Source organism: Corvus cornix, chromosome 6, assembly GCF_000738735.6.
Source record: "Corvus cornix cornix isolate S_Up_H32 chromosome 6, ASM73873v5, whole genome shotgun sequence".
Lineage (NCBI taxonomy): Eukaryota > Metazoa > Chordata > Aves > Passeriformes > Corvidae > Corvus > Corvus cornix.
Genome location: NC_046336.1, coordinates 10,108,757 through 10,218,897, shown reverse-complemented (window position 1 = coordinate 10,218,897; position 110,141 = coordinate 10,108,757). Strand labels below are relative to the sequence as shown.

Genomic DNA, 110,141 nt, shown 5'->3' with positions numbered 1-110,141 from the left:
CATAAGCTTTAGACGAATGGATTTTGATGTAAAAAGTGAATAAATGAGACAACTGACAGAACAATGAGTGGCGAACCAAGTAAAGATTCTTAGCATAGCCGATGCAAAGCACTGCCTGCTGGCCTGTTTTCATTGAAGCTGCTGGTAAAATTCCCACTGCCCTTCAGGCTGGAGAAATAGCCCTGCAATAGCATGTGGCACAGAGGTAACCCAACCAGCAGGCACCAAGGCTGCTCCCACAACTAATTAGCTGCATGGCATTTGAGCAGAGGCACTGCAATGGTAACACCCTGAGATCCAAGGCACCGATCCTCCCCCAGCCCAAACCACGCTCCACTGCTCCTGGAGCGTGTTTGAAGATCTTTGTGCTGCCCTTTACTGTACATACCTTGAGTGCTTGCAAGAGTACCAGTGTGAAGGCTTGTCTGTCGCTGAATAAAAAGCACGTCTCAAAAGGGCCATCTGACTTATGCTATCTTCTCATAATCCCTGCTCCAGAGGTCTCAAATGCCATAATTGAAAACCTGCTGTTCATCTTCTGAAAGTCAGGTTTGACTTCTTGTAAGCAGCTCCCAGAAGGACAGTATTTTTCATAATCAGTTACAGGGGATATGTGTAGCATTTTTCTGTTTTTCTTCTTGTGACACTTTCCTCACAGGAGAGCAAGCAAATAAAATGTAGGCAGAGCTGTGAAATGTCCTCTTCCCCAATTCCTTTTTTTTAACCCCAATTATCAAGTCTACTTGTTTTCTTATGGCTATAGCATTGTATGGACTGCTCTTAATTTCCTTTTTGAAAATTTATTTTTCTTACATAAGACATCTTGAGAATAGATGTCTTGAAGGGATTCACCAAAATCAGGTGGGTTTGTTACTTTAGATCTGTGTCTGCAAAGAAGTCACATGCTCAGGGTGTTTCTCTGGAGTAGCTAATTCAGCTGGGACCCAGCCACATGATCCCCCTTTCGAGTCTTGCCTTATGGCCTCTGAGGAATGTTGCATTGGCTGCGAGGGAATTACTAGGTCTTGGCAAGACATGTTAATATCTTCGCAAAGACTTGTTAGGGACCAAGACTTCAGCCTCCAACTATTTCCTCTGATAAAGCAGAGTATTCACAGCAGTTCATTAGTCTTGAACCACCAGTTTGAGAGAAATGAAAGTTCCCCAGAAAGCAGAGGGACTCTGTAAGTCAAGCTAGCTGGCGTTCCCTGCCTGTGTCTGCTAGCAGGCTTTGAAACAGAAGCACAGCATTGGATCCAGTTAGAGAAATCAGTGGCTCAGGACACTTTAGTGAAGGGTTGGGAAAATGAATACCCAGGCAGAAGAAAAGTTATGAATTATGGCCATACCTGCTGCAATGGGATTGGAAAGACCATCCATGAGGACATTGGAAAACTTGGACTGTCATACATGGGCATGCAAATTTGATGTTTTCTCCTGAAGATCTGCCCATGTTTGTACACCAAGTTTGTAGCAGCAACAGAATTACAGTCTTATTTTATTACAGCAGTTGTTTTGGGTTTTTTTTAACACTCAGTGCTATCTTTCCATTAGCATCCAACATTACACTGATAATCCTTGAAAGCATCAGAGCGTGAGTATCTTATCTGCAGCTGGATCTCTCTGCTAGGAAGCTCGTTACACAGCATGGAAAGAATTTTTGTTATCTCATTTTGAATCATTGATAACAATATCACAAGTGAAGGGACTGTATTGTTCATCCATGAGATGGGGAGGAACCACTCCCCCAGTCCCAGCACATTGCTGTCCCAAGCCCCCGCTTGCAAGGCAGAGAAGCAACATCTGAGTTACACATTTTTGCAAACCAAGAGCAGTTTTCCCAAAGTGCGGGGGGAACAACACTGGTGCAAGGGACAGAAGGTGTATCACAAAACAGGTCCCTCCACACCAGCTTCCCAAAGCATTTGTATCATTGAGCTGAGCTTCAGAGCACAGCACAGAGAACACTAAAGGAACCTGAGAGCTGGCCCCTAGCAGCAGCAGCCAGCCCCAGCAGCTGGAGTGCTCGATCCAAGCAAGGGTATCTATCAGTCAGATGCTCAGAAAATCCCAGCTGACTCACGGCCCCATTTCTTGGCTGCGTGCTGGCCTCTTTACACCTCTGGTGTTGGAAAAGGAAGTGAAACAGCCAGTTCTCGTGTATACGTTCAACAGCTTTGAAGCCCCCAGTTGTAGAAAAACGCAGCAGAGCTGCGAGGTCTGGAGCTGGTTTCCTATCTGAAAGCCAGGCAGGATGCTGGATCTGTAGCTGCAGTTTGGCTTGACAGAGGGCCAACTCCAACACCGCTGTTCTCATCTGCTTTAGTGTCAGCTGAACATTTGTGTGCCATTTTCCCATCCAGCATCATACAAGCCTAAACCTAAGACTAAAGTTCCCCTAGCTTTCTATAGAGTGGTGCCATGAATTGCAGCCTTATTCAGTGCCATTTGCCATCACCCAACTGACACTGGGATCCAAATCAGGGCCCCAGTTCAGCAGCTACTCAATGACTTGTCCCATTCCAGCCTCCCTTGGCTTGTGCATGTCCCTAGTTAGACACATGTTTAAATAACTCACTACAGCCATGCTTAGGCCCTGAGAAAAAAGCAGCAGAAGGGCAGAGAACCAGCTCGATCAACCACTCACAATGAGATGTGTTCAAGCCAACTAATGGGTAATCCTCTGTCTATGTACCACAAATACACAAGATAACTCACTGTCCTGCTTGGCAGAAGAGTGTTATTGCCTCTTGGGAAACAAGCATTCCTGGTCAAAGATTATCCTTGTAGAATAAATAATCAAACCAAACTAATGCATGTGTATGTGTATATAAATATATATATATAGTTCACATGGATTCATATGACATGTTGTATATGCTTATGTCAGTCCATCTGATGGGGTAGAAACCGATGGGGAAGTTGTAACTACATGGAAAGAATGGGAATTTTCTGGTGAGCCTCAGCATGGCAGAGATTGTTCTCAGAGGTCGTAAAAGACTTCTGCAGCCTGCTAATTATACACTAGCCAAATCTTATTACAAACAAGTAATAAGTATAGGCACGTTTGTTGGTTTTGCTAATGACATTAATGTCCTTTTTGATGATTTGCAGAGCTCCAGGAGGCCAGAGGCTCAATTTGTACTGATGTGTCTCTCACTCTGGTGAAGTCTAGGAAAGTCTGGATGTTTGATACCTTTTCACCATCTATCTTTACATAATCCAAGGTCTGTTTTCTTCACAGTAGTTTGAGCTGCTTCTTCTGCTGTATAACACACGCATTTGGAACTCTACTTAGATAGTGGATCTGTGTATTATTTTCTGGTATGTAAGTGATGGTACGTAGAATTACACATTATTCTTCTTAAAGGGAATTTGTGCTTTTACTCCTCCACAATTTCCTTATCTCCCTCAGCAAAATGGCTGTGACACTGAAGTCGGCTGTGTAGATTCATTTATCTTTCCCCTGTGGAGTCCCAGAGAGTTCAGATATCCCAGTTAAAACCACAGACTTTGCAATTTGGGTAAGTCATGACAGGGTAAGAGACAGACTTGGAGCTGGTTAGTACACATTCTGAAGAATTACCAGGATTTGCTGGGCAAAGAGAAGCAAAGGTTTTCCTCTTCTCTTGTCTCTGTCCACATACCTCTGTGACTGATTTGTTTTGAGTTTCCAGTGTCTGTTTGCACAGACCTGATCATGGGTCCCACTGCCCTTCTCCACTTCCTGTCTGAGAACAAATGGAGACAGTCAGCAGCAGCAATCTCACATCCTTTCGTATGAAAACCACGGAACACAATTTGTCCCGCCAGGGAGATCAGTGCTTTAAGTATGTGAGTAATCCACTGACTTCATAGGAGTATCTCTGGATGGTTTTTTCAGCCTGTTCTCGATGGCTGCAGTGACAGAAGGATGCTGTCCTGAGCACACTCTTGCATGCTGCAGGCGGGTGCCAGGAGCTCTCTGTAGGCACTGCTGGCCCGTGCTGCAATTTGGGGGGCCCTGCTGTGCTGGGGCAGCGAGCTCCTGCCCCGGCTTTCAATCCAGCCGTTCCTAGCATTACGCATCCCTGGGAATACACTCAGAAACTATAGATGAGGTCATTCCCAAGAGTCTGCTTAGGTATTTGGGGCCCTTGACACTGAGAGGAGCTAAAATCTTATACTCTATGAATGGTTTTTAAAGGGAAAGTGGAACTCTTTTTATAGTACATTAGCTGTTTGCTAATCTCAAATTGGTAAATTATTAACTCCTCTACAATTTGTTTATCCTTATTGTTAGGTACTGCATTAATACACATTCTTCTATTTTACTTGCCTCCTAAGAAGCTTTGGGAGTGACAGTTACTTACCAAAATCCAAAAGAAGACATTATTCATGAATTAATATTTTTTATGCATATTAACAAATCTGAGGTTGATTTCATGGTTGTGCTGTCCTTTCAAACGATCCATAAAATGTGAAAAGCAACAGTTGACCCAAACGGCTCTGAATTTGATTTGATGCTCTGAATTCCAAAGCATTTGTCTAGGAAATTACTTCACATGCTCCTCTGTGGGCTGTGAGATAGAACAGCAAGCACAGCATGCAAAGATACTCCACCACTGAGGACAGGGGGTGGCTCTAGCTTCGTCCTATGTTAAATTCATCTTGGGGTAATGGAGAAGAAAGTGGAACTCCAGGATAGTTACAGAAATCCTTTTTCAGACTTACTGAATCAACATTCACATCCACCAGCCCATGACCTTAGACTCCCATACTTCCACGCTCCTCTCCCCAAGGCAGCTGCACAGGGCTTCCCAGCTGGTGTGTGTCTGGTGACAGCACACCCATGTCAGAGATGGCACTTTAGGTTCAAGTCACCGTTAATGTGCTGACAAAGAATCCCTACCTTGTTGTTCAACCAACATAAACCTTTTGCCTGAGTGTAGATGGTGCTGAGCCAATAAACGTGGGTTTCTTGATGCAAAAGGACGTGCTGTGCTCCAAATGCATCATCAGAATCACAGCTTAGTGATTCTTTTTAAAAATGTGCGCTGAACATGAGCTTTTCCTTCCAAAAATAACTTTTATTTTGTTCATATTAGAAGAGCAGGATGTTCTTTCCTGTCCTGAAGGGATAAGGAGGAAATGAGAACTATGGGGTTCTTATATGGTATGAGCTACTATTCTTCTGGACTAGTGCTGTGAATCTTGATTTTTTTCCCCAGGCTTAGCATTTTATTCCCCATGGACCTCATTTTGCATTCATTCATGCTGATGTTACTCCAGTGAAGCTCTCTTTGATATCAAAGGAATTCCTCCATGTTTATAACCTCTCTCATCCTAAGGCAATAGGCATTAGAAGGGAGGCAACCTACTGAAGACAGTGCATGTTAAATGTCTCAACTCCCTTTTCAAATGAGATAAAGTCAGTTGAGAGACATGAGTGGGGGCAGAAAGCATACTTTCCTGTACTCTGTGTTCAAGGAAAGAGACAGCAGTTTGGAGGAAATGTGAACGTAATGGACTGTACATTTGTATCCCATTGTACTGAGGTCTGACAGGAAACACTTGGGGTTTGATTCAGGAAAAAGTAAATCGTATCCCGTTATAATACTCTCATAACCCCGGTTATCCTGCAGTATTTGACTGTCTTTAATGTATATATTCTCACAGCTCTCTCCAGAAGACCAGAAGGAAATCTGGCCACTGGGGAGCGGGGGAGGCATGGGAAGAGATTTTACAGCATTTTCCATCCAATGGCCCTCCTGAGTGACAGCAAAAAGCCAGCAGCTCTTCACTTTCAAACCAAAGGGACTCCTGAGCAGCTGCCATTATCGACTGCCACCATAAGCAGTTCCTTACATGAGGAAAGCTGCAAATACCAAACTTTGGATAATTTCTGAGCAGCCTCTGCCAAGGCTGTGAAAGTTTTTCATTGCCATTGACCTTAGCTGTAATGTGTAGATGGTTGCAGTGAGTTCCCACCACATGTGCAGGGCCAGGGACTCCTCAGCAGGCACTGGAGAATCCCTTGGTTAGAGGTTCACCCTGCAGCAACATGGAAGAGCTTCCAGCTCTGAGCATTTAGCAACTTCCCTCCTCATGCACCCGCTGAAGCTGATGAGTTGTGTGGGACCTGCGCTGGTCCCCGGAAATGCCTTTAATCACTCCCAAGGGAGCCTGCCTCCCAGAGTGACCAGGGTCAGGGAGTTGTTACAGTCCTTTGTCTGTGGGGAACATGCAGCACCACCAGCGTTTGGCATTTTGCTGTACAGCTCACGAAGCTGCAAAGATTACAAAAGAAACCAACCCCCCCCCCCCCCATGTGACCCAGAAGAGACAGATTGAGGACATAATGCCCTTGATTGAAAAGGGAGGCACCCAGGAAACCTTGTGGTACGTATATTTTTTTTAACTAGAGCTAAAGTAATTTGGCATGTGTGTCCCCTGAGCTGCTTCCTGAACCACAGCTGAATGAAGAATTATCTAGCTCTTAGCTGAAGTGACTTCTCAAAAAAACCCCAAACATGTAGGTCATTAAAGTGCTAATAAAAAAAACTTGATGAATCTCTGAGCAGTGTTCCGATTATCTCTCTGTGGGGAATGAAGAACTCATTAACATGAGCTCCATGCCACTCCCTCCTCCTTTCTCTGAGTTTGGCATAAAGCAAGGAAACAAATGTTTGTGGTTTGGCCAAGTTTCTAATGAGCAGCTCAACTAGGTCCACTGATTAGACACGTGGCTTCTATCGAGGGTGAAAAGGCTGCAGTACCATGTAAAGTGGCAAAGAATTTCTGCCACATTGGGTCCCTGAAAAGGAAACACTTTACCTCTTGTGTGTATTTTTTTCCCATGTATTTAGCCAGAAATGTACACACAGAGGGTTTCCTTGACATGGCAGACAGAGAGAAACACTGTGAGGTCCCGAGAGAGTAACAAAGCCGGGTGTATGTCTGAGGACCCACTCTCCAAAAACTGTTGTTGCAGCTTACTATGGGTTTGGTTTCACTTGTTAAGTGGGGGTTCTTAATGCTAAGCTACAGTCCAACCCCAAAAGAACAGTCCTGCCTATCATCTCTCCTCCCTGCTCTAGGTGTTACCTGTCCCACTCCACAAAAGGATGTCTGCACAGCAGCCCCCAGGCACCACAGGAGCCCACAGGAAGCACAAGCAGAGGTCTCCATTTGCTGCATCACCTGCAGGAGCTGCAGCACAGCGATCTGCCTAACTAGAACTGGCCCAGGCCACTGACTCTCCAGGAGCACCTGGCAGTTGTTTCGAAGGAGGGAACAAAAGCTCCAGAACTAATGGGAGAAGTCCCTTCCATGCAGGAAAGTTTCTTCTTGATCCTGCTTGTAACCCATTTATAGCCTGAATCATGAGTACTTGTCAGCTTCATAATCCTTTCAAGCCTAAACTAAAACTCATCTACATGCCCAGGAGAAGAAAACTCACCCTACAATAAACAGGAAAAGCATCTGCTGGGATAAGCAACTGTTGCCTCTGAAATTCAAATATAAGGGTGTGTGATCAATGTCACACAGCACCTTAGCACTCAAATCAACCTCCTGAGACATCAAGTCTGTCCCCTGCTGCTGCAGACAATGCATTGTATAATGACTTTAATAAACTACAACTAAAAAGCAGTGAAATTTTTCCGTTCCAAATACCCTCCTTGGAAAAGGCAGTATTTGATTGCTCTAATGGTTAACAACTCTCTTCTGGTTTCCAGCTGAAATCTGTGTGTGGCCAGTTCCTATTCAATCACTCATGTGCCAGCACCCTCTCTAGCTAAGCAGTTGTCTGGGCCAGAGCTCAGAGTTCAAGGCAAGTCCCAATCCACCAACCTCATTCCAGTATCACCCTGACTTTCAAAACCACACCTAGTTTGAGATTTCTTGGTCTTTTCCGGTTCAAAGTTTATTAAAACATGATACAGCTGCCATTTTTTTCCAAAAGGAAATAAAAAAGAGGGGATGAACATGGATGGAACAGCCCTACTAATTGCATGAGTGTTAAACTGAATAAATATGCAAATTGGAGAAAGCCAATTGCTTCAACCTTCATAGCACACTCCACATGTAGTTACATATTCTTGCTGTGCCCAGGGTAAGTTTAATTTCCAACAACCACCAGATAGTTAAAAGTCCTATGTTAAATAACAGATGCTGTACCACCTCATCCCCTTATTAGTGGCCATTACCTGCAGGTTCCCATGGCGCTGGTCTGGTCTGGTAGAGCCATCTCAGTGCTGTGTATACATTTGCAAAGTTAAAGCATGTTCTGCATCCTCTCCCTATTCAAATCAAATATGCCGTGGCTGGCCAGTTTGGTGCCTCAGGCACTTTTTTCTCCAAGGACCTCTCCAGCTCCCAAGAGCCCTTGTTCACCTTTCTGTGATGGACTTGTAGCTCCTACACTGATGTGGTGGCAGCAGCCAGCCGGGCTGGCGCCTCTCTGGTGGCTCCATCAGAAAGGGGTCCTGGCACGCAGTGTTTCATCCTACCCTTGCTCCAGCCCTGCTGCTTTCCCCCTGCCCACAGTCCTCGAGGGGCTCTTTAAAAGCAAGCAGTACCCAGAATTAAAAGGTTTTGTCCCTGAACCTACACGGAGTTAGCTAATGTGTGTAAGCACCTGTAAGCAGCAGTGCTGATTTCAAAGGGACTTTCTAAGCCTTTCAAACATATTTTAAGAAGTTTCTACTTGATCCTGCTTGTAATTCACTCCTAGCCTAGATCATGAGGACTTGTTGGACTTGAGGACTTCTGCGTCTTAGAAATAATTAAAAATATAATTAAAATAGAATTAAAATACAGAGGGGGTTTTTCCACAAAAAGGAGAACTATCACCCAGTGCTTCTGTGACTTCAAACGTCTGGTGAGAGCCGCTCAGATGTAACCAAACCAGCTCTGAAACTGACAAACCAAGTAACTTTGGGTGGGGAACCAAGACAGGGATGATTTCAGCAGCAAAGCGGAACAACTACAGAAAGCCAAGAAAACAAAAAACAGGGAGGGAAAAAAAAAGGAGAGAAAGAAAGGACAGTGTTTGCCAAGACGACTTTAGCATTTTGTGCAGCTTTTTATAGCCAGGGCTGCTCTCGGCAAAAGAGCTTTCTCCTGAGCAGCACGAGCCATCCGGAGAAGCCGTCTACCGCCTTTCAGCCCCAACCACTGCTTAAATTTCTCAAAAATTCACTTCCAGCCCAGGGTTTTGTTGTTGTTGTTTGTTTGGGGGGCGTGGGTTCTTTATTCGTTTTCCCCGCATACAGCTCCCTGTATCCCCCCGCCGCCTCAGCTGTGCGCTGGCCATCGAGGAGTCCCTCTCCAGCGCCATGGCCCCTCGGGGATCGATGCTCCAGCCCCGCACTGCAGGTACAGCCGAGGCGTGGGGCGTGGGGCGGGGGACAACAATGGAGGGCAACCGGGGCGGAGGACACTGGCGGTGCCGCCGCCCCTCGGCCAAGTTGGAAGCCGCGGAAGGGCGAGGGAAGGCGGCCGTAATTCCAACTTGGCCGAGGGGCGGCTGGGGAGGGGCGGCTGGGGAAGGGCGGCGGGCGAGCCCCCTGGCGCTGCCAGATAGTGATCCTTTCGGGCGGGCGGCGCGGGAGGAGGAGCCCAGGTGTCCCTTCCTGCCACATAGTGCGCCGCCCCTTTCCCCGCCCGCTCCCGCGGTGGTGCTGGCGCTCCCGCCGCCGGGCGCGGGGATGGACTGCAGCACAAAGGCGCGGGCCCGCTGAGGTAACGCTGCCCGGGCTGCGGGCACCGCGAGGGGGACGCCGAGGGAGCGGGGGCTCTCCCTTCCCGCCGAACGCGGGGCCGTGGCCGCCCCGGAGCCGCGGTCGAGAAGGGGGGGCGGCGGCGGCCGGAGGCCCCGAGCGCTCCCCCGCGTTGCCGCGGCCGCCCCGGGGCTGCGGGGGGAGAGCGGGGCCGCGGCCGGCGGCGGGATGGGGCGGTGCGGGGGGACCGCGGCCGCCGCGGGGCCACGGGGGAACTTGCCCGCGGGTCTACGCCAGCTCTCCGCCGGGGGAGATGCTGCAGTGCTGTCGTTCTGCCTCGGCGCTGGGCTGAGGAGGACGGGGCTTTAAATAATGCGCCTCCGCTCCGAAACTCCGCTAATCAAATAAAACCTTGGGAGTAATTGTTGTAACTACGGTCTGTTCTTGCTCCACCGCAAGGTTCCGGACTCCTTATGCGTCTCGGAAAACTTCTTAAAATTTACGTTATTTGGGGGTTTCGTAGTCGAGCGCAGCTCCACCTTCGCCGTGAATCGCGGTGCGGAGAGCCCGGGAATGCGCTTCCCGGTGCGGGCTCAGGCATTCTGGTCACGGCAGCGCGGACCCACCGGCGTGACCAGCATCAGCCCAGCTGCTGCGGGCTCGCCGTGGCCACACAGCCCCCTGCTCTGTTCGCAGTCTGGAATTATCTCCATTCTGTGCTTGTCTTAGCGAGGAGGAAATTCAAGAGTGCTGCCTTGAACTTTAGGCTCCAGGAATGAGGATTTACGAGGGGCCTTTTGGGAGTTTGTTCCTCGGTGTTGGTCAGTTTTCATCTCGCATTAAAAAGCTTATTTAGGAATTCTGAGCGGAGTTATCAGTCAGTGTTCGCTGCAGACTTCAGGGCAGGCAGGGTCTGCATGGCTGAGTGATGTGATTTTGTCAGGGAAGCTTTGGACTGGCTCTATAAGGAGGGTAGAGCATGCCTCAAAAGCAACAACCCGGTTGTGGAGGTGGGTTGCCTCTGTCTTCTCAACATCATTATGTTACAGGCAGGTTGAGCCTGAATCTGCTGGTTTTCATTCACATGTCCTGGACTCGTGTCTGGAGGGATGTGATATGAAGTGGAGGAAAAATGTGTAGGTTTGTGTCTCATCTACATGGTGCCACTATGTGGAGGAGTTAAGTTTAAAAATACAAATAGATAGAATCAATGGCAGTGAATATCTGGGCAAAAAACAAATGGCCAAGGGTTATAAAAGCATGAATGTATGGAATTGCTGAATTGTGTGGGAGAAGTTTCTGCTTAAATGAGCTTTGGTACCAGAGGAATGAAGCTGACAAATGTAACCTCAGCCTTTCAAAGAGTTTTGGTGTGCCTGGGGCAGCTTCAGGCTGTCTCACTTACCTTCTGGTCCAGTTGCTGATGACTGGAGTAAAGCACAGGTGTGGCAGATGTATGGCTGTGTGTGATCTGCTAGGAAGGGATGGTGGTGGCTTTTGGGGGGAGCAGTGCAAGATGGGGCAGGTTCTGCACGTGTCTGCTCTGGCAGCAGTTCTGCTGTGAAAGACTCCCTTTTGCCTCCCTGCCAGGGTTTGCCTTGGACCAGGGAGTTCTCAGGACTGCCTACCCGGTCACTTAAGTGGCCTTGCTGGCTGGAAATTTTGTGTGAACAAATTGTACAAACCTCCTTGGTGGCATCCAGTACTTGCAGGGAAAGAAAGTGTCAACCCAGGGAACGGCATGAGCTCTTTGGCTGTTATCAGACAAGCTCCTCAATGCTGCTTTGAGTAAGAAGTGCATGTATTTCTCAATGAAACAAAATGATAATTGTGTGACTAATAGAGTATACCAGTTTTAACTTTAGATGTTGTCGTGTTAACGCTTCTAGTGTTACTCGCATTGTTTTCCAGAAGATATTATTACTTGAGTTTAATTTTTGCTGGAAGAATGTGAAGTCTCAGGCAGGAAGGGGTGGGCTGCTTAGGGGCTGAGTGTTTAATGATAGAGGTTAGTGCACGGTGATGATGATGATTAAGCACATCCTTAATTCCTGACCAATAGATGGAGTGCTGCTATGCTTTAGGATATCTGGGGATTTAATGGTCTCTTGGTTAAATCAGTCATTATCCTTGACTCTTGCCTGAGGATTGAGGCAGCTGACATCATTTAAGGGAAAGGTGGTTTTAGGGTGGTGCTTTCAGGCTGTCATGTACACCACGATCATGTAACCCAAAGAGGAGGTCCAGGTGAAGCCTCTCATGCCCCAGGCTTTGCATTGCTGGTAGGGTGGTTGGACTGGAGCGATTTGGGGGAATGGGGCAGTTCCACTGCCTCGGCCAGCAAGGTGCACTGCAGCCCTTGTGTCGACCCTTTGCTGGTTATGAAATGAGCTGTTGGACAGGGCTGGCTGAACCGAGCTGGGCTCAGTGTAACTGTGCTGGAACAGTCCCTGTTGCATGTGATGTTAGAGGTGACATTGCACGCCTGCTTTTGTTCAGCTCCACTTGTTACAGGCCAAATGACCTGGCATAAGGCTCTTACTTGCTGTGAAAATCGTGAGAAATTAACATGTAAGAGATGAGAAGTGAAAACTTTTAAGAAAGGCCAGCATTAGTTTGTTTCCTTTTGTAAGGGGAATGTTTTATGGATCAAGAACTGAACTGAAAGAAGGCAAAAGGCCGCTAGTTTTTCCCTTGTTAAAATTGTTGCCAGTTAAAAGTGCAGCGCTGTCCTTGCTGTGCTTTGGTTGGTGCTGGAAAGATAATGCTTTAAAAAAACAAATGTAATTTAGGAGAATAACTTGTTTCACTTTGAGATGGTGCATTAAATTGCCTTTGCTAGCTTTTTTAAAACTGGATATGAATTCTTTAAAAAATGTCCTGTAACTTTAGCAGCCATAGTAACCTCTGGCTGTTATTTCCCTTGTAAATCAATTTTGCATTTTCATAGTGCTGCTGTTTCAAAAACTGAGTCGGTCATTGTTTTGGTATTGACTTAGAAGAATGCAATCTATATTATTCCCATTACATCACAGGCTTTTCTTCAAGCTATGTTTTGAAATGCCTGTTGCCATATGAGAGGTGGTGGTAGATGGTGGTGTGGCTTCTGGTAGGATTCTTGGTGGGTAGTTGTCTTTTGTGTAGTGTTTTTTGGCAGATGAAGATGAATAAAAGCTACTTGACCCTTAGGGAACAAGCAGTAACTTACTCATTGTGTGTTAATATTAGCTCTGTTTGCCCACAGAGTCTACTCTGCTTCTATACTAACTCTGAATCACTTGACATGGGGGAAAACACTTTTGTTTCTTTTCTGTATTCAAGATAACATGTGTCATTGTACATCATCACAAATGGGGTTTTGAGGAATTTCATTTAAAGATATCCTAGCAAGTACATGGCTTTTTTGCAGCTAATTTGTGATCCAGTTTATTAGTTAAGAGAAACAAATTTTAATTAATTGGTTAGATAAGAAAGTATGTTCAGTTATGGCATGCTCTTAATCTAGGCTGGTGGCAGAGGGATGGCAGTTCAAAACTATAGACTAAATTGGAAAATGTTGTCTACTAAAAAGTTGTTATTTTCTACAGATTCTTTGGAAAGTTGGATAGTGGAAGAAGGCTTGAGAGCATCAGACCTCAGTGGGAGGGTGGCAGCTCCCAGTGTTTTATTCCCTTCTGGATCTTTACAGTCTGGTGAATGTAATGTAGGTATCTATTTATTTAGGACTTGGGAGCATCTTAAACACAGTTTGTGTCTTATGGTAGTAATGTCAATTCTGCTTGACAAGGATGCAATCAGGTGTTCCAAAGTGCTAATTAGGGAAATATTCTAATAGCCTCATTCATTGTTCTCATCTCTTAAACTGTTGTGGTCTTTGCTAGGAAGAAACTCTTTTCTTGAATTGTATTGTCTAACGTGTTAAAATCCAAGTGACATCAAAGCAGGAGGCAGTTTTCATGTGAGTCAGCAGGCTGAGGTGAAGATCCCTAAATCACAGGCTGTTGTGGGAGCTCGGGCTTGCTTTGTAGCATTTCACGTTGTGTTTTCTTGACCCACAGGAGCTAACAGCTGGTAAATCCCTTTTCCCTTGTGCAGTTGGAATCTCCTGAAGGTACTTCTCCAGCTGAAGTACGTGGCAGTCCTGCATAGCACAGAGTTGACAGTAGTTTGCTGCTGTTCCCGTTGTTGCTGCGGTGCTCTGAACGAGTACCTGGCGTTACTGGCAGCGCTTCAGCCGAGAGCTGAACTGTGCTGTGCTGGCCACACTAAGAGGATTCACTGAATTGCTTTGAAAATCTCTGCTTGTTGTCTTCATCTCTACCTGTAATAACTGATCTCAAGCTTTTTCTTTAAATAATGCATATTTATAAGTGTTATATGGGGGTTTCATTGTTTTTATTTTGTTTGACTTTTTTTTTCTTGTAGAAAACAAGTGTCACTCTGCATATCATCCATTGCTCATATACTAAAAACAACATGGTTTAAAGGCCAGGTGGACCTGCATATTCTGTTTGTAAATGCACAGTAAATGTCAGTCCTGGAAGGAGGGTGCTTACCACCCAACCTGTACGTGTCCTTCTGATGGTAAATAGAGTGCAAAATAGGAAAGCTTACTTGATGGGTAAAGCTTGCTTAACTGTTCAATGCAGTCAAAACAAGGAAGGAAAAACATAATTTGAAATACATGTTATATCCCCCCCTACAAATGTAGACTGGCTTCTTTTTCTTTTTTTTTTTTTTTTTTTTTTTTTTTTGACAGCTCTAGAAGTCTTGGCAGAATGCTGTGGGAGCAGTTTGGTACTGAAGTTGTCTGCGTGATTCAAATAAATAGTTTCTAGAGCAATGTAAATTATAAATTGGCTGGGTTCAGAGAGATTGCTGGTATTAATGTAAGTCATTTCATATAATCCAGTATCCCAGTATTTCCTTAACAACCCATGTGACGTTTTAGTCTTTATGGATGTATATACAAAAAACCTCTCTATTTATAAAGAGCATCACTAAGGCCACAAAGTCAAGTATTTGAAAGCTGGGTAGTGCTTTCCAAAGAAAATATCCTCAATTTAAAAATTAAATTACAGCATTGGAAAGTACACTTAGGAGCCCTGATGTCAGAAAGAGAGAAGTGTTTTGGCTCAGATGCTTCAGATCTAGCAGACACTTAGCAGAGGCTAGAGCCTAGTGTATGAAAAATTAGGTGAAATTGAAAATGGGATTTTGGGACGGAAACAGTGGACAATACTAGGCAGTGCATCCAGCTCTGTCTAGAATTGAATACAATGACTTGAAGGTATTGACCTCGCAAGTACCTTGGTGTTTTCCTGACTCAGATACACAACCATTTTTAGGAGTGTTAATGAATTGTATAACAATTTCTCCAGGCTCCTGGTCAATGCTAAAACAGGAGTAAAATACAATTTAAGCAAGTTGCATTTCAATATTATTTAAATTATTGCTACACCCCAGGCAACATACCACATTTGCTGTGTATCCTAAACCACCAAAACCTAACCTAAAATTTTGTTCTTGGAACATACAAACTGCATTTGGAGATGTACCCTGTGGAGGGTCAGATCAAGTGTTCTTATATGATTGTTTTCAGCTGTATTTACCACAATTTCTGTAAAAGTGCTGAGATTTAGGGTGTAAGAACTTGTGTATAAAAATAATACCTGGCATTCCTATGCTACATCAGCCTATGCAACATTAGCCCTCCTGATAGAGCATTACTGCAATAATAAATGCATATCTAGTTCAATAGATATTTCTGTTATCATGTTTAAATTGTGATAGTGCCCACAACAAGCCCATCATCCTGTTTCAGATCTTGATTGCAGGTGAAGCTTTGCACTAAATACCTGGTTAAGGGATAATTGTCTTCATAGTGTTCACAGTTAATCGGGACAGTTTCTGGCTTTCAGTTGCAGCTGGCTTTAAATGCCTAAATATGTCTAAAAATATAGGCAAAGGCAAAGCTCTTTTGGTAACTCAAATGTTTTTGGACCCAGCCATCAGGGCAGAAAGCAAAGCTGTTCATGGTCTTTAATTCACTTACTAAATAGAAGCCGTTCCCCCTTAGGGCAAACTGTATTTTCAGGCCAAAGTCTGTGTAATTTTCTTATTCCTAAAGTTACTGAGGTTGTAAAAGAATTTGTGGGTATGTGTTAATTTTTTTCCTTTTTATTTTTTTTTCCCCATTCCCATTGATGGGCATAATACTGAATACAGATGAGATTTCTTACTGATGTGCTGACTGGAATGGGTTGGCTATGCCAAGCTATTTGTCTTTGACACGTAGCTGACTTGGCATTCAAAGGACACGTGCATGTTATGTGTTAAATGGCTTAAGGACTGGAGTGACACAGTTGGAGAGATTCGCAGATACCTCTGTGTGTGCATGATTTGGAACAAAAAACTCCATCTTCAAAGACAAACTGTCCAAAGTAGATCTCTCAGTCAAATTTTTATAAATATTGTTACTGCAAAGATTTCATCCTGGGCATTTGAAGAAGACAAAAAAGGACTTTTGATGCATGTTTTAGTAATGGCTGGTACAATGTTTTGTAAAGCCAAGTGTGTCTGTAACCAGCAAAGGCCTCTTTAGGTGTGTGTTTTGTTCCTTATCAACCTGATCAAAATCATGGGTCTGGTGTGGAGCAGAAAACAAAAATGCAGAAGAGCTTGCAAATACATTGAAATTTATGGTGTTTCAAAATAAATAAATAAACCCAATACAAAAGTGGAAACCAAACCAAGTGGTCTGGCAGTCAGGATCCCCCACTCCTTTTTTTACTCTGTTTCAAACTTTGTTTAAATACTTTTGCAGCATGCAGAGAGATTGAATACATCTGTGTAGTGCTAGCATGAGAGAGTCTGTGCTCAAAAACAGGTTAGTTCAAAAAAAAAAAATCTTGAAATGAATCCAGGTATCTTCCTAGTTAAAACATATCAAATAACATAAAGCATGTGAACTCAAGACAACTCAGTTTAACTGTATAAGACATTTAAGCTGTAAAGCATCAGGAGGTTTTTTTAATAGGTGCCTGGATAATTTGCCCTTAGGTGGCAGAGGGGCAGATTGGGTAGGTTCCCTTTTTACATTAGATGTTTTCCTGTGAGCCAACAACTTGGGGAAAAACTGAAATACTGCTTCCTCTTTAAAAGGTTGTTGCATATACATTATGCTCTTTGTGTGTGTTTGCTTAAACTTAGATGTTTTGAAAGAGCAGTGCCCCTCGTTTTAACATGTCCTAAGACAGCTCCTGGTTAAGGGCTGGATTTCAAAGGCTGCTTAGTTCTTCTCAGGCACCACACCATTCAAAATGGAAGTTTTTGCTGTCTGGTCAGGAGACAGTGTTCTTTTTTCTTGCCATTCCTAACATGAGTGTTTTATTGCATGTCAGTGCTTCTAATCAAATTAAGTGGCACTTAATGTATTGCGTAGTGGGATCCTGTGTCCTTCGAAGTATCTTAAGTCTGAAAGTCTCCAATTACCTTAATCAAGGCACTGTCTCTCCAACAATGGACCCAAAGTGGTTGATGGAGACTTTAAGTGTGGTGGGATTTCTTCTGTACCAGAGAGGTGTTGTCCAGCAAGGGTGATCAACATTTCAGTCCAGTGCTTTGGGAAATCTGTGCTTAGATGTGGAGATCTCCATCTGGGGAGAGATTTGGCAAACATGTGGAACAGCCCTCGGAGTGAAAGGGAGGGAGAGCTTTGAATGGAGACAGGGGTAGGAGCGTTCTGCTCCGCAGGCAGGGCCACCAGGAGCCCAGGCTCGTCCAGTGGTTCCAATGCCAGCATCTTTGTCTGTCTTGTCTTTTCCTAGAGCTGGAAGAATAGACAGCCTAGCCCATACATATCAGTAGAGCAATGTGTGTATGGGCAACTCTTTCCAAGAACCTCCAGTGCTATATGGCACTTGTTGCCAAGTTTGGGTCTGTGAACTGTTTCACAGGAACCCATGAGACAGACCAAAGTACAGTAGTCTTATTGTCCCAATACTTGTCTTAGGAGATTCTGCCTCCCCCCTGGAAAAATTATTAGATTCATTATTGAAAAGGGCTGAAATTCTCCCCTTTAGGGGAAAAATATAAAAAAAATTTAAAAACCCGAACCCAGATGTATCGCTTCCTTTCCTATTAATATTGGCTAATATATTGCATAGAACTAATGTACATGCAATGTTGACTAAAAAGAATTGGCTAATGGTGAGAGTAAGAATAAAAATGTATTTATAGCCTGGGTTAGCCTTTAACAAGAAAAAATAGCTTGAGGTATACCATGTACCACTAGTGTCTGGCTACTATCAAACATGCTTCAAATATATAGTAACAGGTATTGTGTGCAGTAAATTTATCTTTGTAGTAGAAACCTGATGTTGTTGCTATTCCCAGGGGCTAAGTTGAATTACATTATTACTGAGGCTGAGCTAACAGAGCTTTGCTTATAGTATACATACAGACAAGGCGGCTCTTCACAGAGAGGTGACCTCTGCTGTATTTTGGTTTCACATTTCACAGGGACCCATTTCAAAGTTTTTAGCTTCAGTCCACACCCTGCTGGTAGCTAGCTATAAAACCCTCTTTGAAGTAAGTAAAAAAAAAAAAAAAAAAAAAAGTCTGTTCTTTATTACTTTAATAAAGTTAGATAAAGGTCATTTGTTTACTCCTATTGTGGTGTGCACTGCTGCCACTGTTCCTTGCCAGTATAAGTGATAGTTGAAAGATGGAATTAAAGCTACAAAATTACTGGTTGCAGTGTGCAAATGCAGAGTGTAAGTAATTATCTTTTTTATGGCTTTTCTGTTTATTAGTTAACTTGGAGAATGTGCACTAGCATATATTTGTTCTGGGGAAGCTATTATGGTTGACATGACATAATGTAGTGTACTCCCTCCAAGCTTATTCCACCCTCTCTCTATACTTTTCCTTGTGTTCCTCTCTCTCTCTCTCTCTCTCCAAAACCAATTTAAAGAACCAAATTAAAGCCCTGTAATCCTATTCAAGAGCCCTGTCCAATAAGAAGTCTGCATGTCACTGTTCCAATAAATATAATCACCTCTTTAATACAGTGACTCTTCTCTAGGACTGATTTCCATCCGATTGAAATATTCGGGTTGTACATTACAACCAAGCCAAAGGGGATATCCTGCTCTTCCCTCCTGGTGCTATGGTCCTGCCTCCTTGTCTCTTGTGTAAACCCTGCTGATGGCTGAACTTGTGCAATTCACTGTGAATTGCGGCAGAAAAGCTCCTCTCTCCCCCTTGACTGCATGAACTCTCTTTAATAGGTTGAATTAACTCAAGAGAGGGTTGGGTGAGCACTAGGGTGTGTAGGAGGTGTTGAAGGCAGTGGTGAGAAAAACAGAAAAGGGGGGAATAAGGAGATGGGGCAGTGTCAGTACTGGGCTCCGGGTAAACTCCTGCCCCTTAATCCTTGGGTGGTGCTGGCTCTGCAGCCGGGCACTGCTGCAGTACTGGGAGGGAGTGAAAACTGGACATGGAAGGTGTTGGTAAGCTGAGTCTTCTGCAAGAGGACTGATTGGTAGGAGAGTAAGAATGAACAAACCATTTCTCTAGGCTTTAAAATACAATGTAGCACCCCCCAGATTGAGATGTTCCCATTTACCCTCCCAGTGCTCTCAAAATCTGAGGGGCAGCAGTCATGTTTAAAGGGAGATTCTGGGATAAATGCAATGTTTTGGAAAACCTACATAGATTTCAAAAATACTTTAATTAAAATAATCTCACCGTGCTAGGCTGAGTGGCTCCTATATCCCAGCTCTGTGTGGCTCCCAATGGGTGACAATATCCTGTGTGGTGTGCTGATCTTGGGTATGTGGGGTTGCTTTCCCCAGCAGCCTTCCCTTGCCTCCACAGTCTGCAGTATCCATGCATAGCACAAGATGCACAGCTAAATTTTCTATTGTAAAATTCAAAGGATTTTGCTGCTGAGCAGTGTATACCATTGCTGCTCTTACTTTTTCTTTATTTCATAAATTATGTGTAAGAAATGGAGCCTAAATACTGACACAGGAGAACTTTATTACATCAGGTGGGCCACAGTGTCTATAAATAAAGAAAAAATTCTTTCTTTGGTGAGAGGGAAGGGTGGGCCTGCTCTTGGTTCTAGTAATGAACTTATGCATATGTTTACAAGACAACTTTATATATCAAAGATTCAGAATTGCATTGAAGAAAATGCATGCAAATAAGTTGCTTAGCATATCTCAGTGAGTTGCCCAAAATGTGTAATTCTAACTTGCAGTCTCTTAGGTGCCTTTGACAATGGCATTGCCTCTCTTCTTCTTCCATCCAGGTTCGCATCAGTTAAACGATGTGTAAGAAAACCTAGTGTTGCTAGAAACAAACTTGGCAGAAGAATTGTTTTAGAAGTGTAATGCTGAGTTTCTAACAGCAGAAAGCTGTTTGCTGTTGGAGTTGACTGAAATTGTTCCAGTGCATCTCTGTGCAGGTGGTGAGTGATACAAGCTCACAGTGTGAATAGCTGTCCTGCAGATAGCACTTTATTGTCTTCAGTGCCAGGTCCTCCCCGCTTTTTCCTGCACCTCTGTTGTCCTTTTTTTCTCTTCTCCTAGCTGCAGTGAAGGATTGTCTTCAAGAGTTTGCATTTTCTGTTTCATATGATATGCAGGCTTCAGTATAGAGACTTAAGGAGTCTTATCAAAGTAACACTGGCTCAGTCAGAGTAAAGATGCTTTAGTTAAATAGACTATGGCTGTGTTTAAAAATAACAGCTCTGGCTGTGTCAGCATATTGGATGACCTGATGCTGACTTCAACAGAAAGGGCTTCTGAAAATTACTTTGCCAGTTGCAGTATTGCCCCAGTGTGAACTTGGTTTCTGTTGGTAGCATTTCAGTGTTAGATAAACCAAACCAGAACCCCTGAATTTTAAAAGTGAGTAGCCAGATGGCTTCAGCGAGAGCTTGTTGCAGTGGGCACCCTTTAAATGCACAAACAGGAGCAGCAGCACTTTTGCTCTTGTTCACATTGTCAAAACAGTGGTGCCTGGGTTTGGGTGCAAACACCACTCTCATTTGAGCTCAGTTAGTTTTGGATTCTCAGCTGTTTGATGATTGTGGGAAAAAGTGGTGTGGTTTCTTTCAGCCCGAGATCTGTGTGTGACTGCCATGCTTGCACACATGTAGCCTGTTGCTTTCTTGTAGCAGTAAAATGTGTGAAGGGGCTTTCTAGTAATTCCTGTGCAATCGTCTCATCTTACCCCAGCCCTGATGCCTCTGACTTCTGCTGCCTTTCTGAAGACTCATTTAAAGCATTGATATTCTTAAAAAGTCTGGTTAATGAGGTATCGACAGTATACAGAAGAAAGATGCAACTTTTTGAAAATACTTTGTGTATCTGATGTTTATTCTGTTTTTTACAGTTCTTCTCATGTGTGGGTCTTCTGTCCTTTTTTTGTTTCTTGGCAAGGAAGACAGTATTACATTCTTGTACCAAGAGGAAAATATTAAGCCTACTCATAAAAAGAAGATTTATTATCAAATGTAGTTTTTCATTTTGTCCTTTGGAAATTTTTTTTTTTTCCCCAACTCTAACCATACCCAGATTACTGGCTTCATTCATACCGTCATTGTATCAAGTTTGGATGCTGTCTTTGTTAAATTACGGCTCCTGAGGGTTTTCTGTTACAGAGGTTTCTTCAGTCAGGGGAAATGAGGGTATAATAAAGAGGATCCAAGGACTGGACATGATGATCCTATATAACTGAAACAAACAATGCCAGATTTGGCTGATGTTGGATTTTCCATCAAACTTTTTTATTGGCATTCATTCATTTTACATTAAGCAGAGTTTAAAACTGAGGCACTTTGAGTGCCTGAAGGAACTGAGAGACCAATAGCAGATGATTTGGGCAATACTTTTAATCACTATATCCTATCTTCATGCGTTTATTTTGGATTCTGGCTTACTCAGGAAGTTGCCTTGATTCAAATGCCATTAGAGCAGTAAATCCGACAGGAGACATCCAGATTCATGAAAGGACTATCACTAAAGCCAGTGTAACAGGCCTGGCTGTGCCTGGAGTTTCTGAAACACTGATTCCAAGCATTGAGCTGTTTCCTGGCAGAGTGAGTACCTGACCTTCATTTCTGTTGCTTCTCACTTGCTGCAATTCTCTTAGCTGTTACTGGTATATTTTGTGTTTTACTACAGTTATAAAATGTTATTAACTGTAAGGTGCTGAAATAGGGATAAAATAATCAGAATGCACTTCAGGATGCAAGCAAATTTGCTGTGAGATTCTGTAAATAAATGACTGTGCCTCTCAGCCAGAAATACAGTGTGAATCAAGAACGCAGAGTATGCCGGTAGCTTTCTCTCTTTCTCATGTTGAGCACTGCCAGAAGGGGAATGATGTTGAATCTGTTTCTCACTGCTTCTGCTATGCCAGAACACTGGTCTTTCAGGGTAGAGAGTGTGCACTACTGCAGTTTTCTGCAGATACTTCTCAAGGAGAGAGGAGGAAGAAAAAACATAGTATTAGTTTTGACATTTATAAAGTAATAGATGCTATAGTAAAACTAAAGTCAAAACTGTAGCTGTTGTTTAAATGTCCTTTTAATTATTTTGGAATGGTTTGGGATATTTTTCCCACTCTTATTCTCAATAACTTCAGTGTCTTTGCGCATTGGTGAAATTGGGTGCAATGATTGAATCATACCCAGCACACAAAACTCTTTCCTCTTCCCATCTCTTTCTGCATGTGCTTTTCAATATACCTTATCCAATTCTTTATTCATAGCAATCTAGAAGCTTTCCTAATGCTCTTTCTCTTACTAAGGTTCAATGGCATAACTTCTGTTTCTGCGTCTTTTCTACCTTTAGTGGCTTAGAAGGCATTCTGGTAAAAATGAAAGCCCTTACAGTGGCCTATCATGTAGCACTTTGGAAGATGGAAACTGGATTCCTTTTGGAGCAAAAAGCTGTATGTGATTGGAGATTAGCACTTGCAATGCATCAGCCCTGTGCATTATGGTCAAATTTATTGGACACAGAGTTTTTAGTCTTTTTATGCCCTATGTGGTACAGGAGGATTCTGCTTGATGGAAGAAAGTAAGCAAGCTGACAGAAGGAGTAAAACTCCATATTGCCCCAAGGATAAAATTTTGGAAATATTTCTCTGGATTCCAGCGATGGGCATTACATAAGAAAGAAAAAAATTTGCCCTGAAGTGCCTAAGTTATTGAAGGATTTGTAAAAGTAGGATTTTTCTGTCCAGAAATTTATTGCAATGTCCACTTCTGACCAGAGACGACATGCGTATGGATGCTTTGTAAAAAATCCTACTCAACTTCAGGAGCCTGTGGATTTTGAGGGTTGCAAGGTTGTGTAACTTGATGTGAAAACATAAAAGCTTGCAGCTGATATCTTCAAATTATTTATTTACATTGCAGTTGTGTGAAATTAAGTTTCCTGAGAGGTCTGAGTGACAGTATTTACTGTAAGAGGATCTGATCTTACAGTTGTTTGTTCTTTGTGGTAAACTGAATTAGCACAAATGACCAAAAGTGTGCAATTGTGCAGCTTTCTAATTAGAGTGCTCTCTTTGATGTATTTGATAGATCAGCATTGAGGGGTGGTGGTTATAAAAGCAGAAAGTAGAACTGTCCTAGTTGTGAGATACAGTGATTTCCCTGTAGCATCTTATGGGCAGGAGTTTGCACTGGACTTGGACCCACAGCTACTGAGACTTTCTCTTGAGCCACAGCTCTTTCTTTGGCTCAGCCCTTAACAGAGCAGAAAGGCAGGAGGTATTCACAGCACTATTTGTGGCCAGCTGAGGCTTTCCCCTTAATCACATTCCTGCTTTGAATTGCTTTTTGGAGAACTCTCTAAGGATGCCGGAAGCCTTAAAACAAGGCAAACTCAAGTCGGGCTTGGCTGGCTAATTAAGGTGCCCCAGCAGAGCAGTGAATAGCACACTTAGGTTGTTGTGCCTGAATACAGAATCTTGGTACGAGGGACCTGGATCTGTTGGTCCTCTCAGCTCTGTGCAGATAACACTCAGATAACAACTCTGTTAATTCTCAGCTCATTATTCAGATTGCTGTTATATTTAAATATTCTGTCTGCATTTTGGCTTAATCTCTGAGAAGACTTGGGCTGTGAGGGGTTTTTTTCAAACTTTTTAACACAAGCTGTGTAAATGCTGCAGTATGTTATTTTTCTCGTTTTAAGATACTTTATCCCATACTGATGTGACAGCTGCTCATGTTCACCCATCTTGGCAACAGTTAAACCCTTCATGTGAAATAGCTGGCAACTAGTAAATGGATGAAGTTTTGCCATTGATTTATTAATGTGCCCAGAAACCACCTGTAAGGTTTTGGGTTCTCAAGCAATTCCATTTATTTGTCTTTCCTCTGAAGAAAATAAACAAACACACACATCCTCATTTGTTTCTCCTACGCTCATTCATAGGTAGGTTTCTCAAATTGGGGTTTCTTTTATGATTAAAGAAAATGCTTTGCTAGCAAGGCTTCTGTTATAAATAGTAGGTAAGTGCACCTACACATCAGGGCTCTCTTTTTAAGAGAGGCTGTAGCAGCTGAAGTTTGGAAGTAATTTTTAGATACCCTGTAGATAGACTGCACGTGGGCAGAGCCACTCACCTGCATCACACCCACAAACCAAAGTAGCTGGAAACACTTGGGTGAGAGCACAGCTGAACTTCAGAGTTTGGACACTTCAGCAGCCTCTCTCACTGAAAGAACCTCTTCCTTGTGGAGCAGAAACAAGTGCTTTGCTCACCTCTGGGCTCGGAGTGCTTGTTTATCCATCCTCGCCAGAGCTTCCTCTCTGAACAAGCCGTTAGGTTTAACCGCACTTTAAATCAATCTGATTCCCTCACTAAAGACAGTGTTTATACAACCATGCATATATATTTAATCCTGTTGAAAATGATTCTCAAAACAGATGTTTAGAGCTCTTGTTAAAGGTCACTTGGGACATTTTAAATAGTTGTGTAAAATTCCAGTTGTCCCATCTTCCTGCCTCCAGAAGCAAGTAGCTATGTACCTGTTGATTAGAAATTGGCTGGTCATGAGAGGATTATAAAATTGCAGCTCCATTCATGTTATCTGACTCAGAATTTCTTAGGTCAAAGTAGGACTTTTCCCTGTTTTGATTTTTATTTTTTGACTTTTTCATCCTTTCATATGACCTTTTTAATACCTTGCTTGGAAAAGATAATCTAGATTAATCAAGTATCTGAGCTTTACCAATAAATGTAGATGCTCCTAAGTGGCAGTGTCCTCTGAAAGAGTTATTTAGTTTTATTTTTTAAAGGTCTAATCAAAACATAATTTGGGGAAAGGGGTTGTTTCCTTTTCAACCGTTGCTTCTCAGTGATGTCACTGGTAGTTAACTAACCTAGCTTTTCAAGTATTTTCATTCCTTCAATGAATACATTGCTAGGCCAATAGTCTCAGTGACCGTTGAACATTTGGGGGGTTTACTAGTTTAACTTTATGTGATCATGAATGTGGAGTGATAGTAAGGATTATATAGAGAGACAATTTTTCTTATGCATTGGATTCTCAATTCATACGAATATGAACTTGTCTGATCTAGTTCAGGAGTGTGTTTGTTAAGAGGACTGTTCTTAGTTCAATACTTGGATGTCAAATATGGTGAAAATCTCTTGGGTTCAGATGTGGAATTATGCAGTCAGTCTTTCTGTACTGTTTCCTGTTTTGAAAAGAGTTTGAGCTTTATTCTAATTTTCTTGAGGATCTAGATACGATTTTATAAATCAACAAGCATGAAAGAATGGAGTTCTTATTCAGACTTTACTGATTTTGAATTTAAAATGTATCTGTTGTTTCTATTCTTTTTGTTGGTTGCTCAGGGTTTTATCAGAATTAAACAACCTTTTATATCCTGAGCAATCCTATAGTACACCAATTAAATCTTTATATTTTAATTGCCTTACTGACAGCTCTCTGAGTTTGTAAGAGATTTCAAGGATGATATTATTCATCAAAAACTTTGGTATGTTTCAGTTGACTTCTAATTTTTTTTACTTAAAACACTACAAATAATTGCTTAGAGTGTCTAAAGTTTCCACAGTTCTGCAAGCAGAGTTGTAGTAACTATTTTTGTACTTTGAAAAATCAAATTACAAGTCAGGTGTAGTCCTAGCTAAGTGTTGCTTGTAGCAAAGAAGCTCAGTCTAGACTTAGTTGTAACCTGCATCGTTGCCTTCTCACAGCTGGTGTAGCAGTGAGCTGCTACGAAGCAGGGTTTCCTCAGTAGCATGCTCAGCTTTTTTTTGATAAGGGTGGGCTTGAATTATTTTTGTGATGTATTTGTGAAAGGGGAGGGCATGCAACTTTTTCAGTTATAGGAAACATTTTTTTTGTTGTGAGTTAGGAGACTTAGAGAAAACATAGAAAATGGGTGAAATTCACATAGAGAGAATTTTTCCTTAAACACTGGGTTCAGGATGTAGGCCACATCTGTAATCCTGTTTGTAGAAATGAGTCCATATTAAATGGATTCTCTGCCAACAACATCTGGTTGCACTTTATGTACGTGTTTTCTTTCATAGAGAAAGCAAACCATATGACATAACCCCAGTCAGATAAAATGGTTGTTTATAATACTTTGTTTATTTATATAGCACCACGAGATGAAATACATCTTCATCTGAGAAACCTTGCAGCAGATTACCAAGGTGAGCAGATGACATCTGCATTTCCAGATGGCTGGTCTGGGGCTCTGTGTTGTGTGGTTTATAAATCCTGCTTAAAGTCATATAAAATTAGTAGCTGAATTTGCTAATTGAATAGGGGCTAATAATTCCAGGTGCCTTCATGGGGAGTGTCCCACACCCTGTAGTGGCACGGCAATGCTGGAAGTGCTCCTGATGCATTGCATGGGGTCAGAAAGAACAATACTATGCAGTGACAAACCTTCACAGGCACAAGGCCTTTTAGGACTGGTAGTAAACCCCTGGTACTGGTCTCTGCTAGGAGTAAAATTTGAGAGCAGTGGTTTGCTTTTATTGAAATAGACTTCCCTGCAGTTGCTGTGGCTGAACATGAATTGTTCAGACTAATTTCAGCAGCTTGATCTTAACTGTGCTCTTAAAAGTGGCTTCTTTGCTAACAAAACAAGCTGTCTGTGGGGCTTGTAGTGGTCCAGCCTGGACTCACCTGTTGGGTTCCACTTGGGAACAAGCCAAAAGATACGAACTGGAAATAGCTTGCAAACATCAGAGGTGTGATATCCTGTATTAAAAAGAGTGTTGGGTTGTGATGCCCTGGGAGCAGGGGGAGCTATGCAGTGGGGTTTCAGCTGTTGTAGTCCAAATAAGAGATCTCAGCACATGCCTGCCAAGGTATTGAAGGGTGTCAGCCGTGTCTTTGTCACATGGAAGTTGAGCCACCTGCAGCTGTAGGAAAAGCTGTAGATGAAGCTGTGTTTAACTGATCATGTATGGTACTGTACTCCTGAATTAGAGATATTTGAAAGGAGCAATTTCCATGTAGGCCAGCAGTTATTTCAGAAACAGCTTCATGTATCAAAAGCTTGATGGGAGCTTTTCTACCGTGCCAGACCTTGTGTGTTAGTGAGGAGCATACTGGGGAGGGAGGCAAGTGTCATGTGCTGCAGGGTTTATTTCTTCCATGAACAAGCTCCTATCAAATGTGCACAAGGAAAGAGCATTTTGACAATTTGTACCCAGATAAAGTATCCTTGTGTGGTTAATGATCTCGACTGAGATGCCGAGTGTCTTTCATTTTGGATTTTTTAACCAATTATTCATACACTAAAGTTGCTTAGAATATGCAGTAGTCAACAAGTAATAATTTATTTGACACTGCATTGCAACTGATTAACTTTCCTGTTAACAGCATAACTTCTTTCTTTGAGTCAGCCAAAAAAAATGACAGTGGTTTAGAATAGATTTTTCTTGCACAACCCAAACAAACCAGAAATTTAAATACTGTGGCTATTAGACCTTTTAAAATTAGGCACCCTAATTAACAGAGCTAAACATGACTTAATTACTTAATGTAATTAACAGAGTATCTATTACCTTTTTAGTTGCTAAGCTAAAAGGTTTTTACTCAAGTACAAGCTTTTGCTGTGCATGATGACCCTTTAAAGGCTTTTGGGACTTTATCCAGCTGGCAGCTTGGCATTGCTGAGCAGATGTGGCTGGTCTCTGGAGAGCTGATCTCTGCTGCTTAGCTTTATTAATTCCTGACATTCACATTGATCTGTGGGTCCAAACAAAAGTAAAGAGTCTCAGGTGGAAGTGGCATAATGTGTCACTTCCTGTTGGCCTTTTCCTGCTATTTTCAGGACATATTTTGGTATTATTAGTCTTAGCAGCTCTTATTTATTGTAAGTGCATGTGCATGTTTTACTGTTTCTTGGCTTCATATTCCGTTCTTGGTGATTCATAAGAGCATCAAAATGCACAGAAATCATGTTCTCAGCACTTTGGAAGACCTCTCCAAATAATTCTGCACACTGGTTGTTCACAGGAAGCAAGTAGGCGTGCTGGAAGAGCATTCAAGTTTCCCGAAAGTGCTCATGATCACTGAGGAACTGCTGTGCAGCTCCCTTCTGAGAAGCATTCTTCATTTCTTCCAATTATTTAATAATTAAAATATTGAGGTTGGGAGGAAGTACATTTTCCTGTAATAAGGACAGGTGGTGTTGAAAAAGCAATTGAAGATGTGTGCTGATGGACTGAAATTTGATTTTTCCTGAGATGTAATTTATATCCGTAAAAAGAAAACCCCGTAGTAAGTTTGGCAATAATCTCAAATCACAAGTGACAGATTTTTCTTTGTGTGGGGAGAATTGTAGTCAGATGTTCTGTGCATGGGAAGTCTTTGTGGGCTACCCATCAATGTACTATTATCACAGTATTAAAATGAAGGTGGGTTTTTGTTTTTTTTTTTTTTAATGTTTGTCAAATTCAAGGGCAAACATGAGGAGTTTATGAATAAGAAGAGTGTGACCAGATGCTGGCATGTTGGAGACACTGATCACAGGCAGTTGCAGATGGGGATCTGAAGGTTACAGTGGAGCATGCCAGTGGGCTGTGGGTTTCCCCCTTCAACCACACTCTGTCACAAATAAACACGGTAATTACTGCAGCAAAGGCTCTGCACTAACGCACGTTGCTGACCTCATCCCAAGAAACACACAGCACTAGCCAATTTCTGATATAGTTTGGGAAAAACACTTATTTAAATACTTACTGAAAACAGATGTTTGGGAGTTTTGTTGGAGTATAATTATTAAAGTCTTCTAAAAAACAACTTTAAATCCTTAACTGTAATTATAGTCGCTGATAGTTTATACCTTTCCAATCCTTGGTCTCCAAAGCTGTGCTTTGATAATTTCTCCAAAGGAAGCACTTGCTGGTCAGAAAGTTGATTCAGATTGAGACCACCCAATAGTCACTGAGTAGAAGTCATGGCAATATGTGTGTTTTCATTTAGTATAAACATTTTTAACTTAATGACTTCCTGTTTCTAAGGATGAGAATAATCTTGCTTAAAGAAGGAGGAGGAAGAATATTAAAACAGGAAGCTTGTGTGCATGACTGCCCTTTGCTAGTAAGCCTATAGGAGAAAGCTCATGAGATGTTTTGATACTTGCAACATGCAGTTCCTAAGGTATTTGTCAAGTGGTTATGGTTGTTTTCCTACAAACACATAAACTTCTGCATTTTGCCAACAGAAAGTAACAAGACTTTGATGAATGGAACAGTAAATGAGGAATGAGTTGATGTCCAGGAAGACAGAGAGGGGACAATATGGACAGTGTTTTAAGTAGTGTCTTAATAAATGTTACACTGGATAGGATTTTTGTTTAAGTAGGTAACAAGTCCCTGTTTACATTTTGAAACCTGGTCTGGATAGGAAGATATTACTATCAGAGAGTAAAAAGAAAAGCTTAGGTAAAACCTCAAGATCAGACTTGAATTTGTTGACTGTTTTAATGATTCAAGTTGAAGATGTTTGTCTTAGTTTTGTTCTCTTTCCTAACTGGATTTGATGTACAAGTTCTCAATGTGACCGCCTTGTAGAAGTAGCACATGAAAGTGGCTGTTTTGTTTCTTGAGTTTAGCAGCTTCAGCAGTGGATAAAAGTGAGTTGCAGAGATAGGTAAGGGCTTGTGTAAATTGGCTGATGTGCATATGCTCAGGAAACCTTACACTTCTGTAGTATTGTTTTGTTTTAGACCTGGATGTGGATTAGTTCTGCTGGCCTTCAACATGTATCTCATGCAGTCTTGCATCACCATTTAATGTTTGATCAGCACATGTTCCCTTCCCTTCCCTTCCCTTCCCTTCCCTTCCCTTCCCTTCCCTTCCCTTCCCTTCCCTTCCCTTCCCTTCCCTTCCCTTCCCTTAAGTAATTTTTGTTGAAGGGATCAGAGTGCATGCAATAAATGCCTTTAGCCTAAGTGGAGGATCTTGTTAGAAATGTGGCTACTTAGAGGTGACTTTAAAAAGTTGTGCATTTATTTTCCTGTATTATTACTTTCATAGATTTTCTTCATACCTTAAAACTAATACAACCTCAACATGAAATTAGTATCTTGTGTTTTATCTGTAAGTGGCAAAAGGTGTTAGAAAGCAAAGCCTGGGTGGGAAGTGAAGACTGCTGCACCATACAGCAGATAGACTTCCTTGTTGCACTTATACCTCTCAGCCACTGTTAGCCATAGTTGCCACTGAAATTCTTTATTTTTGATTTCCGGCCTCAATTTCTTAAGTTGTGGAACTGCCTCATTAAAGGCCTAATCTCCCCTTAATAACATTGTCGTGAAATAAGGTTTTACACTTGCTGAAATTTGCCTTAATAGCACGGGCAGTGGTACGAGGAATTTTTTAGTACCAGGCAAAGGCAACAGCAGTCGTTTCCACTGCCTCCCTGGCATGTCTAACCTCGGCATTCTCATCTGTTCAGTTTTAGCCCTTCCTTTGGTAGGTCACTTGATTTCTGCATGGTTTGCTTGCTGTGTTAGGAAGAAGTAGGCTGAAATGAAGAAAATTCTACCTCCTAAACATGCCTGGAGTGCATGCCGGGGCTCATTTCCACAGCAGGCATTAGGAGGTTACTTGCTTGCTCTGGGTATGCCTTTCTTCCTCTCTCTTTAGCTGGTAAGTGCTCCTCAGCACAGGAGCTTTTGACTACAGCCTCACTTTATAGACATTTTATATACATTTAATATATTATATATACATATAAATCCCATTGAATACAGAAGGTAATCTTAAAGAAGTGTGTTCTTGCCTAAGAAGAGATCAAAGTTATTTGATGTTTCCATGTTGTGTTTACAGCTAAAACCTTTGTTCTGATTTGCATTCAGAGTGATGCATATGACAGGCCATTATCTGGAGTATTCAATGTGTATAATTAGGCATTTCCTTTCTTTTCCTTTCAGTGTATCTGTGCAGGATTTTAAAAATTTGAAGTAAAAATGATCTGTGCACTTTGATACAGCATTTGCATAATTAATTTGAGAGGTTGGTCAGAAGGATTTATTTTGAAGCTTTTGTGCCTAAAATAGTTCCATTGATTTATAGATAGAGATGGGTATTGATGTGCGTTCTGCAGTGGAATAACACAGTGGAAATAATACCGCAGCCTCTGGTAACATAATTGGGATTTCAGGGCTGGGCTGTCACCTCTGGCCTGCTGGCCTTCATGCAAACAGTTTCAGAAGCAGACTCTTAACACTGAGGTTTTGAGGTGTGTTGATGTTTTTGTTTGAAAGGAAGTTGTCACTGCCCAAACTAACACAGCAACTCAAGGAGAGTTCCCTCTCAACTTGAAATTAGCCTCACTCAAACACCTGTATTGAAACTGCTTTAGAAACGTTTTATTTTCAATTCACAATTTAGTTTTCATTTACTGTAGAGGAGACCTGTATTTATATTGAAATGTGAATTTAAGATAATTTAAAAAACAAACAACAAACCCTGTGTATACTCAAACAGAAATTGTGTTGCTGTGTTGTGAGAATGATGGATAACAAGAATAATTTTCCCTCTTGCAGACAGGTACACGTGTGCAACCTCTGTTGCTAAGCAGTGGGTTATGTGGCTGGTCGATAGGAGGAATGTTTCATTTCAAAGTTTAGGAAGTGCACCATGTACCTCTGAAGTTTTAAATTCTCCAAAGAATTCTGATTATTTTGGCCTGGAGGATCTCATCATCTGGAGTTCCCTGGTGTAGCTGCTCTTTGGGCCTGTCTGCATCCTGAGTGCAATCCCTGCATGTAGGGTGCAGCACCAGCTGGGGAGAGCATCCAGAACAGCCCCATGCCATCGGGCTTGGAGGGATGCTCTCCAAAGTCCAGTGCTCATCGCTGCAAGGAAACCTGCCTAGCATTCATGGTGTGGAAACCTCTCTTGAAAATCAGCACCTTTTACCTGACCCACTTTGAGTTCTTGGACAGAAAAGTTTTCTGCTTCACTAGTTAAAGATTTGTTTTCCTTCTGAAAGAGGAACCACGAGATGTGGGCAGTCAGATTTTCTAAAGTCATAGCAGAGCCTCTGCACGCACGAAGGAGCAGACTATATTAGGTGCCAGCTGTATTATTTTTAGTGTCCCTTCCTGCACTGCGGTTGAGAGGAGTAGGCTGGCAGTGGCTGTGAGCTGGTGAGCATCCTGCTTACACCTCTGTGCTGCCCCTGCTCAAACAGATGCATGTGCCTCACCGGTCAGGCTGCCAGTTAAATTGCTGGTTCAGGACGCTTAAGATCCAATCCCTTAATCGGTTTGGAGGAATTTTGCTTCATGTGCCTTCTGCAGCTGATGCTGTGTTTGCTACAGAAGCAGCACAAACGCAGAAATTTTGTCCCTTGGATTCTGCCCTGTTTCCTTAGAAACTAATTTCATACCATAGCTGCAGACTGAGCATCAAGTCACTTCTTGTTCTCTCTGTTAGAAACATGTAAAATCAAACTGAGGCAGACTAAGTGCAAATATATTAGTCCTCACTTCTTTGCAGATTCTTCTCTTCTTTGCAGCGAATATTCTCCTACTGATAATTTTTCAACTTGGATGCTCTAGAGAGCAGGGCCCATTAGGCTTTGATTGCTATTCCTTTGATTAAGCTGTGAGGAGTTGTCACTGCTGGAAGTAAAACTTATTTTTAGTAGCTTGCATGAGACGTTCAGCTTGCGTCTCAAGAAGAGGAAGTTCAAGATTGCCTTATTGTTTATTTTCCATGTCTTTACTTCAAAAAGAAAAAATACTGCAAATTTTGGGGAAAATTTGAACAGTGTGAAATCACATGGAGGGGGGAAGTCCTTTTTAGTGGAGGTATTGCTCAATTGATAACAGATATCCTGGGGTTTTGTTTCTGATAAGTAATTTGGCTGTGCTTCCCTAAAGCAGAGATATGTTGCATCTTCACAACACTTAACTGCTTTTAATGACAAACCATGTTTATTCGTACTGCTGGTCTTTCGTGAATTTTGGAGATGAGGAGGAAAAAACTGGGAAGGGACAATGTTGAATCATTCTAGAAACTGGCAACTGTAAAAGAAAGCAAGCAGAATGTGGTAGTGTTTGGGTGAGTTATTTCAGTAGTTATTTTTTCATGTGGGCATATTCATTACATTTTTAATTCATTGTTACCTCTCTGCTGTGTACTTCCTCCTCTAATAAATTTATTGTGGTTGTGGTATGCAGCCTCCCATACATCTGTAATTGAACTTTTACTCCTTGGTATTCCAGAAGAGCTGCTGAAGAGACAAGAAGATACTTAACATGATCATTAAAAGTCATTATGCCTCTGAAGGGTCACTTTGTTGAATTAAATTCAGAAGCTCAGCTTGAAAATAAACAACCGTAGGTAGTTCTCTTTAAGCAAACACCCCTCTAGAAAGGTATTTTTCTTCCTAGTAAGTGTTTTCTAATTTGTTACACTGTAGTTCTACTATAAAAAAAATAAAAATTAAATAGAAATATTCAAAATAGGCATTTTCCCCTTATACAGGTATTAAATTAGCTCATTAAACTGAATTAATATTTTAACTTAGATGTTTGGGTCAAGCATTGCAAAGCATTGAGGCTCTTCAATTCCTAGTTAAAGTTAGCTGAATGTCAAGCATTGCTCATTGCTTTCATTAATTTTCTCTGTAACGAAGGCACCAATCTGGCTTTCATTTAAACTTGATGCAGATTTCTGGTGCATGTCAAGTGGAGCAGAGTAAATCTGCAGAATAGCTTTTAATGATAAGCTATAGTTGATTACCTTTGATTGAAAGAGATAGTGTGCCCTGAAAATAGGGTTATAAAATACTAAAAGGCACACATATACTGCAGCTCAGATAAAATAAAAAGTAGGTGGGGCTTAAGGACATGTGGTTGAAAGTAAAACCAGTTTGAGGTAGTTTCTTGTCTTCTGCAGCTTGTGCTTTTTCTTCAAGTTTCCTCAGCACATTGGATCAGCAGTGTTGGGAGAGGGGTTGCAGCACAGATATTTTGATGAAAATGCAATTAAAACATGTTGCATGCTCCTCTGTTCTGGAGGAGCCAAGATGGAGCAGTTGCTGCCTGGGGGAGGGTTACCATTAAAATGGATACAAGTTCAAAAGTAAATGTTTGTCTGTGTTCCTTTTAAAATTTGTCTCTGATCTTAGTTTGGCAATACTTCATTTTATTTGCAAATCTGTCACTTTTACTGTCTAAAAACACTTTGGTACTGATTCGGTACTGGTTTGGTACTTCTAATCCATCATACATGAACTTTCATGCTGTTCATAAGGGCTTTTGTGAAGAGAGGGTGAAAACTGAGGGGAAAAATAGTAATTTCTATTTTTTAATTTTTTTTTTAAGGGCAGCACTAGGAAATGATAAGCGAAGAAGTTGTATGACATCAGTAGAGCTCATGAGGGCGATTGAGTGAGGTCCCCAGCGAGAACAGCAGTTTTTTGGAAAAAATAAGAACTTAGAAAATAACTATGGAGACAAGACAGAAAGATAGCAAGGAGATTTTCTTTGTTCATGAGCAAGTTTGACTTTCTTCCTAGTAATGTAAATACAGTCCAGATGGCTGGAAAGTACAAGATGCTCCCAGGGGTTAGGGTGGAGGTTGGCTGAATTAAGCTTTGCAGAAGTCAAAAGTGAACAAGTGAGATACAGAGGGTTTTTTTTAAAAAAAGCATAGTTGGCTTCTATTCTTTGTCAGGTTTGGGGGCCGGATTGACCATTTCATGAGCATGATTAAATAAAAGAATATAAAGAGGCAATGCTTCTGTTTGTAATGTCATAATAAAGTAGGACAAATGCCAATGAAAATGTATTTTTCTTTCACCAGTGGAGTTGGTCAGTTTGTAAACAAATAATAATCTCAACTTCCAAATACAGCTTGTTCTAATAAATAAGGGTATTTTGGAGATGAAGAAAAGTATTTCAAGATCCCTATGTACGCTGAACATTATTGGCTTTGCAGCAATAGTTTGGTGTCATGAATGCAGCTATGGCTCTATCCATAAGTTAATGCTGGAAAAAAATAATATACATTTGACGTTTATGTTGCGAAACATCTTCTGATCATCTGTTGTCAGGCAAAGATTCCTCGTGGGTGGTTTTGTCCTGTCTTGATGCAACTGGGCTAATTGCCCCACTAATCACCATTGGGAGCATGGGGAAAATCCTCTCCAGCCGCTTCAAACTTCAGCTGCAGGTCTTCACTTTTATTTCCACTATTCTCTTCCTGTTTGCAGGCACAGTATGAGGCAAGTTTTGACGATCTCAGAAAGAGCTGCAGAGTGCCAGTAACCTTGCTGCAAGTGCTCAGATGTAATGTTGCTGCACTAGAATGAGAGTAACACTTCAAAGAGCTGAAAGACAAAGCTGTGTGTGAGTGCAGTGAAGAGGTACTGTGGATTTGATGGCTTGCAAATAAAACCAAGGTAGCATTACAGGAAAAGGTGAGATTAGAAAGGAATCAGTGGCGAATCTCGGGTGGTTGAAGCATCAATTTAGCAAAAATCACTTCTTAATAAAAACATCCTGAATGGACACTTTTTAGGGCTGAAGTGACAAAGGCAGCTTGCAAAAAAAAAAAAAAAAAAAAGCTGAGAAATTAAACATAGTTTGAGAATGCGCTAGGTCTCACTTTTACTTTATAGGAAAAAGTGTATGGCAGGAGTCCCTATGAATCTTGCCTTGCTTTGTATCCTTAGGCAGACTCCTACTGTTATACCAGTATTATAACAGTGAATGTTTAAGTGTATGTTTTACATGTTAATCTGATGAGAATGGAGTCTCAAATGCACATACCTGAGTGAGTTGGGAAGTTGTTCTTTTTTCCTTGTGTGGGAGATGGAGACCAAGGGAGCAAAAGTCTTCCTCTCTGAAGTGCCCATTCCTTTCTTGAAGCTTTGATGCTGTGTTGGGTCTTACGGGCAGAATTGGAGGTGGATGGTCTGTGTACAGCACCAAGAAGTTGCTTCCAATTGTGCATTTGAGTTGGTTGGCCAATACAATGTGTCTGGGCAGTTCTCATGCCAGGAGTTCACATGGCAGTGGAAGAGGAAGGGTGGGCTGGTGGTGCTGGAAACAGAATGCAGAAGCAGCATGGAAGGGGAGGGACTTGCAATGGGTGGAGGGTAGGATTTCTTATAACCATTAGTAGTCGTGGATTTTTGGAAGGAGTATGTATTGCTAGGAGTGGGATCCTGCAAACTCCAAGGTAGGAGTGATTGGAGTGGATGGTTTCTGGGGAGAAACCGAGAGCATCTTTGAAAATGACCATGATACATTAGTAGGTGAGGTGAGAGGACAGTAATGAGACTGCAGTAAAAGCTAATAGGTTGAAGTTAACACTGAAAGATTGGTAGAAAATGAGAGATTTTGTTGTCTCAGGGACAAGAAGAAAGCAGGAAACCTGTGTTAACCAAAGGTGAGAAAGGAGTCATGCCAGGCCTTCACATTTCATTTTCTTTTTAAAAAGGAATGTAAGATATTTTTTCTTTCAGGAGAGATTTAAAATCTGAGAAGCCTCAATACAACAATATATGTGAAGTGAGACCAAAAAAATACAAAACGGGGGGAAAAGGTTCAGGGGCATTAAATAGCAAGTGAAAAATGCTAGGTGTCTTTTTCTTCACAATTGCCCAAACCTTGGACATAGCTTGAAAATTATTTTGCTTAAACAGATTTGGTGTAGCTTTAGCATATGCTTTTTTCATTTTTTGTCATGAAGGCTAAAGGAGCACTGTCTGCCTCCTCTTGACAGGCTTTTTGAAGCTGCAGTTAGCCCTGGTTTGAGGTACCTGTTACTGAAAGAGATGCAGTATATTAACACACACCTTCTCACACCAGTCTCAGTAGGGACCTCACCTCATTTGAAGGAAGCAAGGGGAGCAGAAGTACATAATGCAGAAACCATTTCCCTGAGGCCAGTTAGAAGGTCTGTTGCAAAAAGCAGTCAGATAAGGCCATTCAGATGATTTCTGACAGTGCCATTTCCCATTGCTTAGACTGTATTTATGTGAAAATTTAATAATGAAGTTTGTAAAATACCCCACCTGAAACTAATTTTATTCTTGCTGAGAAACAGTCATTAAGATAGATACCAGACAGCAACTCTATTCTTTACAACACTGAATTGCTGAGCATTGGGCCTTTGTTAGGGGGGGTTTATCAGGTGACAAAGCTAAAATGAGATAGCCAGTATTATTATAAACGATAACCCATAAGGTGAGTGTGAATTAGTACCTTCATTTTCCTATGTATTTATTTCAGCCAGAAGTTGTAATTAAAGTTTTTCAGTTACTCTTCAATAGCTTTGATTTGTAATATTTTTCTGAAATCAGTCTCTGCTTCCTTACCAGCACCAAAGCTTTTACTGATTGTGGTGCTAATTCAACTTGAGTATGAATGTTACATACATTTTGCCCGACAGTTTCTTACCATTCTGAACATGCATCTTGGTGCAGTGACTGTAGGAAAAATTAAAAGTGAACCAAGCATTTTAATGAAAACCAGCAAATAATTTCTTGCATCACTTGGTGTTACTATGTTCTAATTATGGTAATCGTGGTGTGCTTAACTACTGCCTTGCTTTACAGTCTGCAGAGTTTGGATACTTCTCTGGCATCACCAGGGAGATTAAATTGAAAAGGTTTTGGTGCATATTTTTTTCTTAGGATGTTGACAGCAGTAAAAATAAAAGATAGTTTTTGAGTAGTGTTCTAAATCTCAGCACACTTGGGCGTATCAGCTGAAGTGGGGTTTTTGTATCTAGTTAAGATAATAACTGGAAAAATAAGTTTTGCTCTACTATTATAATTAAACCAAGCTGTTTCTTTGTATAGTTTGTGTTTAGAGCTTCAGAATCATCTGAAAAGGAGGGGAGGTTTCATGTGTTTGCAACTTCAGAAAAGTCAAATTCTCCAAGACCAACAGTGTGCCGTGATGAAAGGTCAGCTTTTGAGAGTTCAGTGGGCATCTCTTTGAAAGAAAAGATCGAGAGATGCAGTAATTTAAATAAAGCCTAGCTTGAAAATTTTAGCTTCTGGTTTAGTAACTCCTGGTAACTGGTTTTGTTTGTGAAAATATTATGGGATGTAGTGGCTATTTTATCACTGATCGCAAAGACTAAAGTACAGTGTAGACATTCCATTTATGATGGTGACCTCTTCCTCTGCGGAGTCGTTGGAACCAGTTTGTTGTCAAAGCCTTGTGGCCCTGTTTGTCCACATATGGGACACTGGAGCCATGTTCCATTCTCCTTTTAGAAGAGCATGGAGGATTTTTCCATGTTCCCTCTTGAATGGGGAATTCCAAAATTTGAAATCTTGTAAGAGTGGTTTCCTTGACTACAAGAGTAGTGATCTCTGTGCCATGGATTGTAAGCACTTCCACAGAAGCAAAGTCTTTTTATGTCTCTATCTGAAGTTAAGACATTTGTCTGTCTTTTCCACCATCCAAAATTCTTGACTTGTTTGGCAAACTAACTCAGTAAAGCTTTGTCTTTCATTGGCTTTGTTTGTTTTGGTTTTTCCTTTTGAAAATGATTTGGTCTCTTTGTAGCACATTCCAGTTTTGTTCTGCTTTTATGGCTTATTCCTCTTGCTTTCCTTCAGCTAGAATGGAGAGAATTAAGTGCAGTTGTAGCTCTGATTAAAATCTTGCCTTAATTGAGTTGCAAATTTGCAATGACAGATATTGGTCAGGGTGCTGATGTAGCACCTTTTACCATTCCTGGTGCCTTCCTGTATTCTGACAATACTCTGTTTTTACAGTTGCTTATGTTGATTTATCCTCTATTTCTCTCTTCACAGCATGAAGTTCAGCACAGAGTGTAAATTACTTTCTCCATGATAGTGACTTCTTAATTATCTGTCAGGAAAATTAAGTCCCTTTTTAAGTCCTGTCTTGCCTTTCCCTTGAGGTGTCTCTGATACTTGGTCTCCTCGTGTAGGGTCTGGTAGACTGTGAGTTCTGAGTGCCATTGCTGTACAGATACACGAACATTTCCAGCTTCCTTTGGAGGGGTTAATGGTGTCAGTTGGCAATGCTCAAATAATCTAAATGGAGAAGGTGGTGAGGAAATCTATCCATTAGATCTACACGGGATATTTTGTAAGGTACAAAGAGTAGCGTTGCTTTTCCTTTCACTCACTCAGTTGGGTGCCAGCCCATGTTTTTGTGCCTCGCTAGCCTCACCTGCCTTACTTGCAGGGAATGCTGTGGGAGTGAGTCTTGTTACTGATACACTGAGTTATGGTTGGGGATAGGGGTCTGTTTCTGGTTAACGTGGATGCTAACAGTATTTAGGGGAAATTCAACAAATAAGTAGAAAATCGTAGTTTTGTTTAGTCGAAGATGCTAAATAATTAGACAGAAGTTCTCTCTCTAACCCCTAGGAAATTATGTTTTTGTTAAGTTTCTCAGGTGCTGATTTATAGGAAAGATGTCTTGTGGCCCTGGTATGACAGTTCTGTATTCTATTATATCATCTATTTTGTATGCTGAGTGCTGAGAATGGAAAAGATGGAAACATGGTTAGATTGTCAGTTGTTTCCAATGAAGAAATCTGTTTGGTGGAACTGTTTGCATTCCTGTGGTAAGCAGTATAAGGAAATACCATGTTATGAAAAATTCCCAATTGTTTCCTTAAGGGCTCTTAGAGTTGCACAATCTTTTGATGGTTTTGTTTGTTAAAAAAAAAAAGAACTTAGTTGCCAGCTCTTCAGTTTGGAACTCAAAATTCTCTTAAATATTTACTAGAGCTTTGCTTTTGTACTCAAGGTTTGGATTCAAACCAGAAGTGTATTTTCCTAATGCACACTGATCAGCCATTATGAGTAGCTGAGGAAGATTATAAACTCATTCCAGGGCATCTTTCTTTGGGATATCCCATCAGTTCCTGGACTATCCATAATTGGATTACTCATGGTTTCTGGATGCAGCTCTAAAATGTTACTTCTCTAAGAGAGGGAGAGGTAGCTCTCAAGTAACCAAGTGGCTTTTGCACTTCAATTCTCAAGAAGATAAATGGTATTTCTGGCACACAAATTCTTTTGTCCTATAGGCTGAAGCCCTCATTTAGCATTTAATTTGTACTTACATTTTCAATATCTTGTTAGGATTTGTGTAGTATGTCTGATTTCTGACATACACAGTTATTCAGATGTATTTGCAAATTTTTTCGAAGCTGTTCAATATCTGTCTTACTGCTGTCATCTCTTGAGTTAAAATCCATCTCTCTTTCTAATTTATTAATCCAAGAATGTATACGGTTGTTATTTTCCCTGATCTGAGAGCTGACTCTCAGTTTGTTTTTTGATGTGTGACTCTTACTCCTTTTCAGATTTTCTTTTTCCCATTCTTGATATGATCTGCATCCTTTATTACTGATTGTATAATTTTATTTTGGGCATAGAGGCATTTAACTGATGAACAAGACCTGAGAATGTGGCCTAAACAATGCGAAGTGCAGTGAAGACATTTCCTGACTAGTGCCTGTGTCAAAGTTTCTTGCTCATACTCCAGGGGTGGGTAGAATGGAATGAAAGACCCTGGTGGATTAAGCAGAGGGAATTAAGTCATGGCACTACATGGCAGAGTAGTTTCATAATGGTCAAGTCTTTTTTATTGTTGTTTTAATACTGAAAATTTTGAATTGGGGAGGGATGAAGAGCTTGTGGAAGTGCGTTGAGTGGTAATATGGAGAAGGGATGTGAAGAAGAAAGGGATTGTAACAAAGAACTTGTGACAAAGAACAGGAAAAAAATTTGCTCAAAAGCATATGATGTCTGGAGTGTCACAGTTTCTGGCTTTCTCCCAGACTGCCTCCTTCTACTGAGAGCTGTAGGATCTCCAGCCTCTGCAGTGCCCAGAGATGGGGACACAGCTGAGCAAGGTGCCCATTGCTGTCCTGTGGCTACACTGGCCCTCCTGGGAGGTAGCAGTGCTGTGCAGCTCCAGGGAGGCTGAAGTGGTATCAAACACCATCAGATATGGGCACCTCTGTGTTCTGCAAACCAGTGCTATTAGACCTGAAGCTAGAAAATTGGAGAGACTATTAAATTTTCATGTCTGAGAGTAGTCTACCAATGCCCTCTGGAAACAGTAGCTGCTAGCCTGGAAGAGAGTCTCTTCTTGCCTGTGACGGCTATGCTTAAAATAACATATCAGAAGCTTGCGTAAAAATAACTTTCCCTTATCTCTAACAGTGTGAAGTAGATGAAAAATAAACTGTACTCATGCCAAGAATAAACAGTCACGTTAGAGTGTTTAAATTCCTGATGCTGTGGCGTACTCCTGCTCTGGCATGGCATTTTAATGCCAATGCATTTCTTCCTCTTTCCCCAGTCACTGCCATCGCTTTGGATGCTCTGCCAGGGAGCAGTTGGCAGAACAGCAAAATGAGCAAATATGCCCAAACCCCATGTAGACCACCTAGGGAGAGAATTCTGTCCCCTAAATCTCCCCTAAATCTGTATTCCTGTCAGGTCTAAAAGCAGATGAAGTAGTCTTGTGGCTGTTTAACTGTATTACACCTGTAATACTCTGTATAAGTACATTGTTCATTCCTAAAAGCAAAGTTGCTGAGCAAGGAATTGACTTTATATAAGTAAATAATTCGGGGAAAATAGACAATTTGAGCAATAACAAGATGCAATAACATCTTATTTTTACTTCTCTTAGAAGTTTGTTTTTTACTCCATAGTACCTGGTGATGATGGTGTCTTCCAGTAATTTTGTGTAATCCTACTTGCATTATTTTTGTGCACACTGTTTTTCTTGGAAGTCAGTTCTTTACTCCTGAAATTCATAGAGCACGTTGAATAATCCAGCTTTTAGTGATGATGGGAAATGGGATAACCAGCCTTCTGAAGTTGAAACTGGTGAAGTATTTGTAGTGTGATATGCTGAGAAGACCTAAGCGATAATGCTTGGGGATACTACAGTGAAGTCATGAAAGAGTAAAAAGGAAAAGCTGAGAATGGTTGAAAGAGTCTGTTACCACCTGATGAATTAAAATGGATTAACAAGTTGGTGAGAAGTACCAGCCTTGCCTGATGGTAGGCTGAGCTCAGTGTTTTCACAATGCATAAAATGTCTAATTTGCAATGTATAGATCTTAAAAAAGAAAATGTAGCGTATGTTTTGTACATATGTATGAAATGAAGGAGTCTGGCCCCTGTCCCCCAGGAAATAACTGGTTTTTCTTGGTGGAGGAGCTGAGGTAAAAAGGAAGGTGATGGAAATAATTTGCCAGGTTTGACTGAAGATAACTTGTGCTCAAAGCTTGTGAAGACAAAAGATGACAGAAGTAAACAGTTGCTATTTTATTTACTCAGTTTACTTTCATGCTAGAAGATGAATGCAAGAGGAAAGCCCATTACTGCTCCGTGGTGGGAAAGGGTCAGAGCAGGGCGGTTGTTTCTGTACGAGCTTTGAGCACCAGCAGCTGTCAGTTTTCGAAGGGAGGTGTTGTGTTCCTGTCCTGGCTCTGCAGCTCAGTGGCTGCTCTGGAGTTCGGCTTCCTCAGGGCTAGAAGTGGAATCGTGGATTGTGGCTGTTATGCTCTACTTTAAAAATGTAGCAGGTAGTCAGGATTTTCTGTTTTGTAACCTGGTCAATGTTGAGATTCACAACTAGGCACTCTTAGATGAGACTTTCTTTTGAGATTTTTGTATATGAAAAATGCTTTCTATGATAATGAAATAAAATGTAATTCAATGAAAAATTCTGAAAAAGAGTTCAAGAAGCTAAATGAGTTGATGCTTTAAGTGTATAGTATATTCCAGTAATGTTGAGAAACCTACCTGAAGTCAGTCATGTCTTTTTTTCTGTTTTACAGGTCAGCTATATTACTAGAGAGAAGGAGAGCTGTGGAAAAACTCAAGGTACCTAAAACATTTTACTGCCTGAATTCTTGCTGGGTTCTTGCTGGGTTCTTGCTGTGGTGTTCTAGTGTAATGATATGAAGGGGGAAGAGGGAACTGAATCAGTAAACGGCCACTTTTAAAGTGGGTTTGTTAAAAACCACAGACAAAATACCCATCACAATAATCTTATTAATGTTGTGCAGAGTACTTTGTGGGATGAAGTTGGACCTCAGCTTTGGTGTGTGTGCAAGAGTCTGAACAAAGCTGCATAATATTTGCTCTAAATATTTTATAGAACTGCACAGACATAAGCATAGTGAGGTGTCCTGCAAGTTACAGCCCCAGTGAGGTGGATAATTCCCTCTTTGTACAGTGGGGTACAGGCACCAGCTGATGATAAATATCATCAAAGAGGAGTGAATGTGGTGCTTGCAGCTTTGACATTCTTCACAGCAGGCAGCTGACTTTGCTAACAGCAGTTAACTGCTCTGTCTACAGTTCCCAAAGATGCAAAAGGAGTGGTATGAAGATGGCAGAACCTGAGCAGCAGTCTGTATTTTACAAGTTGGAATTGGGGATTCTTTTATACATTTTTCAGACATTCTGTTAATGTCCTACAAGTGTATCTGTGGTATAGATAACATATATCATGTTGTGGTCTTTATTTTTATAATAATAGGCAGCAAACATTCTTACAGTGGAGTCTTTTAGGGATTGAGTGCCTAATCTCTTCTCTGAAGTATTTTTTGTCTATCACTCTTTTCTGTAGCTTGCCAGGTCTTTATTAAAATAAGACAGTGTTATAACTTGCGTTTTCATGTCTGTTATGTAACTAAAAAGACTATATTAAAATTATCCTAGTATTTGGATAGGGCTCTTTTGGGGGATTTTTCTTAGCTGGAGAAAGTTTTTCTCCTTTCTTTGCTGTGAACTACTGCCTGTGAAATGCTATGCATACCTTGCAAATGGAACACTATGAGGCCGAAGCAGGGAAGGAGTCAAAATATTATCACTTCATCAAAACGGAAGGACAATGGCTTTTACTAATAAAAGCTGATTTTATAATTCTGTGCACTTCAAATGAAGAGGTGCTGAGCTGCCTTCTTCCACCAAGAGTGCATCAACTTGTTACTTGTGAGTAATGATATAGTGAGCTCTGGCACTTTCTGTCCAGTTGATGCTGAGTTTGCATTGTTCATAGCTGTTTAGGTTACTTGTGCCACACATGCAAAAGCAGTTTGCTACAGGTGAGAGTACAATCTATATGGAATTAATTTCTCAAATTTCTACTATTAATAGCTTTTAGAGACGTCAAGCATTTGCCTTTGTGATTGAGGGAAAAAATAATGGGTGTTCTCTTTTTTTTTGAAGAGTGTGAGAATTTAAAAGAAAGAGCAACTTACAGTCCTGGTAAAAATAAAATGTGTTCAGTTCTTGACCTGCTGGTGGGTAGTTATGCTTACATTGCAGGTGATACAAAACTACTCATGTCTGTTATTTGGACAGAATTGAAAATACAGGAGAGAAATCCTGTCCAAGAGCAAACCCAACATTGTTGTCGCTGGTGTGTTCATCTATAATGCCTTCCATTTCAAGAAACCGGGTCATTTTTTGGTCCTTTCACTTTGCTTTAAGATCATTCAGATCATTGCTTCCACATTTAAATTGAGGTTTTCTGTGATGCTTGGGGTATTGAAAATACAAGATCTTTTCCTGGGGTCTTGGGAGACTGCTAGACGTGGAGCCCCAGTGTGGCTGCATTCCCTGCAGTGCTGGACTGGCTTCTCCTGTAGGCTCCTGGTAAGATGAGAAGCTGGCAAAAAGCATAAAAAGGAATTAATGTGTGGCTGGAAAAAAGATACAAGGGACTCTCAGACATTTTATCTGGCGTCTCCAGTGCTGAAGGAGAGGTTTCAATCTCTTTGCTCATTTTAGACAAGAGATTTTGCTCCTGACGTTTTTTTGCCCCTCACTGTGCAGAACCTGTCAAATCCTTTCCCTGACACTTTCTCCCCCGTCAGTCTCTCAGAAAGACTTCAAAAGAGATTTTTCCCAATTGCAAAAGGAACCAGGCATGGCCTTTCTTACTCACCCTGCATTTGAAGCATTGATAAGTAACATGTGGCTGACTCCAAACTGCTGACTTTCCCAGCCATTTAAGAAAACAGTTAGGAGTTTGGTTTTAAAAGAAACTACAGGATTGTTCTCCCTTCTTTGCAATTGCTCTTTTGTGTAATGTGCCCCAAGAGGTTTGATTCTTTTCTGTCTGAAGCAGTGAGAATTCACTACTGTCTTTCTGATTAACACATATTGAAAAGAAATGTCAAATTTTTAAAACTTTTCCATATGGGAAGGGTTTCTTTATTCATAATCTGTGTCACGCTCTTTGAGTTATAACTTTCTTTTTTTCTTTAATGCCTTTGGATATCACTGTTTGGAAGTGCCGTAGCAGAAAGAAAAATATTATTTTTAGAACTTGAGACTGAGTAAGAGGAGCCTGGAATCAAAATCTACTGTCTTGCATAATTGTTTAAACCTGCTACGCAGTTTGGCAAAGGTTCAGACTGAGAGGTCTTTTCCACAAAATGTGGTTGGGGCATCATCTTTAAAGACAGGGTATGCCTGAGGACAGCCCTGGTCCTTTTAATAAGAGTTAAGCTCACTTGAAAGGCCAGGCTGAAGATGAAGAAGAATGTAACCTGGGGAGTTTTGAGCTTATTCAGTAACTCCAGTCTAATGCATCTCATTATAATGATGGAGAACATGGTATAACAATGGCCTTTTTATTTCCTGCTCTGTCTAAGGAGCAATCTAAAAGTAAATTATACAAAAATACAGTAAGATGCAAGACTAACCTAAATCTGTTTTTCAATCTATCACCTGAATTGATTTTTCTTTTAAAAATAATCACAAAACCCCAAGCCATCCCTGAAATACAGATAGCGTGGCTGTATTACCCATAACCGTTTAACCTGGTCAAATAAAATTCAGTGTTGTCTCTTAGCTGATGGGAAAGCTGCACTCCCTTCAGGAATGTGTGAGGAGGTCTCAGATCTTGAACTATTAAAACATTCAAAGGACTTGTTGGGGCTGTTTTCTGAAAACATCTCACAACTCTAAGATTCAGCAAGTTTGTAAAGTTGATTTTTTTTAATGCCTCTCTCTGATATGAAGCACATTTCTAAGCCACAGGTAGCATTACTCATTTAGGCTTTTAAAATCCCCTAACACATAGTACTGAGGAAGAGGTCAAAGTAGGGCAGAGCAGGACAGTTGCCAAAGTATTTTTGCATGTTACCAGTGTAGTTGACTAAAACTTTAGTCTGTGCCCTACTGGAAGTGTCAGCCTGTAGTGTCCCATTCCCGCCACCTGCACACACCCTGTTTTCCAGGATGGCTGCAGCAGCTCTGCTGAAGGTCACGTTCCTAACTAGGCTGCTGTAGTGTTGGTGGTTTTGAGCCCCTGGGCTTTCTAATCCTTGAGAGAGGCTAGGTGTTTGTGGCACTATTTTAAGCATGCTCTTGAGTACTTTCCTCCCACCCTGCCCAGTGCATCTTTCAACACTCCCTCTCCGTTCTCCAAACAACCCTCACCCCTTCCAGTCCATCAAGGAGGAACTGGGATGAACATTGGCACAAAATCCCTTTAGGCATGATGCTTCCTGGGTTCAAGCAAGGGAAAGTGTTTAATAAATGTTTGCTCCTGGATGTACAGTATTTCATGCAAACATGGAAAAATTGTTCTCCATCTTCTGTCAGCTACCAGCCCTGATTGAACCATATTTAATCATCCTAGAAGCCTGGGGTCATCTGGCTAGATGTGAACTTATTGTCCCCTCTGAGCCCCATTGTCAGAGTGAACTTCTTGATTTTGGTCAGTTTTTTAATTGGTGCTGTTTTAAGTCACCCAGATGTGGCTTTTCAAATATCAGTGACTGTAGATAATCCTGTCTGCATGAATGATGAAATCAAGTCTGTGATAGAAGGGTATTTCTGCCTTAAATGTCTGTTTCCAGTAAATATTCGTAAAAAGAAGTTGTCTTGCAGTCTGATAACAAAGACAAATTTAAACACGGATTTGGGCTCATGCACATTTCATACAATTATATAATCTGATGCCTCGTTCTCTAGTGAATCAATTTAAAGCTTTTTTTATTCCTAGCATGAGAAGTTTCAATGCATAGAAGCCTGAGTCTTTGATTTAATCTCACTAAATATTTATAGATGCAGACAGTAATATTTGTTCCTGCTGTATCTGCACTCTGTGTTTTTCTTGTTCAGATTGAAAGGTAACCACATTAATTTACGATTTGCATTTAAAGTCCCACATTTGTTGGACTTTTTCTTTCCTGTTGAGGTGAAGAAACTCTCTGGAACTCAGTTCCTGTTTACTTGGCTGTCTCAACCTTGTCCTGTATGGACGTGACAATGGTGTTGTATCTCCTCCACTTCTCCAGCTTTCCCTGCTTGGGATTGTGCTCATGCTGAACTGAGCTGTTCACTGTGACCAGGTCATCAAAACACTGGAGCTCTGCCCAGATACTCATAAACAAATGAAATAAAATGTAGGATATATGTTGTGCAAGTTAAAGTAATCTAAGAGAATTAAAAAAAAAAAAAAAAGATAAAAGGAGGTCCTGTTCAACAGGACAAAGTTGTTGCCTTTCTCCTGAAAAAACACTTGCTTTGTGTGTAGCTCCTGTTGCTTTTAGTACATATGTGAAAGAGCTGTTGGGCTGTTGGTTGTGTTTTTAATAATTATTTTAAAAACATAATAATTTTCAGCATAGATTGTTGTTACAAATAAGAACCTGGTTCTCTGTAAACTCGACACCAAGTGATAATTGTCTTGTTTCAAAAGAGCCAAACCTAAAGTTTCTCTGGCATAAACAGACTAAATTTGAGCACTTGTACTGCTTCTCTCACTGTGATGGAAAGCTGGAGTAGCTTAGAAGTTGAGGATGAGGAAGTTTAACAAATGAAACAGGAAAACATCACCTTAGGATACTTCGAGAATTGCTTCTACTTCGATGATCCATAGCAGTAAGGAAGGCTTATCCAAATTCCTGCAACCTTTTAAAACACGAGTAGGGTGCTTGAAGCGAGGATCCCTCTTCCTCGGGCACGCTGCTAATCCCTGCGTTCACACAGAATTTCTGTAGCTGTTACTTCTGCTGTGGATTTAGGAAAAAGACATTCAGGCTTTCCAAGACAGTATAGCTTTAGAAGGCTTTATTTTAGTTATGTTAAAATACTGAATTGTTGGTGCTGCTGGGTTGGGTTTTTTTTTTTTCCTTTTGTCCTTTGCTTTTTTTTTCCCCACAAGTGCCTGGAATGTGTTAGAGTGTTGGATTGCTCTTTGCCATTTTCCCCTTTCCTTTTTCAAGGTCCTTTTCATAGAAACAGTTTTCTGGCAGCTGATAAGTTTCTGTATCTCATTCCCTGTCAAATTCCTCAGTCCATGTGATAAAGAGTTTCATGGGAGGCAGGAGGAGGAAGAGGACAGCATTCATGTGAAGTCTCCGATTGCAGCAGGGAGCAGAGGAGCTTGGTGGGCACCTCCAGAAGGAATTGTAGGGAGTGTGTGTTGCCAAGCATGGGGAAAAGCACTGGAGCTCTGGCATTCACCACGCAAAAACCTGTCCTTTTTCAGTTGACACAAGAAGGCTGTTAAAAGTTAGTAGTACAGATTGTTTTATCGCATCCTGTTAATTATAAATTAATGAAGAACAGCTCTGCAAAGAGGAGCTGATGGAATTCTTCAGTTGCTTGTGACATGGCGATCAAATTTTCAGCTCTTTCTGTGTGATGCTGGAATTAAAGCTGGAAATGCTCTTCAGAATTGCAGACTGATATTTTAGATGATCAGGCTTATAACTGCAAGAGAACAAATCTACCTTAAAATTAAATCTTTTTTCCAAAAGGTAAACTCATTCTACTTTAGTAGTATTATAGCCATTAATGAAATGGCTTTAAATGTGTCTCTCTACATCTACCACATTGTACTTAATTTTTTTTAATTGCTCCTTGGCTTACGAATAAGTCTGTCCTGATGACTTAAAATTGCTGAATCTTTGTAAAGCATAAAAAACCCAAATGTGGCTAGATGTATATTGTGTCTTTACTGTAGAGATTGTTGGATTTTATCTGGTTTGGCTTTTTTCATCAATGAGCAGAGTGAATGAGGAATATGTGTTTTAAAATTGGATTTTTCTTTTTTTCTAAAGTAGTTATAAACCTTGAAACTCTCCCACTCAATACCAATTTAACTTTAGCAACAGTCAGTGGGTTTGTGATTTTTCCCCCCCCTTTCACTTATTGAACTGTATTCAGAAATTACAACGTCCCTAGCAAATGTTGATATTTATAGTCAGTTTTTTTGTTTCCTCTCTGCTGAAGCTGGATTTGTGTAAATTCTTAACAGCTCAGTTGTAGTAACATGAAGATTTTCTCTGTCTGCTAGTGACCAGTGACTCTTCATAGAAGAGTCTGTTAAATGTGGAAGTAAGCTTCAGATTTGGCTTCACTGTGTGTCAGGTTAAAACAAACTCAGTCGAGTTCTTTGCAGCTGATGCTCCTTTAATTCTGCTCCTCCTGCAGAGCTTTTGCTGCTAAGACTTGCCAACGCTCAAGTCTCTGCTGGTTAGCAGCATGGAGTGCTAGGAACTGTGATTTGTATTGTGTCATCTTAGGCTGAGGAGAGTCTTGGTTGAAGGGGAATTTGTTCACTAACAAAGCATGAAAGTCTGATTTCTTTATGCTCTGCATTCAGAAACAGTTTTCCAGTGGTTGACAGTTGCTGCTATTGCTGTGTCTACACCTTAATGTAGAGATATGGAGGATTTCATGTCAAGTAGTTTGGTTTGAAGCTTATCTATACCAGTAACCAGAGTAACCTATAATTCTCTTAATTTTAAATTCAATTTATTTAATCACGTTTTTTGGATTAACAGTAGTGCAGGTACACAAATCAGTGAGTGCATTGCTGAATCAAATGTGTTTATTCTTGGTGGAAATGGACCAGTTATACTTGACATAGGCTGTTACTTTAGATTGAGTTAATTCTTCTAATAAGCTAAAGCAGTCAATCCCTCAAATATTACAATTAAACAACAACAGAACAAACCCATCTGCATTCTATTTGCAGTCTTTTGTGTTCCTTAAAAAATTTTGAAACATTGTAACACGCGTGAATCCCAGTAGTGGTTCTACTACATTGACCGTATCACCTTGATGTTTGGAGCAGCAACCTGCTACCATGAAGGTATGGAAGGAGGCAATTTTGGTGCTTCCAAAGCCTGTTGGTACAAGTCCCAAGCTTGTTGAAGGCAGTGACTCCAGAAAGCATCAGTGTTGCTTTCAGTATGTTTGCGTCTGGCATATCAAAGCTGTTCTTACCTGGCTCCCAGTTATGTGTCTGTATGAAACAAGTTCAGAGCAATTGCAAAGAAGGCAGAACAATCCTGTAGTTTCTTTTAAAACCAAACTCCTAACAGTGTTTTCTTAAATGGCTGGGGAACTAAGTGCTGCTGTTTCCCTGCCAGCCTTCTGCCTTTGCTAGTCATAAAAATGAGAATGCTTGTTATAAGGAAGTTAAAGCCTGCAGGTAGTAAAGTAGCTTTTTAAAGAATTAATTAGAAGTTGGATAAAATATATACCCATCTACCAAAGACTTCAAACTTTTTGTTGTTGCTGCTTTTTATTTTTAAGAGGCAAGGAGGGGTTTATAGCCGGGTTTCAGAATCTCTTAGCAACGCAGAATCATCTTTCAAAAGTTGAAGTTTTTGGTGAAGAAAATAGAAAGGAAAAAAAAAACTCTCACAAATTAAATTTTAAAGTATAATAAGTCTGGCCAAAAGATATTCTGAGAAACAATTTGCTAAAGATATCAGAGCCGACAATAAATCATTTAAATTGAATCATTTCAAGTACATCAGGAATGAACATCCTGCCAGACAGACTGGAGAGCTGATAGATGACTGAAGTATAGGAGAAATACATGGTGAAGATAAGGCACAGAATAAAAGTTAAATGATTTTTATCCAAGTTGACTTTGCTGAGAGATTTTAGGGCAGAACTTCACTTTGTAGGTCATATTTTGAGAATTGGTCTTAAATTGGAATGTTGGTAAAAAAGATTTTTAGAACATAGAAAACAAAAATAGCAAATTGCCAGGAGTAGATACCATTTGTCCAGGAGAGCTTATGGTAACCACCAGTGACAACATTGATCTGGCAACTGTGATCTGTTACTTAAAATGGCTGCAAGATCAGAGGCAGGAAGATAGGCAAACACAATCTCAATATATTAAAAGCATTCCAGGAATAGTCAGGGTACCACAGACCTGCAGGTCTGTACAGGCAAGTTGATATATTTCATTAGGAACAAAGACCACAAAATTGGTAAACGCGTGGGCAAATACGTGGGCAGAAATTTATCTCAGGATTTGAGGAAAGTGCACATGTGCATTTCAGATAGATGGCCTTTAACCTTAGGGTGGGACATGTAGTTATTTAGGTCTCTTTTTCCTCCTCTTCAGCTTGCAGAGTTGAACTTGCTGTTGGTGTCAAATGCAAGAAAAACCCCAGTCATTTGCTCTGTAATCATATAACTTTTTGAAAAACTTTTTAAAAAGGCAGAAACAGAACACTATACCACAATAGTAACTTTGTGATAAATTAGATGGATGTCAACAAATAACTGGATTATAGGGAATAGTGGACTGAAACTAACTGTATTGCCTCGAGAACACTAAATTATATGTATGTAGTAAAAAACTGTGACTGCTGATGTACATAAATTTAGATGTGGATGTTTGTTTAATTTTGGTCAATTTCTGACCACAAGGTGTAGGTGAAGCTTAGTTTGTGATAAGTGTGGCATGGTCAGTAAGGAGACTCCTATGAAATCTGCCAAGTCTGAATTTTCTCCTGTCTTCATATGTGATTGGCACACGTCAGACTGAATGTTTGTGACTCTTTTTTACATTGCTGATAGCACACGATTCTTGGTAAGAAGATACACAATAAATAAGGTAAAGTGTCATCTTGGCATCAAATACTAGGCTTTAGGAAAAAAATGTTGTTTGGACTGAAAGTGGCTTCAAGCTTTTTCATGGCTACAGTCTCTTTAAGGTACTTAATGATGGTGAAATAGCTTTAAAGTGAAACAGATTTACTAGACCAGCTGAAAGGCCCTCTCCAGCATCTGTCAGCTGTGTACCAGTTTTGTACCAAAGAATTACAAAATGAGCAAAGGTTACCAGAAAGGTCAGGTTACTTCCATGGAAATATTTTCTCTGACCAAATCTGTCCTTTAAGCTTTGGGATATACACTGTAGATAAATTTGTGTTACTCTCTTTCAAACATAAAACATGAAGCTTGCACTGTTGCTGGTTTGCACATGTTGTGTCATATGGAAGAAAGTGTATATTTGTAGGTGGGTACTGATAAGCTTGTATGATTTAGAAAAGTATTCAAAAATACTTTCCTCTTCACCATAACTTAGTGTTGTGTGCTTGTCATGAATCATGCTGATTCAACCCTGGCTCATCTAACTGTCATATAAGGAGGGGAGCTTAAAGCAGCTTTTACAAAATACATTTTGGTGCAGTACATTCAATACATTTCACTGCAATAAACTCTTCATTGCCATGAATACAGCAAGGTGCTTGTAGTGGGCTGGTGGGTGCGAGGGGTTTGTTGCTGCTTTTACTCCACTTTCAGCATGAGCCATTAAAGGATTTCTAGTATAATGGAGTGCTTTGTTTATTTACGTCATGCTAACATTGAGATGTAGAGACTGTAGTACCACGTTGATGTCCAGAGGTGTGAGTCGTGCAACACATTTGCTAGCTTTTTGGCTCAGTTTTCTTTCTTGACAGCAACAATAAAATACAGAAGACAGTCTTTGAGATGCACGTTAGCTTCAAGCACTTACTGAGAATGGGAGAGAAAACATTGTCATTACTTTAAAAATCATTTATGGAACTTGTTAAACACTATTTCCTATTAAACTTGTTTGCTTTATAGTAGTCCACGTGGATGAACATTTTTGTAACGAAGTAAATTTGTGTTTTGATTGCGAACGCAATAAAATGTCTGCTACCTTTCTTCCATTCCTCCTTCCTTCACTTTTCCTCCTGCTCTGCTCCCTACCAGTTGAGATTTTATTTCTGTATATTTTTTAAGGAATTGGTCATATATTTTTACTTAATGATTGTTATGTTGGCAGCTCTTGCACTTGGTATTCTGAAACCTTGTTTGTGCCTGGTGACAGTTTCTCACAGCATATTTTAGTCTACACTCACACGGTTGCTGGGTCTTGGGATGTGCTTGGCACTGCAAGGTTCTTGTTTTATACTGTGTTATATCTCACTGCTGAGAATTAGTCAGTAATATGTGTTGTTGACTTAGGCAACATAAAAAAGACCTCTAGTTGTGAGATGCGTAGAAAAGTGTACTACCTGTTGTGCATGTGAATTGCAAGATTTTAATGAATAGGCTCTTGTTTTTAAATCTACCACTTAGATTTTTTTTTTTTTTCCCCCTGGGCTGACAAAATAGTTAAGTGATCTCTTCTAATATGTTCACGCTGTCTTGCCTGTAGCTTGTCAGTGTTTTAAAGCAGCACGTGCCTTGCATAACTCAAGATTTCTGCAATATCAATGCCTGCTTTTGGATTGCATGCCTCTGTTGGAACCAGTGTAAGTCTATGGTGCAGCCAATGAAGTCTAGATAATTACTCACTTCTTGCCAGAGAGAGCTTAATTAGACAGCGATTTCAAATGCTATGTAATTATCTAAAGTTAGGCAAAAAGAATCGCACTCTACGACTTAATGGTTTCACAAACACAAATGTTGAACACGAAGATGTTAAGTTTCAGTACTTCGTACATAATATAGATGATAAATGAAAACTGTTGCTTTAGGACTTAAGAATTTTTTCTTTCAAACTGGGGACTTTTAGACATTGAGCAACTTTGTTCCCGATACACATCTCGGAGAAAAACTTAAGTCATCCCAAGTGACTCACAAATTATTTAACCGTGAATTGTGAACTTCTCTTGCAAGTTCAGATGGTGCTATTTATCTTTAACCATTCTGTGATGTAAGCATTTCTAGGCACAATCAAAGAACTTCCCTATTTCAGTAATTATTCCAGAAAATGTGATATGTGTTCATTTTCAGCATGAGTAAAACAATTTGCTTGTGTTACAGCTGGATGTGAAAATTAGGGACTTTCTAAGCCCTTTCTGCATTCTTTTAGTGTGAAATTTTTTGCTGTGTATCAAATCTGAGAGGTGTGCACCACTAAACCTCACTATTACTCATCTGTAAGTCTGGTTTGGGACATAAGTGCTATGTGGGCTTGGAACCCTCTCTGCATCTGAATTTTAGCCTTAGTGACTAAAATTTATTTCCAGCTTGAAGCATCATGTCTAAATTAAAATGGTAAATCCTTAAGAGCAGAAGAATTGTGGTTTATTTCTGGGATAGATCTTTCATGCTTTTAAGCAATACTTAGATCTTGGATAGGTTTGCTGCACAAGAGAGAATTTTGCTCTGGAGAAGATGTAGCAAACAGAGAAGAGACTAGTCAGTGAAGAGCTGTGTTTAGTTAGCCAGTTGGCATATGTGCACTTGCAAGATTCACTTGAATGATTTCTATTTGTAGTGCTCAGCTGAGTTCTACTGATACAGTGAAACTTACTGTTATCGCTTTTAACATCTATCAGTATTTTCACAGCCTTCTATCAAAATATTGTTGAAAACTGAGCCTGAGAAACAAATTTGAAATCTATAACTAACACCCATTCTAGTTAAGTATGGCTGGGGGGAAAGTAATTTTTAAGCTATGTAATTTTTTTAAGGCATCTACAGCTCTTATCACCATTCCCTACTTTACTGAAATATCTTCTGTTTTGAGGTAGGTCTAAAAAAGCCTTTTATCCTTCTGGGATTTTTAGATTAAAGACTTCTCCAGGTTCTGCTGTTTAAGAATACCTTTGTCTTGTATAGTCCAGTATTGAGGATAAGTAGGATATTAAGAAATATAATTATTTGCATTGCAGCACTTCATGTGAAAAGAACTAATGGTCTTGGAAAGGTGGCCTACATACTTTGGAGGCCTTGGCATTGCTGAGTGTGATGTGACTGACTGATCACCTCTAGAAACTTTCTGTGCATGTTTCTAATATGTGGGAAAGACAGGTTTTGCTGTGGCAGACAATAAGCAATGTAGGAAATCATCCCCGAGTGGATTTGCCCAATGTTGAGTAGCTTAAAAAAAAATTGTGGGAAGAATGATGAGTGCTGCTCTTGCTTTCCAGTAGCAGTGGAACTGTTCATGCAGCAATATAGTGAGATTACTTGCAGTCTAAATTGTGCTACACTTCTGATGTAAAAATGTGCTGCCTCTGTTTACCCTTTATTGAGTCATTGGTTCCAAGAGAGAAAAAAGAGATGGTATTTTAAGCCATTTGTACAAATTCCTATCTTCCAGTCAAACATAGGATTTGGATTTACTTTCCTTGGGAAGCTGAAATTACTGAAGATCCTCTGCTTTTGTATTTTCCAAATGATAACCCTGCATGTTTGTATAATGGTTTTGGAGATTATACCAATCTTTCAGAAGCATTGCTCTAAACTTTAGAGATCCTTTTTTAAAAAGGTAATGTTTAAATATTTCATCAATCTTGTTTGCTAGACGGGTATTTTTCTCCCATTTTTTTTATTACTGTATGGACATGATATTACAGTCTTATTTCTGCAGAATGTTTTTCTTTCCACACATTGGGGCACAAGCCTGTAGTTTTAGCAGACTCAGTTTATTCAGCAACATGCACAAGCTGGTACTTCATTGATTTCTTATAAAGGGAATAACCCTGTGATAGTTACTTCTTACCATAGGTACTGGTCTTGAAAATGGTCAAGTGAAAATACTTCCCTATTGGTGTCATTCTTTTGAATACCTGTGCAGATGATTGAGTGCTTCAGCCAGTGAAAAGGTGACCTGCTGCTACTAAAGATCAAAGGAGCTCTTTTTTACTGGTGGTATTGGAGCTGAAGAAAAAAATGCCAGTAATATATATTAGAAGTGTTTTGCTGTGTATGGCTTTACCCAGCAAGAAGGAATCAATTTGGAATTTTTAAATGGGGACTGGCTTGAATTGAGGGAGGAAAAAAAATACATGTTGTTTTTGTTTTTAAAATATATTAGAGGAAAAAATGAGTTTCTCATGTAAACTGGTGACTTCGAGTGGGATGAAATTTCCAGGGGTCAGCAGGGTGAGGTTTGTTGATGGTATCAATAGCATCCCCCTTTTATATACTCAAGGCCTTTCCTGAAATCCCAACGATGACATAAGGGAATTTCATTCATAGGAAAGACTCTAAAGGACTGAATTCTGCCTTAAGTTCTGGAGCTTCAAGGCTGCAAGCATTGGTGAGATTACTTACCAATAAGTAGTAATTTCTTACTAATAAGTCTTACTCTCAAACAGATGGAGCTGAGTCTCTATAACAACTTTGCTGGGAAAGTGCGATCCCAAGTGAAAGTGACAGCTTTTGTAAAGTTCCCCCAAATCCCAAATCTGACATCAGCCAACGTAAAAGCACCTTGGCAGAGCTGATGTAGACGTGCAGGTTTCTGAGGTCATCCCACCTTGTCTCTGCCAGTGATGGTTGTGTCCTGCATGCTGAGCTTGGCTTTGCTGGCGGCTCCGCTTCCCCCCTCGACCGCCCTCTCCCCCAGATAACTTTATCCTCGTAACACAGATACTCAGCACTCCAGTCTGGATTTCATTTCTTCTCCTTCAGCTCCGAGTGATCTCGCGCGCATTCCTGACGCGTTACCAGCAGCCCACATCTCCAAAAGTGCCATATCAGCTTTCAGTGGCCAAAGCTCGGAGGGGAAACAGGCCAGTTCCTCCATGCGCAAACAGCTGGGCAGTTGTGGATGGAATTAATTGCTGATATGCACTGGCTGTGTTTTTCTTCTCTTGTCATTTCCTTTGCAGCTGTGAAAGGCAAGGTTTTAAGGCTTTGAAAACAGCTCAGACCTCAGTGGGAGTAATGTAGGAGTACTGAAATGTATGTGTAGATTAGGATTTGCGTACAAAATAAAACCTCTCCTAAGCTGTAACGACCAGCACTGTTGACGTTGATATTTAAATTCCAGGTGCATCTTCCAAAAGTAATTTCTGACTTTGGTTTTCCAGCTTGGGAAAAAAGGCTGTTTGAAGAGATTTGGATTTCTGGAAGCCATAATCATTGTTTTCTGAAAATCGGAGTCTGAAGTTGAGCACTGAAAGCAATATGTTAGGAAAATGGTTGTCTTCCATGTATAGTCTTGGAGCTATTATACAAAATGGACTGATGCTGCTTTAGCCAAATGTGAAACAGTCAAGTTGCTGAAAGTCATGTTCCAGGCCAGCAGTTACGGGAAATTTATCACGGGGTTGGAAAACACATATGTTATCAACAGGACTGCATGTCTGCCTCGAGGCTTCACCCAGCCCATAACAATCCAAAAACAAACCACCCATCACAAATCAAAAAATGCTGTCGAAAGTAGATTCTAAGCCCTAATGGTGTCAGAAGCTGCAGCATGCTGGGCTTAGTTGTTAAATCAGTGCAAAAATGTATGATACCTATTGTTGAAGATAATATTTTGTGAGCTTCCAGTATGCAAGTGCAACAGATATTTCCCCCTTTGTTTTTTAAACTGTTTTAAATGAGCTTTTGTTTTATGGAATTGTTATATCTCCCCTACTAGTAGGCTTATGCTGCCATGCAGTTTACTCAGGGGAAGATCTCTAAGCTCTTTTGCCAAAATAATTACAACTCTCCTAGGTATTTTACTAGCACACAGTATTTGCATATCGTATATTTATAAATAGTCTCGTACCTAGAATGGATTGTTTAAACAAATGCTCAAAAAAGATTTTGTTGTTTTAAGACCTGGTCTTAATAACTAAATAAATGAAGTTGTACAAATATGCTGAAAATGTCCCACCAGCTTGGGTTGTGCAACTCCTTGTGCCACAAGATGTGTATTTCAGAGGTCCCTCTGAAACCAAGGCCATTATTTGTGGTAAATACTGTGCAGAGTGAGGAAGGATTGACAAACCAAGATCTTAATAAATAAATAAATAAATATTGCACAACTCTTGAAAGGAGACAAACTTTCAGTCTCAGCACCCACATCGGCCAAACTCTTGCAGAGGCTGCTGCAGAGATTGTCCTTGCAGCAGATACAAAGGAGTGCATCCTTACATCCTAGTTTTTCAGCCTTCCATGCAAGGGATTTCCACTGCGACCTTGTCTGTCATAGCTAACAGCACGCAAGGGGACACCAGCCCAAGTCTGGCTCACGTGGTATGCAGGAAGTTCAGCTGTAGTAATTTGATTGTGAATCTGAGCCAGAGAGTCAGTAACTCAAATCATGGCTGTTACTTCATAGAATGAAGGTTGGCTCTTTTAAAAGGCTTCTAGTTTTTATAGCTGAACAAAAGTTAATTATTACATAAGTTGTATGCTATACATATGCATATATATTTTCATATCTTATTATAAATGTACATGTATCATAGACACCCTTTTCCATATCTGTCATACTAAGTACTTTTTTGGCAGGTAGCAGAAGTTATGGAAACAATTAAAATTCCTGTGCAACACTGGATTACTTATTTGTTTGGAACAGTGGGTGGTGTTACAGGGAGGGAAAAAAAGGCAGATCTGTACTTCAAAACCAAAGTGTAAAAGCATTCTGGAGTGGTTTTGCCAAAAGGTCTTTTTGTCAATTTGTGTTTGAACAGAAAGGTCTGAGTATCAGGAATAGAGTTTTGGGGTTTGCACTCTGGTGTATCTTGTTAGTAAATATTTGAGGAATTATAGAGCTGCAGTTGTTTTTATGACCAGTAACCAACAGGTGATCCTTTCAAGGCAATACAGTGTATGAGAACAGAGTTCTTAATTGCCCTGGAGTGTAAGAAGTTGTTAAAGTTTAGAAACTGGTTGTTCTCTGCTCTGCCTTCACTTTAATCTAGTGCCTGTCTGACTGAGAGATTAGGAGTAGCAAAAAACCCAACCAGTTTTAAGGAGCTCATATAGTAGCTGGGCAATTTAATTTCATCCAGCAGTGAGTATCTTGATCCAGAGAGTCTGCACTGTGTTTTCCTGTGGGTTACATGACAGGTTGGTGGCATGATTTGCTTTGCAAACCTGTAAATGAGTTCATGTTTGTGAATCTTTTAGCTGTGGTTTCTTTCTCCACCCTTTTCTTATGAATAAGCTTGAAAAATATTTAGGACAAGATTTCTCTGGACTTGCCATGTCTGATGATATCTTTTTTAACTGTGGTCTTTGTATATATGTACTTCTAAAACAATTGGGAGGTGTGGTGCAGTGAGCTTCCTTGGAGGGAGGAACACTGTTAGTAAAGATTACTGATTCTGTGAGAAGAGTCAACTACAGAAAATGCTGCAACTAACACTGTGGCTGGGAGGAGTCTGTGGCTTTCGTTTTTAACTCCCTTTGGGTTTTGCCAGTGACTCGGAGCAGGGAAGTGTTTGGTCAGTTGTGGTGTAACAGTGAAAATATTCTTGTCTTCCTGACAGCTACATTTATCAATATAGTAATAAGTTCAGTGTCTTCAACAACCACCTGACCTGCTACATGAGGAAATTGTATGCAGTTAATAAATACTTTAGATTGTTCTGTATGTGACTGACAAGCCATAGTTGACTAATGAAATACAGGATTTGGCAGTACTAAAGCTCGAGACATCGTTGAGTGAACTTTGTGTAAGAGTGGGTTCATTCAATAAAAAATAAAAGGAGCATTTAAAGAGCCTTTTATTCCTTTCATAAAGATGCTTTGTGCTGTTGCAGTTGTGTGTTTGATAGAATGGTTGGGGATGGATGCTGCAGAAAGTTGTCTTGTAATTTGAGTGTCTTCTATTTGAGACCTGCATGATTTTTATCTTCGGTGTTGTGACATGACTGGTGAGTTACAGTTTCTGTGCTTGAATGGAGTTTCCCACTATAGTTAGTATTGACGTATCCATAAATGAGTCTGTTAGCATTGGCCATTCTGCATATTATGGGATGGATTGGGGGTTTGTTGGTTTAGGATTTTTTTTTTTTCTTTTTTAGGAAATGAGATCTGATTTTGCTTCTGCTTAAGCCAAGGAGAATGCCAGACTCAGTAGGACTGGGCTCAGAGTTTTGAGTATATGTTGGCAGCTAAAGTGAACACAGCCACATGGGGCACAGGGCTGATTCTGCTGTACCATGGTTCCCTGTACCTTTGAGGTTTTAATTTTAAGTCTGTGAAATAAAATAAATTGAATGTTTTGGTTTGTGGTTGAGTTTGGTTTTGGGTTGTTGTTTTACTTGTTGGTTTTGGGTTTTTTTATAGGTAGGTAGTCTTGATGTGTTTTAGCACATGGCTCTAAAACAGTTCGTTGCTGGTCTCACAGTCGCGGCAATTGTTGCGCTGTAGTTCCTCAGCTCCCTTTACTGTATCAAAGTAGTTCAGCCTCTGTGAGTATGTGTGCTAATGGGTTTTTATAGTGTGTGAGTAGTAGTAGACTAGAAACTCTCCCATATTAGTCATTGCAGTGTGATAGATAATAGAGAAGTCTGTTCTCATTTAAAGCTATAGCCGAGTGCATGAGGCAGCCTTCATTAATATATACTGCAACTGCATCAAATTTCTTCAATTACATCAGAGAGATTCTTACGATAAAGGCATGACCAGCTAGTTTTAAATTGTCTGTTAAATTCAATTTCCTAGTATCCAAAAAAAAAAGTACCCAAGTATTTTAAAATACATAAACCGGGGAGAAGAGATGAAAAAAAAGCTTCTAACTTCCAGTAGATTAATCATGCTTTCAACATCTGGAACGAAGGTTTTTCTTAAACACAGTTTTGAGACATGCAGTATTAATCCCAAAGCTTTGTGAGGGCATGCAGAGCTTAGCCTAGGAGGCAGATACTGAGTTCTGGCATTAGTTTTTTTTGCATTGTTTCCACATTCTGGCACTCCAGTCCATTTCCTCGCCTCACTGAGCACTGAAAGGGACATAAATTGACATAACTAGATTTTTGTGACTGGGGCAAGGGAAGCAGCCTGAAAGATAAACTTTAACCTGTCATCCTGTCAACAAATTTGCATTGTTACAAAAGTAAGAATTTATACATCATGGAGTCAAGAATAGTATGTAGGGACAATGCATTAAGATAAAGAAAGTGCATATCTGAAGTTATATTTTTTTCAGCCTAAAAATAGAGTCTAAACATCCCACTGTCTGATTTGCTTTTCCATAAAAAAATTTACTTTTTCATTTTTCTATCATAAAAAAAGCTTTGAGTACTCTCACTGGCCTAAAGCAGGGAAGTTTGAACTACGACAAAAGTTAATGGGAAAGTAATGGGAGAATTTGGCCTGTCCCTGTAGTTTTGGGACTTCAAGCTTCTCTAAGCAGTCTATACTGTGTCTTGAGCATGCTGCAGTTCAGTTATGCAACCTTGGGAAATTTCTCTCCCTCTGAATGCACTCTGCCTTTATTAAGGCTAATGGGAGTCATGTGTTCATGTCAGTGGGAAAGCAGACCCTTAAAAATCTTTCTGGTAGATTTGGTGGAAACAGAGCTCACGTTCGTTATTTCTGTTCTGGGCAGTTGGATGTCTCATTAGCGGAATGTTAATGATGTTCAGTGAACTTCATTATTGGACGAGAGGATGTGGTGAAAATATAAAACAAGTGACTTTTCAATCTTACAATTTCCTGTATTGTTGGATTAATTTCTGCCTGTTGTGTCCTTTCTCCCATCCCAGTACTTACACATTATTACCTGGAGTCTGGTGGATGTGGTACTGGGGGTGCTTCAGCCCTGCTGTCGGGGCTCTCTGCCCTGAGCCCGTGCTATGTTCCCCTCTCCTGGGAAACTTACAGAGCAACCATCAGATTTTCAATCCTTCTGCAGCTTCAGGCAGGGAGCAGGTTATAAACATCCAGCAGGTTTTAGCCGTGGGACTGTCAATGCGGTATCTTTACAGGGACCGCCATGTGTGGAGGGAGCAAACACGGCTTTGCACAGCCCTGCGGGGAAGATGGCAGTGAGACCCACACCATCCCTTCACTGAGCAGATGTTCCTGCAAGCCCCCACTAACAAAAACAAACCCACCATCTCCCCGCCAAGCCGCAGGATGGGCTGGCCCCGACGTGAGGCCGAGCCCTTGGCCGGCGGTGGGAATTCGCTTACCCTCGGAAAACGCGGCCTTTCGTTTTATCTAGCCGAGGCAACCGCAGGGGAACAATGGGTTATTAGAGCATTGGAACAAGGCAGGCTTTGAGTGACCCCTGCGTTACTGTGTTGTGCAGGCGAGGCTAAAAGGAGAGATTGGCGGCCCTCAGAGTTAATTTGGCAGCTGGTGCGTGGGGGCCTGGGCTGGTGGTGGGTGTGAGGCGAGGGTGGCCATGGAGGGAGCAGGGAGGGCTTCCCCTCAGAGCTGTCTCTGGGAAAGGGGAAGAAGTAAACACAGAAACAGAGAGCTGGCAGAGTTAAAAGTGTTCAGTTCGCTTTTTCTTTCTAGTACAAAATCTGTTTTCCTTCATTCTTCAGCTTTTAAGACAAAACTGTTACCTTGCTGATTTTTGTCGCTGTGACAGTAAGAGTGGCTGGCAATGGCTGAATGGCAGGTGAAGTGTCCGGTCACAAGCAGAAAGGTGCTGGCCTCCCCAGTTTTTCATGGAATGGCACAGACAGGCTTTCATGTCCCGTGCAAGGTCTGAACGTTGTGATCTTAAATGTAGCGTTTGGAGGTGTCGTCCTCCCTGAGGCTCGTCCTCCCTGAGGCTGTGCACATCTGTAAGCAGTTAGGTAGATTATCCCATTGACATCTCAGAAATTACAGTCCCAGAATCACAGAATAAACTGAGTTGGAAGGGACCCACAAAAACCAAGTCCAGCTCTTAGCCCTGTAAAGAAACATCCCCCAGAATCACACCACATGCCTGAGAGCATTGTCCAAGCACTTCTTGACCTCTGTCAGACTTGGTGCTGTGATCAGTGCCCTGGGGAGCCCGTTCCAGTGCCCAACCACCCTCTAGGGGAAGAACCTTTTTCTCATGTCTAACTTTCTGTACTAAGAATTTGTTTTTCCAGAGGAATAAGGATGTAGGGCAATGTTTTAATCTACCAGCAAGGTATGTTCCATCTATGTGTGTTGCTGGTCTTAAAGGTGCACTGTAAGTATAAGCGCTCAAATTTCAGTGCTGGTAAAATATGTAGAGCTGCAGAGTGGACATGAATTTTGAGAAAATCCAGAAGGAACACAACATTCAGATGTTTGCCAGTAGCAATACTCATCTTTTGTAAAGCAGAAACCAGTTTTTTAGTTCCTCAGCTTTCACTTGCACACATACCCCTAAAAACAAAAAAAAAGAAACCAGCCTTCCTGATAACACTTGAGACTGTCTTGGGTAGAATTTTCCTGCCTCCAGGGCTGGAGGAGGAGCCCATCCAGTGAGTTATTTGTAGGTCAGTTGTCTTTCCATGATGAAGAATAACAAGGTGATGAAACGAGCTTTATCTTCTGCACTGGTGTATCTATTTCATGTTGAGATTTTATGTGTATGTTTTAATGTGTGTTTTCTCAAAGCATGTAATAATGAAGAATTGTGGCATCCCCTTCCTGGGTAGTTATCTACTCAATATGCAAATGTATTCCCAATGCCCTGAGTAGAAGCCTGCTGGAAGCCTCCCAGTCAGTCCTCACTGAGCAGTTCCTGCATTGCACCTGAGTGTCCAGAACCAAAGACTTTGCTGTCACTTTGATGGAAGCAAAACAGGCTCTCCATGAAGGAGGAAATATTTAATAGTTATGATGTGCACATATTTCTTTTTTCTTTTTTTTTTTTTTTTTTTAATCAGTTGGGGAAAAACAAGCGAGGGCAGCAGCTGTGCCATGTGAGCGAGTGTGTCATGAGCCTGCTGGGCAAGGCATAGTGAAGGGCATTATTCTGCTGGGAGGTTGGCACTGGCCATGGCCCTCCAGAGTTGCCACAAAGGATTTTCTGTTCGACATCTAACGCAACAAGCACATTCATATGTTTGCAGAGGGTTGCCATGGAAACCATGTAAACTGTGATGCTGGCAGACAGAGGCAAAGGTTATACTATTGTAGAGGCCCTTTTGTATTCTCTTTAAATGTTTCAGAGCAGCTATATTTCTTAACTGATACTCTCAGCCTATGCAGCAATTTGTTCAGATTTTTGGTTTGGTCTTCTGTTTTTCCTCCTTTTTTTCCCCCTTGTTTTTTTCATGGCTGTACTGAGGAGGTCAGATGAGAAGTAAGAATAGCAATGAAAATGTGGTACTCATTTTTATTTTTTTTACATAGGATCACTTGAGTTTCATTATTTGAATTGATTTATCTTTCTGTTAGTGATAATGATGCAATTGGAAATGGAAGAAGAAGGCACAAAAAAAGAGAATTCAACCTATTCTGCTCCTACTAGTACATTTCTCTTTTTTTTTTTTGAGTGCTTTCATTGCTCAGGTAGAACTGACTTGGGTCATTGCTCACCAGCACTTGGGGAATTTTCAATGCTGGTCTCCTTTCAGAACTATGAACTTATGCTATTTATAGATAGCAGTTTTAACACTGGCTAGTCTTTAGTATGCTTTGAGGGTTCATGCGTTTTTAAACTTACCATACTAATTTGAATTTCCAGACATACCTATTGCTTTGTTCATGTTTCAGGAAGTACTCCCACCATGGCCACAAAAGCCACTTATTAAGATGAAAGAAAATTTTTGGCTCTTCTATAGGATTATCCAAGTCCGTTTTGGTTGTCCATGTTTGCAAAATTATGCTTGTTCACAGGCTCAGCTTAATTATTATGGGAGGTTATTTTAAATGACTGAACCTGTGTCTGGGCTCATGATGCAGGTCAGAGAGAGGTCCAGGTACTGCTTGTTCACCTGCTGCTCTATGAAGATGAGATGTTACCTGATCACGCTGTGCATGTATTCATTCCTGCCACTTAACTTTTGAACCTATTGGTTACTTTAAGCCAAACTTGGTACAAAAGTAAAAACATAATTTGCTTACGCTTTACAGGAGTTGAGATCTGGTTAAAGATGTAGAATTTTGATGCTGAGCAGCATCCTCAGTACTTAAACAGCAACCTCAGTACTTGAAGTACAAGTTGTTCAGTCCATCTCATTATAGGGTACTGACTAAAAAAATGTCCAAGTGTAGATAATTAATGGAACTCCATCACAAGTTTGCAGAATCAAGAGACAAACTCTTCAGTTTTCAAGACTAAAACATACTTTGCTACAAAAAGGGCAAAAACCTTCTAGGTGTATAAAATATTACCATCTTTAATAGACAAGTAACCTCAAGGCATTGTGTTTCTGAGCTTGTGAAAGTGCCGTCACAATTACACAAGGCAGCGCTTAGTAATTACTTTTTGTGGATACAAGGATAAAACAGCCAACTTGGAGAGCTTACTGTTGAGGGTGATAGTTTCTAACAGAGAATGAAAAGGTGGAATGTGCTCTTAGCTCAGGATGGCTGCTGATTTACTTTTGGACAGCCAGGCATGCACCATGCCAGGAGCGGCCAGGAAGGGATGAATTTGTTTGTTTACTTATTTCTCGTGTTTTGCTATTTATATATCAGATGTATCACATCAGATGCTTCACATCCAGTGCCTCGTGAATGTGATGGTTAAAAATAACTTCAAAAAACTAAACTGTCCATTTTAGTCTTCTAGAAACCACTGGTCTTCCAGTCCAATATCACACAGTTACAAACAACACGTTGAATATGACATGAAAATGAACACAGGATAGATGTAATGAAAACCTTTCTTCAAGTTTCATCCAGCATAACTGTATAATTGCACTCTCTGAGGGACGGGGGTTGTCTGCCAGGTAGGAGCATTTCTCATTATGAATTCCAGTTTTCTGAGTTTGAAGCCAGAAGTCTCAAGAAAAAGTCTGTTCATGTAGCACAAAACTTTGCATGCTTTCATTGCATCATACTGACTGCTTTGCAGTACAAACTTTGATTAGTTTTGATAATTTATCACAGAGAGAGAACATGTACTGGTGAGGCAGGCCGAAATCAAAATTCCATAGCAATTTGCCAGGGAATTAAAAAGAACAAAATTATAAACCCACAGCAACCCACAAATGGCATCTTACATGCTTGTTTCAATGCACACTGGAAGCATCACTCAATTTTAAGATAAAAATAGAAATCCAGCTATCTCCCTGCCCAAAATAATGCAATAAATTAGCAAGTTGGAGCAACACATCTTACAAGGAAAAAAAAATCTAAATACTTGCCAACTCTAAAAGGAGCACCTACTCCTACTCTTCCAGACTCCTGAGACCAGATTAATCCTGCAGATTCCTTTTTTCCTCTTTGGATTAAGAAATGAGTTCCAAAGAATGATGTGGTTCCTCCTCATCCCCACTGTGGTTAAGGCAGAGCTCTGGCTGCACTGGGTCAGTGTCGTCCTCCACAGCATTCCAGCATGTCTGTGAGAGCTGTCATGAAGGAGCCCTTGGCAAGCATCTAATCACCTATTATTCAGCACTTTATTAATCAAGTTCTGTGGTATTTTTTTAGCATGTTCTTCCACTTATACGGAGATCTGTAAGTCTTCGAACAGTGTTAGGTCTTTACAGATGTTTATAAAAACCCCACAAAGCACCCAACACAAAAGTGAAAAAAAAACCTGAAAGACCTAGAAAATACATTACTTTATTTATCAAGCAGATGTAAGCTCTATATCCTCAGACATTTTTCTGTATCATCGGTAATTTTCTTATGGTATAAGCTGGAATGCTGTTTCCCTAGGATGAGTTCCATGAGTTATTCAAATATTCAAAAAAAAAGCATCGCCAAAACTCAGAACACAATGTCATTTTTCTAAAAATTGCTAATTGATTTTTAAATTTGTTCCTTTTAATTCTTAATGTTATGGTTGAGAGAAGAATTTGCCTCTACATCTCAGGCTCTGAACTTCAGCCCATGGGTAACATGTCAGATACTTCCACTCAATATAAACATACATGGGTTTAATTGCAAACAAGCAAGTAGCATTTTCAGGCCAGGTTTACAAATGAGCTTTGGAAATTAAAATAAAACAATTCTTATGTATTTAGTTTTATCTAGGAGACAGATCCATCTAATATATTTGTTGGCTTCAGAATGTTCTTGAAATTACAAACAAAAAAAGCCAGTAGAAGTCAAAATTGAAAGAATTGTTTGAGGAAGGATTTGAGGGAGAGTCTTTAGTGTTGCATGTGACTGATCAAAGGCTGCACATGCCTTCAAAATTATAACTGAGAGTCTCTGCAACTGTAATTCTGAGTTACTGGTGCTGCAGTTCATTCAAGTCCCTGGTTAGAGGAGAAACCAGGAAGCTCTTCTTCCCTTGCATGACAATGCTGTAGTATAAAGTAAGTGTCTTCTGAAGCAGTCTGGGGTGGATGATTGCTTGTACCACTTTGGCTGCTGGGAAGTTCTGTTCCCAGTATGTTGGACCATCTCCTCTTTAGATATGAAATATTCATGCTTCATGCAACTGAGATCAAAAGAGAGGATGGTTTAACTCTCTAGGACAAGTGTCCGATGTCAGCTGGTTTTCCATTCTAGGAACAATCAGAGATGTGTGCAAGTCCCCATGATTTTGTGTAGCATGCCAGGGTGCATCCATGCTCTGTAATATCAGAGTAGTTTGTTGTGGAGTGTCTTTTATTTTATCCAAGTTTCCAGAGCTTACAAGTAACGATGGAGGAGGAGAATTACAGGATAACAGTAGATAATTGCTTGCTTGCCCTGGAAAATAATAGTAACCTAATTATGAAATATTTATATATTCTGCTTTTGACTTTAAAAATACTGCTCTTACTACTGGGCTTGATGCTGACTCACCCTACTCCTCACTGTGTGTCTTACCAAAGCTTTTGTTAGTAAATCTTCAGCACTTGTTCAGGGATGTGCTGGCTGCTTCTCTGAGCACATCTGCTTCTCTGTTCAGTGCTGTGGTTAAGTCCAAAGTGCCTCAGCCATCAGTTAGGCTTGCTTGAAATTCAGTGGAATAGTTTCCATTCCTGAAGGTGTGGAAGACCCTTGGCTCTCTAAATTCAATTTGCTTTTCTCATACCATGAGTAAAAGGTGGCAGAGACAAGAAGGAGGTCAAATTCAGGCCAAGTCAATTGAGATTGATGTACATATTTATATAGCTTAAACTTTAAATGCAAATGAAACTTTTTTGCATTTGCTAGTTGGGTAGTTTATTGGGGGGAGGGGGTTAATTATTTTCAAGCAAGCTGAAGACAATATTAACCATGTGACTACATACAGAAAAAGTGTTTCTCACCACTGTAAATCCTAGGGATTTCCCTGGGAAGGATAATTAAAGCAACATGCTGTGAACGCAGCTAATAAAGTAGTTGCCTTTTGAACTCTTGAGTAGGGCAGCCAGGCCCTTGTGGCCCTGCTCTGCTCCACACTTTCCCCTGCTCTCCACCCCCAGATTATTTTTAACCCAGATGCCTTTGTGTAACCACTGCAGACTCAAGCTTCATGGAGAGGTGTGCTTAGCACAAGTAGGGAATGGCATTTTCAGAGGTGGGGGACTGAAGCACGTGCACTGGGAGGGGCAGGATTGCCTCGAGGCAGCCAGGAAAACATGAAAAATTGTAGCATAAGGTATGTTTAACTTAAGTCCTCTAAAGATGATGATTTTGTAAGTATTAGGGATGCAACTATAACCTCCATCAAATTCTGCATGTTTGCTAACTTTTCTCATGTTATGTTTTGACAGTCACAAACATTTATTTGTAAATGCACCAAGGAAGGGAAAAAATTGTTCCTTATGCTAAGGCAAAACTAATTTTGGTAATGGAGAAAAAAGAAAGTCTTCGAGTCTTGAATGGGGTGAGAAAAGACACTCTCAGTATAATCTGTGAATAGTTATTTACAGTTTTTTGTCCCTTATGCCATCTCATGGCTGATTTAGTCCTACTAACAGAGCCTTCCCTCTACACCTCAGTTTGAGCTTGCCTTTTTTAAGCATTTGCTAGAATAAGGGGATAGCTCTTTTCTCACAACACCTAAGGTTTTTTTCCTTGCTCATGGCCAATCAGTGGCAATGTGATTGCTGCACAATCAGGCCTAGGCTTGGCTGGCATTATTTGTCTCGCACTTCCATCAATCCCTAAAATTACTATTTGTAAATGATAGTTAAAAACCCTAATAGAGCCATAACATTCCAACTAAGCCTCCTCTTATGCAAAATCAATATATGTTGTTGTGCTGTTTTATTTAAAATATTTTGAGTTTTTAACTATACCTATCATAAATTAGCTTTTTTGAAATGCTCTTGTTTTCTGTTAAATGTGAAAATGATGTATAAGTCAGTAAAATGTTAAAATTCCTTTTTTGTGAGGCTAGCCAATTTATTTTGACATAGTCAAGCTGATATTGGTGTATTAATGTGACTTATGTTATTGCTCTTCATATAAAATTTATGGCAGAGTGATTCAGAGATCCCAAGATGAACTGGGGAGACTTGTTCAGGGTGTGGTGCATAATATTAATGAAGATATGATTTGTCCTGAAGACTGTATGATCGAAGACCTGGCACAATTTCATCTTTTCCTCAAGTTTCCAGTTACAAATGTCCTACTGAGATTAGCTGTTGGCCAGGTTTCCCAGCTCTCACTTGTGAGTTATGGAGGGCGTTGAGCTGCAATTCTGTATGGTCAAGTGCATGGTGGTGGTCTTAAATGGTGTCTACACAGAGCTGTCAGGATTTGATGTGAAGAGAGAGGAGCTCCAGGGGATTTGGGCTATAAAAAGGTTTGGCTGCGTGCTGCCATACACAAGATCGATCGTTCATGTAAATATTTGTAAAATCCAGCAGTTGCCTTGTGTCGATCATCTGGATTGCCCACCGTCACAGCCTCTGACCCGCCAGCAAAACCCAGGAGGCAGCTGCTTTGGCCATGGCATTTCTCAGGGTAATGAAACTGCCATAAATCACAAAGGCTTTTCGTGTGCCCCAGGATCAATAAGAGGTGTCCTGCTCTCCAATGTCACACGTCGTACCAGTGACCCAGCAGGGCTCTTCCAGGCTGCTGGGAGTAGTCCTTGTTACTCCAAATGGCTCTATCCAGGTTGATGTGAATCAATGGATTTTAAAAAAAATTTTTACATGACAGACTTGTTTCTTCTGCTCCATAACCTTATGTAGATCTGCATATAAAGTGGAATTATTTTCCTCTGCATCTGTGCAGGTCAGGGACAGCCCGAGAAAAAAGTCACCAGAGGAAGCTGGAGACTTTACAAGAGAGGGAGAGTGTTGCAAAATATGGAAGGCTGTGGCTGCAATCAGCTTTTCCAGTTAAGTTTTTTTACAGAGAACTTCTTAGTTTATACTGTGGAAGAACCCGGGTTTCATGTTTTTCAAATGACACAGGGACATTGTTCAGCCATTGTCGATGTGTGTGGGTTATGTGTGTGCCTACTTTCACAGCTTAATGCGGATAAGTGGTACCAGAATGTAATCTTTTAATTTAGCTCTCTGTTGTCTACTGACTCGTGAAATATTTTTAGGTAACTTAAGCACAAATGATTATGTAGATAAGCAAAGGCAAGTCTTTAAAAATAAAAAAGAAGTGCTTTTTATTGTCACTTGCGTGAATTGTTTCACCAATAAGCTCTGGATTACTCCTCTGCTACTTATCTGTAATCAGTTTGCTTGTGTGACTGAGTTTATTCTGACTTGTATGATTTGTGTACAGAACATTGTATTCTCAAAATGTTCGTATTGTCTGCGCAATCTTAACAATTTTTGTGAAAACAAGAGAACATTTTATGGAGTGAAATGAGGAAACCTGTACACTGCTGACTGCTCAGGTGTCTCACAATGCAGTGATGGCAACAGCCCAGTTATGTACTGCCTTTCCTTGGCACAAGAGGTTCCGTAGTGGGCAGGGTGGAGCCTAGATCTGAACTCTCAGGGTTGTGCTTTTCAGACCAGTTTTGTCTTTTATCATACCGACTCTCAGAAAAGGGTGACTGGATAACTTGCTTATCAAGGGTTCCCTCCCTTTTTTCTCCGTGAAAAACTCACGCAACATTGAAGGAATAGCAAAATGTGAATGATTAAAGTAGTTTGGGTCTACAGGGTTAAGCATGCAAGTTCGTTTATGAGACTCAACACATGCAAATAGCATTTATGGCCATGTGGTAGAGCATATTGGATGCATCAAACCAGCATTCTAAGCTCCAGAAGTTTTTTCCCCACTGCTTGTGCTAAAAAATGTTGGCAGGCCAGCCTGCAAATGTGGAGGTGCAGACTGCACCTGCTACAGGCAGAGTGCATTACAAGAAGCCTTCCTTAACAGAGAAAAAACATCACCCCTGCAGTTGAAGGTAAAGCTACAGGCCTCAAATTCTCATATTCTGTGTGCTTGTCAGCAACCCACTTAGTTCTCACTTCTTGACAATAAGTGTGTCTGGCTCAGTTCCAGTTTACACTGAATAAAGTGTGAGTTGCACAACTTGACTATTTGTGTTGACTTCAACATTGCACCATATAATTGGGAAAAAATAATGCTTTAGATTTAACACAGCAATACAGAAACAAGGTTCAAATGTACTCTAGTGCTTATTTCTTAGGAAAAAATGTGTCTTGTTGCCATATAGTCTCTTTAATGTGGTGTCTGAAAGAGATGATAATTTTATTAGCTTGCTGTGTTTAAAAGCAGAGGGACTTAAATATGCAGTGCTGGATTAGACTATTTGATTAGTAAACAGTTCGGGCTGTAGTATGACAAATTGTTTATGGCTGCATTGCTACTGCAAGAAATGGTATTAGACACTCCTGTATCATCCTTATCTTTATTTCAGAACAAGCATTCATGTAGATATGCAGTTAACTGGCAGGGGAACTGATACAGTTGAAAATTAATCCATTAAAAAAAAAAAAAAAACAAAAAAACCTTAAGAAACCCTTACAAGCATTTGCTGGTATGAATCTGAACATGTGTTAAAGGGAGAGAGTTTGAATGGCTGGGCAGGTTAGGGGGAGGTATGACTACTTTAATTTTTAAATGCAAATTAATTTGTGTCAGTTTAAGGGTGTCGTTTGGCTTAAGTGTTGGTGTATAGAATTACTGTGTATTAGTAAAATGAGTTTATAAAATGTTGAACAAATCCTACCTAAGTATTTTCACCTCCACAAAATGAGTTTAGAAAATGCTAATGTCTGAACACACATCTTACTCACCTGAACAATGTGTAAAGTAAGAAAATCCCAAATCCATTGTAACATTTTAAAAGGAAAAGAAAATTTGTCAACTCAGATATTTATGGTATTTGATGTCCTCATCAGGTGAATTTCAGAATGAGTTTAATTTTGAGGTGCTTATCCAATTTTTTTTTGCCTTAGAGGAGTTGCAATTATTCATTTCTATGTCATCACTAAAATGTATGGGAGGGAGGATGAACAATTGACTTTCTAGTCCAGAAAATAGCGTTGGTGACCCTCTTCTCAGTCTGTATTCTCCTACCTATTTCCCCATCCCTCTCAAGCATTCTCCCATATTCCTGAAGTGTGTGTGTTGCTGCCAGCTGACGTACGTAGCTGACAGTGTTTGCTAAAGCCAAGTCTTTGATTCAGACTGGAACCTGTTTCATAGGGAGGCTGGAACTGAGATCAAGAGACGCCCAGTTTGCTTCCAACAAGTCTCCTGGCAGACAAGATATTGGAGGGGGGTGGGGGAGAGAAAGAGCAGACTGTTCCTTAAAAACAAGCAGGCGAGAAATTGCAGGAGCAGAACAGCTCAACGTGCTCCTGAGAAAGGAACCGCTCAGATGCGGCGCAGTCCAGCTCGAGTGCTCAGACCCCAAATCAGTCGCACCAGTTAATGATGCTGTGCACACACTGCTGGTTTGCAGTGCTGGGAACTCTCAGTAAGATGGATTGCACTGCATAGAGAAAATGGAGATGTCTGAAACCAGCCAGAAAAGATCAGCGTAAAAGGTAGGTTAATGTTCTGTTGCTAGGTGATCTAATAATTTGGTCCCTTTTCTGTTACTCTGTCTGGTGGTATTTATTTTTATATACATTCAGTACATTATGAAAGATATAAATATATCAAGTCAGTGCTTTCTGGGGGGCTCTTTCTCAATATAAATTTTTCTCACATTTGGACTCTTGCACTTTTGTTTTACTTTAGTACTTCTTGTTTCTCTGACCTCATTATTATTTTGAGCTGGTTTTGTCATTTGACATTGAAAATAGTTATTGCAACAAAAGCAGCACAGCAGGTTACTTAGACTTTACAAAGTGTCAGATGGGGATGTTCAGGATGTAATGTTGCAACCTAAAATCAACAGTCCCAAGTTCCTGGAATAAATTAAAGCTTTAGTTAAATAAAACTTACTCCTAAGTAGAGAGATACACAGCTTCCTGACAGAGGGGTATGTTCTACTTTCTCTCTGTAGCCCAGTTACGGGTATGAAATACAGAACAGGATATGGAAGCCAAGCCCATGAGCTATATAAGGCATCAAAGCATGGGAGGGCACGACCTGTTTTCTTTTGTATCAGAATTCAGTTCAGCATGAACCGGGAGGGCAGAACTAGGAGGGGGAAGTGGTGTTAAATTAACAAGTTACGTTGTAGCAAGAGCTCGTAAAGCCTTTTTGTTTCCCAGGTCCTTAAAAGTATTTTTAGGGGAGGTGAGGATTCCGTGTAACAAAAATGTATCCATTCTGACTTTCTCTTCTTGTATTGGCCCCACATTGGAGCAGTTGAACCATCTATGGGAAAACTGCTCTTCTCTATGCTTTGAATCTCTCTTTAGCGTGTCAGCATCTGCATGTTAGGCCAAAATGTGGGCTAGAATGTGTGTCTGAGTGGAGCAAGAGTGATGGCTCTCACCAAGATAGAATCAGATCTGCTTATGTTTGACTTCTCTGTGTATGTTTGTCCTTTCTGACCAGTCAAGATATAGTGTCTTGTTGTTATAGGGTCTCTCAATTCTACCTGTGCCTCAGTCTCTGTAACCACTCTGGAGCATGTGTAAGAAATGCTAATTAGTACTGTACAGGAAGGTGGTACCTCACTTTCTTTAATTCATAAACATCATTGGAGGGGGTGGAAGCCAAAAGTAGCCTTGCAGCAAAGTTGGTTTCTTCTCTAGGCACAAGTAGCACACACACACACAAAAAAAGAAAAGGTGGGGGAGAGGATCCTCTGTCACAATTCATAGATGTTGAGGTCTGGTTTTCTGTAAATATTTTTGTGTTATTGCTGGTTCTATGCTGAGAAGAAGATACTTATTTTTTAGTTCCCAAAAGCTGACAGCATTTTAAACAAATATCCCCTTTCTTAAAAAAAAAAAAAAAAATTAAAAAAAGTCTGTAGAAGATGCAAATAAATAATAAAAGAATGGTTGATTTGTTTGAAAATATTCCAGGAAACAGTAGGGGTTATATGAGAGTCAGCCTGGGCTCAACAGGGCAGGCATTGAACCAGATCTAATAAGAACAACTGGACCCAACTCCCATATTATGTTCAGTAATGGAGGGCTTTTGTACTACAAGGACTTCAATGTTGTAATTTTAATGGCTAGAGGTAACAAACCGGGCTGAAAGGAAAGAGGAAAAAAGTAAAGTCCAAGGCAATTAGAAAAATCTCTTTTCTGGATTTTGGGTATTGCCAGTCACATTTGTGCCATTTTTACAGATGAATGGGCTTTTCTGTCGCTGTAAGAATGAATTGTAAAGTAATGGACTTGAACTAATTATGTCCTATAAACCTATAATAATAACAATAAATGTGTTTTGAAGTTCAGACATGCGTGTAGTTGATCCAGTCAACTGAGTCGATCAGCAGCTGAGCAAGTCTCCTGCTTGGGGTTAAAAGGATTCAGGAGCATTTTAGGGGAAAAAATGGTCAGATAAGACAACTCCTGGGAAGGAGGGAAAGGGCAGGAGTTACAGCTGGTCACCAGTTCAAGCAAGGTTCTTGCTATCTACATTTCTAGACTGCTTTCAGTTACCTGCAGGTGCTGGGAAGCGTTTGTTCTGACACTGAAAAGGTGTCTGTTCTGGCTCAGATGGAGGTTCTTACCCCAACACAGATGGAGAACAGTGGAGGCTGACAGATCTGGTCTCAAGCTCTTCATACCATGTGGCATTTAGCCAGTGATCTCATGGTCTTATGTTTTCTCCTGATGCTTTTTATCTTTTTCTTCTTAAACCTCACGATTTTCGGCGGGGGAGAAAGAGAAAGTACGAAAGGGAAAGTACACACAGGGCAGAGGAGGGGAGACATAAGACATGGTTGCATTTATAAGCGTATTTTTTCTAAGCTGAGCAGTGGTCAGATCCCCAGACACCATCCCAAGAGTTAATTATTTAGAAAAACTTAAGCTCCTTTTATACTTCCATCAGATTTTTCCCAAACTCTCACTTCCTTGAAGCAAGGTCCTTGTTTTCTCCCCAGCATCCCCAAACTGATCACACATACCAGGCTTCCCAGCAGTCAGTCAGCAAATGCTGAATGAACTACTGCACCCAAGCAGCAAATGCAAAACTCACCAATATGTTACCACAGCCTCTGGAATGAAGCCATGAGAGTTCATGGAGCTTGTCTCCAGGATGTGAATTATGCATCGCAGAACATGGTAGGTTCATCCAGCATGCCGGGTACCTCGTACCTCCTGGGAGCTCTGTGTGTGCAGCTGGATGATGTTGCATCCCAGATGATGTTTTCTTTCTCTCTCTCTGGAAAAAAAAAATGGCAGAAAGAACAAAACCAATTAAACCTGTAGTAACTGTTTTATTTCCTCTCAATCCCAAATTTTATCATGATTTGTAGTATACAAGAAAGGCGTAGACATGGTTTTCTTGGCTCCTACCTGGTAATGCTTTCCCAGCTCTGTAGGTGGCGTCTATCTGGAGTTTCATACTTGGTCACAGGACTGCAGTGCCCCAGGATTTCATCCTTGTGCTCTCCCTTGCAGGTGTCAGCAAAGCCGTTTGGGAATCAGTGTGGGAAACTGGCTGAAAACCAATTTGCATCCTCCTGCCAGCCTGGGTCGTGGCGTGTCTGCACAGCAGAGGGTGCAGCACAAGGACTGAAAGGACTTGCTGCTGGCAGAAGGAGGGCTTGGGTTGTGCTGAAGCTGGTTTTAACAGGGCTGCCCAGTGTTTCCCGTGGGAAATACATGAGATTATAGTGGAAGCAGTTCAGATGCTCCACGTTGGCTCACTGTTCACAAAATACCCCTAATGGTAAATAGCAGTGACACAAACGAGGGATGGGTGAACTGTGCCACAGAGCAAGGACACTTTGATCCACTGATACCAGAATGTCAAAACATGCTGTTGAACGCTGCTTGACTTGAGGTTTTTTCCTCTGAACATGTGAATTTACATACCAAATATTTTTGCATGCAAATATTTTTATATTAAAGATATTATTGACTGTAGATATTTGCATGTTAAAACGTATTTTCATTATACACTATCTCATCCTTCAAATCCTGTTTCTCTTTGTTCCTTAAATCTGAGAAAGTGTCCCTCTTCAGTAGCTTTTGAGGAATGCTGTTCCTGAGTGTGCTTTTGAGCCTGATTCTTTGTATGAAAATTCAGATGTCTGCTTCTTTTTGATCCAGTTCTGTTTGTGTTTACACAATGCTTATCAGGTTTTTTAATGAGATTTTTACGGTGAATACATGAAAGTATTTTTGATTGGTTTTTTTTTTTTTTTTTAACGTAATGAGCTTCAGTGAGAATCTTTGCATACAACTGCACACAAAAGGAGAAAAGCTAAAGCTCAGCTGTTTGCTGTGGATGTGGCTTCAATGCCATGTAACCCAACATGCAACCTTCTCTGCAGTTCCCTCAACATCTCTTAAGTGTCTCATGAAAGAGCAGGCACCAGCTGGAGCCCTGTGGAAATTCCCTGGTGGTCTTTGAATGTCCTGAAGCCTTTTATTTAAGCTGGGGTTATGAGATGCTTTGAAAATGCTGTAATTGAGGAATTTCTTCATTCAAGTTGGGAGATGAGCTCTGAGCAGATATTAAGCAGGCCTTGTCTTCTGGGTGTTTGCTTGAACAGCTCAGGAAGGAGAGCTGTGTAAAAACCTCAGGAGGTGATAAGGGCAGTTTAAAATGATACAGGAAAGTTTGTCATAAAATGCACAATGGTAATTTCAAATGTTATTCTTAATTGTATGCTGTTGGGGTTTTATTTTACCTTGAATAGAGATGGTTGTGCACTATCAAAGAACTTACTAATGGTTTTTAAACAATTTTCTAGAATTTTTCCTAAATTTTCTAATTGTGGTAGTTATTCACTGGTTCTCCTTTCATTTTAGATGATCTGCAGAGATGAGGAGGGACATTTAGTTGTGTCCAGACTTGGAAGTTGTATGCACTGCCCTCTTTGAATTAACATTGTTCCCTGTTTTCTGTTTGTTTCAGGGGAAGCCTTCCATCCACAGTGTTGAAGCATGAGTGCTGATGCTAGCCAGGTGGTGATCACTACTCCTCCCCCGGCCACGATGCCTCACAAAGAGCGGTACTTTGATCGCATCAATGAGAATGACCCAGAGTATCTCCGGGAGAGAAACATGTCCCCTGACCTGAGACAGGACTTCAATATGATGGAGCAGAGGAAGAGGGTCACCCAGATACTGCAGAGCCCTGTGAGTGCCATTAATGGGGAGTAAAAAGGAAAGGGTGTTATAAAAAAAGAAATCTGTGTCACAGCTAGGTAGAATATCTCTGGACCATCTTTTAAGAAAAGTCACTGAACAGATTATCTGGCATTTTGTTGGCATAGTGGACAAGCAGCCTTTATTGTGTTGTTTTTTGTCCTGATACTTTTATATTCTTATGGTTCATTGCAGTATTACAGAAAAATGTGGCTGGCTGCAGGGTTCCTAATTAAAACTTAGGGGCAGGGAAGAGAGTGAAGGAGTCACCGGTCAAATGGGAACAAATTAGGGCATTACGTGGTGTTCTGCTTTCTGGGTTTGAATATTAACCTATCATTTGCATCAGGAATGCTTTAATTAACATTTATAATTGGGTTAAGTTTGTTTAAAAGCTAGACTATGTTCTTTTTATGTCCTTGAGGGTGATTGTACCCCTACTTGGCCATATTAGCGCTCATCTACTGGTTGTGTAAGTTGAGTACTTGTGTAGACTACATATAAAACTATTAAATCTATTGAACCACGCTCATAGTAATTTTAATTTATATTTTAATACTTGTATTCTTTGAGTTTAACCTGATGAATACATTGGAAAGTAATACTGTTGCCTTTAGTATTTTGAAGCCGTAGGGAATGAGTAAGGCCTGTGGGGTGATCTTTGGGGGTATCCGGGTGTAATGTGAGTATTGAGGATAATGGGACTGGGAAGGGGCTAAGCAGCTTTACAGATCCTTCTGTCTTCAGTTCCTCTGTAAATTGGGGTGCTTCTGTAATTTTTTTTGAAGCTTTTCCATATGTAATGAGATTGCAAACAGCTGTTAGTAATCACCCTATTATAGTCATCCATGAATAACAGGATTGTTTGCTAAAGTGTTGTCGTGGAGTGTCTCTTGGATCTGTGTGTTGCTTTGAGTATAATGTGAACCTGTTGACTAAGGAATTTATTATTTTTCAAGTCAATTTGTGCAAGCTTGGGTTTGCAGCCAGGCTCTTTTATAAAGAAAATAAGGAGGTACTGCATAATATTTTAATCATTATAATTTTATGTTAAATACTCAGCTGTAAAATGTGATCAGAGTCTACTCATTCCTGTTCAAATACTCGCATTATGAGCAGCCAGGACTCAAAGCAAAGACTGAATCTTCAGCCTAACAGATAAAAATAAGTGGGAGAGATCATTTGGGTTTGTTTATGGGGATCGTTTTTTTGGTCCTTTTGATGACAGTATTGAATCTGATGAGCACAACTATTTCATTAACATTTTGGGGCACCTTTTGCCGAGTCTGCCAGATGTAATTAATGTCCTTTTGCTGCAGCCTCTGTGTTGTTTTTATTACTAGATGCAGTGTAAGGATGCAGATTTTAGGAAGGGGCATGAAGAAGGGTATAAACCCCTGAGTTTAGGTTGCTGTTTTAACAGAAGATTGCAGGACAGAGAGCTGCTGGGCTGCTGCAAGAGAAGCTGAGCCAGCACTTTTTGGAAAGTGACTGTTCAGAGCTGCCAATAAGTTGCAAGGTTTTGTTGTGTAAGGGAACAGTTGTCCAAATAAGCCAGGGGCCTGCTGCCTGCTTGGCTTACAGAGAAATGGGAACATGGGAGCTGAGTGTGTGATCAGGCACGAAGAGGAGTTGTCTGAGCTCCCATTTCCCCTCAAGTATCGCCTTTTATCCTCTCTTTTCCTGATACAGAAAATTTAGAGGAACTCTGCTGTGATTTCTCACATGAGGAAATGAAAATATTTTTATACAGTATCTGTCTCCAAATGTCCACCAAGAGAATTTCGTAATTAATTTGGGGGTGAAAGGTGCGGCATTTTTTCCAGGCTCCAGTTGCTGTGTGCCAGTTCCTGGGACTGAAAACATTTACCTTGTTCTCCTGAATTTAAAATTCATCACAAAATGGACAGAAAGTATTGTTCCTGTTGCCAGTCTGTGTAACACAGGTTGAATTGATGAGTGTTGTCCATAGTGTTTTTGTTCTCTAGCTGCAGAATTACATTGTGTTAGACATTTTTATAGAACTTAGTTGCTTTTCTGGACTATTCCACTTGACAGAGAGAATATAGTTTGAAGGTGTTTACAAGAAGAGGAAGAGAAGTTATGAGACACAGTTTAAGGAAGAGCTTGCTTTGCTTGTAAATCTTTGCCGAGTCTTAGATATAGAAATGCATATCTTCACCAAGCCTTGATAAATGCATTCAGATCAAAGAAATAGTCATTGACTCCTCTTCTGGCAAGTATTAGGAAATATTAAGTGTATCTAGCAAGGATAGTAACTGTCTTAAAAGTACACAAACATGTATGGAGTTGAGGTGAGCTTTGAACATGCGCTTTCTGTGAGCAAAGGTCCAAAATTAAAGGGTTAATCAGTGTCACATAGTAGGAAGCTTAGGTACTAATTTAATCTGGCTTTATTAATGAGCTTTTTTCTTTCTTTCTTTCAAGTAGGAAAATCTAAATCCTTCAGCAAGAAAATAAATTAGAGAATATATTTCAGGAACCACAGTATATTTTATTCAGTAAGGGCTGTTAGGCCTGTAAGGGCTACAGGTCTGACCACACATCTTCAGACATCAAGCTGCTGCATCTCTCTGATGTGCTGTTTGGTGCCCATACTAGTGTGCAATCTGACTACTCCTCTCTGATGTGCAATTTCCCTTTCCTAAATTAAATAATTTAAAAGCTACTGAAAAGCTATTTCCATGTTTGCTAATGTCTTCGAGTCTGTTCATAATAAACCTTAAACAAATCAGAGTTGTTCTCTGACCATTGCCCATGGAGAATGTCCTGACATTATCAGTTGAGTTCTCAGATGTGTTTGCCTAATATGCATGTAGCTCCTGAGCATCTGATAGCCTGGAGAATCTGATAAACTGAACACATTTGCTGTTCTGTGTATGTTAGAAAGGTGGAAAGAAATTAAGATCAGCTGGGCCTGAGCAGCCTGATAGCATCCAGAAGTACTGCTGGCCAATCTTTAGCATAAAGCCATTTAGGGTTATTTTTGTAATGACTTCAGTTTCAGAGGATTCAGGTAGCAAGTTGTTATTTTTAAAGGAAAGGTACTATATTTATGCAGTGGACTAATTTTATTGCTTATTAGGTCCAAGATACTTGCACTATTGATGCCTTGAGAGGCCACCTAAAACAGAATCTAGACAGGAGTAAGGGAGTAAGGTCAGTATTTATTTGAAAGGCCTTCAAAGGTACACCCAGAGCCAGAGGCTATTCTCAAACTGGACCTAAGATGGACAACAAGTCACGAGTTCTTCACACTTTTATAGGTTTGGTTCATTTGCATATCAGGGTTAATTCTCCAGTTAATGCTTCCATTTAATGATGTAATTTCCCCTCAGCTTGCCCCCCTCTCAGAGGCTTTTGGTTTATTCTTTTTGGGCCTAGGATGATCTGGTTGTCCTTGAAGAGCAGGCCCAGAGAGGCTTTGTTATGTCTACCTGGCACGAGAGAGCAGAAATTAACAGGCTTCAAGAAACTTCAGAGTTACACACTAAGCAGCACAGGATTTGAAAAATATAAAAGTTAAAACCTAGGGCATTACTATAATATATCCAAAATCTGAAAAGATATGTTGGTTGTTTTGGGGTTTTTTATATTTTCCAACTTAAGTCTGCAATTAAAAACAGTTTTGCCTGTATGCTAAACAGTCATATGTTGCTTGTTACACAGAGTAACTATGTCTTTCACAGAGCAAAAATATATTTGCTGTACCATCAAATCCCTTATTTTAGTTATGGCCTTTATTCCTTCCAGCATTTCTCTGATGCCATCACCGTAGCAACCAGAAACTCTTAAAACACTCTTTTTAAAAAAAAGGGCAGTGGTTGTGCAGTTATGGTGTTTGTGAAAACTGAACAGCCAGTTCAGCACTGCGGAGCTGAATGAATATATAGATTGGAAGAAAATCCCCACAGCCACTGTGAAGCAGGGAAGGTGTTGGATGTTTCTGCAGGCAGGCAGCAATGCCACACTGCTTCCAGTGCAGAGAGACCATGTGAAGCAATTATCCACCCAGCAGAAAAGCTAACTACAGGCTTCAGCTAACGGGACAGTGTGTGTAACCTAACAGGAAATTAGGATCAGGGCTTAGATTGCACTGAGGAGTACCTTACATACCTTTATATTGGTGTATTGGAAGGAAAGCTACAGGTGAGGGTGGAAATTGAAGAGGATGCATTCTTATACAAAAATATGCTTTTATATAAGATATACTTCATTCTTTTTACTGATGTAAGAAGTTGTGTCTGAAGCAATGAGTGGAACAGCTGTTTCATGTAAACATAAAAATGCCTGGTTATTGGAATTTAAATGTCTAATATATGTTTTTAATTTAACAGTGAAGTTTTGTGTGGCTTCTTGAGACCCATTGGATATGTGTTTGCTATTTTTACGTATAAAACACAGCTATTTGGAGCTTGTTTATTTTTTTCTTAAGTTGAGCTCTGTGTTGGCAGGATCCCATCAGGCTTTATTTCAATTTCATGCTGGATCCAGAGAGTGTCTACCAACCCATCACGACTCTTCAGGTTGTTCAGGGCCATTCTGGCTTGACACTGCCATTGCAGGAAGGTTCCGGTCAAGCTATACAGATTGCAAAATTTTGGGGGGTTATGCTGAGGTTAAAAATGTACTTCTCTACTGTGCCTCCCTTCCTGCCTTGTATATGCACACACCCCCCTGCCTCCCACACTAGCTGGTCTTGCCCAAAAAAAGTGGGGAGATAACTATACAGCTTAGCAACTCTTCTATTCAGGGGTCTGCCTTAGTATGCAGCATGCAGGCAGATTTTTCTCCTCAAAAACAAGCAATCCCACCTACACTTGAGGTTTTTTTTCTGGCTATGTTATTTTCAAACCATCAGGACAGAGATGAAGGATGATGTAATTTATTTTTTCCGTAGCTTTTGCAGTTGTTTAGCTTACTGTATTTTGTATCGAGTGAGCATCCAGTATTTTTGCAATACCACTCCCTTTTTGGGGAGTTTATTTTCTTAAAAGTATCAAAGTCCTTTCAGTTCCTCATATGTTTTGGCTTTTACTGCTCTTTTCTCAGAAGTTCAAAAGCCTTTCACATCCTTCAGGAGCCTCACCTCTTGGCCACAAAGGACTCACAACCTTTTATTTCACCTGAGGACCTCCTCACTGGGCAGTCCTCTCGCCTTGCAGCTCCCTGCTCTGGCTTTTGTCTTCTGTGACATCTTCCCGACATCCTGCTGGGAAGTCATGACTCTCCTCTCTCTGCAAGAGCTTATTTAATTGCATGCTTTCATCATACAACCTGTGCAGCATTTTGTTCACCCAGAGGCAAGAGCTCAACTTGACACATCATTGAAGACACACTCCAAAATGTCCCTTAAAGATCCCCTCTGTACTGTGACAATGTTTTAAGTGAGAGGGAATTGGTGTTCAGGGTAATGTCTCAAATCAAGGCCATCCACTAGACCTCTGTGAGGACCCAAGAAATCCCAATCCCTAGTTATCATTTCTATAGCTGCCATGGTGCACTGTAAATTCATACCAATGTCCTGCACCTCAAGTGTACGTCACATTTCCCTGCTTTCTTACCTTAAAAATAGGTTACCTCTCAATCCCCTCTATTTCCATACTGCTCCTTTCCACTTAGTTTGAACTGTGGTGTTTTTTTCATTAGATATAAATGCCAACAGATACATGTTGAACCTGGAAAACCTTGGAAAGCCATAACTGGTGACTTTCCTCCTTGGCTGCTAGGAGCATGTGCATCCAGAACACTCTGCAAGAGCTCTGCCATCCCTCCTAGTGCATCGCCACCATGTGTGCTCCCACCCTTCCAAGTCCTGCACTTACTGAAAAACCCAGTTAATTATGCTCAGAAATGTGTGAGACCCCTGATGAGCTGAAATTTGATTTCTTCTAGCATTTTACATTTCATTGTACATTCCATTTACATTCATTAAATTTCATTTACATTCCATTTAGCCAGATGTATAGTATGGCTTTACTCCACGAGAGAACACGAGGGAGGGACCCAGACCCCCATGCAGAGCAGCAGTTGTGTGAGTGGTTGGCGCTGGGGGCTCTGGGAGCTGGGTGTGCTGGAGATGGACTTGGCAAAGGAGTTCAGTGCTTCAGGTTTGGCTGTAATCATAAGGTACCTCTAGGCTGCTTATCACAGGAGTAAACACTGCTGCAGCTCAGAGGGGAAAGCCAGTGTGCACCAGGTTAGAGGAGCCGGAAAAACTGGCACAGGCTGAGCTGTGTGTGGGGACCGCCTTGCTGTCAGCTGAGTCACTAAATCCAGCCCAGCTACCCTCACCTTCAGTGCAAGAGAGGAGGTCATTATAACTTTGGCTAATTCCCCATACTTCTTACTGAGCCTATTTCTTTTTGTCTTAACATGAAGCCCCCTCCCCCTTGTTCTCTTTCACAGCATTGACAAACACTTTTTGTGACTCTTATCTTCTCCCCGCCAGCCTTCACTCACTGGCGGTTTTTTTGTGGCCAGCTCCACCCTTTTCCACTTAGGGCCACCCGTTGTTTGTATCTGAACTCCAGTCTTGAAAGAGCCTGTTAGGAGCTGTGTCGGCTGTTTCGGTGAAGGTCTTCCTCTCACGGGCAGCTGTGTTTACAGCACAGGAATCAAAATTAACATCTCTTCGCTCTCGAGGACAAAATACCAGTTAAGTTTTGAAACTTTCCTTCAGTGGTGGAGATTTGACTTAGAGACTCTGTGTGGGCACGTTTAGATAAGTTGAGTTATACCCTTTTCTAAAATGGATTTAAGATATTAGAAACTGATCAAAATGGGCAAAAGTGAAAATGGGTGAATGGGTTTCTTGTATTATTCAACAGCTTTTAATCTAACAGCAGTGCTGCTATGAAAGGTAGGGGCCTCACATATCTTTTTTAGCTACTTTCCTGTAGAATGACATGAAACTGTTTGGTCATTACTGTAATTAGTCCTAATGTGCTTTTAATGAGCACATGCTTTCTCCTCTTAAAGGTTTGCAATGATGTGGAGTATTTGTAGATGACTTGCATACTTATTTGCTTATGATTTTATTTCTACTTCTTTTGAGTTGGATACATGTAGAAATCAGTGGTCAACAAATAAGAAACAGCACAGATAGTCAAAATACTGTGTACTTATAAGCCTGTGTACTTCTTAACATCCTCAGAGAGCTGCCTACCAAGATGAAGCAATTAATACCAAGCTTTTTAGCAACATCATTGTTCTGCACTATATATGTGTGTATCCATGTACCATAGGTTATTCTAGCAAGTTGATTATTCTAGTTCTTCCTGTATACGTTGACTGAAAAGTACTAGTTGTCAACTGGTACATGGAAATGTTGCTTTGATTCTTAAAAGCCCAAATTTACCCTGTCAACTCAGATTGTACTTCTGAAAGAAAATGGAAGTAAATGAGTCAGAACTGAGCTTGTTAACTTTACTCTTGAGTTTCAGAGAACTGTTGCTGGTCTAAGTTGAAAGATTTTTCCATCTAAACTAAGTCTATGATGTGTATTTGGAAGATGATTGCAAATAGTTCTGGAGAAGTAATTTTATGATATTAGAAAGACCTTGACCTAATCATTCTACTAAAGAGTCCATCAAGAAAAGCTGTGTCTGTTCTGCAGGCTGTGCAGTACCATGTAAGGCTGCTAAAAAGCTGACTACAGTTTTGGGAAGAGTGGTGTTCTGGAAACAGTTTTAGGAACAGGCTGAGCTGCCCTGTTCATTTTTACTGGTGAGTTGTGGGGAAATTTATGTCTCAGAGCAAGGTGGTGGAGTGGCACTCAGAAGGTGGGTGAGGTGGAAGCAGAGCTGCAGCCTGCATTCTGCCAAAGTCAGGCTACTCACATAGCTGTCTGCTGCTGCCAGGTGAATAAAAGCCCTGCTCAGCATCCTCCCAGTTGTGCATCTTGTCTGAAATGTTACTGTACCTCCTTTCCAGTAGCTGTCATGGGCCCAGTGTTCATACCATGGAATGTTTCCTATGCAAACTGTCAGTCTGATGCTTGAAGTGCTGTTCCAGCACAAACAAGGGGGGATACAGGTGCTTGGCTGGGCAGGTGAGGTCCCTGAAGGCAGAAGGATGCTTGTGCAAACAGGAAATGAGTCCCAGCTGTGGAGGGATGCGTTATCCAGGCTACATCTTGGCTGTGTGCAGGCACGGCAGGTGTCTGAGTCCAGCTGTGTTGGCAGGATCATGGGCAGCCATGAAGTGCTGTGCTGCTCACTTTGGGACTTGTACCCACCCCAGTGTAAGAAGTCACTGCTCTTAGTATCTCATGTCTAAAGTCGGAGTGGTTTCAAACAAACAAAACAATGCACATGTACCCAAGGAGCCTGCTAAATCCCAGGGCTGAAACTTTCCCTTGATTGAGCAATGCTGAGCATACAGCTGAATAACATGATTTTTCATTCATCTGATGGTAGAGTTTTTCCTTTGTCAGCATTTTCTTGTCAAATACTACATCTGAAATTACCAGTGACCTTTCCACTTGAAAAATACCTGCTTTGTGCCAGAGCAGCACACTTGTGATCTCTTTGAAAACATCTCTCTCCAGTGTGACATGCTTGTATGACTTGCTTGATCACTTGTGGGCAGTGTAATGCCACACATATATAAGCTTATTACAAACTCACAAATCAAAGCAAAACCAAACCACTTGGCCTCCAGGCTCTATTCAGGTTTTCAGATGCAGGCTCCTCCTGCTGAATGGGTCAGACCCCAGAATCAGAGCCCTGCAAGGCAGTGGTTTTACAGAAATCAGTCTTGCACAGTGAAATAAATATCCAATAAATATCATTCATTTAATGGCTCTTATTAAAGGTAAATTGTTGACCACAAGAAGGTGGTGCCCTTCATAGGAGCCCACTGGGATTACCAGAAATGGAAGAAGGTTGTATTAACACATGTGGGATGTTTATCTAAGGATATACAGTTCCAAGTTTTAAAGGTGTGTAGCAGTGAATGAAATGTATTGAAATATTCACAGATATCCGTGAGACAGGCTGAAGGCTGCTAAAAAACATCATTATACTCTGGCATGTGGATAAATTGCATACTTGATTTTATGCACTTCATCTATATTCTCACCTGCTTTACAGTTCATCCCAAACCTCCACATTTGCCACTTTACTGGCTCTTACCTATCTTCTCTTATTTCTAAAACTATTTTTAAGGGAATCTGCTTGTTTGGTTTAACAAAATTGTTGATACAACACTAAATCCTCATTTGTAGCAGTCTCAGCAAATGTGTAACATACTACTGTTAGCATCAAGGTGCAAAACTAAGCTCAGAAGAATGAAAATAACATGACCAAAAAGCAGAAGAATTAAAAATACAGTAGGCAATAAACTAAAAAATCTTTCTGTCAAAAATTTCCCAAAATATATTATATCACCTTTTTATCTGCTATGGAAGTAACATTACTTGTACAGGTTAAAAAAAAAATGCCAGAAGTCTGAATATGACTAATAAGAGTTTAATGTTAATGTTTTTGCAGATCTTTTTTATAGTCCTTGTTGAATTGAAGGAGGAATAATTTAATATAATACAGATAACTGGGCAGCCTGTTCCAGTGCTCTGCTACCCTTGATCTAAAGTTCTTCCTCATGTTGAGGTGGAGCTTCAGGTATTTCAGTTTATGGCCATTTCTCCTTGTCCTCCACTTCTTTTCTCCCAGTTAGGTTCCTTTCCTCACTTGATTCCATGTTTTTCCTTTCCTTTTCCTCATCTGCTCCTTTCTCCTGCTGCGTAGACCTTACAAACAGCAGCCACTAAAGAGAAAAATCTGACTTTGCCTGTGCATCTTCAGGCTGGTGAGAAGTTGTTCAGCTGTTTGGGGGATGCCATGTGAATATTCTGGTCTAAACTAAGAGATCTGTGCAACAGATCCATGCAGAGTCAGTCAGTGGGAATTTTTAGAGGCTTTACTTATGGAAATCTGGCAAGTCTTAGGTACAGACATGATCCTGAAAAAATTATTCTAAGGAGAGCACAGATATCTGAAAAGTTGGTAATTAGTAGTTATGGAGGCTCAACTGTCCAGCTGAGGAGGCTGTACCAAGTAGAGTCTTGAGGATGTTTTGGCAGGGGGGAGGGTGGTCACTAGCAGTCTGTCTTACTAATCAAAACTTGTTGGTGAACAGACTCAAGAGATTGGTGGATTTTGCCCAGTAGAGTGGGTGTTTTGAAGGACTGAATTAAAATTCAGTGAAGAAATTACATTTGTCATACAGAACTGTTTTCTTTCTTTAATTGAGAGCAAGTGCTCTGCTAAGGAAGGCAGACTGAAAGGAGCGATTACTTACAGGGAATAGTCTGGACTTCTGTTAGGAGCCAGCTGTGTGGTAAAGACACCAAATGTCTTTTTGGAATGAACCAGGAGGAGTGTTCACAATCCACCTCAGCTTGTGTTGTGTGCAGCTTTGGGTACTGCTAGTTTTGGGAAAAGCTGCAAGATGCCACCAAGAAGAAATGAGAGGGGTAGAAAATGTAACCTATAATGGAAATTTGAAGGAACAGAATTTACTTTGTCTAGAAATGTCAGGACTGCAGTGATTCTAGGACAGGGGTTTGTTGTAGATAGGGAATAATCTGTTTATCATCTCAAAGGAACAGGCTTTGTCCACAGTCCATAGTGTATGAAATTTGATACTATGAAAACTTTTTTGTGATATATTCTGCAAGGGTTTATCTCTTGGGCTTGTAGTCACTTTATTCAGAAAAAGAAGGAAGGGTTTTTTCCCTCTGGGTAAGGAAAGAAATAGAGAGGAGATAGCATTCCTTCTACTTTTTGCATGTCTGGGATATTACTTGAGCATGGATGAGCTCCAGTTTTCCAGTTGTTTGTAACTTGATAAAGTTCAAATGGGTTTTCAGAGGGATTATATTGTAAAAAAAATATCCAGCACAGAAAGCAACACATCCTGATTGAATTTCAAGTACCTCTTCCAAAATACGGACAACACTTCAATTATTGATAAAAATGGGTTTTATCATTTAAAAAAAAATACATTTTATCTTGGAATGTACTGGGAAATAGTAAATCCTCTGTGACCAAACTCCTGCTTTCTGCCCCCCAAATTGCCAATATCTAGTGTACAAAGTTTAGGCTGGATGATGAAGTCTGGCAAAGTTGAAACAGCTAAAAACAATGTAATGTAACGTTAATAAGAGGCAAAACTGCCAGCCCCACCTATAATAGAAATAAGATTATCAAGGCCAGGTTTCCTTGATGATTCTCAAATGTTTCTACAGGCTTTTAGAGAAGATCTGGAATGCCTTATTCAAGAACAGATGAAGAAGGGCAATAACCCTACTGGACTGCTTGCATTACAGCAGATTGCTGAATACATCACAGCGAGCACTTTTACAGGTTTTTCCACATCTTCACTCAGTAAGTGAACTATACATTTAACTGCTCTTTTTTTCTTCTTTTTTTTAATTGTTACCAGGGCTTAGCCATGCTGGGATCTCCTCTTTCCTTGAATAAAAATTCTGTCAGAGCTTGCTTCAGCTGTGAAGTAGTGCAGATGGTAGCCTTAACTTGCCTTTTTAGGCTTCTTTCTCTCAAATTCTTTGATTTGTATAATATCCAAAATGGTTGGAATCCTCAAACTCAGTTATTCTATAATTTGTTAATAGAAGTTTAACTGACATAGGGAACAAAATGTTGTGCCCTGTTACTATTAGGAGTTTAACATGAATATAAACGGAGATGTGAAATACATTACCATTTAGTTTCTTTATTTTTCTACTCTTGCATATAAATTGTTACTAAAAAAAAAAAAAAAAGTACCCTGAGCTGGGGAGAATACCCTGGCAAACTGAATCATCAGATAAACAGCTCCCACATTTAAGAACAGCTTCTAGTCTGCACTCTACTTGTAAAGATGTCTCCGGGATCTCGCAGTTAACACCCAAGTTCTTCTTTCCAAGTCATGAAGCACTGAGATGTTCAAGTCAATTTAAGTTCTGTGGGTGGACATTATATGGGAGCTTACAAGCCTGAAGTACAGTGGCAGCTGTCAGCATTCATCATCTTTGGAGATTTGGTCCCAAAATGGTACTTCAGGGTTTATTTAACAAAACGAGTGGAAGAGAACAGAGAGCCCAAATAACCCCGTGTTCATGTCTCTGGTTGGTCACTGAGACTGCATCCTGCTGTTGTCTCTGCTGCTTTTGCCAGAGACAGGGCACTGATCTCAAACTGCACACTCCTATTGTTGAAAACCAAAATTGCTTTTACCTGTTTTGGTCTTAACTTTCCCTCTAAACAAAGGTTGTGAGCTGTCAAAAGGCTATCATGCATTCATGAAGGGGACAAGGGTATGTTTGTGTAGTCACAAGTCAAAGACAGAAATTGATCTTTGTGATTTCTCTGTTAAGAGGGGATTCCTTCTGTCTAAGGGTTTGAGAACTCTTGCACTAATCCTAATTTCTTCATTAGGACTGAATTGAAGTTCTGAGACTGAGATGTCTCTTCAAGTTAGTTTTGCTGGTGTCAGAAGTCCACAAGGAATGTCTTATCCTGCAAGAAAAAAACCTCAAAGTGACAAGTAAAAACACTTCATTAATGACAAATGTCTTAAAGCACAGTTCCAGTTCTATACAGGATATTGATTCAGGAGAAAGTTCAGGGAAATACTTTATCCAGTTTAATAAATGCTGGTACTGCTTTGCTAACAATTTAAGTACACTCCACCTGGAACATCATGGCATAGCTGGAAATATATTTAATTGTCCAACTGTCTATTGTCTATTTTTGTCTGTTTTTCAGGCCATGGAATGATTACACCCATCAATGATCTACCTGGGGTAGATACCTCCTCGTTTGTTAAGGGAGAAAAACTTACTCGTTGCAAGTTAGCCAGTTTATATAGGTTGGCTGACTTGTTTGGGTGGGCACATTTGCCAAATGCCTATATCACAGTAAGTATTTTAGACAAAAAAAAAAATATATTTAGAATTTCACCCATTCATTCAAATTATTTTTCCTCCTGAATAATGTAAATTAGATCAGTAATCCATTTCCTGTCTCCTTTGCAGGTAAGAGTAAGCAAAGAACATGACCACATTCTAATCATTCCAAGAGGGCTGTCCTTTTCTGAAGCTTCAGCTTCTAATTTGGTACGTGATTCACCTGCTGTAGTAACCACCAAGACTCAACCTGTTTTCTAAAATACTTTTGTGGCTGCTAAAATGGACGTCTATAATTATGCTGTTGTTTGAGTTTTTTTAATATTTACCCACCAGATGAAAAGCTGATTAACTGCTCAGATAATAGCACCCTTTGTTGTCAGTGTTTCTTCCTGGGTTTAGCATTACTTTCTGTTTCTTTGTCCTCAGCTTCAGTGTGGAGCAGCAAAGTTTTGTTTTCCTGTCTGATGAAGCTCATCAGTAGCCTCAGTGTAGCAGCAGCCTTTTATAACCTGGCAGTGTGGTAATACATGTGAAATTACTCTGTAGGAGTAGTGTTATCAGAATCAGCTCTTACCTTTAAAAGTGAGGAGATAAAGTCGAATAATCCTCCTCAGGCCCAACAAATGAGCTGGGTGAAGTAACAAGCTGGTATTTAGGCAGTGGTAAATCACTTAGGTAAATGTGCTAAATCACACATCTTTTGGTGCAGAACCTGCCATATGCTCTTCATGTCAGTGCATATCTGTAAAGAAACTGCCTCGAGGTGAAAGGGGTACCAAAATGAGATTGATAGTTTTACATAGCAAACACAAAACCAAAATGAGATATGACCCTGCTGTAGTTTGTTGTTGATCCAGAAATTACTATTTTAATGTTCTCGCGAATCTGAAAATTCCTTGTGCATTGAATGCTCTTACTGGAAATTTCTGAATTATCTTTTTATTAAAAATGTAGGAAATGTTAATGAAATGCGTTTTTAAAAGTCAGAAACAGGGAAAGGTCAGCTAGACTGAAGCAGAATATATGTTGTATCAGAGTCTTATTCTTACTTCTTCCATGGCTGAACTTCCAACAGCTGTCAAGGGCTTGTACAGCAGGGTGGTTTATTGACACACAGATTCATGGCTGCTCTCCTACTTTTTTTCATGCTCTGAGCCCTCAATATGTGTGGGGAAATTTGGTGCTAAATAAGAAAGGAAGGGTATTTTCTAGATAACCGAAGTTGTCTCAAAACTTTTGAATATCATGTGTTTCTTTGCCTTTTTCAGGTTAAAGTGAACATCCTAGGAGATGTAGTGGACCAGGGAAGCACAGCTCTCAGTATTGACAGTGTAGGCTTCAGTCCACACGTGGCCATCTACTCCACGCGCCCCGATGTCAGATGTGTCATACACATACACACCCCTGCCACAGCTGCTGTAAGTCTTCCTTCTGGCACTGACTGAAAGAAAACAGCTTTACCTTATGAACATAGGGCATATTTCTGCTCACAGCAGTTTCATTTTTGTTTTAACGTAGACTCTGCACTGGTAAATAAAAGTGTGAGGTTATCAAAAAGAAAGAGAGAGGGCTGAGCCACCGCAGTGGAATGGGACCAGAATAAACTGATGCTCAGAGATTGTTATACTCAGGTTGAGGTGGTTGTAAAGCAAATAGTTTACAGAGGCTTCATTTATAGCATCCTAGATAATATAATGTGCTGTATAAATCATCATCAATTGCATTATGCAGCTCCATTTTTAAGTGGTTTAATTAGTAGTTACACTTAGTTTGAATTTACCTCACTATTTAAATGTTACAGTTAACATAAACTTTAAATGGTCTGTATAGTAAATGTAAGGCGGCCTGAAAGAATTGGTTTGAAATAACTAAATTCTTATTATTTTATCTAGAAATGCATATACACATATGCATTCCTTGCCTACAGACAAAATAAAAAGGAATGATTAATTTCTTTTTTACTAGCTTTTTGAAGTCATAAGTGTGGGAAAGAAGAACAAACCATTAAGTAAGATGAGAATTAAACATGGATAAAATCCGCAAAAATTAACTTAGTTGGAAAAAATTGTCTTTTGCTCTAGTTAATCTGTCCCTAGGTTGAGTAGCAGCACCTCTGTCACCCTATTGCAAATTAGACTGGTATGGGGGAGATTGTTTCTAAGCTTTCATTACAGAGTTTGCCTCTCTTCCAGCAAAGATAAAAAGTGCACCCTGCTAAGGCTTGGGTGGTTGGGATGTGAGTTTTAAGAGTTTCAAATTTCCTAGTTATCAGCATTTCATTTTCATGAAACAGGTTTCTTCTATGAAGTGTGGCATCCTTCCCATATCACAAGAGGCTCTGATTCTGGGAGATGTTGCTTATTACGACTACCAGGGATCTCTTGATGAACAGGAAGAGAGAATTCAGCTTCAAAAAGTTCTTGGACCCAGTTGCAAGGTATTCAGCCTCATTCGTGCTCTTCATAAACAATTTTCATGCCCTGCTCCAGTTTCTACCATTTAACATTAGTGTCTTCATTTACTAGGTATTAGTCTTGAGAAACCATGGTGTGGTAGCACTAGGAGAGACACTGGAAGAAGCATTCCACTATATTTTCAATGTGCAACTGGCCTGTGAAACTCAGGTGAGAGAGAATTTATCTGTTTAATTTCAAACACTTGTGCTGCAGAGTTACAGATTACATCCCAGATGGGAAGATCTCTAACATTACACAATTTTGGGGTTGTGGAATCTAGTAATCCTGTTTACCAGGACAAAGTCAGAAAGACTGGAATAATCAGGGAATCAGTGAAGGAATGGCACAAATACTCATTCTAGGAACTCTGACACAGTCTCCGTGGTGTTATGCTCTGAAGGGTACAGAAGGTTTTGTTCCATGCTGTGCAGAGTGAGCCTCATGCAGGGAATCTGTCAGATGATACATTTGCTGGTACTCACTGCATGGGGAAGTGTGATTTAAGATCTCTTGAGAGCCAGCTCCTTTATTGAAGCTGAATGTTGTGACAAGAAAAGAAGCGTCTCTCTGTGATCACAGATTTGTGAAACCAAATTAAAAGGAGGTCTTTAGAGCAATGGTAGAGGGTAGCACATTTAAAAATAACTTGAATCACTAATTCAGTTGTTTCCATTTTGTCTAACTTTAGCTACCTAGTTAGGTATCCAGATGTTACCTATAGCCTGTGAAAAGAGACCACTGAAAGTGTTCTCACCTTTCATAACTTTTAAGCCCATCTCCAGAAACTTTGTCACTTTGTGCTTGTTCCCCAGTGATCCTGTCCTCCCAAAGAGGCATTTGGATGTGCAAATGGCAGGCTCCCACTCCTTTCCTTCCTTGCCCTTCCCTGCCATTTATTTTGAGTTCAGTCACTATTTCATTTTGAAACAGCTAGAAAAATGAAAAATTTTTAATCTTGTGATGCAGAAAGGTTTTTTTAAGGTACTCTGAAATCAAGTGTTTGAATCTACTCCTTTTAAAGTGCAGTTATTAGTAGATGGTATAATGCTTTCTGTAACAGTCACTTGCTGTGTATTTTAATACATTTTTTGGACAGTAGAAAACTAGCCTGAGAAATAACTGCAGCATGTATTTAAGCAAGCTTCTGCTGCAAATTCAGAAAAGCAGAGAATACAAAAGCCTTTTCACAAATCAAATATCCTCCATGATGTCTGCAGGTTCATGCACTAGCTGGAGCAGGTGGGATAGACAATCTCCTACTACTGGATCTGCAGAAGTTCAAGCCTTCCACCCACGCCGTGGCAGCAATGGGAGGAGGTGGAGTTAATATGGCTTCACAACAAAAATGGAAAGTTGGGGAGCAAGAATTTGAAGCTCTCATGAGGATGCTGGACAACCTGGTGAGAGCATGTTGATGGTGGTATCCATATATTCCTGTAAACTTTTGAGTGTAGGAGTAACTTCTGTCAAAGCAAACAGTTTTTTCTGGTTTCTCTGTGAGTTCTAAAATGAAGACAGAGTAAATGTAAGAGGTAGAAAATCTCTTCATTATGTGAAGTTTAATTTGTCATACTGTTTCTGACAGCAATATTCTGTTTTAGTAAGAATTTATCATGCTTTGAGCTTCAATTTTGTCCCACCATCTTACAAATGTATAGTAGTTTAATAGTAAAAAGTTTTATTTTATATGTTTAAACATTCTTTTCTTATTTTCCTCCTCCACAGGGATACAGAACTGGCTATGCCTATAGGCAACCATTAGTCAGAGAAAAACCTAGACATAAGAGTGACGTCGAGATCCCAGCCACTGTGACTGCCTTTTCCTTTGAAGATGATACAGTCCCACTTTCCCCCCTGAAATTCCTTGCACAGAGGCAACAGAGAGAGAAGACAAGATGGCTGAACTCTCCAAACACATACTTGAAAGTTAATGTGCCTGAGGAGTCCTGGAATGGGGAAGCAAGTCCCAGGACTAAGATCACGGTAGGTTGATACGTTGGGCAGTCACTTAGATTTTGCCCTACTTGAAAGTAAGTTATGCACAGTTTATATGAGGAACTCTTAAACAGGATTAGCAAATAAATTTATTAAGCTAATTAAAACAGGCTTTTCGGGGATTTAATGACATTGGTACTGAGGGTCTCCTTTGTTTGGGGAGAGAGGGGTTGACTGCAAGAGTAACAGTTTATGATAAAATTTAACCATGATTTTGCAGTTCTAACCATCTCTTCTTATTCCTGAAGTTGAAAACGGTTTTTCTACCAGATCTTCTTGTGCTATTAGTTATCCACCAAATATAGTAAGGTTTTAAGTCACCCGTGGGTTGTTCTTTTTTTACATGAGGGAGACACGAGCTCTAATTCATCTCTAGCTGCCCCTTTTCTATTTGTGAGCTTACTGAAAACAGCTTTCGAAAGGTCTGTTCATGCTACAGGCTTTTAATGATGATAAAGATTTTCCCCCTCCTGCAGCTCAGCAGGATGCTTACACTTAGTTTCCAGCCTGCAGAGAGGTGGCCCTCGTGGGACTACAAGAGCGTGTTATTGCTCTTCAGCTACTCCCAGTCACACAGTACAGCTGTAAAAGCATCAGCTCCTCCTGCTGGCAGGCTGGCAGGTTTCTAAACTTGAGTTTTGGAAAAACACCCTCAGAACCCTGCTTGAGAAGGGAAAAATCTAGTCAATGTGTGGTCAGCAGAGGTGGAAGTCGATTGCATGAACAAGGGCTCTGGATCTACGTGCCAGTTACTCGAAAGTGTGATCTTTTCTAAATACAGCATCATTAGCACACAGCTAACACTGCATTTTTCAGGAATGTATGTTAACGTTTACAAAAAGTAATCTTGTTCAAGGCAACTTAAATCCTCTTGGGAAAACACACAAACATGTAAGGGGTTGGGATTATTTTTTAGATGTCATGTGGAATTGAGAATAAAGTCAGAAAGTCCTTTCTTGATACCTCTTCTTTAACAGTAAGACACCACAGAGAATTGTTCATTTCCAATAATGCTGGGTTTTTTAATGTCTTCCCCCCCCTTTAAGTGGATGAAAGCTGATGACTCCTCCAAGACTAGTGGAGGGACGCCAATCAAAATTGAAGATCCAAACCAATTTGTTCCCCTAAACACAAACCCAAGTGAAGTGTTGGAAAAGAGAAATAAGGTAAAAGAAGTGTAATAAACTGAAAATTCTAACATTGCCAAATAAAAATATGTGTTCAAGTAATGATTCAGCAGAGCAGTAAAATAACATTTTCAAACGTTTTGATTTCATTAAGAAGGTTCTTACGCTATATGTGATTTCTGGCATCAAAAACATGTATTTAAATGTGTGATATACATAAAGTCTGTAGATATGTATGCAGTATTTATATATTTAAACTTTGAGTGCAATAGTCTGATGAAGGATGAGTATTAACTCTGAAAATAATAGATTGGAAATGGTAGTCCCTGTTATTTAGCATTTTATTTAGTAGGTAGTTAGGTGTCAACATGAACCGAATTGCTGTGCGTCATCTGCAGCATGATTCAATCTCAGACTCTAATCTTGCTCTGTTCTGTTTTAATTTGCCTAGTGCTTGTTAAGCTGGAATTTCTAATGGCAGTAAAAAAAAGAAAATGAGAGATTATTGTTGGACCTCTCTGTAAACAGAAATATCTTTCTGCTTTTCCCTTCCAGCATGAAAGACACTGATTATCAGACTGACCAAATATTCCGCCCTCAGCATAACTATATTAACAGATATTCAGGAATTTTTTCATTTGATTGCGTATTTTTTTTTTCTTTCTTGGAAAGCACTATATCAGTGTCCTTGGGGACTGAAGTGGAGTTAGAAGGAGTAACTCCCTTCCTCAGAACTGGAAAGGCACCCTCTAATCATCTAGAGATTAATAATACATGTCCCAGGCAATGATTTTTAAATTCATGCATGTCACTTGCTCATAGAGAGTTTATTCCTAAGTTTCTGCTGTAGGATTTTTTTTATATGATCTGTATTGATATTTATATTTATATCTGATCTGTCAGTCTCATAAGCATTGACAATTAGAAGCTAGGGCTGTTAGTTTAAGGAAAAAATAAACTATTCACAGAAGGAAAAACTTCACCAACCTTTGTGATCACAGAGTTTTCTCCAATAGCTGATGTGTGAGGTGGAGAGGACAGGTTCAGGGACTATTCCTGGGAGCTTATTTCTAAATGTTGGCTTACATGAAGTGCAGGAATTGGGACTAGGGTGAACATTTGGGAGTACTGAAAGAGATAAACAACATATGCTGTGTATTTTGAGGTGGAAGAAGAGTTCCTAATTTTTAGGTGCAGCAGCATACAGCTTGATCCTCCAGCCACTCACTGCCGCCTGTGTTAGTGGCTTTGCAAAGCTGATGGGCATAGGATTTACTAAAGAGAAATATCTCTTTCTAACCTGGTTTATTTTCTCTCTATAGATAAGGGAGCAAAACCGATATGACCTAAAGACAGCAGGACCTCAGTCTCAGCTGCTCGCAGGGATTGTTGTGGATAAAAAGCCGAGTTCAGTGAGTACAACATAATTAACTAATTTACAGCTGTTCAGGTTATTTGGCTGCCTGTTTTTCAAATGTCAGCTTGGCCCATTTTCATTCTAAGTGTCTTGTTAGAACTGATTATTTTAATGCCAGTTTTAGAGCTCTGATACATCTTATTCATGTTTCATCTTAAAGGTTTAAAATGTTAGTTTCAAATTGAGATATGCATGTTAAGTCTGCTGCTATTAATATTAATGAAGTAGGATCCTTGTGTAAGATCATTTAAGTGAGAGAGGAAGAACTTTAGAATGCATGGGCCAAAAATAGCCTTCATTAGCCTGTGGAAGTGATGCTTAAGGTAACAATGGAGTCCCAGAAATAGCTGAGTTTAAAAGGTGGGATGTGACCATGTAGAAGACAGCTTTCATTAGAAACAGGCTTCTTATTGGGAGAGAGGGTTACCAGTTTCTTACCTGCCCATATTAACCTTTTCTTGAATAGAATATACTTCCAAACAGTATAGGTATCCCTAATAAGGTTATCCAAGAAATTTTGATGAATTGGAATTGGAGTTCTATACGTCTAGGAGTTTCCAGCTATCCAACAGTTAGTACATCGATGTTTTAATTCTGTATTCCCTGCCAAAACTTTGTCAACAAACTTTGGCTAAAAAAAAGAAGATACATTAGCCCTGCACGTTTTGGTTGTTGCTTCTTATTCTGTAACTGTTAAATTCTGTGGCTTTCCCTTTCCCAGCCAATGCAGTTTGATGACGAGCACGCGCCACCGGCACCACCCAACCCATTCAGCCACCTCACCGAAAAGGAACTGGAGGAGTACAAGAAAACCATTGAGCGCAAGCAGCAGGGGTTGGAAGGTCAGCGGTGTGGATTGAATTGTTGGGGTTTACATTTTAATAATAAGCTTGAAAATATCTACTGTAAAAGTTGTGTGCATGTTAATTATTAGAGTATACTGTTGGCAGCTAGTTTAGAACAAATCATTCCTTGAGGTGGTAGAATTCTTTTGTTACATGTGGTTTGTTCTTTTACTTTACTTAGTGCTGACATTAAAGCAATGAAAGGTTTGCACAGAAGTGGGGTTGACAAAAACACAAGTTAGCATGATGAATTTTTGTGTCAGAATATAGAATAACTGAAGGTGGGAGAGTCCATGAAGGTCATCTTAATCCAACTCCTCCTCAGAGATGATGCTAAAGTTAGATCAAGTTGCTCAAGTCTGTGCCCAACCAAGCGAAAGTTTACTGAGATGTTTGGCCCTGGCTTCTTTAATTTTACTTCTGTTCTCCCAGTGTGCAAGTCTCATCTACTTTCACTTTTCACATCTTCTTCCAATACTACTATTCCATAGAGAATTGCTAATTCAGGGTTGATTTTAATTTTTAACAGTAGCACTTACTGTGAATTGTTCTTCACTAATACTGTGTAATAGAACAACTTTGCCATATGTCACACTCAGGACATAGTGTAATAGCTTATTGTACCGGCAGACTGTGACTTAGGGCTAGATAAAACCATGGGGCATGCTACCTGGAATGCAGCCTTGCCACCTTTGTTAATGCTTTCTGATAAAGAACTAATATATACTGATTTTTAGCAGATAAAACAAGTAATGCCCTAATTCTTTAGAGTTTCAACGGTGTATTGTAACTTTGTGCTGTTGTGAGCATGAGCAACACGAAGCTGTAGCAGAGCTGTAAATCTTGTAGCACCAGCACTGACACTCTTGCTTGATTTTCACTTTTGCTTGGCTACTAACTCACATCTTGTCCTGCAGATGCTGAACAGGAGTTATTCTCAGATGACGGTTCATCTGTATCACAAATTCAGTCACAAACTCAATCCCCGCAAAATGTCCCAGAAAGATTAGAAGGTATTCCATGCAATTTCTGTACAATGCCAAGGGCTCCAATAACCCAGGTTCTCCACTCTTCTGCTGCACTTTTACACTTGCATGAAGTCACCTGAGTCAAAAGGAGCCCTCTTCTTCAAAGTTTGGGTGGTGCTCTGTCCAGAAAACAATATTTCCCAATTTTTTTCTAATACCTAATTCTCACAACCAGAAAACAACTAAGGGCATGCTGAAACCTAGATATTAACCAGGTGGAGCAAATAGATATTATACTTCTATTTTACTGAAAATGTTAAGATTAGTTTTTTTGCTTAAGACTTCTCCAGAAGTCTAAGTAGGCATTTTAAAAGGCAGGTTCTCCAATGCCTTCTGTATGGAATGGCTGTGTTTTTGTAAATCAGTCTCTTGCAGTAAAGTGTAATTCTGACTGTGCTTGAGACTATGTGTGCTGTGTAGACTGTATTTGTACATACTCTATACAGCTTGAGCTGTGCATGCACTTGGCAGAGATAAAGTTAGATTTTTATCTCATTTTCCTTTAATGACATTTTCACTGTGTTGTCTGCTTACAGCAACTAAGAGTGTGGATAAAGGGGAAAAAAACACATCTAAGCACTTCGGGTTTCATTCTTTGGATCACAGTCCAGACTCGCAGGCTTTGTCTCAATACTGGGTTTTTTTGCATGAGAGTCTACATAAATAATTGCAAAATCATTTGCTCTTTCAGAAAATCATGAGGATTTCTACACCCAGAATGCCAACCTCATATCTGTGGAGATGCCAGTTGTGGTGGTGAACGGGAAGGAAGATGCCCACGACGTGGAAGAAGATCTCACCAAGAGGGTCAGTCAGTTAACCATGAGTACTGTGGAGAGCGTAGAGATTACCATTAAAGGCTCTGAAAAGATAGAAGAGGCCCTGTCCCCTGAAGGGTCACCTTCCAAATCCCCTTCGAAGAAGAAGAAGAAATTCCGCACCCCATCCTTCCTGAAAAAGAGTAAAAAGAAGGAGAAGGTGGAAGCGTAAGTGCAGTTCTGTTGTGAGGAGACATTGCACATTTTAAACGTTTAAGTTCACCATTAACAGCGTAGTGTTAGGGGTGTGCAGTAACTGGACTTTTAACCTAAACAAGTAGAAACTGGAAGAGGTTTTGCTTTAATGAAACCAAACAAAGAGACAAAAAAAAAAACCTTTCATGTTAATTGCAAATTAATTCATCTCTCACTTAGCTGTGTCCAAAATTGCTATGAGGGTTGGAAACATTGATTAGTTTCATGTAGAACTACACTGGCAGGTGCTCAATTACCATCATAGCAAGGTCAAATACCATCACAGTATGCAGCAGCAAGTTCTGCTTGGAGTATTTTGCAGACCTTAAAATTTTCAGTGCAGTTAAAGTCTTTATTAAAGTTACTGTTGAGTGATCATATGACTTTTTAAAACTGCTGTCTCATTTGGAAACCAGATCATACATTTTTGTATTGTGGTTTTTGACCATATATTTTATGTTTCTGTACCCCTGTTTGAGTGGGTACATATTAACAGCACACCTTTACATCTTTTTTAAGATTAGCTCATATAGAAATATTATACACTGGCACATAATACTAGGGGAAAAACTGTGTAAGAGAAAGTTTATTTGGAATTATACAAAATGTCTAAAGAATTCCATTATTCAATAACTTTTTTGCCAAATATTTCATTTTAGTGAAATATAATTTTTGAAGACTTCTTTTTTATTCTATCAGTTGGGGCGGGGGAAACCCTTATTTTTCAAGAAGGGGGATTTTATACACTTAACATTGATAATTTAGTTTAACTGGCAAAACAAAAAGAAGATTTTATATGTTCAAATGTTTGTATACCATTCAGTATAAAGGTATTATAAGCATGTGAACCAAGCATTTCATAGTTAGAGTGTATTTAAGAATGCTTGGTTTAGAGTATACTTAAATATAATTCAGGAATCCAGGGACTTCAAAATCAAAGGATAAAAGCATATAAAATTGAACTGGATTCATGTTTAAAAATTACTTGTGGGTTGTTCTTTTTATCTCTCATGGTATTGCTAATGAATGAAGAAAAATAATCTCTTAACATAACCAAATGAAGGAAACAAAAATGTTAAAAGGGAAAGTGAAATAGTAGGGAAATAGGAGGAGACAAAGAAAGTAAAAGTTCGGTGATTATTTTTTTTAAATATATGATATGGATTGCGGGATATTTTTATTAAATCAGCAGAGTGACATTTCCATATTAGATGTTTTAAATAATTTGTATGGATTCATGCAGAGTGCAACACTTTGGGTTTTTTCTTGAGTTTCATTCATATTGTAAAAGAGTCTCGTGAATCCGTGTTGTCCTTTGGATGAACCCAGAGCAAATCAGAGCCTAGTGCCATGGGTAAGGGTGGTACTGCCACTTACTCATTTTTACTTGTATTGTCATTTTAGTACTTTTACTGTATTGTAAATACAAACTAAACATAAAAATTAACATAGGGGTTTCTTCGCTGTGTCAAATGTCTGTAAATCAGTCATCGCAATAGGAAGTACATCTTTAAGATCCATGTGATTCCCAAATTACCGGTTGAAATATTATACAATATATAATTGTTAAATATGGCTGGAGAGTGGTTTGGCATGCAAAAATGTTGATTATAGCATGTTCGGGGGCTGGTTAGCTTTGACCGTGTAAGTGTGATAATGCAATGTTGGAATGGATCCTGGAAACAATTTTCTAGCTGTCACTAAATACTGGAATCAGTGTTTTTAATCATAGTGGAAACTTTCAGTTGCTTACTTTGTTTTTTATGTTCTACATTATTTGTGTTGTATTACAACATATGTAGAAACAGTAACCTGTGAACTACGCTTTTCATAACTTTTTTAAAAATATATCTAAATGAATGCAATGTGCATAAATATTTTTTAAAATGCAACCGTGAACTATTTGCACCTTTTGCTAATGCCTCTATTTACTTGCTTTGGCATAAAGAATGAGCCAGCCAACTCTTGTGTCCTGTGGAAAATATATAAATGTTATCTGAAATTGCTCATAGATGTAATGCTAATTAATGTTAAATCACAAATAAACAGTATTTTAAATAGATGGATTTCATATAGCAGCCTTTTGTTTATACACTTACATCTCTCGCTTGTAGAGAAGATGGTTTGATTATGCACGTTGCTTCTCAAGAATTTATTCTGGAGAGAGCTTCTTGCTTGTGCTTATCCTGAGAGCTCAGCAAGAAAATAACCTGATCTTGCTGTTGAACAGCTTTTGTCTCTGTCACAGATGCTGGAAAGGAAAGTGGACATGCCTGTGGAAAAAGGCAGGGCACTGCCAGGCGGTTGTTCTGAGCCCAGGTGGGTCTGGGCTTCCCCATCGTGGGCTGCCTCCTGCTCTGCAGCACCATGGGATCATGGGTGACAGCACGAGGGACTGGGGTGGTTTTAGGGCTGAGTAAGTACAGAGCAAGGAAATAGCTCGCAGAAATTACATTTTTTTTAAAATTATTATTAATAGCACAAAGGATTTCCTATAGGGAAAGCTTAATGCAAAGTTATTTGAAGACATCTTTGTCATGCCCTGCCAACATATGGTATATGTCGGAGCCTCTGAGGCTGCAGAAGTTGCAGTGTTTTGTTTTTGTAGCTGTATCAACTCTGTGAAATGTCTTTGAGGACTGCAGGAATGTTTATTTTCCTTGTCCTACCACAAATCAGCCTTTCGTTTCTGTTTACAAGAAAGTCAAAATTCGGCTCTCTGAGTCTGGTGACAGTTTGATGAACTTGGTTCCCATGTGGAAGGATAATTTTGGTTTAGCATTTTAAATAAATCTTGACCAAGATTTTAGTAATTTTCTGACTATCATTTGTCTCCAGAAGCATCTACAGTCTGCTTCGTGCTGCACTAATGTGAAAGTAGACACTGTATCAACACGGAGGAGCATCCACTGTAAGGCCAAGGGCATAGATAATTTTTGTCTTTAAGCTCTCTTTATTCCCAAGAGTCTACAAACCACATCAGACCTTTCATTTTCACTTAAATCTTACTCTTTCACAGTGTTACTCAAAGGATCTGAGATTCTGCAAACCAAAGCATGGAAATAAAGTAGATGTTTCTAACAGGCGTAATAAACATTAAAACTTTAGTTTTGGGAAGTAGGAGCCCTTGGAAAGATGAGCTTCAAAATGGATCATTAACATGATAAGAAATAATTATTGTCATTAGGCTGCTTAACCCAAGAGAGAGCAATACAGAGAAGCAGTGTTTGCTGTGAGGAATTGCATGCAAGCTACCACCCAAGAACATTAAAAAGGAAAAGGATTTGTAAAGCTGTACACCCAGGTGATCACCTGCTGTAGTCTTTTACAGATTTCCAGCTGTTCTGGAGATGAGTGTTACATAGCAAACCAGACCTAGCAGAATTTGCAAAATGAGGTGTATCAGGCTTTAGATGCCACAAGGAGACAGAAAAATGTCATGGTTAGGGCTGTAATGCCATTTTGACTAGTATTTTCCTGCCTTGCCAGTTGAGTCCACAGCACACTGTTGAGCATGTGGCATAAATTGTTGTTCTCTCTGGTGCAACTAGTTGAGGATTTTCTATTCTGTAGGTACCCAGTTTGCAAAACTGTTGAGTTTTCACTATTTCAGCCCATGGAAACTTCTCAAACAGGATGTTCTGCAAAGTGGTTGAGGACAGTGAGAAAGAGCCACAGTGTCCCACGCTGTGCACATGGGTTTGATGGAAACTTCTGACACGGGCACCAATGTTCTCTCTCTTCCTTTCTGCAGACTGGCAGGGAAGCACATCCCCTCGCCCATGGGGTCGCTGCGTGGGTTGGTGTTTGTTCTTTCAAAGACCCAGGGGGTTAAAAGAGGTGCAGGGCTCTGAAAGGCACTGATTAGCAGCTGCCTGGCCATGTGTGTGTGGGCAGCTGGAGCGTGGCCAGCCGGCCGTGGGCGTTGCTGTGGGCACGGCTCCCGTGGCGCGAGCAGAGCGCTGGGAGCACCGGGAAGGCATTCAGTGGTGATGGGCACTTCTGGCGTGTTGGCTGTGCCCCAGCCTGCAGGAACTGCTCTGTCACTGACTTGCAGCTTCGCCAAACTTGCACAGACTCTTAGGGGAATAGTAGAAGGCCCATCCTCACTACAAAGATTGCTCAGCCCTTTGCCACAGTTTCTAATCTCAGTTTCAAAGCCAGCAGTAATTTAGGTTTCTGAGAGAATACAATATGAGAAAACTTGTATTTTTGTACAGCCTTGTCCTTTGGAAGTGTTGGGGTACAATAGCTGTACTTTTTACATGTGCCAGCAGTACAGGCAAACACACACAAACGGTTTTCACTGCAGCACACAGCATGGACAGCTTCAGTCAAGTTTGATCAACTTAAAAGCAAACAAAACAAAGCCTGACGATGAGAACTGGAGGGCGAACAGGAGTTCACGCTCTGAAATTGTGGCTGAAAGTCCCAAAGTCTAACAGAGCCTCTGGGAGGTGAAAATTCAAGCGGCCTTTAGGTGGCATCAGACCCTCGCGTTTGCTGCCTTTGTTCCCCGCAGTCGCAAAGCCGCTAACCAAGCGCTTTCAAAGAAGGTATTTTTGGTGTAGATTTTGTGGGCTTTATTCCAGTTCCAGTGCAGAGAGATGAAAGCAGACATCTGGCTGCCGGACTCATTTTTTATATTGATTCATTTCAAAATCCAGCAATGGAGCAGGCTTTGTCAGGGAGGCAGGGCTCCTCCTCTCTCCTCCATCCTTTTGCAACAAGCTAAAAATGTTGAAGTTTTTTTGCACTTTTTAACTCACTCCACTGAGCAAAATAATATCCGTATGTTCAATATTTTCCCTCTGTCAACCTTACCCACAGGCCAGAGACTTCTCAGTGTTTCTGGATGGTGGGGCAGAAGTCACAGGAGGCCCCAGTGGAAGACCACTGGTGCCAAAGGATCATCCTGCACCTTTCTGCCTCACCTGCTTCCATGTGATGAATTCCAGATGCATTTCCTTTCACAATTGCAGCAGTAGCTCAACACAACTGCATGTCTCTGGATACTGCTGGAGCTTTTGCAAATTTTCAATTTGCAAATGTTATTTGTAAAAACAAAACTTGTGCCCTGGGTTATCAGGATGATGAGTAGTTGAACTCTGTAAGGAACAGCTGAAATTCTGTTGGTGATGTGGTCCTGGGCATGGTCCTGGCCACTCCCAGCCGTGGCTGACATTACCAGCTGGTGCTGGATTTGACCTTTGGCATGTCAGCTGCTGGCTGCTCTCTGACCTCTCAGGCATGGCACTCATCCCTCTCCTCCCAAAGGTACAGAAAGTTCAAACATCGACTAAAGTGAGGTGCTTAACTTAATGGCCTGGCTTTTCTCAAAGGGCTGAGCACTTTGCCATGGCAGGGAGAGCTGCAGAAGAGCAAGTTGTGTAGCCCTTGGCTTGATGCAGTGAGAGCCAAATAATCCCTGAACTGCAGGGAAAAAAGCAGCCCCCAACTTCAGCATTTTGACCAGCTGTGCTTGAAGACCTTGCAGGGACTGAGTTTCTCAGTGAACATCCTATCAGCCCAGGCCTTTCCCTCTCCTCCATGCCCCCATGGGGATGGAAAAAGAAAGGTTGCTGCAGGTGGCTGATTTTCTGTGTCCAGGGTGTTGAGAACAACTAACTGACCCTTAATAAACATGCCATGTTGGAGGTCTCTGAGTGTTAATGGCAGTGTGGGGACCTGCCTTGGCATGTCTCACAAGCTGGCACTTGGCTGATGTGTACCCAGGCAGCTGCTGAGCTGGGGCCTCAGAGGTGCTCCAGAGGACCAAAGCCACCTCATCTCCTGAGTTGTACCTTTGCTGGGTGCCAAAAAGGACCTACAGAAATCTCTGAACACACTGCAGCAGCTGCAGTTTATACACAGTGCTTTGCTCTTGGATGCTGGACACTTTCAGCCCCAATCCTTCTTTAGATGGACGGACAAGACAGAAGTTGGCTATTAAATCCACTCGGCAGAAGGGGAATGTGGGACAATAACTCCCTTCCCCAAACAGGAACTACCAATTTCTTATTCCAGTGAGTATAAGCATCCTCCCCTTTCTAGCAGGCAGAGGCACAGTGTTTTCAATACTTACTCTTTCCATCTGGCTAGACAGCTCTCTCAAACACCAATACCTATAATTACATATATTATGTATATTTGTATATACATATTACACATGCTAATTATATCTACAGAGGCATTAAAATGTTTACCCTGCTTGACTTCAGTTTTATTTTCAAGTTGGCAACATCCAACCAACCTTAGGAATATGCTGTATAAATAATGAGAATTTATTTAGATTTATTCAACAGTGTTTACGACTAATAAGTAACCACATCCATTCAAGTCCTGATCTCCTGGCTGGAATGTCACCTACATGTGATCATTCACCTTCAGCTGGAGCAGCTGGTTCTTCCTGGATTTATTTAATGGGGCCAACTTCACAAATGACCTGGAAGAGGTGCATTGGGCAGAATTTTCTCTGCCACTGTCTATCTAATGGGAGAATATTTGGTATTGGAGTAGTTTTCTTATAACCAGATGTTTTGGGCTGTCTTACTCCACTTGGCTTGATTTCTACCTTTCCAGTTGCTTTATGGTTCTAGAGATGCCCCAAATGCCCTCTCGGGGTGAGGGTGAAGGCGCTGTGTCAGTGTTACCCATTCCCTCCTGCCAGCACCAGGATGTCTGGGGTACCAGCTGCTCACTGGGGCTACTGGGCCTCTTATGGATATCTCAAGAAATGACAGTGTCCTGTCCCTTCATTGAAAATGAGCTTTGTGCAAATGAGGGGTGGCAAGGGAGTTGGGCTGGAAGATCCTCATGGGTCCCTTCCAACTCACGCTGTTCAAGAACTCTGATGGTTTTCTTACACCGGACATTTTAAGTTCGAAAGCAAAGTACACGTTGCTTTTGCTTTCAGTCTCTTCCTCCAGTTTAAACCTCATGAGTGCTGCTGTGAACATGGTGACGATGCTGCACAGGGAGCAGTTTGGCTGGAGAAACCTCTCCCTCTGTGAAAATAATCTCATCTGAGAGGTTATTTTCAGCCTGTGGAGGATTCATGTGAGCTGGTCAAAGGCTCCCCTGGGGGCTTCCCAACAGCACCTCCAGCCTCCCTGAACCCCACTTTAGCATGGCACAGCTCACTGAGACTCATTGTGTGCTGCCAATGCCTTTTCAGGTGGGTTTTGTGAAACCACGTGCATTTCATCAACCTGTAAGATCAGGATTCAGCCTTTGCTCCCAATGCACACCCAGTGCTGCCCCTAAAGCAGAGGAGGGCTGCTGCCCCTGCCTAGTCCTGCTCTCATTTAGATCTTACCAAGGCTGTCAATACCACTGATTTACTGGACACTTGGAAAAAGCATGTTTGCTTTGAGAAATCAGTATGATGAGAAAACCAAAGTGGTGAGTGGGAACACAGTGCCGGGCTCCCTCAGCATCTGTACAAGTGCCTTCTGCTCCACACACGACACAGTACCTGCCTCTCCAGAGCCCTGGACATCCCACAGAGGGCACAAAAGCAATGCAGGATCCCCGTGCAGCGCCAAGGGCGCCGAGCCCATGGCAGGCACGGGCTCACACAGTGTCATCTCCATGGGTCAGTGCATTCAGTGGCTCTTTGCAGCAGCAAGGTCACGAAATGCACTGGTGTTTTAACATGAAATTGTGATCTTGAGCATCTTTAGTGCTTTGATTTGTTCCTAATGAAATGAGGAGATTCTCTGAGAGGCAGCTCCAAGCACTTCTCCTACTTGGCTGGGTGGGGAACTGATGCTCCTCACTGAGAGATCTCTGTGCCCAAATAGGGGCTTGAAGGCAAAGCTGCAAATTACCCCTGTGGGATAATCCCAGCTTTGGCAGTTTTTGAGAGAGAAAAAGTGGTTCTTACCATAAATAAATAACTTTGTACAGAAGTCTGAGATCTGCAATAGAGCTGTCAAGGGTGACAGAGACTCGTCCACTCTGCAATTCCCACCTGGGCACCGTCCATGCTGACCCTCCAGCATGTGTGGTGCAGCCCTGGACACCCCCAGCTGCAGCGGGATGGCTGGAGAAGGGTCAGAGCAGCAGCTGCTGTGCCCAGCTCCCATCACTGTCACTTCTTGGCTGTTATGGACTCCAAAGCCAAAGTTAAGCTGCCGTAGGAGCAGTGCTGGGCACACCGCCCTTCTTCCTGAGCTGGTCTGGGGCACAAGCAGGCAGAAGAAGCCAGAACCAACCTGGTTTTAGGCAGGCTCTAAAAGGACAAATTCTTCAAGTCCCTGGGTCAGCAACAAGCTTTTTCCCTGCCAGATGAACCACAAAGGCAGCTCTGCCTGCCCTAATGCCTAAGTCTCCGTAGCCCACAAGTGTCTTACTATTTGGAAAATTCAGACTAAAAGGGGCATATTCCCATAAGAAGAAAAGGTCTGGCATGCAGGAAGCATTCCCCAGCGTCAGCCTGTGCCCAGCATATGGATTAAATAGCTTTTGATGCACAAAGCAGACAGGCTCTTTGAGCAACACAAGTGCACGTGTGCAAGTACCATTTTTGGCAGCTGCCTCTAATTTGATAGATGCAGTTACTAATTGATTTTAGGATTTAGACAACATGATTCCTCCAATCCTAAAGGAATGACAGCACCTCTTAGCTCCTGTGTTAACCAAAATGCTGTGGCCAGGGGCTGGGATGGCTATTTCCATGCTCCAGCTCCAGTGGCAGGAAGGATGCTCCCCCCTGCCAGCCAGTGGCTGTTGGAGAGCCAGGTAGTGATGGCCAGTGCTGCACTTGGGGCAACAGGGATAATGTCAAGTTACTGATGGCTCCCTTCCTCCCATTACTCCCCTGTTGGTGCAGTGTCTGCTTGCTGTCTCTGTGAGTTACCTTACCAGTCTCATTAATGCTATGTGCCACTCCATCCATCTGCAGCTGTCAGTGCATTTAACATGGCAAAGGAGAAAAGGAGCTTGTTTAAAACATCACCTAGGCAGAGAGGTGAAGGGCCCCTGGGCTGGGAGCATAGTGAACAGGAGCTGCTCCAACAGCACTGCCACACCTCTGCCCATTCCTGCCTTCAGCCCAACACTTGGGAAGCAACACCAAGGTACAGCTTGCCACCGGCCATGGCTCACCTGCACTGTCCCTGCAAACAAGACAGAAGTCACTAGAAGTGAGGATGTGCAGTGAGTTACCAGCAGCTCCCGGGCAGCCGATGAGCAGGCGAGGTTTGCTGTTGCATCACCTGCTCCAAAACATGCTCAGGGCCACTGCTGCACAGGAACAGGACCTGCCCCCAAACCTGCCCACTGATGGATGCTCCCGAACACGCCAGGGAGAAACATGTACTGTGGGTGCTGTGCAGCCCTCTGCCATTGCCAGCATAGAGACTGGTATGGTGGAGCTTTGGAGGAAGCCAGGAAACATCTCATGCCCTCCTGCCAAGGATACAGCTCTGCACAGGC

At 40.8% G+C, this 110,141-nt stretch overlaps 1 protein-coding gene across 7 annotated transcripts; it reads left to right on the top strand.

Annotated features, from left to right (window-relative positions):
• Positions 1–9,336: 9,336 nt before the first annotated feature.
• Positions 9,337–102,766, top strand: ADD3 (adducin 3). Of its 7 annotated transcripts, none has more exons than XM_039553888.1 (16): positions 9,337–9,360; positions 43,071–43,116; positions 77,650–77,873; positions 89,155–89,293; positions 90,677–90,828; positions 90,946–91,026; positions 92,088–92,237; positions 93,113–93,256; positions 93,345–93,443; positions 94,493–94,675; positions 95,001–95,258; positions 96,317–96,436; positions 97,720–97,809; positions 98,536–98,656; positions 99,577–99,672; positions 100,379–100,983. In XM_039553888.1, exons 3-16 carry the CDS (start codon positions 77,679–77,681, stop codon positions 100,675–100,677), a joined length of 2,127 nt encoding a protein of 708 aa, XP_039409822.1. In that variant the 5' UTR covers positions 9,337–9,360; positions 43,071–43,116; positions 77,650–77,678; the 3' UTR covers positions 100,678–100,983. The 7 variants fall into 7 exon arrangements, with proteins under 7 accessions (XP_039409822.1, XP_039409820.1, XP_039409825.1 ...); XM_039553886.1 differs by lacking the exon at positions 9,337–9,360 and adding an exon at positions 9,630–9,726 and having other exon boundaries at positions 100,379–102,766; XM_039553887.1 differs by lacking the exon at positions 9,337–9,360 and adding an exon at positions 35,656–35,679.
• The last annotated feature ends 7,375 nt before the right edge of the window (positions 102,767–110,141 follow it).

What these genes read in the sequence shown, in the direction of transcription:
- ADD3 (XM_039553886.1), top strand. Translation starts at nt 77,679, where the DNA reads ATGAGTGCTGATGCTAGCCAGGTGGTGATCACTACTCCTCCCCCGGCC. An exon ending in ACACCCCTGCCACAGCTGCT is followed by an intron (nt 92,238 to 93,112) that starts GTAAGTCTTCCT and finishes TTCATGAAACAG; the next exon opens with GTTTCTTCTATGAAGTGTGG. An exon ending in TTCTTGGACCCAGTTGCAAG is followed by an intron (nt 93,257 to 93,344) that starts GTATTCAGCCTC and finishes TTCATTTACTAG; the next exon opens with GTATTAGTCTTGAGAAACCA.